Source organism: Leucopleurus acutus (genome assembly GCF_964270905.1).
Source record: "Leucopleurus acutus genome assembly, chromosome: 17".
Taxonomy (NCBI): Eukaryota; Metazoa; Chordata; class Mammalia; order Artiodactyla; family Delphinidae; genus Leucopleurus; species Leucopleurus acutus.
Window position 1 is genome coordinate 76069849 of NC_139159.1, and position 142668 is coordinate 76212516.

At 51.3% G+C, this 142668-nt stretch overlaps 2 protein-coding genes across 3 annotated transcripts; one reads left to right on the forward strand and one right to left on the reverse strand.

Moving 5' to 3' along the window:
• Window positions 1–542: 542 nt before the first annotated feature.
• Window positions 543–29990, forward strand: CCN4 (cellular communication network factor 4; the record flags this gene model as incomplete). Of its 2 annotated transcripts, XM_082858397.1 has the most annotated exons (6): window positions 543–823; window positions 938–983; window positions 17215–17494; window positions 24297–24557; window positions 27774–27967; window positions 29691–29990. In XM_082858397.1, the coding sequence occupies 6 exons, from the start codon at window positions 753–755 to the stop codon at window positions 29988–29990; spliced, it is 1152 nt and encodes a 383-aa protein (XP_082714523.1). The 2 variants fall into 2 exon arrangements, with proteins under 2 accessions (XP_082714523.1, XP_082714524.1); XM_082858398.1 differs by lacking the exon at window positions 543–823 and having other exon boundaries at window positions 933–1004.
• An 8890-nt stretch (window positions 29991–38880) lies between these two features.
• Window positions 38881–93180, reverse strand: NDRG1 (N-myc downstream regulated 1). Its single transcript, XM_082858613.1, has 16 exons — window positions 93080–93180; window positions 80993–81073; window positions 77613–77648; window positions 63821–63926; window positions 61731–61851; window positions 58291–58353; window positions 57430–57490; window positions 56249–56335; window positions 53984–54040; window positions 51455–51558; window positions 49846–49902; window positions 48965–49016; window positions 47685–47732; window positions 46546–46581; window positions 43611–43662; window positions 38881–40704 (listed from the first exon to the last, which is right to left on the reverse strand). The coding sequence occupies exons 2-16, from the start codon at window positions 81053–81055 to the stop codon at window positions 40523–40525; spliced, it is 1125 nt and encodes a 374-aa protein (XP_082714739.1). The 5' UTR covers window positions 81056–81073; window positions 93080–93180; the 3' UTR covers window positions 38881–40522.
• Between the last annotated feature and the right edge of the window lie 49488 nt (window positions 93181–142668).

Sequence of the window (142668 nt, forward strand, 5' to 3'; positions counted from 1 at the left end):
AACGGGAGGCTGGGGGACCAGTCAGGAGGCTGTGGCTGAGGTCCACGTGGGGATGAGGGGGCTGGATGAGGGCAAACCAGGCTCCAAAGGAGACCCCTCACCAGTGTGGCAAGTGTCCAGCAAGGGGTGAAGGCCAGGCACCCCAACCCACCGGGGTAACAGGCGCCCAGACATGGGGAGACAGCTCCAGTACCCAAGGGCTTCAGGCTAAAAGCAGGGGCGGGAACGCCTGTAAATTGGAAACCAGAGCTTTAATTTGTAGAGGAGGTGATGATGGTAACCAGGGCCCCAGCCCTGAGCTCATTTGTGAATTCATACCATTTCATGATCAGTGGACTAAAGCCACCCTCCTTTGCTTGCAGCCAGGGAGAGAGGAGTGAAAGATGACAAATGCAAACCAGAAGTAGGAGCAGCCAGGAGGGAATGGAAGGGAGTTGATTTTCTCCACTGGGAGCACTTTCAAAGCCCGTGCCAGCGCTGGTCCCTGTAACTGTATCTCCACCTCCGCCTGGTACCCTCCCACCGTCTCCCCCGCCCCACCTTTGAGAAACGCCTAGGCAGGATGACCCCAGCTCCTTCTGTGAGAATTTACCGCCCTGATGTGAAATCATAGCCCTGTAACTTTCCCTTTAAGAGCTGTCAGAGCCGGGGAGGCTGGCCAAGCTTGGGCTGGAGGTGGGGACAGAGGGAAGAAAGAAAAAAAAAAAAAAGAGAGAGAGCGAGAGAGGCAGGAAAAGTTTTTTCAGAGGAAAATGCAGGGCTTGTCCTTAACCCTGACGTCAGATCTTGCTTTAATAAAACCCCCTCAGGGCTGCGGGAAGAGGCATATCTGGCACTCCTGATGGGCCAGGTCAGTCTCGGCCCAGCTCCCCTGAGAGGTGGCCGGATCCTCTGGGCTGCTCCGTAGATGCCTTGGCCACTGACCTCCAGGCATGAGGTGGTTCCTGCCGTGGGCGCTGGTGGCAGTGACAGCAGTAGGAGCAGTGGGCAGCACCTCGGCCATGGTGAGTCCTGCCCGGAGGGGCACGGAGAGGGGTCCCAGCTCCCATCTCCACCGGTCCTGCTGCATGGGTGGGCAGGATGAGAAGGACTGGAATGTTAGGGGGCAGGGAGGTGTCCACTGAGGAGCAAGGGTGAGGCCCAGGGTGAGGAGTAGGGCTGCTGGGGACAGCTGATCCCGGCAAGGGGAGGAGCAGAGCCAGCACCTGGGGAAACAAAACGAACAGGACTTCCACGCCTTTTATTCCCACCTGAAATGCAGCAGAAAGGGACACTCGAAGGAACAGAGTCAGGGAGCCTGGACTCCAGACGTAGGAATGCCCAGACTGGCTGTGTGACCTTGGGCTAGTCACTCACCCTCTCTGAGCAGCATAAAGTAAGGAAAACTATTGTTAGACTTCTAGTCTTTGAGTTTGGAAAATGAGTTTCCAAGTGTCGGAGATGCTACAAGGCAGGGGGTGGGGGGTGGGGGAGTTAGTAAAGGCCAAGAAAAGTTGGAAGGGATAATATCAGCTCTCAACAAAAGCACTAACTTGCACAAACAGTGCTTGTGCTGATTCTCTAACCCAAATGCGGCCGCCTTGGGCTTGCACAGCCCTCTACAGTTTATGAAGCATGTACATTCGGGTCTGCAGAGGAAGCCCGCTGTTTCAGGGGAACCCTAAGGGTTCTCTCTCTCCCACCTCCATCCCAAGGCACACGGAGGGGAAGGGAGGAAGGTCTGCATCTCCGAGAAGCCAGGGAGTAAGACACGTGGCAGCACAGAGCCAGGCGGCTGGCTTGAGGCTTGGAGCAGGCACGGGGCGGGCAGGAGGTGGGCAGCTGTGAAGAGCTTCTGAATCCAAGATCCCACAGCCCGGGCCAGGGCCTGCTGCCAGTAGTAAGGCCAAGAGAACGAGGGAGGATGGCAAGAGGGAGTTTATTACCCATGGACGGCTTTCTTGGGGACTGATGTGCCCCATTCCTAGATGAGGAAGCTGAGGCTTGGGGGTAAGCTACTTGCCCGTGGGCTCAAAGACGCTGGTTCTGAATCAAGCAGATCTGAGGCTGAGAGCTGACGGCTGACCACAGGCCAGTTGCTCATAGGCGCTGGGTGACGGATATTCCTCCAAGCACGGTCGTGTGCATTGATGAGATCAGGGAGGGCGTCTGGGTGACTTGCTGTTAAATCCTCCATAACTTGTGCAGCTTCTGGATGTAGTTGGTGCTGAACCATCCTACCAAAAAAAAAAAAAAAAAAAAAAGAAGGGACTTCCCTGGCTGTCCATTGGTTAAGACTCTGCCCTCCCAATTCAGGGGGCACGGGTTCCATCCCTGGTCAGGGAACTTTTAGGGAGTTTGGAGTTTGGGGTTTACATGTACACACTGCTGTATTTAAAATGGACGACCAACAAGGACCTACTGTATAGCACAGGGAACTCTGCTCAATATTCTGTAACAAGCTAACTGGGAAAAGGATTTGAAAAAGAATAGATACATTATACGTATAACCGAATCACTTTGTTGTACACCTGAAACTGACACAACATTGTTAATCAAGTATGCTCCAATATAAAATAAAAAGTTTTTTAAAAAAGGATATTAATTCCATTTTACAAATGAAAGAAATGGAGACAGGGCAAATCAGGGACTTGCCCAGGGTCTCACAATTAATAAGTGGGAGGGCTCAAACTCAGATCGTTTCCTGCCAAATCCCACTCTCTCTTCCATAGCTTTCCTGAAAACTGGAGCACCCAGAAGACGCCATATCAGCCTTTATTTCAGGGTTGCAATGTCTGGGAGGACAGGGGGTGGATGGTGAAGAGGTGAGAGGGGTAGGGTAGTGAGGTCTGAGTGAGGAGAAGGAGAGAAGTATGTGGGGGGTCCAAGTACACGGGAACCCCAGGTACCTCCTCAGAGCAATCTGCACTAGGGAAGAGGGGGTGCAGGCCCACAGGCTCAGCGGAGGGGACGCACAGCACAGGAGCTGGGAGTCCAGACAGACCCAGGCAGCAGGACGGAGGGAAGGTTTCTGGGAGGAGACAAGTTACCTCTCTTTTGTGCTGCTGTCCAGGGACCTTCTGTGGGGACCCATACTTCCCCCCTACAACACTGTTATCTGATTCAGGAGCTCTCCGGATAGAGCCTTAACCCCCCCCCCGTGAGGGCTGGGAGACAAAGGTCAACCTGTACTTTCCTTCAGAGCCAAGTTCCATCTGTGGTCATCTTCCCCAAACTCATACATAAAGGGAATGTGAGTCCATTCAAGGTCCCACTGAGGTTTTAATGGGAAAAAATGATGATAGATGTGTCCATGTGGAAGAAAAGGTTCATGAGAATTGCCAAGAAAACTTCTAGGAAGTCGAATTGTGAGGGGGGACTTGCCCTGTCGGATAGTAAAACATTATCGAAAAGTTCCGTAATTGAAGGAGGAAGAGGCCAACCCAGGAAGAGATAAATCCAGGAGCGGGACAGGGCAGTGAGCTCAGAAACGTAGCCAAGTGTACTCAGGAATGTAACATATGATAAAGGTGAGCTACAGACAGACCTTGTTTTTCCATCTCTTTGTTCTTTTCTTCGTTCTACATGTAGTGAGTACCTCCCTTGTGCTAAGAGAGAGGGTCTACATTTGGGGGGGGGGGGGGTTGCCAAGCACTGCGCCAAAGCCTATATATTTATATACGTAAGACCTTCTTCCTCAGTTCATCCACATGACATTTATGATTATTTATTAAGCATCTCCTAAATTCTCATAGCAATACTATTAAGCAGATGTAATCATCTTCCTTCGTAGATAAAAACTAAAGCTCAGAGAGGTTAAGTAATTTGCCCAAGGTCACACAGCTAGTAATCTGTGGAGCTGACCTTTGAACCTAGGTCAGCTCTCAACAATACAGCCTCTTGCCTCCCTGGTCCATGTACGTGTGCACATATGAGAAGCACAAAGTCCGTGACCCTACTGAGCTTACAGGCTGGCGAGGCAGGTGACAGCCACTCATACGTTGGAATGAGAGGAGGCAGGGGTGACGTCATCCAGGAAAGAGAGGCCGGGTGCAAGCCCTGCCACTGGCTGAGGCAGCTCCAGCAAGTCCCCTAACCACTCGGACCTTCCCGTACTCTCTTGTTAATCGGGGCTGACGACCGAGCCCCATCAGGTTCCCCGTTGCCGAGGAGTGAACACAGGGCTGCTTGAGGGAAGCCTCTCAGAAGCACATGACCAGGTACATGAACGCTGTGCGGATAAATTCCGGGGCACACATTAGGTCTCTGGTTGTCTGTGTACAGCTGAGACCCATATACCTTCTCCCACAGAAATGTGTGTTGGTGTGCACAGGGGTGAAAGCATGCATGCGTAAGTGACTGTGGCTTGTCTGAAGGTATAAAGCCCCATGGTGTGTGTGTGTGTGTGTGTGTGTGTGTGTGTGCTTGAGGATACGTGGGCTGAGTGTGAAATGCAAACCCACTTTCAGCCCCTCAGACCAACTACAGAATCGCGTGGCCCCGGGTAAGCGGCACCCCTTTTAAAAGATTGCAGGAGCATAAGCGACATAGCTTCTTTACACTTCCTGTGTATAGCTGGGATCTGAGCTAGCATTTCAAACCCCACACCCACCAGCTCCCTGCTCAGAGCCTCTTCCGTCAGATTGGACACTCTGCTCCCGGCTCTGGGCCCCTCCCGCCCACTGCTTGTCCAGGATGCTGGCGAGAGCGCGGCTCGGACTGGCATTTTCCACCTGGGCACGGCCCTCGGTGAGGGCTCACCCTCTGGAATGGGCACGGGAACGGTGCTCCTTGGGAGACCCGATCCTGACCTTGGGCTGGGCAGTTCGTCCAGGCTGTCAGCGACATCACCTCCCCAGGCTTCAGGAAAGGCCCCTGCCCCACGCCTGCAAAGCAGCCAAACGCCAGGAGGCTGTCTTTGTACAAACAGAAACCCTGGAATCCCTCCCAGGAAGCTTTGCCATCTCTCTGAGCGGTGGGAAGGGGCTGCTACACACACTGTAGGTTACATATGGGAGCAGGGAGGTGAGCCAGCAGTGGTCCAGGGTGGGATCGTGGGAGGAGCTGGGAGGGATGCCAACCACAGCCCAGGAAGTAAAGCCGGGTAGGAAGGCCCACAAGGGAACCGTATAACACTGCAGACGTCTGCGGGCGAGGCTTCAGCACACTGTCCATTCATTCAGCAACTCCCGTGGAGCACACTCTGTCCCAGTAACATGGATGATGATGAGGGCTAACACTGATCCAGCGCTCACCGTGTCCTGGGCACTGTATCCGCTGCATCTGCGTACATCAGCTCCCTTGAAAACCACACACCTACAAGGCAGGCTTATTATAGTCCAGACCTGCACTGCCCAACCAGTAGCCACTTGTTACATGAGGCCGCTGGGCAGCTGAGATGTGGCTGTGTCCCAGCTGAGCCGAAAGGCTAAAATACACACTGGATTTCAAAGACTTAGTGTGAATACAAGACCGTGAAATTCCTCATGATAATTTTTTTCTGTTGACTCCATGTTGAAATGATAATACTTTCAAGATATTGGGCTAAACAAAATATATCATGAAAATAAATTTCACCTTTACGTTTTAGTGTGGCTGCTAGAAAAGGTAAAATTCCATTCAGAACTCACATTATGTTTTACTAGACAGTGTTGTCCTGGAAAGACACAAGTGTACATAGAACGGTCGTAATAGGTGGGGAAGGGAAAATACTGAGCTCCTCTCCTTGCAAGCTGTGCACCCTCAGACAAGTAACCCAGCCTCTCTGAGCCAGTTTCTTCATCTGTAAAACGGCATAATGTTAGTACTCACTTCTTGGGTGCTAATCCTCTTGGGAGGCCTAAAGAATAAAGGGTAAAGACCCCAGGCTCAGTACCAGGTGGGCAAGAGCGGGGGCAGAGTAATTGGTGGGCTGTGCTGGGCTCAGTGCTGAGTTGGTCTTCAGAAGATCTCGAGGTTTCCACATCCTGGCCAGCTTCCCAGAACATGTAGAGGGAGTCAGTGAATGCTTCTGGATTATCACGTAGGAGAAAGAAATACTGATGATGATGATGGTGGTAATGTTGACGATGATGGTGGTGATGGTGATGGTGGTGATGATGATGCTTGAAGGGAAGACTTGTGTCTTACAACCCTGAGTCAGGTTGACAATGACAGTGATTTTCATAGCCATCCACTCACTTGTTCCCTGGATGTTAACAGTGCGGCTATGTGCCCAGCCCCTTCCTATTTCCAGAGATGTGGCGATAGATGGTTAACTCAGTCCCTACCGACAAGGACGGCTCACGTGTTGGAGGTAGATTTTTTCCCTAGCACAGACGAATGTGTTGAAAATCTGACAGGGAAGCTTAGAGGGCTTGCAGAAGAGAAAAACCTAACGTTGGGGCCCTGAGCCTGAATTCCTGGGGAGACCTCCCACCCCCACCCCCAGGCACCTGTACCTTAACTGGCACCTTGAAGGTTCTTACACACACATGGTTTCCAAAACCATCGAATTAGAGAGACTCTGGTATCTCCTCCAGCCGTGACGTCCTGATAATCTACCAGCTCTCCTACCCTTCTTCCTTCCATCGTGGCGGGGGCGGGGGGCGCGGGGAAGAGAGACAGAATCAGAGGAGGAACTGGGCCTCTCAAATGTGGATAATGGGCATTCCAGGGGATGTGATAAAACCTGCTCATCTCATCCCCCTCATCTGGAAGCAAGTCCAGGCTTGGGGCATGGGCCTGGGCTGTGCTCGGCCTTGGTGGTGGTATAAGGGGGAAGATGGAGGAAGCGAGCGCCCAGGCCCAAACGACAGGAAGGGAGGGGTCCTCCCCTGCCCCTCCCATAATCCCGCATCGAGTCTTAGAGTGGAGAGAAGGGCCATGTGCCCTGAGCCCGCCCAGGGCTGGAAGGGGCAGGAGGAAGGAAGTGGTCTAAGGATGGAGGAATGTTCTGAGAGAGCTGGGACTCAGATCCTGCTCCCGGGGCAGAATAACGCGCTTGTGCAGAGAGCTCGTCATCACCATGACATCAGACAAGCCACTTGCCTTCATAGCGCTCATCTGTTAATCTTGAAAATGAGGAGGTTGGACTTGACCCCAAACTTGCTTCCAGCTGGAGGCGTGAGCCACTCCTAGGGGCCACAACTCATTCATCAGGTGGGCCAGTCACAGGGCTCGGGTGCCATGATTCTTGTAAGGGAACGCATACTGCTGCCTCTTCATTAAGAGTATGGTTGGCCTGACACCCCAAAAATATGCTCTGGAATATTCCTCTAGATATGCTTCCTCCCTTCAAGGTGTCCCCAGATAGTCTTCCTTTTTCCCACGTCTCCTCTTTCAACTCTCAGAGCGTAGCCCTGGTCTCATAAAACTGGAAAGCATACCAGCAGCTTCATCTCCAAGGGTCCCGCCATCTCAGTGGTACCCGGTCAGGCCTGGTCCTTAGGATGCCCGGACGCTGCTGCAAAGACCAGTGGCGGCTCCCCTGGGCCTACTGAGCTGGTTGAGCAGCCATCCGGGACTCCAGAGTTTTGATACTTTCGACCACAGTCAATCCCTGAGGCCTCGCAAGTTCGAGAAGCTTCCTTGTAAATACCATTAAGAGCTCAGTCCCACCTGCCTCCCCATCTCCGTGAATAATGCCTCCATCTGCCCCGTGAGAAACCTGCGCCATTATGCACCCTTTTCTCCCTACCCAGGGCCTCCAGCTCCCCGCTCGGACCCAGTCACTAAGAGGACTGGTCAGCGAGCCATAGCCACGGGCGTGGTTCCTGAGCACAGAGCAAGGAGTCACGGACCCCATTCTAGGCTAGGCTTTGGTTTCATCTCTGAGCCTGGATTTCTTCCGCTGAAAGCGGAGACGAGAAACCCACTCTGCCCGTGCTCTCGGCAGGATGGAGTGGTGGCCGAGGGGAGATGGCGGTACAGCACCTGGGGCTGAGAGCCAGCCCCCCACCTCCATACAAGGGACCTAAAAGCCCGACTCACAGAGCCCCAGCGACAGAGGCAGAGAATGCAGGTTGGATGCTGAACACGCGTCGAGAAGGAGCTTGAGGGCCGCGATGAGAGAGTGATGATCAGGGTGCTTTGGGGTTGGGGTGCTGTCTTCTAGGCTTTTCTGAGAGCTCCTGGACAGCAGAAGCTGGTAGGTGGGTACTATGTGGACTGGGGACTGCAGCCGTCTACCCGTCCTCCCTACTGCTGCCCTTGGTGTTCACATCTGCCCCCCATACACACACACACTTCTCCAGCTGTCTCTGGCCCTATACCCCAAGTAGCCACGTCCTGACAACTGCAAACTTCAGCTCTTAAAGGATCAAAAGCATCAACCCTTGCTGGGACCTCGCTGGGGGCTGAGGACCACATGGAGCTCACTGAGTCTCACTGAGTATCACCCCCACTTTACAGACTTGGACACTGAGGCACACATTTTGATGACCTCCCTGCGATCCACGCTTCAAGAACACCCCCAAGCTCCCCACACAGGGCTGGCAGGACCCCTTCCCAGGGTGTCCAGTGCCCCAGCCTCTTGTCCACGTTCTGCCCTCCCCACCCGAGACAGGGCCCCATCCAGGAGGAGGGAAGGGGGGGCGGTCGGGGTCCAGGCGGTGGATGGAGGGGAGGCCTTATCGGAGGCCCAGCTCAGTGAGCTGATGGTCAGAGTCAGACAGCGCCAGAGGGATTGCCTCAGCCCACTTGCCCCTGCCCTGTCAGGGGGGCAAGCAACTCGTCCAAGGCCACAGTCTCAGCATCAGGACTGCAGCCCAGGGCCTCCCACCTACAGGTCCACCCGTAGGGGCTGAGGACGGTTCCCTCTGTCCTACTGGACGGCTGCTAGCTCTTCCCTTGTATGCAGAACAGGCTTAAGCTCAGAGGGCAGTTTCTTCCCCCTGTGTCTGTACTGGCTCTTGCTCCAGGGCTGGTCCCCTCCCTGGTCAGCCATGGCCACCACCACAGCCAGGCCTGGGATGTGGAAGGCTCTCTGCTCCTTTTCGTGAGTTGAATGAACTGGAAATCAGGCAAGAACAGGGTCTCTTAGAGGTTGCTGGGGGAATACGAGACCCAGAGTCAGAACAGAGTGTATAATTGTCTTGCTGTGTCTCTAACCTCCGTGGGCCTCAGTTTTCCCATCTGTCAAATGGGGACCCTCAGCACTGCCCTTACAGGGGTGTTCTGGTCATTGCCTGGCACAGTGGGTTGGCTGACTCAGGAGACATCCCCGTTTTCCCCCCAGCAGGCGCACACGTCCCAGGCATGGCCCTTAGGTCCTCTGGCCATGAGGCCTGCTTGCCTTCCCCGCGTCCTTGAGCCCTAAGCCCCAGCAACGGTGACCACTGGTCATTCCTGCTCCATGCCACTTTGCAGCACCCGCACGCCCCTGCTCATGCCGTTCCTCAGCTTGGATGTTCTCTTTGCCATTCTGGTCAATTCTCACTCATCCTTTAAAGATGCAGACCGAATGGCTCCTCCTCCAGGAAGCCCTCCCTGCTTCCACGGCCCCATCCCTTCCCTTCTCACCTTGCTCTCATAGCCCCTAGACTCTGCTGAGACACCCCGCCGTGCGGCCCTTGGGTGTGATGCCTTAAGAGACTGATACTGGTTCAGATCCCAACTCTGCCACTTGTGAACGGTCTTGGGCAAATGATCTGACCTTTCTGTGGCTCAGTTTACTTATCTGTAAACTGGGGGAGATGGTTATAAAAGCAGCCTGCCTCTTAGGGTTCTCACAACGACTAGATGACTTAGTGTGGAAACCAATAAAAGACAAGGCATAAAAGGCAAAACGCAGACAATGTAGATCTCATTTTGATCTTGATTCATAGAAACCATCTGATTTTTTTTTAAGGCTTTGAGATAATCAGTGAAGTCTGAATACGGACGAAGTATTTGCTATAGGGAAAATTACAAAATTGTAACCAAACTAAGTTAATTGGTGTGAAAATTGTTTGTTTGTTTTTAATTCTCCACACTTTAGAGACACTCTCTGAAGAATCTCAGGTACAATCACATGATGTCTGAGATTTGCTTTGAAATCCTCAAGAATGAAAAAGCATGTGTGTAGGCGGGAGAAATAGAGGAAAGGAGATGGACAGAGGTTGGTTGATAATTATTGAAGCGGGAATAGGTATGTGAGACTCATCATATTATTTTCCCAACAGTGTGAATATTTGAACACGTCCCCAAAAAAGAATGAACACGTTTTAAGTTTGATTATACATAACCCTGGTAGAAATGCCCACCACTGGCTATGCACTCCGTCAGGGTTAGCTCTTATTAATAGCGCTGTCACTCTATAACAGAAGTTAGCGATCCTTTACTAAAAAAAGACCAGAGAGTAAATATTCTAAGCTTTGTGGACTATAGGCTTTCCATGGAATCTTCTTTTTTGTTTTTTTTACAGCCTTTTAAAAGGGTAGAAACCGTTCTAGTCTGTTACAAAAACTGCTGTGGGCGGGATGTCCCTGGGGGCTGGTTTCTGATCCTTTGCTCTATAATGCAATTGCCTTTTTCATACTCCTGTCTCCTGGGGAGGCTGGGTGCTCCCTGAGACTTTATACGGGGAACTTTGTAGATGCTTTATATTCAGTTGATGAATGAACAAATTCATGAGGGCTCGTTATTTGGAAAGAAATCTGGCTTCCTGCCCTTTCTACCTTCTCCATATAAAGTCGACTTTTCCAAACAGACGCTCATAAGACTGCATGTTTGCAAAACTAATTAGCAGAAAAGCTCTACAAACCTTCCACCTCCCAAGACGTGCAGCCTGGCCAGCGTTGGGCCTCACGTCCCTAGAGATCCTGCCATCGGAACCGGAGTGAGCATGGAAGGCTCTGGGCAGTGCTGGGTCCTCCAAACACTCAGGCCAGGTGCCTTGGTGGGGTTTGAGCTAAGAGTTTTCCAAGACGGTGACCCCACCTGCAGGGCATTCCTACCAAGCCCTGGGTACAGACCCCTAGGGGTATCCTCGGAGGAGGAGATGCTCAGAAAATGTGTCCACCAGGTCACATGGTGGCCGCCTGTTAGTTACACCAGAAAAGTGAGAGCAAACGGTCGGAGAGGGCTGACCACAGGGCATCCCCAGCTCTGGACCCAGGTCTGTGTCCACATTCTCCCACTGCCCACCGAGGCCTCTTTTCAGGGAAGGAGCAAACAGAAACTGCTTCCAGACAAGGCAGCCCTTTCCTAAAACCCTCAGGGCCCAGCTGAGGCTGGCTCAGGCCATTCCTGTCTCAACCCTGCCCCCTGGTGGAGCATCTGGGGGTGGCCGCCCAAACGTGGGCAAGCCCAAGCTCTCTACCATCCCTTCCGTTCACGAAGCACTAGCCCACGGTGTGCCAGGCTCAGTGTTGAGCACCTAGGAGTCAAGAAAGGGCAATCTGTCCCTGAAAAGCCCCGCGAGAGGCTCCCATCTCCTCTTCCGGGGACCCCTGGAAGCTTGGGCTCAAATGAATTACAATTGTCACCACCCCGTGTTGTAATCTTGTGTGTGTGTCCATACTCTGACTGCCTTCGGGTAAGAACCACACGCCTTGTTCATCTGAGCACCAACCGCGCAGGAGATGCTTAGTACATGTGTGTGATGGGAGGATGGAGGGATGAATGTACGGATATGAATGTGAAGGAATGAAGGAGTAGGGCAGCATGGTGATAAGTCCCTCTGGAGGGACACTCTGGGGACACTCAGAGACCCCTTCTCAGCTGCGAGACTGTGAGCAAGTTACTTAAGCTCTCTGAGCTTCAGTTTCCTCATCCGTAAAATGGAGGTAAGACTATAACTGCTCATTAGGGCTGCTGGAGGATGCTGTCATCATTACTATTTTACAAATGAGGAAACTGAAGCTCAGAGAGGGTGAGCACGGCCCCAGGTCACAGAGCCTTGGGAAATGGGTTGCACTCACTGCAGATGCCCTGCCCTTTCCTCCTGGTCCCAGGGCCCTGCTCATCGATGAACCACACACACTCTCAGAGGATGGTGGGGTCTGGCTCCATCATCGATCAGGATGGTTAAGGTCTCAGGGTGGCACCCCACCACTGCCAGCCCCCTACTCTCTGCTCCCATGCCTACCACCATTTATTGTTGTAAAAATGCTTTCCTTCTTAATTTTCATCTGCTTAAGTTTGTCCAATAAATATGATTAAATGGATTGATTCACTGCTTTCAACCTGCCTACTGATTACCCTCCCTGCCCAGAGGGTTAAGTAGCAGACATGGTCTTAGCCCCTTTGGGCTTCTTTAGGAAACCACACACCGGGTGGCTAACGAACAACAATTTATTGCTTATAGTTCTGGAGGCTGGAAGTCCACGGTCAAGGCCAGCACTGTCACATTCTGCATGAGGACCCTTTTCATAACTGGCATCTTCTCACTGTGTCTTCACATGGTGGAAGGAGCCAGGGAGCTCTCTGTGATCCTTCTTACAAGGGTACTAATCCCATCCGTGAGGGCTCCACCCTTATGACCTCATCACCCCCAAAGACCTCACCTCCTAATACCATGACCTTTAGAAAGGTTAGAACGTCAACATATAAATTTGAGGGGACACATTCTTTCAGTACCCAGCTCACACTTAGGGGTCTTATCATGGGGAGCTGCTCCTTTTCTATTTCTTTCATTTTTCAGTCTTTCTCACAAAACAGTAAAAGCAAAGTACATCATTTTCAATTAACTACATGAGGCCTGCTTACCGAAAACGGTGTGTGTTCTGCAGTCTGGCCTGGACTGCTTTGTGGAAGGTTGATCAAGCTGCCGACAGGTTAGGCGTGTAAGTGATGTTCTAGAAAAGTCATGTTAAGAAAGGAAAATGGCCTAGAATCTCCCCATCGTACCCTCCCCTGGCCCAGTTCTCTAAGACAACGGTTCCCATTCTCACGAGAATCACCAGGGGTGCAGGTCAACATATACATTCTGGGCCCAGCATAGAAGAGCTGAAGCTGAATATTCCAAGTGGGCTTCAGGCATCTGTATCTTAACCAGGTCCTTAGGCAAGTGGACCCTTGTCACCCTCGTCTGCATTCAGTGCCCAGGATTCTTCCCAGACCACTTCAGTCAGGCTGTCTGCAGACAGTGGCCGGGCATCAGTGTTTATCAAAGCTTCTGGGTGGTTCTAACATGCGGCAAAGTTTGGGAGCCACGGTCGGAAGTGATTGCGTGAGGCACTGCCCTGGGGTCTCTGAGGATGGAGGTGGGCAGTGGGCTCAGCCCGGGAGCTGAGGGGCTGAGCGGGCAGAACCAGGCAGGAGCCTGAGCCCTGGGTGCCCAGCCTGGGAAGCATCAGGGCACAGCCCCACCCTCCTGTCTTTCCTGTAAACACAGTGGTGTCCGCGGGGAGTCCACATGCAGAAGCACATTGTAAAAGAGGCTCTTATGTGAACAGCTGCAATTTGCAAGTACCCAGGGCTCTTCTTGATTCTCTTTGGCTTTTCTCCAGACGATAGATATTCTCCTTGCTTTCTGATTGCTTTCCTTCCCTTTGTTCACCCTTAGCTTCTGCTGTTATAAAAAATGATGTAGGCCCAGTGAGTTTGCAATAGTCCCTGTACCGTGACCAAGGGCAGGCGGACGTGCAGTGCCGTCTTGGGTATTCAAGGTGGCTGATGCGTGTGCGTGTGTGTGTGTGTGTGTGTGTGTGTGTGTGTGTGTGTGCAGTCACTTTCCCTGGGGCGTGGGTGCTGGACAAGGCAGTCGGGATTCAGAGGGTCATGCACCAAAATGAGGAGTCTTCAGGCCCTGGGGTCTAAAGGTCTTCCCACCCCACAGCTCTCATCCAGGACCTTCTAGGGATGGCAGATTTCTACCACTAGATGGCGCCAACAGCAAGGGCTTGGCTCAGCGGACCCGGGGCCCCTCCCTCCACTGCCCCACGGCGCGATCACCTGCTTCCCTCATCCAAGGCGGGGGCCTTTTCTGCAGCTCCCCTTGAGGAGCTGAGTGCCCTGGGGCTCCCGGCATGCACTTGGAAAGGAGGCTTCCTTCTGGGGAGGTTTAACTTGGTATGGGGACAGCAGGATGGATAGTAACCACGTGGAGGTGGTTACTATCCAGATTCCAGACCGTCCCAGCTCAGTTCAAAGTGTCCAGACCCCCAAGTCTTGTGCTGGGCTGTGTGGGTGCGAGGCAGGGCGCACAAGCAAGGGAGCGCAAGGGCAAAGTCGTGCTTTCGAGTGTCTGCCCTTTGCCAGGCCTGCATACACAGTGCTTCTGCATACACAATGCCTCTACCCTCCCAACAGTTCCCGAGGGGGCATTACTGTGGCCATTTCACAGATGGGGATGTTGAGGGTCAGAAAGTTTGTCCAAGGACACAGAGAACCCACTTCTGACTGTCTCGGGTCCCATGCTGTTTTCTTGACCCTCAAACTTAGAGCAGAGAAAAAAGCTTCCAAGATGGTAGACCCTGAAAACTCAAGAGACACCAAAGCCCCTTAGAGTCAACAATTCCCCATCCATCCATTCCACCAGGCGACACTTACACAGCCCTGCTGTGGGCCGTGAGCCGTGTTTCAGGCCCACAGAGAGAAGTAAGGCACAGACTCTGTCCTTTACAAGTTCACATTTTAGTGGGGGAGGCAGCACCTCTAATACAACCTGGGAAAGGCATGGAAGGCTTCCTGGAGGAAAGGGTTTTTTTCTTTTTCCTCTGCCAAGAGTAGGTCTTGAGGGTCTAGAGACTGTCAGAGGTGGTCTGGGGGATTCATAAAGCTCCAGGCCTCCACTGTCACAGACTGACAAGGAAAGTCTCTCTGCATAGAGTCAGAAAGATGAGGGTGTGTGAGTGTGTGTGTGAGTGTGTGTGTGAGTGTGCGTGTGCGTGTGTGTGTGTGAGCGTGTGGTTTCATTGATTTGGGGGGTTGGGGTTTTGTGTGTCACGTTGTAGTTTTCAAGGAAAAGCGAACAAGGGAAGGTAACCTAAATGCTTTCCCGATGAACACAGACCAGCCCTGCCAACCTCCAGAGCAGCCTGCTCCCCACCAGCAAACCTGCCTGAAACCAAGCCTTGAGGTGACGAAAGCCTCAAATCAAGGTTTGCAGTTTTGACTTTCAAAGGCCCTTAATGTGTCAAATCAATATTTACTGCACTTGTTATGTGCCGAGCACAGAACCAAGAGCCCAGCTAATCCAACTCTTCAACCTGGACCATCTCTCCTGGCCTCTGGTTCTCACAGCCAGGCACTCAAGGATGCCCACCACTCACCTCGGCAGAGAGCTTCCTGCCCTGGTAGTCAGAGAGCTCCCGGGGCTGCCCCGGTGCCCAGCACTCACACCGACCTCACATTGTGATGAATCACCTCGAATAACTGTCTCTCCTATAAGCTGCGGCGCCACAAGCACAGGACATTTTTAACTTCATCTTCAAATGTCTAAAACTTAAGAGAGACGGTGAGCTAGCTCAGCAAACGTTTATGGAGTGACTGAAAGAGCCCAGAGGGGGCAGAGGTAAAGGTCCCAGAAATGAGAGCTTGGAGAGTCATTTGTGCCTACGCCCTGACATGGCCCGTGTCATCCTGGAGGTGTCCCTCTGCCTTTTGGATCTCGCTTTCCTCCTCAGGAAAAGAAGGAATCTTTCAGAATATCTCAGCATCTATTGTTCAAAGAATGAAGCGCAGATCTGTAAGCCCACAGAGCAGGATCTGGTTCAAGACAGAGGAGCTGGCCCGTGGGGCACCCCGTGCAAGCCCTGGCTCCACCTCCGCTAACCTCAGAATTCAGGGGCCCCAGACAGGAGGCTCCCCAGCAGGGACCACCGCCTGGGGGTGGGAAAACGCAGCCTCCACTCTCCATCCTCAGGCAATTCCCTTCCTCCCTGGGCCTAGGTTTCCTCCAGTATAAAGAGTGTGCATCCCCCAGAGCCTGGCTGGTGGGTACTCTCCTCCTTCCTTCTTGAAATACATTTCTATCAACAGCAAAAAAAAAAAAAAAAAAAAGAGTGAGGGGCCAGGAGGGCCGTTCAGGAAGGCAGCCGGAGGGGCCGGGCGGGGGACTGGATCCCTGATACAGGCAGTTGGAAGGTCCTAATACTGGCCGGCATCCCAGAGCAGCCTCCCGTTCTATCTGCCTGATCTTCAGCGCAGGGGGGTCCTTTGGGACTTATGGTCCTTTGGGACATAAGACCCTTTGGGACTTATGTCTCCTTCCCCGCTGGCCTGTTGTCCTGTCCATCATATTTGCCAGCATAAAGATGAATATATGGGCTAGGGGATGGGAATGGGGTTCTGGGGAGGAGTGCAGGTTGGGGAAGTGGAGTGGTGGTCCGTTACCCTTAGCGCAAAATAAGACCCCTCTCTGCATGGTTTGCACCAGCAACAAGAGCATGACTCCCTTCCCTACGGAGGCAGAGCAAGCCAGCTGCAGGAGCCACGAGGCTGGACACGCTGCCACCCATGCAGCCCTTTCCTGGGGCTCAGAGGGGAAATAAGAAGGAGAAGAAAATTCATAAAAATACCTGCCTGAAACCCGATGTTAAATATGCATATCACTTACTGTAGAATCTGAAAATAAAAAGATACAAATGAACTTATTTACAGAACAGAAGTAGACCTACAGCCATAGAAAACAAATGTGTGGCTACCAAAGGGAAAGGGGGGTAGAGGGATAAATTAGGAGTTGAGGATTAACAGATACACACTACTATATCTAAAATAGGTAACTAACAAGGACCTACTGTATAGCACAGGGAACTCTACTCAATATCTCCTAATAACCTGTAAGGGGATATAATCTGAAAAAAGAATTTACATATATGTGCATGTGTCTATGTATGTAGGTATAACTGAATCACTGTGCTGTACACCTGAAACCTCAGTGGAGAGGGTAGATCTTTAGGACGCAGAGAAAAGAGCAACCGGTGGATGGGGTGTGGGCCGTGCCACACAGCGTGACTCATCGGAAGGCATTTCCTCAAAGCTGTAGCTTCCTCACCTTCAGTCGAGGCCAACTCAAGGACCTCCCAGGTTTCGGGATGATCAGAAGGGAAGGAAACACCCATGGGGCTCAGAGATCCGACCTAGAGTCTGCCCCCTGCCCCCCGGCCTACCAGCTGGGGAATTCGGGCAACTGGCTTAAGTCTCTGAACTCCGGCTCCTCCTGTGGTTGCACTGAGGAGAAAGGAGACGTCTGGCTAGTAAAAGCATGGTGGGAAAACATAATTTCGCGTAAACCTTTTGAACACCATGAAGATGGGAAGGTGACTGCAGACCTTTGGCCTCTGAACCCCTGACCTGGCAGCTCCCTTTATGTCTGCCCTTCCCCTGCAGGCCCTCTCTCCAGCTCCCACGGCCACGGTCTTCACCCCGGCTCCCCTGGAGGACACCTCTGCACACCCCCAGTTCTGCAAGTGGCCGTGCGAGTGCCCGTCATCCCCGCCCCGCTGCCCGCTGGGGGTCAGCCTCATCACAGATGGCTGCGAATGCTGCAAGATGTGTGCTCAGCAGCTCGGGGACAACTGCACGGAGGCTGCTGTCTGTGACCCCCACCGGGGCCTCTACTGTGACTACAGTGGGGACAGCCCGAGGTACGCAGTAGGAGTATGTGCACGTAAGTGACACCCCACACACACCATCCGGCCAGCCCCCAGCATCCCCAGCTCTGGCCCAGGGACCCCCACCCATTGCCCTTCCTCTGGCCTGGCTCCAGTTCTGCAGGAAATACCCCCCCCACCCCCTACCCCAGGCCGTGATTAGAGGCCAGAGGCTGGGCTCTTCCTGAGGAGGGAGGGATGCTGCATTCCTCTGGCACCCAGAACCTGGCTGTCTTCTCTGTTCTCCATCCATGGATGAGTCCAGGGAAGAGGCATCCACCAGTCAAGACCTAAGCCTGGTTCTGTTTTCTTAGTGGTAGAACTCTTTGCTGGTTGCCCATGACCTCCCAGGGGCACCAGGACCCTGCAGAGCTCCAGATATTTCAGTAATATTGTAAATTAAAATAACATGGCTTTAAAACATTTAGTAGCCTTGAAAGAATAAAAGCCAGCAGCCTGAAACCATCCCTTCCTACCACCCACCCACGTTCCTCTGGTTGCTACAGTCACTTTTAGCTTTCAGCCCTTCCTTCTGGTAGTTGCAAATCCTCAATACGTCTTCAGTTATACATGGATCAGCTTTAAATATCAATTGTGGATAATCTATGAATGATCCCTATATGATAGCTAATGTCTGAGTTCCTTACTACCACCTGACGTCTCCCCCATCTTCCAATATCATTGTCATATTTTTGGTTATAAACCACTATTTACAATATTAGGATTAGGTAAATGTTTTTCACTGTGACATGAGACAGTGCACTTGTTTGAATTTCCTTTATTATGAACGCTTTTGTTTTTCCTGGGGTTTCTATTTGCCTTTGCCTTTCCTTTACTCTTTGTCCTTATAATAGCCCCGCGCCAGGGGAGAGGCTGTTTGTTGTTTGTTTGCTCTTCACAGGGTTCTACCATTTCCTTTGTTGTTCTCAGAGACCTCCTTTCTGGGACTTTCTGGTCTCCTGCTTCTATCTGGACTGTTATTCACTTAGCTTGAATCATCTAAGCATTTATTCAAGATACCTGATCCAGCATGATGAAAAGACGTCACTAGGCATCATGACGCAGCAGCCTAGCTTCTGAAAAGTTTCGCAAAGCCTCATAAACCCAAGAACTCCCTTCTTCCCTTAATGCTGAATCCAGCTTTCCCCGTAACTATGATTCTAATACACACCACTGCATATTCACACACAGCAGACTCTCTCACCCTCAGTTAACCCATTATGTTTCCTGAAGTGGGTTGTTGACGAGGGTTATGCACAAAATTCCAAGTCAAAACAATCATGGTTAACTTATGAGCACTTTCTGCTCTCTTGACCTCAGTTCATGCCTCAGCTTTCATACCAAGTCATCTGTCTTTAGCGGTCCAAGTAACTACCATTGATTCTGCCATCTTTCCATTTTCCCCCTTTTACTGAGACTCATTATTAGCCCCACAAAACTCTGTTCAGTGAAAACTTGCAGATTCCATCCGCATAGAATCATCTGACGTGGTGGTTAAAAATGTTATTCCTGAGCCCCACCCCAGACTTACTCATTCCAATTCTCTGGAAGTGGAGATGGGAATCTACAACTTTAACAAGCTCCTTGGACCACTCCCATACTCAGGTCTGAGACTGACTGCTGATGTATATAGTCACTCATATACTCTCTCCCCCTACCCAGGTAAGGAAACCAGGCTGAGCCCTCCCGCAGTAGAATCCCCTCCACGTCTCTGAGACTGTCTCATCATTTCTTTCCCCTTTTACAGCTGTCCTTTAAGGTCATTAAAAGGAAATTCATTGTGACTATATGATTCCCTAAAGTTGCAATGACATCTCATCACGTGCCAGGCACCACAACTTTATAGATATTCTCTCATGGACCCATAGACTGTACAGACCCCGGGACTGCCTATCCTGCCTGCCTTTACCACCAGGGGCCTGGAAAGCTAGCTTCCCAATCCAGCACGAGCCCTCTGTCTTTAAACGTCAGCTCCTGTCTTCACCTGGCTCCCTTTCGTCATGAGTCTCTATTTCCATTCCTTGTATCTGAAAAGAAGACTGGTTTTCAGGAGACTGTAATGAGTACTACACTTGCCAAGGGTTCTCTGGTCATATAGGTCTACAGACTTCGGAATAAATAAGGTTCAATAAGTGAAACAGAACTTTTCAGAGGTTTTAAACGTTCACGTCCATTGTCAAATTCCAAAAAGAGAGCTGTCATGAGAGGACTTTTCTTTTTGAACTTATTTGCACAGTGAACACGTTTTTCCAGGCAGAATTTTACCCAATGACCCACCTACCCCACCACACACACTCAGATACACACACAGCATGCATACATGTGCGCGCACGCACACACACACAATTCAGCAGTGTGCTACTGAACATCTTCCCGGAAATGCTGCCATAGCGTCTGAATTCATGAGACCCTAATGCGAGAAAGAAGAGAGTCCAGGGTCTGAGATGCTAGAGAGGAAGAGGCTTTGGGGCGAGAGGGGAAAGAGAAAGAAGTGTTCCTCTACACACACCATCTGTCAGCAAATGGCCAACAACCAATGGACGATCCCCAGGCCAGGCTAAATCTGTCCTCAGAGATGTGCATGTCATTAAGCCAGGACAAGGAAATAAAAATGAGCCGTTGCAACACTGGCACAAATAACTCCAAGAGAGGATCACAGGGATTATGGCAAACTAGTGAATGCAAGCTTTGGCCACTGAGGCCAGGCGGAAAAGTGAGCTTGGTCTGATCCAGTCTGCTCCGTTTTCAAGTGAATCCAGAAAGAAATCCAGATTTGTGTATGATTTGTAAATGTTGGCAACACATTGAAAACTTTTTTTAAAAACACTCCATGGGCCAAACTAAACACCTCTGTGGGCAGCGAGTGACCTCTGGATTAAACTGTTTGGCTATTTTCGTGGACAAACATGACTGCATTCAATGCAGCTGGGTCAGGATTGAGGGCAGTGTGGTTCGCTGGAAGGACCATGAAACTTACAGGCAGACAGACTTGGGTTTTGCCTCCTGGCTCTGCCACTTACTGGCTACGTGACCTTGGGCACGTCACTTAAGGAGCTTGATCCAACCAGCTTCGCGTGGTGGTTGAGGCTGCTCTTGGTGAGTGTCTCATGTGCTTCGACTTTCCTTTGTAGAAGTTCCCTTAGCCCTGTCCACGGTCATCCTCAGAGTTTGGGGGCAGGGCTGGTTCCAAGCGCAGACTCTCCCATCTGAAGAGTGAGGGAGTAGAAAACCCATGCATGGGGCTTGGAGCTAGACAACCTGAGTTCGAAGCCCAGCGCCGTAACTAACTAGTACAATGGTCTTAGGAAAACTGCTTAACCTTTTTAAGTGTCAGTTTCCTCATCAAGGAAAAATGCAATGAATGAATAATGCCTACCTCTCTGGGTGGTTAGGATGTCGCATGCCTGATACACAGTAGAAGCCCAATACGGAGTAGGTTTCACCCCATCTGACATCCATCCATCCGTCCACTGATTCATTCACGCGGTGAACACAGGTTAGTGATAATACAGCAATGGGGTTACAAGGCATGGCCCACTGTCCGTGCTTCCAGGCAGGTGACAGTCCAGCAGCGGTGGGGCAAGGGGAGTAGAGGTCCAGACGGCACAGCAAGGTGACTTGAGTTCCTTGAAGTCCGTCAATAAAATGAAAGCCCACCCGTTCATGCCTGGACTTGCACATCTGAATGGGGAAGGGAACTCAGCCAGCTTCCCCATCTAGCCAGGAGCTGGTCCTTCAATTAGTCAGGAAGAAATCGAATAAGGAAGGGGTGCCAGAGTCCTCTGACGAGAGAACCCACAGCCATCAGACGTACCAGCCATCGCTTGTCCCTAAACCTCCCAGGAGACTGCGAACAACTTCTGGAGCCAACGGTTCCCAAGCCTGGCTGCAAACTGGATTCACCTGGGAGCTACCAAGGGCAAAACAATAACAAATACTGAAACCCAGGTCCACCCTCATATACTGGAGCATGGTGTGGGCATCAAAATTTTAAAGAGCTCCCCCGGTGGTGCTATCGTGCAGCTGGTGTTGAGAACCACTGTGCTAAGGGCTCCCGGCACCCAGCGCTGCCCTCCCCACCAGACGCTCCCACACACGGGCAGAGACGGGCTTCAGCACGCCTTTCTCCCCCTCCACCAATACACACGCGCCCGCGCACACGCTCCCTGGAGCAAAAGCGCGCCGCCAGGGGTGACTCAGAGGCAAAGATCAGTGATTCACCCAGCGCTTCCTCTGCTTTGTTTTGTTTTCCTATTTCCCCTCCTTTACTGGTGTCTGGTGGAAGGAAATGGATGGTGGAGTCAGAGCCCCCAGGCTTTGGGAGCAGCTCCATCAGTCACCTGTTGGGTGACCTCGAGCACTCACCCCACACCCCCAGTTCCCGTCTCTGCCAAAGGAAGAAAACAAAGCTCTCCTAGGGCAGTCCCTGCGAGGACTGCGTGAGATACCAGATGGTGCCTGGCTCCAGATCAGAGGGGCAGTAAGTGTTAGCGCCTTTCCTTTCTGTACCTTCTCCGGCACAATCACCTCCCAAGGAAACAGGCAGTCACCCCAGTATTCCCACAGGCTGCCCTCACCGCTCCGCTGAGCCGAGCTCTGTGACCTTAGGTGCGTGACGCAACATCGCAGAGACTCAGGTTTGCTGTAGGTGAAAATGCAGGTGATGATGTGGTATCGTTTCCTTATGGGATGAAATCAGCAAAGCAAGGAAGGCTAACACAAAGCAGGTCAGGCAACCAAGAACCCTCACTCCTGTTAGATACAGGGATGATGATGACGATGATGATGACGATGACGATGATGACGATGATGATGATAATGATGACGATGACGATGATGATGATGGTGATGATGATGATGACAATGATGATGATGATGATGACGATGACGATGATGATGATGATTACGATGATGATGATGATTCACCTTCGGGTGAATCCAGGAGATAAGCTGGAACTCTTGGCAGACTAGCCCTCCTCGGGTGAATGCCCTTGCCACCCTGGGCTCTCTGCTTGCACTTCCAGACACTGTCCTCAGGGTGGGACCCGGCATCAAGGGTGGGAATGCTGGTGGGGGCCCAGCAGCCCCAGATCTCTCCTGGAACTCCAGGCTTGCAGAACAAGCTCCACACGGCCACTCTGATGTCAACCAGGCATCTCGTGTCTAGTGCGGAACTTGGGTCCACCCACCCCAACCTTGCTCCTCTGAGGACAGAGCATCCCTCTCCTTCCAGGGCTCAGGACATAGAACTAGGAGTCCTTCTTGATGCTTCTCCTCTCATCCTATCTGTCAGCGGGTCCTTCCAAATATACCCAGAAGCTGAGCCCTTCTCCTCCTGGCTATCCCTCACTGGTCCAATCACCACCACCTCTTATCTCGATTCCTAGTGTGGCCTCCTGACACCACCCATACCCATCAGTCTGTTCTCAACTCAGCACCACGAGTGTTTTTGTGAAACATAATTCATATCATTGATTCAACAGTTACTCATTGAGCACCTACTGTGTGCCAGTGTTAGACCTGCGCGGTCTCCTAGGAGTTTCGACTCGTCCAGGAAACAACAAGAGTCGGAAGCCGATGCAAAACGCAAGAGGTTTATTGAAGGCCGGTGCACCGGGGTTCCTTGGTCCTCACGTGGGAGGTCGAAGAAGGAACCCTTTTGGGCGCGAATATGTCAGTTTTATAGGTTCCCACTTCCCCGTATGTAAATTATAGATTGGGTTGTGTTCTCCTGCTGATTGGTCCCGGCTTAGGCTCGGACCAGAGAGGGAACTTGTCCCCAGCTGCCTGATTGGTCTTTGACAGACACCTTTTTTACATTTTGTTATCTCCCTCCTTCTCCCCAGCTGCCTGATTGGTCTTTGACAGACACCTTTTTTACATTTTGTTATCTCCCTCCTTCTCGGAAGGGGGCCGGACATCCTGGAAATTCACCCATTGTCTAAGAAGCCCCTATTGTCTGGAGAGTTCTTAATCATTAGCTGGAACAATGTCCCTCGAGTCCCACACCAGCCTCAGTTCTAAGCTCTAAGAGCTTTGTATTTTCCGCTGAGCCTCCAGGGAAGCCCCCTCTCACCTCATCTCCTGCCTCCTGACTTTCTCTCACCCTTCCCTGCCCTCTCCCACATCCCAGGCTGCTCCCACCTCAGGCCTTCCCGCCTACAGCCCCTCCCGGTCTGGAAGGCTCCTCCCACAAGACCTGGGCAGCTCACCTCCTTCCCATCTTTGCTGAATCATCCTCACCGCCGTGAGGCTTTGCTGGCCCACCTTGTTTAAATCTGCAAACCATCCCCCCCCCACTCCCATCAACTGCTTTACTGGCCCCATCAACATTCTAGACGGTTCATTGTCTTTCCTCTGTCCCCCACTACAATGTAATCTTTTCGAGGGCGTGGGCACCTAGACTACTCTATAAATTTGCATTGAATGAACTGAGTCTTTGTTTCAAAGTGTTCGAATTGGCTTTACTGCCGGGCTCAGAACCGTGACCCTGGAGGCAGAAAATTGTCAGGACCAGGTTTTGTGCCACTTGATGGGACAGGACCAGGCGCTAGCCACCTGCTCCCCGTCCCGGCCTCCCACCCCGCTCCAGGGTGGCACTGCGTATTTCTCCGCGGGTTAAATGAACTGGCGCTGCCTCGGCTCAGGTGTCACCGAACTCCCCCCACGCCGCCGGCTGGGCCCAGTGGCTTCTCACTGCTCTGCCTTCTCCCCTGCCCTACGACGTGAACGTGGGGGGGCGTGGTCCAGCGGGGGCGGGGCTGCCCTGCGGGGGACGCCGGAGCCCACCTGCCTGACCCTCGGCGCCTGTGTCCGCAGAGGTGGTCGGCGTGGGCTGCGTGCTGGACGGCGTGCGCTACAACAACGGCCAGTCCTTCCAGCCCAACTGCAAGTACAACTGCACGTGCGTGGGCGGCGCGGTGGGCTGCACGCCGCTCTGCCTCCGCGCGCGCCCCCCGCGCGTCTGGTGCCGCCACGCCCGGCGGGTGAGCGTGCCCGGGCGCTGCTGCGAGCAGTGGGTGTGCGACGACGACGCCAGGAGGCCACGCAAGACCGCGCCGCGCCACACGGGCGCCTTCGGTGGGTGCTGCGCGCGGGGCGCAGGGCGCAGGGCGCGGGGGGGAGGGCAGGCCCTGGGGTCCGGGGGTGTGGGGGCGGACACTCCCAAAGCTCTGACTGCCCACCTGTGACTGACAGGAGCCCCCGGCCCCCAGTCCCCAGTCCACCACTCAGGAGCGGTGTGACCTTGGGAAAGTCACATTTCCTCCGGGACCCTATTTCTCCACTGGTAAAATGGAAATAAGACCACCTGTCCACCTGTCTTATGGGATCCTTCATGCGTAAAAGGAGGAAGTGCTTTGTAAAGAAGGAAGCAGAGGCCTGCGGTTCCTTATTCTCCTACTAAGGAGTTTAGGAGGGGAGGGGTGGAGGCTGAGGAAGGACCGGTGTGAGGGTACCCCGGGAGGAGAGGCTTGAGCAGCAGGTGGAAGGGCAGAGAGGGAGTGGGTGGCTTCCCGCTCACTCTGGGGGATGGGTGGACAGGTGAGACTTCAGCCAGGTAGGCCAGGCCAGAGGAAGCTCCGGAAACAGAGGACAGGGACAGACCTATTTGTTTCACCCACAGCTTACATGAGCCTAGCCAATGCCAGACACTTAGCTGGTACCAAATCAGTGTTCGTAATGTGGATGGATGAATGGATGGAGGGATGCAGGGATGGATATGTGGGCCGAGGAGACCTGAATTGGGGCAGTGGGAGCAGAGGTATCAAGGAAGGGACAGATGCAAGAGGAATTGAACAAGTAAGACTGAAGGGCTCGGCGTCAATACAACGGGTGGGGGGAAGGAGAGAGAGGGGTAACAGAGACTCCCGGGGCTCGTCATTACTTAGGACAGAAAGCAGGGAGTACTTCTGGGGAGGAGCGCGCCTTTGCTGGAGACAGGCTGAGGCTGGGTGCCCTGCCCATGAGATCACCCAGAGGAGCATCCTGTGGGGAAAGCACTGGAGGAGGGAGGTGGGGCGGAGAGAGAGCTCCGGAAGTCTCTGGCCCAAAGCTGCTGAGGGCCTAGGGGTAATGTGCTGGGGGGGCCTGGGGCAGAGGTCTGGGGGGCTGATGTTTGAGGGAGGACAGAAGAGGAGACCGAGGGGGAGACAGAGAAGGAGAGCCAAGCATGTAATGGGAAAACCAGGAGCGTCTGATGACGTGGGAGACAGCAGTTGAGGACACTTCTAGAAGGAAAGTGTCCACCAGGCAAGTGGACATGAGGGAGTGAAGAAATGGCAATGGAGTTTCAGCGTTCTGAGGGTACTCGTTGTTTTTTTAAAGTTATAAGTGCATGAGAGATTGTGCTCAGAGAGAAGTGCTCAGAGAGACTGCATAGAGCAGGGTTTCTCGACCTCAGTGCTGACCTCATTTTGGACAGGATCATTCTTTATAGAGGGGACAGTCCTGGGCTTTGTAGGAGGAGGTTTACACCTGGCCCCCACCTACTAGGTGCCAGTAGCACCTTCCAGCCAAGTAGCGACAACCAAAAATACCTCCAGACATTGCTAGTTGTGACCTGGGGGGCAAAATTGCCTCGATGGAGGACCAGTGATGTGGCCCTGCGACACCACCATGTAAGGTGCGAGAGAGAATGAAGCTGAGGAAGACGAATCCAAGAGGCAGGACGGATACAGGAGAAAGAGGGTTTCAGAAGCCAAGTAAGGGAGGATTTCAGAGAAGAACAAACTGGACAGGAGAGGGGAGGAGAAGGGAGGGGAGGGGGGAGTGGCAAGGCCAGAATAGAGACCTGTCCCCAGGCTGCCTGCCCCCAGGGGTCTGACTGGACCAGGAAGGAGGGTGGTACTGCCACCCCTACAGTTCAGGGATGCACAGCCCCTCTGGATGGGGCCTGGGGTGCCCCATCCGGGGCTGAGCAGCGCCCTGAAGCAGCAATCCCCTGCCCATGGAGGAGGTGGCCGGGGAAGTTCTGTCCCCAGCAGGCCTCCCAGGGCAGAGCACAGGAGGGTCACGGGGTGAGGGTGCAGGGCAGCGGCTGTCTGCCCATCATGTCATTGTGTGTGGCCCAGTGACCCCGTTCTGACCGAGCACAAGCAGGGCCCCTGCCGAGTGGCTGACCCAGAAACCAAAGCCCTTTCATCCTTCCAAGCAAATCCCCCCACTGCCCTCTCCATCCGTGCTCGCAGCCCAGCTCATCCCAGCCCGGACCCTCCTCCCTTCTGTCCTCAGAGGCCTCTTTTTCCTTTCTTCTGTCTTGTCCGTCCTCTTCTCTTACTCATGTATTCCCGCGTTCATTCACCCATCTCCCCTGCACGCCTGCTGTCCCTGCCCGTTCCTCTGGTTGCCATGCGTGTGTGTGCCAGGTTGGACTGGCTTCCTCTTGCAGTCTTTCTCTCGGGTGCCTTGTTCCATCTATCTGTGAGATCTCTCCTTGGTCTTCCTGGCTTTTTACCTGCCTCCATCTCTAGCTCACTCCAGTTACACATGTATCTGGATGCCAGGATACACGCGTTGATAGAACCAGCCAAGGGTTGGGGTTCAGTCCACCTTGACTGAGGGCTCACTAAGGGCCAGGGACAGCTTGAACGCTGTCACGTGTCTGAACCCATCTTTTCTGTCCCCAGCCTGGGACAGGAGGGAGAGAGGTGCTACTGTCAGCCCCTCTTACAGGTGGGGACACGGAGGTGGGAGCTAGTTTATTGGAAGCTATCCAGCTACTAAGTGGTGGTGCTCAGAGCTGAACCCAGGCCATTTGCCTCTGAAACCTGTGTGTCCCCTTAACCACAATGCCCGCAGCATCACCCAGATGAAATGCTGGTACTACAGTGCGGGCACTTCCCTTTGACCTTCCCTGCATAGCATAATCTCTGCAGGGGCAGGAACAGTGTCTTTTAACCTTTTATTCCCAGCCCCTTGCAGATGCCTGATGTGTACTCAGTCAGTATCTGGACCGTTTTATTGCCGTACTAGCCCTGCAGGGCAGATGTTATTATTCTAGTGAAGAGCCTAAGGCCCAGAGGGACACAGCCTCTAGGTGCTCAAGCGGGAATTGAACTTAGGTCCACCTGTCTCTAAAGATGGTCCTCCCTCCGGAGAGGTGTAAGGAGCTCAGAACAGCCCTCCTCTCCCTGGGAAACTGTGCTGGTTAGAAGCCAACTTGCCCTCTTGTGCTGAGGGACAGTCCACCTCTGTCCTGCCTGAGGTTCAGGGACCCCAGCCCTTAGGGCGGTGGCGACAGGAATTGGGGGCTGACAGAGACTGGAAACTCACAGGGCATCTGGTTCCCATCCGCAGCAGCCATGGATGAGGTAGAGCCGTGGCACAGGAACTGCATAGCCTACAGCAGCCCCTGGAGCCCCTGCTCCGCCAGCTGCGGCCTGGGGGTCTCCACCCGCATCTCCAACGTCAATGCCCGGTGCTGGCCTGAGCAGGAGAGTCGCCTCTGCAACCTGCGGCCGTGTGACGTGGACCTCTGGCCACACGTCAAGGTGGGTCTGCCTCCCAGGGTGGGGCGGGTGTCTCGGGCGTAACAGACAAGCCTGGCTTTGAGCCCGGCTCCTGAGCTTGCTTGTGGGGGGCCGTTTGTATAATAATTAAGCCCACGTTGTAGCAGTTTCTTGGGATAACATGTGTCACTGGGTTGCTGGGTTGTGAATTTCACTCAGTGGAAGTGGTGACCGTGTTATTACAATCAAGGTGACTCTGGAGAGATCCCAGGGTCCCTCAAAAGTGCTCTCCTGTGGTGATTCCAAGGACCCCTCACCGACTGCTCCTGGGCCAGCCCCCACTCACGTGACAGCCACACGGGGCGGTAGGGGACAACGGGACTCAGGACTGCTGGAGTCAAATGCCCATCTGCTGCTGACTCTGTGTGACCATGGCCAATCTCCTTGCATCTCTGAGCCCCAGTCATCTCATTGGTAAAACACCAGAAATGATCTCGGACATCCCTTCCAGCTTTGAGAGTCAAAGATAATTAAAATAAAGGATCAAGGGTGTAGTGGCCACAGGAGACTAAGACCCAGTCCTTGGAGTTAGAAACGGATCTGATTTGCTTAACCCAGGACCTCCTTGCTAACGCCTTAGGACTGGTCATCTGCCTTGGTGTCATGTGAAAAATAAAGAGAAAGAAAAACTCGGCACTGATTCCATTTGGGGAGCACTGCTGGTTTCTTGGGGATGCTGAGGACAGGGTTGTCCAGCAGACGAGATAGCCTAGCTTCCCACAGTTCCTCCTGTTGTCTCTTTTCCCTCTCTGAATTTCCCCTGCCCTACTAGCCTTTGTATTCTTGGTGCTTGGTACTCAGCAAACATCTCTTAACTGAAAGCATGGGAGGGAAATTTACCAGCCACAGGACAGAGAGTCCTAAGCTGGGTGAATGCAGGTGCATGCGAGGTAGGGGTGGGCTTACCACCAAACGAATGCACGTCCCATGCTGTTGCCTCATGCTTTCCACCCAAGTTCATTTCCATAATTATGTGCCTAAGAGAGCTCTCAGATCAATCATACAAGCCTCAGACCCACCCCACATTGCCTGGATCTGCTCTACCTCTGTTTCTGGCATGGTGCCGGTACATAGTAGACCCCGATGACCATTCATTCAGTGAGTTTAGTGAGTGCCTACTGTGCACCAGGCACAGAATTAGACTGCAGGGACACAGAAAGAGCCCACTCTCGAGTGGCCCACAGCCCTGTGGAGAGACAGAGCTCCCTTTAGATAATGGCAATCCAGTTGCGTGGATTGTGAATAAATACATTGCATGGAAAGGGTGTGTGGGAGAGTCTGTCAGAGGCAGAGGAGGAGGAGAGTTTAGGGTAAAATGCATCCCCCAGTCAGGGAGGCCATGATGGTTCTGTCCCTAACCAGCGAGGGGTACTTGATTGGCTAAAGCGGCCGCAAAGGCATTCCGTGTTAGTGAAACTGACCAGGGACTGGGCATTGGCAAGGCAGGAACACAGGAGAGAAAGGAAATTGCAGCTTGAGAGGTACCACCACCGCAAGGCAGCCCCCTCCTGTGCTCTTGTTTCCTCCTGCGTAATATGACTGGGTCTTGCTGTATTCGGGGTGGTCCTTCCCAGTTGGAAGATGCCGCAAATCTGAAAGGGAGGCGGAGCGTGTGGAGAGTGAAAAGAGAAGAATTGAGGGCTTGGAGGGAAGAAAGTGGCTGTTGATCCTCTGAGCATCTCAACTGAAACCTCCTTTCCTGCAGGAAGGGAAGAAGTGTCTGGCCGTGTACCAGCCAGAAGCGCCCGTGAACTTTACACTGGCTGGCTGCACCAGCACACGTTCGTACCGGCCCAAGTACTGTGGGGTCTGCACGGACAACAGGTGCTGCATCCCCTACAAGTCCAAAACCATCGACATCTCCTTCCAGTGTCCCGACGGGCCTGGCTTCTCCCGCCAGGCCCTGTGGATTAATGCTTGCTTCTGCAACCTGAGCTGTCGGAATCCCAACGATATTTTTGCCGACTTGGATTCCTACCCTGACTTCTCAGAAATTGCCAATTAGGCAGGCACAAAACACGAGCTCGAGGCCTGGCCCCATGCTTGTAAAGCAGGCAGCCTTCTGAGGCCCACACTGAGCCTTCTTTTGTCCACCTTAACCCTGATCCGGACCCGTGGCCCCCTTTCCTGTCTCCGACCACCCAAAGCACCCATCGTGGTGCCGCTCAAGCCCAGACAATGGGTCCTCTCCTGGACAATTCCACGCACACTCCAAGGAAAGTGCCTGTCTCCAGCCGTTCTGGTCAGTACCCGAGGCTGGTCCGGCCTGTCGAAGTCACTGGACGTCTGGCTGGATCTTGCCCAAGTCTCAAGGAACAGAATCAGCTAGGCATTCAGTGTCACTAATTCCTTCTTTAAATACCAAATCGTAAGGCTCTCTGGGTCCATTCAGAAGGATAGATGGGATTTAGAGCTACTCCGATCGACAGTCGTGACCACCGCACACCAAAGTATCTCTCATTCCAAAGATTTGTGCCTCCCAAGGTCACCCAGCATTTGCCAAGTGAGGTGAATTGCTGTTTGGGTTTGGTTTTTTTAATGAACAGTTGTATCCATTATTCTGGGCATTGTTGAGGTCAGGTTTCTCTTCACCCCTGCCCTGTGAGGGGTGTACATTGGGTTCATCCCAGTCAGAAATGCAAGACGATAAACTTCCTTCTTGTTCCTGGGAGAAGTCCCCAGTCAATACTCCAGGGTCAGAGCAAGGTCCGCCAACTGTCAGAAGGAGCGATTGACTCCAGCACTGAATCTGCTGCTCGTGGACAGGGCAGGGCGCTAGGCAATCGGCTGGGCTCCTCACTTCTGGATCCTCTCCCTGCATGGGGGCTCATGGGAGTTGCTGGAGTCCCCTGGGGTGATGTCTCTGACCCCTGAGAATGGTGCCCTGTGACATTCCTGCGCTCTTAGGGAGCCTTGAGTCCAGCGTGAGTGTGGGTCAAACCAAGAAGTGGTTTCAGAAACCAAGAAGTGGGTCCAGTCTACACCAGCCTAGGGTGGCAAGGGTCCCTGGGCCTAGGACGTGTCTCTTTCTGCCTCAGTGACCCGTTTCACAGACTGGGGGTCTACTGACCCATAAAACCCAGTTCTGGTACAAAGACAGAGGTTAACCAGTTGTTTCAAAACAGAAGTATATTTAACAGGGATGAAAAGCTGAAAGGGCTTGAAGCTGTTCAACAAAAGGAAGAGAAAGTTGCTATTAATGGAAATGAGGCTATTATTTATTTTATTAGTAAAATATAAATATTTACTGCTATAATTCTTTTATATAGTATCTTCTATGTGTCAGACATTGTTCTCAGTGCTGTACGTAACCGTTAACACTAGCTCATGGAAACTTCGAGGCCGTGTTGAAAAGTGCCCGTTACTATTTCTGTTCTTACAAATGTGAAACAGAAGCTCAGAAAGGGAAGGGAGCTTGACTGAAGTCACCCAGATGGCCAGTGGAGGAGTCGGAATGCAAATCCAAGTTGAAGTGACTCTATAACCCATCTTTTCCCTCTGCTTTTAGAGCTTCCAAATGTGTCAGAGCAGGAAAACATGTCAGGACAGGCGATTCTTGCATCATTTTTGCTTCTTATTGGTGTCTCTCTGGCTCTTTTCACAAGAGAAGAGAGTGTCTGACTTTCAGATTATTTACGTGCCTAAGCGTCAAACAGAATCTGGGCTAAACCAAAATCCATGAATCCCCTACAGATCGTTCCCTCCTTCAAATCTGAACCAGCTCTCATATGTGTTTGAAGATGATTTTGTTACCCAGTGCTGCAGACTGAGTGACGGGGCGGTTATTCATGAGGGAATTCTGGGTGGCGAATTGTGGGTGGGATTTCTAGACAGGGAAGAAGGGTTGAGAACGTGCCCTCCTTAACGGTGACCTCCGGAATGCCCGATGCAAGGCATACAGTGGTGCTCAATGTGTATTTGATGAATAAAGGAAATTGTGTACATGTTCCTACTTGTATTCAGAAGATCTCTTTCTTCCAAAGGTACATGACAATCCGATTTTTATCAGCCAAGTCTTAAATGCCGTAGAAAGACATTTACTATTGAAAGAAGTGTACATTTTTATCGGAAAAAAACGAAACAAAAGAAGAATTCCTGTGTGAAGAGAATTTACCCCATGAATAATCTCTTCTCTGAGTCTTCATGGAACATGTTGGATTTTCGTAGAGTGAAATCACCTGCTACCTACAAGCTACAAGGACTAGATGAGCGCTGACCCCATTTGAAATTCAGCAGACACCCGAGAGCTAGGTTCTTACTGAATTTGCTTCCCAGTTTGGGAAAGTGAGCATGGCTTCCAAGATCCTAGGAAGCCTGCTTGGTGGAATTGGGGGTTTTATCCTGGGAATGGGTGGGATGGCGTGGCCGGAATGCTCCGGTTTGAGAAATGGATCTGTCCTATGCAGGCCCCAGAGGGAACGTCTCAGCCCCGTGTTTTGAAGTCATGGGGAAGGAGCTATGGGCCCAGCCGCGGTGTGCCCTGAGTCAGTACAAGTTAAGAGTAATAATCATAACGAAAAGCTGTCCCTTTATTTAGAGCGCTTGCTTGGTACCAAGCGCTCTTAAGTTTTGAATTATAGTACTAATCATCACAGCGATTTTGAGTAAGCATCTCTTGCCCGTTTTATAAATGGAAAGTCTGGGACTCAAAGAGGCTGGGAAATCTGCCTCCCAAAGTAGCGACCCAAATCCCAGCTTATTCCACTCTTCCTTGCTCTTGGGGAGGCCTCCGGGGAGAGCCTGAATGAGCCCTATCTGAGTGTCACGTTGGCGGGGGGCTCAAATAGAGCAGGAAGCTTGCCACTCTAGTCCTTTGTGACCCCATGTTCTGGGGGAAGGGAAAGGTATGCTAAAGATTTGTCAACTTTTGGGGAAGAAATTCATGTAGGTGCTTGGAGTGAACATCTCTTGTGTGTGTGTAGGTGTGTAGGGGAAAGAGGAAACCTGAATTTACTGAACCACCGATGCTTGCTAAACCTTATTAGCATCTGTTGAGCACTTACCAGGCCTTATACTGGGTGCTTTACTGCAGTGTCTTACTTAATCCTCAGAGCAAACCTATGAGATATGGCATTATTATCATTTACCCATTTTAGAAATAAGATAGCTGCGGCTATTAGAGGTTAAGTTATTTGCTCAATGTCTTACCAGCTAATGAATTACAGACCAGGATTGCAAACCAAGGTTAGTCTGACGTCCGAGTCAAAAGGCACAAGACGTGCTTTACTGACAATAGCTGCAATTTTAACTTTGAAAGTGATTCAGAGAGTGATCAAAGAAGGTAGATTCAAGTGATATGATTGTCTAGACTCTCACTGACATTGTAAGTACTGTGTATACCTAGAGATCGTGGGGAGGCAATGTAGCCTGTGACTGTTATACTGAATCAGGTCACTGATTTTTAAAGACTTACCTTGATCCAAAGTAACTGCAATGATAACCCTGCACAGCTGGGAATCATGAATGGTCAGAATGGCCAGCTGTGTATTTCTGCACATACACATACGTGTTGTATGTACGTGTAAATATATATATGTGTGTGTGTGTGTGTGTGTATCTGTTTTCAGACTATGACTTAATATTTAAGTATTCCTACTGCCATTTTGGTGACTACAAAATACATATGAAGAAATGTCTTGGAATTTCCCAATAGAGGAAAAGTAGCACTTGGGCAATCTGTCATGTTTTACAACAGTCCTCATTGTTCTCATGATTTGTGTAGCACGGAACGTGTTTATTTAATGTGAAGGGTTTTCATTGCTCAAATTCCCTGTTTATAGCTTTTTGCCTTAAAGCAATATATCATCAGCAAAGTGACTTACTGGATTGGGTGAATTTTCTTGTATATTCAGTAATTATGAGGCAATGATGGAACATTGAACACGTTCAATAAATGTGCAGATGGTGGAAATTAGGTCCCAGATATTTTATACATGACGACAAAAATAGCTAAAAGTTTGGAAATGCACTGAGAAATATGAATTCTGGCATGTAGAAAACACCAAGAGTACAAATGTGTCCAGGCCGGAAGACATCTCATGTAAATATAAAATGAACATTTGGCATTCATTCACTTACTCATTTATTCCATGCCTTTTTATATCCCCAACTGCCCTGTGGGTACCTGGAGGTCAGAGACCATGACTGCATCCTCTGAGCCTTGTATGTGTCAGGGACTGGGTAGCAGGGGTTGGATGGATGGAGGGACGGGTGGATAGAGATCCATTGCCAGCTGCCTTGGGAACCAAGGGGAGTGAAATGAAGTATAAGGAGGGTTGCAGGACGCAGTGGGACCAGTTCTGACTTCGGGAGGCCGGTGGATCTTTCTGTCTTTTATTCTTTACTGGAATTCCTCACTTAACCGATCTGTGCTTCAGCGTCCTCAGCTGTGAAATGCAAAATAGGACAGTACCTTCCTCGTGGGGGTGATGATGTGATAACCAAAATGCACGACAAGCTTTAGAATAGCACTTGGCACGTGGTAAGCACTTAACAAACGCATCTATTATTTAACTGAGTTGGTTTCCTTATGAACTGGGAAGAACCCGCAAGGCGATGGTAAGAATTGAAGTCAGTGTTTGTGTCTGCATATTTTCAGTCCTATCGCAAAGGTAAAGGAAACGTGTCACCGATATTCAGTTGAATGCTTTAATATTTCCATCCTATGCTTCTCGATCCCTTAACTTTTTATGTTTTTGTTTTATGCTGTAATTTGATTAAGCCCCCGGCTGCTTGAAGGCAGGAAGGGTGCCGTACTTTTCTGTGTCTCCCAAACCCAGTGCTGTGCGTAGCACACGCTCAGCTCTTTGCACAGGTGTGCAGATGGCTGAGTAAATGAAGTGAATGGTGCACTTGATACCTTCCAGCTAAATCCCCCTCATCAACCCAAAACACGTTATGTTATTATAATAAAGTCTAGGGGAGAATCCATTCCAGTACAAAAATAATTGCCCCATGAATCATTTCCAAGTACACTTCTATCCTGAAACATACTTTTTTCAAAATTGGAATTCAGATCGTGGAGTCCAATGGATGCCTCCAATTAAGGTGCATGTGTGGACTCTGGGAAAGATTTCAGATGATATCAGGTGGATGAAGTTTTGGGAAAATGGGATTCAGGGAAAATGGCCAGAGCATTTTATTATGAAGGTTAAAAAGCATATAGCAGAGAAGCCACTGTTCTCTCTCACCCTCCACCGATGAAATGAAGATGCAGAAGCATCCTATATATTCAGAGGTCCCAGTTCCAGCTGAACCTGGGTTCTTTCCAATGTAGAACTGAGCAAAAACGATTTCTAAGGAGATGAAAAGGCTGGCACCAAACCCAGGTATGGTTTCGTATATTATATGCTGTAAAGAATGTTTCCAGATCTCCATGCTAAATCTTGTTTTTCACACACCACTAACGAAAGTGGGTTTCTTAGTCCATCCCATAAAGAGGAAAAGGAAGCTGCTAAACCTGGCTTATTGATGGCCATGAGAAAAATGTCAGCCTGCCAGCGAAGGAGGAGACAGAAGAATTAAGAACCAGACGAAAGATACGGTAAAGGCTGGTCACCGCCTGGGTGGGACTACTTAATGGAGGGACAGATGTCCCCAAGGGCAGTAAAAGCCGCAAGGTCCTCCAGTTTATTAGTCCCAGGAACTAACCAATGTTCCACAGTCCCAAGACGTCAGTAGGTGGCTGCATTAGTCATGTTCTCAGCCAACGTTTTCCAGACAAGAGGGACGTAATCCATTTTAGAAATGGTTGCACAAGCCATTTCGTCTCTGTGAGCCTTGGCTTTCTTATCTGTGAAGCAGATAAAGATAAAAAGGGAAAAGAAACTATAATAAACGCTACATATTACTATTATTAGTGATGCATTCTCTGCAGGGTGCCCTCGTCACGAGGTCACATGGTCAGTGCTTCCTGGGGAGGGCGGGGTGTTCAGGAAATTTCTCGGAGCAGGAATGAGGAAGGGCCTTTCCTGCAACAGTGAGTTTGGCTGTCAGTGGGTTTAATGGCAAAGCACATAGCAATTCACCGGCTACAGCTACATCAGCTACTCGGAATCCTGCCGTGTGTATGTGAGGGAGGGGATGGGAGTAGTGTGAACTAACCTCTGATTGCAATATAGCGTCTCCTCCGACCTAAAGGTGGGCCACAAACCCTAACGTCACCAGTTGAAATCACATATATTATCACAATGGTGGCAGTTATCTCGAGATGCTCTTATGCTCATAGTTGATTGGACAGCGGCTGGACACTTGAATCAAGCTGGTCCCATTCAATTCTTACCCTTGAAAGACACAAAGACCCGTTTAGTTCCAGGTCCAAGAACCAGAAGGTCAAGGATCCCATCGTTTTATGCTTTAGAGATGCAGGGAAATCTGTTCTTAGAAAGAAGGAGGCTCATCTGCTCACTAGGCCCCCTCCCTAACCCCATCTCCAAACCCATAAGGCCAAGCTTCCCCTCTGCCCTCGGATTCCATGTGGAACACAGTTGAAGGGTTTGCATGCAGCCTGAGAAGCCCAAGATGGATTTAGGCTATATCTAGGGACCCATCCAGTGACCGATAGTGAGGTGGTGTCTGAGAAGCGGAATGAGGAAGGTGGCAGATGGGCCTCTGTTGCCCCTATAGAGCCGGCACGTGGTTGATCTTGGTGCACATTTGGTCTCCCAGCTGCTGCTGATACCCAAGGGTCTGGGGATCGAAACCAAAATAAGCAGCTAGGAAAACAGAAATAGATCCCCAGCTGGCAAAACAGCCTCTGGGCAAACCATCTCTAAATAGCATCTGCTACATTCAAACACCTGCAACGGTTCATTTCTCTCGATGGAAGCCTGAGCTCCAGGGAGCTGATCGTGGCAGGTCCAGCGGGTCTCTGTGCCACACGTGCACCCACTGCCATGGTGATTCCCTGCTGGCTCTTCTGTGCCTGCCTTTCCTTTGCTCCTGACTCTCACACAGGATCCGTCACAGAAAAGGCCCTTATTGTGAATGTAGAATAAGGATGAGCCTACACGCTCCTCCTCCTGCATCTACAGCAGGGCTCCTTAACCTCGGGTCCTTGGACCGGGGATCCCTGGATTAAATTCAGGGGTCGTGTGCTTGGATAGGGGGGAGACGAATCTTTGTTTTTACTAATCTCTAATTGCAGTGTGGCATTGTGGGCCACAAACCCTAATGTCACCAGCTGAAATCACATGTATTTTTCTTACCACAGTTGTGGCAGTTTTCTCGAACTGCTATTATGCTCATCACTACCTTGAAATTATATTGAGACCTGCCTCCACATCACTATTTAACTTGCTAATAAAGAAATGTCACACAATGGGAACATTTGGAGAACTACACTTCACCATCAGTGGTTTCTTTTGCACTGTTATGTGCTGTAGTTCATGCGCTAAAACCCTTCCTGACGGGCACACCACCCACGGTCACCTCATCCTTCCCTGCCCAGGCACTTGCTGCATGATGATGCAGGCTGCAACAGTGTTTATAGCTAATATTGCTAACAAACTCTTCAAGGTACGCAAAGAAAAAAACCAATATAATAAACAGTAAGATAGTTGTTTAAAAAGGAGGGGGGTGTGGGCTGCATTTAGGGAGGATTCCACATGCCCAGAGCCGCTGGGCCCGTGAGCCATGGCCACTGAGCCTGCGCGTCCGGAGCCCGTGCTCCGCGGCGGGAGAGGCCACAGCAGTGAGAGGCCCACGTACCGCATAAAAAACAACAACAACAACAAAAAAAACAAAAGAGCAAGTATGGAAAAGCAGAAAAAGTAACTTAACAGTTGAGACACCTGGCAAACACGACCTCAGCCAGGCGATCAAAGTCAACCTCATCCGTGTTCAATCACGTTGGCCCATCATGCTGACAGCACGAGGTGATGAGAATGGCACTGAGCCTCCGGGTCTTCATTCCAAAAACTCAGAACCCCAACTGGACCATGAGAAAACCATATACGCAAACCTCAATTGAAGGCCATTCTACAAAATGCCCCACCAGGGCTTCTCAAAACCGTCAAGGTCATCAAAAGCAAGGATAGTCTGAGAATCTCTTACAGGCCAGAGGAAGCAAAGCAGGCATGATGACGAAATGTAACCTGGTATCTGGACGGGATCCTGGGACAGAAAAAGGACAACAGGGAAAAACTAGTGAAATCCCAAGAAAGTAGGGAGCTTAGTTAATAGTAATCTATCAATGTTGATTTCTCAGCTGTGCCAATGCACTGTAGTAACATAAGATGATAACAATAATAGGGGAAACTGGAGGTGGGGTATATGGAAACTCTCTGTACTATCTTTGCAACTGTTTTGAAAATTTTAAACTAATTTTAAATAGAAATGGGAGGTGGTACTGAAACCTGTTGTGTCTACATTTTTTTTTAAAATACAAGGGCCAGAAGCATTACAGGGATTGTCACTGGGTGGTCTTTCCACACGCTTTTCCATAATAAAAATAAAATATGAAAAAGATGTTTCCTTCTAATTACAGGTTGAAAAGCTTGATCCCCTTGTCACTGTATTATTCAGCTATTGAGCGCTTGAAACAGGGCTGGTCCGAATTGAGATGTGCTGTGATGTAAAACACACCCTGGATTTCTTAATAGGAAGGAAAGAATGCATGAAACCTTAATAATTACATTGATCCTATGTTGAAGTGATAATATTTTGGATATGTTGGGTTAAATTATTAAAGTTAATTTCACTTGTCTCTACCTTTTTTAATGTGGCTACTTGAAAATTTGAAGTTACATCTGTGGTTCGTATTATATTTTTACTGGACAGGGATGCTCTAAAGCAACGAATTCCAAAGGTGAGGGGCACGTGGTAGGAAGCCCCAGGTAAGGAAAGACCCATCCCAAGGCACGACCTCTCAGGCGGAGGAAAAGGACACGAGCCACTGCAAAGTTACAAATTTATTGGTCTGGAAATAAATACAAATATCTCATTAAGAAACTCCTCTGGAAAGACTTGTACACAACAAGTTTCTTGTTCTGATTCAGCCATTTCTGCCTCCCAGGGGGTAGGTCGCAGATAAACTGAGTCATTATTCCCCCCAAGCTACCTAGAAGGCTTGACTATTCCTCCCAGTAACCACTAGGCCCCGGCGGCTGACTCACAATGTTCCCTTCACTCTGATCAAACTTCCTATAAGATCCACGGTTAGCCAAAGTAAAAATCAAAAGGCAGTAAGTAGTACAGGAACTCGACAGCTACGCTGACGTTGCCCAGAAATGTCAGTGATGCCACCCGGTTCAGCGAGAGGGTAGAGGGGCAGGAAGGCGGGAGAGGGAAGGAAATCCCATGGAAAACACATTCCAGAATCCTTGCATCTTCTGGGCCACCACTCCCCAAGGGAATCCCCACCCCCTACAAGAGCGAACAGTTCTATCTGAAGATCCCGGAAGGTCACCAGGTCAGAAATGTTTGGCAGTCAAGTTCAGATTCAACCCAGGTTGTCCAAGGTTGGAAGCTAGATTTAACTCAATCACACATGGTTCCTGGGAACCAGATGGGATCAACTGAAATCACAACTGCACTGGACTCCATCACAACCACGAGGAATCCTTTACATCTAATAACCCAAAATACCAGCCCACCTCAATGCCCCTGCCCCCCTCCCCCGGCCGCTGCCTGGAGACGCAGCACAGCCAGGCACGGCCCTCCATTTCAGAGAAGCAGCTACAAGTCTACACGATCTTCCCCATGAATGAAATGATCACTCGTCCATGTATTTGGGGTAGGAAGTAGGCGACGTGGAGGAAGAGGCAGGCAGCAGAATCAAAGCCTCAAACCCCCGATACCAAACGTTTGCCAAGACCGTCTCTTTGAAAAACTGGGAGATTTTGTCACCTGCTTCTGTTGTCCATTAAAAAAATGCCAGAAAAACAGGCTTCTGGCATCGGCACTGAAAAGTGTATATATGCACAGACGTTAAAAATCTACTTCTTCAAGTTCACGACAGAGATTTGCTCTTCCAAACACTTCGGAGCCGCTGCATAAATTCCACCTCTTTCCCCGCTTCCTGTTTGGCTTTGCTAAAAGAGCTCGCCACCATTCCCCCCTCTCCCCCTCTCCAAATCAGAAGGGGTTTGGTTTCCAGAAACTGGGTCTGTTTTTTCTTTAGTTGGAAAGGAAACAGGAAGTAGGTGGGCTGGGCTTCCAACAAAACGTCCCTTCGCGCCAGGATGCTCAGGTCAGCCTAGCCTTGGATTGATCAAGTGTTTGCTCTGTGTTTCTTGTTTTTGGCAGTTTGGTGTCTCTGAGGGAGGGTAAGACAGTGGCCTCTAGGCCGCTCGCTAGTGGAAACAGGACACTGAGATGCTTCTTTCCCTTTGGTCCACTCCACCCCGCCCTCGCCGGAAGGGGAGCCCTCCACAAACCCAATCTCACTTTGTCCTCACCAGAGCTCACTCGTACAAAATAAGCTTTGGATTAATACCGAGCTACATGTGGTTGGCAGGCAGGGGCGGGGAGGGGCCGGAGGAGGGGCAGCTGCAGCGATTGATCCCAGAGTCCAGGGGCGGCCGTCCCCAAGGCCACCTAGCAGGACACCTCCGTGGAGTTGGGCCCTGCGCTGCTCCCGGGGCCGCCGGAGTTGGGGACGATGTCCAGCCGGGCGCCCTCGCTGGTGTGGGAGCGGCTGCGGGCGCCCTCCAGGGACGTGACGCTGGAGCCTGAGGCTGTGCGGGACCTCATCAGGCGCGTCATGCTGGCGGAGGGCACTGCGAGAGAGGAGAGAGACCCGTGAGGGGATGGGCCAGCGCTGGAAGCACCTGCACACCGGGGATGCTGCCTGCTGTGCGCCCCACCCGCCTGGGCACCTTTGCTCCTGTCCATCCTCGCAGCCATCCGGCTGCTGGGCTCCGCATCGTTTCTGTCTCTGCCCACAGAGGTGGAGCGCAAGACCCAGGTGGAGTAAGGACTGGCTGCGATCCCACAGCGGCGTGAACCCACATCTGGTCTGAATCCCAGCTCTGTCTGCTACCTGCTACTTGAATCCCAGCTCTGGGGCTTTGGGAGTGTCCCTCTCTGAGCCCCCGGCCCCCCCTATAAAATGGGAATACTACCACTGACGCCCTGGTAGCAGCGCCGGGGTGTGTGCCCACCACCCCGTAAGGCCAACAATGACCAGAGCGGGGAGGATGTTCAAGGTTGGCCAGGCTAATCCCCGCACGCCACAGACTGGAAACCAAGGCCACACAGAGTGGTCAGCTGTCGTCTCTCCCTCCAGGAAACCTGCGAGCTCCCAGGTGCTATCAACGGCACTGTCCCTTCCAAAGGATTTAAAATGCCCTTGAACACAGCAGGTGGCTTACAAGGTGGAATGAAGACAAAAAATCGCCCCGCCTGTACTGGGTGGAATGGCATCCCCCCAAACTCATGTCCACCGGCACCTCAGACTGTAACCTTGTTTGGAAATAAGGTCTTTTCAGATCTATTTAGATACGATGAGGTCACCCTGGGTTGGGGTGAACTCTGATGCCATGGCTGGTTTCCTCTTAAGAGGAGGAGACACAGGTGCACACGGGGAGAAGCCATGTGAAGACAGGGCAGAGGTCAGAGTGATGCCGCTACAAGCCACGGACTGCTGGCGACCACCAGAAGCTGGGACAAGGCGAGGAAGGATTCTTCTTAGAATCTCTGGAGGGAGCATGACCCTGCCCCCATCTTGATTTTGGACTTCTAGCCTCTAGAACTGTAGCACCGTGAGAGAATAAATTTCTGTTGTTCTAGGCCACCCAGTTTGTGGGGATTTGTTATGGCAGCCCTGGGAAACTACTACACCACCCGACTGAAGCGTCATTGCCAAGGCCATACTGAATAATGGCTATCACACACTGAGGCAGCTGATAAACACACAGGCGTGTAAGGGTTACACTGTTCACTCAGTGGGCACAGGTGTTGGCTTTCTGTGGCAGACACCCACAGACAGAATTCATTCTTGCTGTACCGAATCCTCTTCTTACAGAGCTAGTTGCTGAATCTGGAGAAAAATTGGGATCAGTCCTATATCTGTTGCTCACATATTCTCTCTGAGCCCCTGTTTCTTGACCCCAGATCTGGGGGCTTACTGACCTTGCGGGGCTCTGGTGACCCTAGCATGGTGTCATGGGTGCTGAGGGCTCATCATTCTGCCCACTGCTGTGAGCAGGCACTCAGTAAATGAATGACTACTCTGTCTTTAGTTGATGCCTCCAGCTCGCTCTGCTGTCTTTCCCTATGACCTGCAGGATGCTTCAGCTTTCTGGAAATAGAAGCTTATGTGGGGGGGGAAACAAGGCCTGCCTTTCACTTCCTTTCTCCCCAGAATGCACTTTCAAAGCAGAAATCTAAACCCAGGGCAGGTCCAAGACAAACGAGTTGCAATTCATGGCTGCAAGGTAAATGAAGGCCTTCTCCAGTTACTGCCTTTGCCTGCACATTTCCTCGGAGGGAGAGAGGCTGGAAAGGCAGGAGACCCACGAGCAGATGTTTTCTGTTGGAAGAGGGCACGTTGGGACAGGGATCCTGTCCGAAGCATGTAAATCAGGCTCGTCCACTCGCAGCCACTCCAGAAACTAAGGACGGCTGAGGCCAACCTTAGACTGCATTGCAGTCAGTTGACCAAACATAACATTACTATTTTAAATGAGCAAACGGGTTTAAGCCTCAGCAAAAAAAAAGGGGGGGGGGAGTGATGAGACACTCAGACTTCCTTGTGAAGGTGGGCACATGAATTATAATTCCAGGCAGCAGACAGAAAGAACCCAAAGAACCACACCGGGGCCGGAACCGTGGCCGACACACCAACATATACCAACGGCGACTGCTGCCCAGCAGTGTGCTTACACTTGGTGTTGTCTGTCCTGGTCATGGGACCGCATTTCTGAAAATGTGTCTGTGAATAAATGTCTGTAAATAAACGATAATCATAACGGGAGAAGCTCCAAGTTCTTTAATTGTGCTTCTATTTATCCTTCAATTCCCAAATCTAATAATTTAGCAAAGACATGCTCTGTCTTGAATGTAAGTGGCTTTATCACCCACTTGTTCAGAGCTTTACAGTTTTCAAAGAACTTTCACAGATGCCCACTCTGCTCCTTACTTAATCTCTCAAAGCCTCAGTTTCGTCATTTGTAAATGAGGATAAGAGTATCTCCTAGGATTATTGTGATGATTAAAAAAGAAAAAAATAAAGGATTTATTAATCTTTCATCAGCACCACCACCACCACCATCACCACCATCATCATCATCATCGTTGCCATTTTACCAGCATCGCCATCATTACTACAAGTCTCTTAGAAAGAATGTAACCAAAATTTAAAAGATTTTCATGGTCTCATTGTTTGTTGTCTTCTTGGTGCTCAGAGGGATAATCCTCACCTAACCTTAACACATTCCCTGGTGTGAAACAGCTTCTGTTCAACAATGGAGGGAGAATGAGGCACTGTGGTATGAGGAGATACTGGAACCCCTGCCCTGCGGCCCATCCTCCACACACCTAAATACTTCTTCCCTGACCTGCCCAGTTTGCAAAAAGGCTGAAGCTGGCCAAGGTGATACAGAATATTGTACTCATCCCAACCTGGGTCCAGTTCCCACACCTGCCCTTCAACCCACCGCCTGCCAGGAAAGGCCATACTCACTGTATCCCATGCCCTGCACGAAGTACTTGAAGGCCTCGGCAAGCTTGGCCGGCTGCAAGAGAAAAGAGGGGAAGTGCTGTCAGTCACCAGAGGTCCAGACCATGCAGCCGTACCTGTGGGCACCTTCGTTAAAGAGCTTGGCCCAAGACAAAAGGCCACCTCAGGCGGATAGGACAAAACACAAAAGGAAAGACTATGGGATAATTATGGAGACCAAAATTAGCTTTGACCAGAAGTTACATGACCTGTCTGAGCCAGTCTTCTCACCTCTAAAATATGGGCAGAGTGCCACACCTACTCCTGAGGGCCTCTCTAAAGAAGACATCATTGGATAAAGTGATGTGTCCAACTCAGGGTCTAGAACGTAATAGCCACTCACTGTGCTAAGGGCTTTGCAGCATTATCTCATCTTCCCGACAACAGCCTTATGAGGTTAGTACCGTCTTCATATATGTTTCACAGCTGAGCAGACTTGGAGAGATAAATAATCCGTCCAAGGTCTTACGATTAATCAGTGGTCTTGTATATTAACCCAGGGCTTTCCAAACCCCATAACAGTTTACTCTCAGCCTCAGTAGCAGGCTGGCTGGCTGGCTGGCTGGATGAAAGGATGGTGGATAAATGGATAGATGAAAACGAAAAAAGATCGATGGAAAGAAGGAAGGAAGGAAGGAAAAAAGGAAGGAAGGACGATGGATAGATTAATGAAAAGAGAGGCTGTATGGATGGAAGGAAAGAAAAAGATAGTCAAAGAAGGAAGAATAGAAGAATGGATGAATGGATGGATGGATAGATGGATAGGTGGACAGACAAATCAATCAACTGGGCTACTTTAAGTAAAATGAGTTGGGAATGCTGAGAACACACCCAGTTCTACCAATTACACTCAAAAATTTAATCTAAACGGGAGGTGAAGGCCATATTCGCAGGCTAATTAATTCCAACTCTTTTTTTTTTTTTTTTTTTTGCGGTACGCGGGCCTCTCACTGTTGTGGCCTCTCCGGTTGCGGAGCACAGGCTCCGGACGCACAGTCTCAGCAGCCATGGCTCACGGGCCCAGCCGCTCCGCGGCATGTGGGATCTTCCCGGACCGGGGCACGAACCGGTGTCCCCTGCATCGGCAGGCAGACTCTCAACCACTGCGCCACCAGGGAAGCCCTAATTCCAACTCTTAAATGCAATGTCCTGGGTCTATTCTCACACCCTCTCATTTCACTGGTGAGCAGTCATCGGGGAGTGTCCCTGCCCACCTCCACCAGCTCCTGCCGCTGTTCTCAAAGAGCCAAATGACATTTAAAGAAGAGCCTGTGCTGCAATTGGCCTCTGGGGGTCACGTGATGATTGTTAAGAAGGGGACGAGAGTTGCAGGGACATCTGTGTTCAACATGGCGGACAGAAACAAGAGGTCAGGCTTGGAAAGGAGAATATCTGGGCCCAAACTCGGCTCCCCTGGGTGACCAAGGGCAATCTCTCCCATCTGTTAGCCTCAGTTTCCCTTCTGTGACTGTGATAGAATGCATGCTCTTCCTTCCTCTAAAGACTGTTGCAAGGATTGAATGGAATGAAGGATGGGAACGCCCAACTTGCAAGGGCAGGAGGAGGAGGGATTACACAGTTACTGGTCCTCATTGGGCTGCTCTCCTGGGAGCCTGGGCTAGCTCAGCTCCTGCCATGACATATAAAACGTGTTTTCACTAAGGATAGAGTTAGATTTTTCTCATTTCAAGTAGAGAAAGGAATAAAGGGAGAAAGAAAGTATAGGTGGAAAGAAAAATGGTGCCCCTTCTCTGCAGCCAACTTATGCTGCACTGTCTCAGTAGCAGTGTCAAGCGGGCTGGGTGGATGAACTAGTCACTAGTTTTAGGTGCAGGTGCAGGTATGCAGGTATTAATCCTGTTTACATCTAAGCAGGGCTCTACTGGAAAGCCATCTGTTCCCTCTAGAAACTGAGACATCCCATCCTTCTCTGGCTGCTCCAGCTATCAACTGGGCAAAACACAACAGCAGATAAAAAGTTGAAAATATTTTGTTCTTTGCCAGTGGGAGCAGAGAGAGACACTGGAAACAGAAGTTAAGAGAGCCACCCGAGGCCACTTGTGCCTGCTTACTCTGCAAGGGAGGCTCCCAGGGAGCTCAGCGGGACTTGTCAGGACTGGGGGGGCACCTAGAGCTAGAAAAAGGCACACATCCGATTGAGAAATTGCTGGATTACCGAAGCTCTGAAGTCCCTTTCAGGACTGGAGGGAGGAAGAAGGTCAGGGGACAGTTTGGTGGAAAAGACAACCCAAAATGCACAAAATATTTCATAGTAAGATAGAGTGCAAAACTGTAATGATAGAAAATTATAAGAAGAGATAAAAAATTCATTCACTTGTTAGGTTGGGGGGTGGTATTTATGGGTGGAGACTTGGAGGGGACAGTTATTGTGCAGCAAACACAGTACAATGATTGATATGTTTATATGTGCATACACACATACACACATATGCATACATGTATACATACTCACGTACACACATATACACATGTGTATGCACACACACAGACACACAAACACAGAAACACACCCTTTGGTCCATCTCCTCTCTGTGCTCCCTGCTTTGCCCCTGGGCTCCAGGAGCCTGTGGCTCCAGTGGAAGCCTGTGGTCTTTGGGGTCAGGCACACCTAGATTCTGGTGCACGACCGCCAAGCTGTGTCCACTTGGCAAATCCCTTCACCCCTGTGAACGCCAGCATCAACTACTCCACAGGGGCTTCTGGGGGACGACCAAGCAAGTCCTGACATGCAAGCACCTTTTATAAACGGTAGCAGGTCCAAATGTGTCATCAGATGTAGCAGCAAGGTGGGCGGCCAGCAGGCAGTGAGGGAAAGGGGGGTAACGGGTCCCAGAGGCACATGCCCTCCACCTGGGGAGCGGGGACAGGTGTAACTCACCTGGGAGATCTGTGGGAGGCCGCCACAATCCGCCATCTGGGAGAAAGAAAGCTGGTTAGTGCCAAAGGCCTCACGTGGAGGGGATGCCAGCTCTGTGGACCAGCTCCAAACGGGCACCCACTCTGCCTGCTGCCCTGCCCCGGGCCTGCCTTGCTGAGGGGGGCCTGGACATGTTACAGGTGGGGAAACACCCATCTCACCTGGCGCGCCTGCTTTGGTTACCGTCCGTCTCGGCGTTAACCATTACTTGCAGCTTACAACAGGCCGGGCGCTGTGCTGGGCCCCGTAGATGATTTCTCTGCTCCCCCAAAACCCTGGAAGGGACGACTGTCCCACTTTAGAGGCAGAAACTGGGCCAGAGAGAACTTGAGGAACTTGCAAAGTTCTGGCCAGGGTCTGTCTGACCGGAAAGCATTCACTGCACGAGGCCCTGGACACACAATCTCTTTAAAGACCCCTCAGAAGGAAACTGCAGGATTCAAGGCTTCAGGCCTGATGGGGCTCCTGGTTGGCCACCCTTGGTAAATGCTATAATTTCCAGAGTTGCTAGTAAATCACCAAACCCAAAGCCATCATCACTGCTTAAAGCCATTCCAGGCATGTGTGAATACTTATCCAAAGCCCAGGGCTCTGGAGCACTTGGGCAGCGAGGTGAGGATGGGGAAATAGGACTGGAAGGTCTCGGTGAGACTGAGTGGGGCTGTGGCCAGCCTACAGCCCAGAGTCTCAAGACTAAATCCCAAGGGCTAGCCTCAAGGTCAGCTAACTTGGGGCAGCCTTCAGCCCAACGGGAATGCAGCGACAGAACTCCAGGGGCCCATTCAGCAGGGCAGGGTGGTGCAGTGGGGACAGTCTGTCTAGAATCAGGCCCCACCCACACAATTCCTATCCATCCCTCTTCAGAGCACCACGGCCGGCAGCCCGTAAACTCCTGGGGTGCCAGAGAGGGATCCCCTCATCTTTGCAGCCTTGGGTTACCAGCCAGCACCCAATAGATGTTTGTGAACAGACACATTAATTCACCATTTCTGTGATTTCTGACCACCAGTTTTGCCATAATCAGGCACAACTCAAGTTTGCAGGAAACTTAGGGATTTCTGAGAAAGAACAAATGTAACCCTCCATCATTTTCCCTGTACCTTGAGAAGAGTGGTCTTCGTTGGGTCCAGTTTCGAGTTGCACTCCACCTAGACAAGAAGAGGGAGAAGAAATTTGCAAATTGTCTACCTGGAGCCAAAGTCATAAATTTTCCCCCTCTCCCTGCCACCCTGCCACCATCACCAGGAGCTCCAGTATTCCTACTGTCATGGAAGAAAGAATGTGGGCTTTGGGATTCAACAGATGTGGCTTTAAGTTCCAGCCCTACCATCACTAGCTATGTGACCTTGGACAAGTTCCTTAACTTCTTTGAGCCTCAGTTTCCTCAACAATAAAATGGGGATAATATCTTTTCAAAGGGCTGTTGTGGAGATGAGCTAAAATGTAGAAGGTGCTCCAGAAACAGCTACTAAACGAATGGGCTTGTTTCACCAGCTGCTGCCAGTAATTCTTCAGATTCAACAACCCTAGTCCCAACAACCATTCTTCAAATGAAATCATACCCACCAGGATGGTTTCTTTCTTCAGTTTGTCAATGACCCTCTTAAAAGTGCATCTAGAAGTGGGCAGAATACCCACCCGTAACGTGTGATGTTCAAAATGCCTATGGTAGAATTATCACCTCCCTTAATGTAAAGAATATATCTTTATCGATGCATCTCATGATTATGTCCAGTGGACTAGATTGCAAGTAATTCATGGTTCATTTGGATTCCCCAGGTCTCTACTAAATGAACATTTGCTGACCCTGCTCTAGCCTGCTGCACAAGGCATGTCACTACTCTAGGACTCCGCCCACTAGCCCCCAAGTCTCCCGTGTCCTCGGCTATGGGGGTGTTGGAAAGATGGAGTCCTGTTTTGCCTCCACCACATCACAGGTGGGAATTAAGGGGTGAAATGAGCCAGAAAACCTTTCCTAAGCCCCGCCCTCCAGATGCCTGTCTGCCCCACCAGACGGATCAGGCTCCAACCAGGTCTGAAAGCTCCACCTGATTCCCAAACACGCAGACAGTCTCCTGGCCAGGAAGCCAAGCGGAAACACGCCCGTATAAACAAGCCAGTGGGAGGCAGATTGGCAGGTGAGGGGGCCTGGGAGAGGAGACAGAGGCCCCACTGCCAAGCAACTAGGGCTGGCAGTCACCAGGGAAGGAGGCTGGTGGCTGGACCCTCTGACCAAAGGCCAATATGGCATCTAGAAGATGTCACTTGCCCTGATGGGAGCAGAGGAGGGGAAGAGGGTGGGCAGGGAGACTTCATACCAAGGTAACTAAAATTGGACCGTTGAGTTAAGCACAGAAACCAGTGGTTGATTTCTACATACCACAGCGTCCACAGCAGGAGAACTGTCCCCAACCACCAACAAAGCAGGACACCTGGGGGCAGGGAGACAAGGGGGAGTTAACACAAGGTTCACTGAGAGATTCTCATGCTCCCAGCCCTGCCAGGCTGGGGCCAGAATTCTAAAAAAAAAAAAAAAATTGACTTTGTTTTCCCCAGTACCTTTGGCTCTTTTTACTACCTTCATTCTCTATCCTCTGCTTTATTCTTAGGAAGAAACGGGTTAGTAGTCATTTACACCTTAGTATGAATTTCAGCCAGAGAATTTCTATGCCCTGATGTTTTATTTTCAAGCACCCTCTCCGCGAGGAAGGATGAGTAGGACTTTGCCAGCAATCAAAGACAGAGATGAAAACGACATGCCTGACAGAGAAAATGGCATGTGCGAAGTTCAGGTGTCAAATAATACGGTTCACTTAAGGCACTATAAAAAGACATAGTTGTTACTATTGGAATCCAGGTGGCTGCACCCACAACCGTCTGTGCCTTCTAGCGCTATAGCGCACTTCAGGGTGGGTCCTATGTCTAATTCATCTCCAGGCTCTGTGAAGCGAAGCCTCACACAGCATTGGGCATAGCGTAGGTGCTTCATAAATTCTGTCCAGCTGTGGTTGTTAGCATTCCTTGTTGGAGGTCCAAGGCTCCCCCCACAGCTCTCAGGGACACCCTACAAACCAAATTCCTGCACAAGGGGAAGACGAGTGAGGCTGGGCTGTGCCCAAGCCCTGGGCAGAATCCACGCAGTTCTCGCCGACTGGGCTGTCCTAGCACAAGGGGGGCAGTCCTGCCAAACTCAGAACTAAGGCGCTGCTGGCAACGGTAAGCACAGCTAAAGAGACGGTGCAGGAGAGAAGGGCAACTCACTGCAGGGTGACCGTGTGGGTTCCGGGCATCGGCCGCTCAATCTCCAAGTCCCGCCGGCTACGGACAAACAACAAACAAACATACCTTTACATCAGCAGACCCTCCCCTGGAGGAAGCCCCTCCCACCGAGCCAATCCCAGGAGCTCCTGCACTGGCCGCTCTGGCAAACACCCACCTACATCCCAAGCTGTGTCAGGTCCCACCCCAGCCTCTCTGGGTCCACAGAAGTGGCTTCGGAGACAGTGGGACTCATGGACCCCACCTCATTGTCCCCCAGGTGCTTTTTTCCTTTTATGTACAAATCGCACCCTCCTCTACAGAGGGTCCCTGCTTCCCGTCCCCCCTCGTAGGAGCCTCTACCTCCCAAATGGTGTCCAGGTTCTTCTCTTAGCCTCACTCTCACTCTCGCTCCCGACTCTGAGTCCTCTACATAGTAACCAAACCAACTCTTTAGAACTCAGACCTGATCCTTTCACTCCCTCGTTTTAAACCCTCCCATGGTCTCCCACTGTACCCCGTGTGGCTCCATTACTCTCCCCTGCAGACGGACACCAGCCTCTCCCTGCCTGGCAGCTCCCACCATGAGACACCCTTTCCCGGCTCACAGCCCGGAGCCAGCCCGGCTGCATTCAAATCACGCTCCTCTGCTTCCCAGCTGTGTGACCTTGGGCAGGATGCCAAACCTCTCTGTGCCTTCACTTCCTCAGCAGTAAATGATGGTGAGAGCCCTCATCATAGGGTTTTTCAGAGGCACCAGTTCGTCCCTGCAGCGTGTGGGGCAGCGAGGGGTTGTTGCTCGTCTCCTCTGGGTGCCCACTACCCAGCTGAAAGCCTGCCCTCTCCAGTCCTCACCTAGCGCTTGCTGAATAATGAGCACTCAGCCTCCGTGTCTTTGGTTACACGCTGGGGCCATTACCAGTCACCCCTGCACGGAGAGGCTGGGTGGAGGGTAAGAGGAAAGGGACACGAATGCCCTTCATGAAGCCAAGTTATTAGCATGTGAGAGACACAGAGCCCAGGAGGCTTATTCCTGCCCCCTCTGTGGGAGCCGCAGGCTGAGTTCCCTGGAGATTCCAGAACCCCTGGCTGCTCCCAGGGGCCCCGAGCTGTCCCCTCCCCTAGCTGAGCCCCAGACCAGCACTCAGGTACCCTTAAGAGGGCTGCGCCCTCGCCAAAGACCATGCTCGTGTGTCCTTATCCTTGGAGTGACTCCTTCGCCTCCCAGCAGCCTCCCTGGATTCTTCCCGTCCTCCCCCAGGGCTTTGCTGCCTCCCTCTCAGCTCTCCCCACACCCGGCCCTTCCTTAGGGTCAGCGTTGGCACAGGCGTGGACGCAAACCCTTTGCGATGTGACTGTTCCCACTCGTGCGTGTGCCCCTGGTGGTCTGGAGTAGAAGTTCAGTTTGCTCCTTGCAAAGCACTCAAAACTCCAGGAGGCACCTGACTTCCCAGGGGCCCTTACTGGGCACCCTTGTTCTGTTCACCTATTTGCTCAGGGGCTGCATCTTATATTAATTTTATAATCCCTCCTCTCTTGCCCCATGTTCGTTCCGGAACTACAAAAGGAGCCTGACAAGTGGCCATCGTGTGGCCCAGCGGCATCCTGGTACCTGTTGTAGACGTTGATGAACAGGTGCAGGTTGCCGGGGTTCATGTCGTTCACGATGTGCTGGCGGCAGGTGTGGACCACCTCCACGTTATTCTGCATTTCCTCCTGCATTGACAGAGGGGAGAATGTCGTTCGTGGGAACTGCGGCCACGGGCCGGACACTACCCTCACCATCCTTCAGGTTATCCAGCTACGTGGTGAAGGCAGTAATGCCTATTCCACGAGCCTGGTATGGGGCCTGAGGGAACCTTCAGGAAAGCGGAAGCCGCACCCAGATGCAGACTGATGTCTGGATATCAGCTGGGAGCAGAGGGAACGCAAGGCTGGGGGGCTAGCACGCCCTGCTGGGCTCAGACTTCAGGAGTTTTGATCTGAAGTCGGTCCTCTCGGCTCCGTCACTGCCCCTTAACTGGGCGAGTGCTTCACCTCTCTGAGCCTCAGCTCCCTTTTAAAAAAAAGAGTGGGGATGACATTACCCGCCTTCATCAAATTGTAGGATTTATCAGAGGTTGGCCACTCTGGAAAGCCCACTGTCAAGAGTAAGCATGGAGGCGACTGTTAGCAATTACTATTATTTTCTTTTTAATGGGGAGAGGTGAAAAGAAGTTTTTCATGTTTGCAAAACAAAACCAACTCATGCAACAGGAAGTTGCCGGAATGAAGGGCAATGTTGATTTCCAGGAGGGCCAACCAGACCCTTGCAGAAGGCTGGCCTCAGCCTTCCCTCTCCCTGGTTCCTTTTTGAATGTGAGTTGGGACAAACAAGTTATGAGCTTGCTCTGTTTCTCATTTGTGCAACAGCGGATGCTACAGTTTTCACGAAAGGGCCTGATGTGATTGACAACAACCAGATCAGGAGCGAGAGGGAGAAAAGGGGGCCCAGTGTCTCCCTGAGCTGTGTCAAGACAGTCCACGGTCACTGAAGCAACAAAGAGACTAGCTTTTCCCCAAAAAACATCAGGAAAAAAATAGTCCGAGGAATTGTGCTGGGGTTACAGATTGAAACACAGCTGCAGCAACTCGGGGTACCAACATATACCCCAGGTAATTTGGGGTACAGTCAGGCAAAGTTCTCACTCTATACTTGACACCCCTCTTCCAGGAAAACACAGATGCTGGCTCTGATCTTTCCCATATTGCTGTCAGATTCAGATTATACACTCAGGGTGGAGAAAATGTATTGCAAACCGTGAAAGGAAGCATGAGAAAGGAAAGGGGACTCCAGTAGGCTACAAGGTGGCCCCAAGGACATGTTTCACATCAAATTCTTGGACTCTGCGAACGTTATTTGGAAAAACGGTCTTTGCAGACGTAATTTAAGTTAAGGATCCAGAGATGAGGTCATCCTGCCTTATGCCGGTAGGTTCTAAATCCAGTGACGTGTCCTTGTAAGACAAAGGCAGAAGGAGGTTTGAAACAGACACAGAGAAAGCGCGCAAAGATGGAGGCAGAGACTGGAGTGAGACACCACAAGCCGAGGAAGGCTGAGGCTACCAGAAGCCAAAGCCCAGCAGGAGGTACAAAGCCAGAGTCAGGGGCCACGCTGGCCGGGTGGCAGGGCAGAACCACACACCACTCGCGTGCTGCCAGGGGCTTGGTTCAGCCCATGCTCAGTGGGGATAAGTGCACCACAACCCTCCTGAGAGCCAGGCACCAGCAGAGGAACAGATGGTTACCGGAACCCACACTGGAGCGAGACTCGTAGGTTCCAATCCCAGACCCTCTCGCTGGCTGTGAGACCTCACACAGCTCACTCAACCTCTCTGGTCTCAGCTTCCCCATGTACAACTGGGGAAAAAAACAGATCCATAACTAGGAATAAAAGGTCCTCCTCATACGGGTCATAGAGTCCTTAGGACCAAGGCCGACGCACAGCAAATTCCATGGCTGTGTTTGCTGTAGGCTTTGTTATAGCCCAGAACTGGAAAGAACCCAAATGTCCATCAACAGGTGAACGGAGAAGCGGCCTCTGGTACACCCATACCACAGAACACCACTCAGCACTAAAAAGGGACGCACTGTTGATTCGCCCAATGACATGGAGGGATCGCAAAATACTTTAACGCGGAGTGAAAGAAGTCAGATTTAAAAATAAAAGAGCACGTACTGATACTGTTTACATAAAAATCTAGGCAATGCAGATGAATCTACAGTGACCCAAAGCAGATCAGAGGTTACCTGAGGAGGAGAGAAGGATTACCAAGCGTCACAGGGCAAGTTCTGGGGGTTATGGTATTTCGTTAGTCATCAGTGATGGCTTCAGTGATGGTTTTAAGAATGTCAAAATTTGTCAAATTTGTCAAATTTCAATATGTGCAGTGTACTGTACTTCAACAAAGCTGTTAAAAAAAGACTTCTGTTAAAGGGAGAGCAAGAGAGAAGGAATGGCGTGACGACTGTGAATGAGTAACCATGGGCTATTTCAGGAGGGTCAGCTGGAGCGGCCCCTCGCTGTGCCTGGGCCGTCTCTGCGCTCTACATGCCTGGCAGTACACGACTGAACAATACAACGACAGGCCACGTTGCTCACCTTCCCGAAGAGGTGAGACATCACCATGTCTGGAAGGGCTTGGGTCCATCCGGAGATCTGGGAGGACAGAAACAGGGATTAGAAAGCTGGCGTTCATAGTAGCCGGACAAGGTCAGGCCAATCCCACTGCCCTGGGGGCGGAGCAGCAGTGTGGGCTCCCTGACACTCAGGTCTGAGGACGCCCCTTTGATGGGAAGGCGGTTACCTGTCTCCAGTTACTTACTGAACCTGGGGCCCTGGAAGGCAGGGTCATCGATTCCTTACTCTCAGAGCCCGGGGCACAGGAGATGCGGAGAAAATGCATCTGAACAAAGACCCCACGTACTCCCAGCTTTCGTCAGGCCTCAGTTCACCAAGTCCTCGGTAAAGGACTCCTAAACACACACTGAGCTCCCAGTCTACATGCCAGCATCTGCTTACCTCAAACTATATCACCCTCTAGATTTTCCCTCTTAAGCCAGTTTCCTCTCTCTGAGTATACTGACCTTCTCTTCTCTACCTGCTCCTACCGACAATGCTAGGTATACAGCAGGAGCTCCATAAATGCTAGGCATACAGCAGGAGCTCCATAAATGCTAGCTGTGCAGGAGAAGCTCCGTAAATGCTAGGTACACAGTGAGAGCTCTGTAAATGCTAGGCATACAGCAGGAGCTCCATAAATGTGTGTTGGCCAACTTCAGTGTCAGGCAGGAACCCATAGGGGAGAGAGGCTCTAGACCTGGGGGACCTAGGCTGACCCATCTGCCACCTCCTAGCTGTGTGGCCCTGGGAGGGTAGCAGAGCCACTGGACCTCAGACCTCTCATCTGTAACCAGGATGCCAGGAGCTTCAGAGTCACAAGGCCAAGGTGAGGGTTACACACGGCAACTACACATGTCACAGGATAAGACCCCAGTGCCTGACACACACTAGACCCCCAAGAGAGGTCTTCCTCTTCCAGGGCTGGGGCTGGAAAGGAAGGATACGGTGCAAATACTAAAAACCCCCAAACAGCCCTCGGGCTCCGCTTTAGCCAGTGGTCAACGTCCCAGCCCCCACATCTGGCTCAGAACAGCTACCAAGAAGCCAAACTGGCCAACTGCAGTGCCATTCCCTTTGCTGGAAAAAAAAAAAAAAAAAAAACAGGGAGTGTGTTCCGCTTCTGAATATCACGCCGGTGGGAGGAAAGGGCTCCCTCATCCTGGCGGAATGTTCCAGGAAGGAATGAAATATCACAGTGGCCAGGATGGGGTGGGAAGCAGGGGGAGGGAGACCCCTTCAAACCCCCTGTCCCCAAGAGCCGTCCCAAACTTGGCAAAAACACACTTTCAAAATGAGAAGCCAGGATCACCCCGGCTTGAAAGTCTGTCCTGTTAGAGTTGGAATGGTTTCCCCCTCTCCTTGGCAAATACTGGGGCCTTTATGAAAAAAAACAATCATCTTTTTAAAAGATAAACAAGGAACCCAGCCAGAGCACAGCTTCCTGAGACAGCTCGGGCCCTTTCCCCAGCCAGGGATGTGTCCTGCTAGCTCTGCATTCCCAGACCTGCAGTGCTTGGGTCTCGGCGGGCATCTGACACCTGCTGATGGAGAGACGGGGCCGGCGGTGAGCCCAGCTCAGAGGTGATTCCAAGCACCACAGAGTCCAAGGGATCTTGTTTGGCCCCAGTTCTCCCCCTGCCTGGCTCTGTGCGGCCCTAGACAGCTTCCTAACCCCTGCGACCCTCAGTCTCCTCCTCTGTAAAATGGTTTTAACGATCCCCACTCCTGGAGTGATGGAGGATTGAATGAGGTCATGAAGGTATAGCCACGGAGAGTAGAAAGAGAACTCGATAAACGTTCAACACTTGTTAGCTAATTATTATTATTGTAAAGTTAAGTGGCATAGAATCAGTACCAGATACGTTATTTCTTTTTCATTAATAATATGTAGGTGACTGGGGTGACAGGCATCTGTCTTGTTCATCTTTTTATTCTCAGCATCTTGATCTAAGCCCAACATATGCTAAGTCCCCAGGCTGTCCTTATCAAAGCTGGCTCGGGACCCATGTCCCACTGGTATTGCTGGCTTGGACAGCAGTGTCCTATCGAAATCTGAACGGCACACGGCTGAGGTCATGTTCACTACTCAAAGCCAAGCGGAGGAAAGCTGCCTTCTTTGCTGGGGGTGGTGAAGGGGTGGGGCTAGGAGAGGTCTCTTGCATTTTGTGCTCCAGGCAGAGTCAGGCACACCTGCCCCTCTGCAGACTGGGACACCCCTTGCCCGACCCAGGCCCCCAGCCTCACCTTGGAGGCGGCCCAGTCCATCCAGCCTTCCGCACAAGGGTTCACGTTAATGAGGACGAGGCCCTCCACCATCTCGGGGTTGTTCAGCTGCAATTGGAGACACGAAGTGAGAGACACAACCTAGCCATCTGAGAGACTGTGAACTTTAAAGTCAAACCAAAGACTGAGAAAAGTACCAGAAGAGGACCCGTGTAGACCCCCAGAGCAGGCTGCTGCTCTCGACACTGCCCCCCTTCCAAAACTGAGGTTCCAGCTTAGTAGACACTAAATGGGGCTCCTGAGAGAAGGGAAAGAGGAAACCATAGAAGAAGTAGGAGCACATGTGCTTGGCAGACCTACGTGGGACAAGTCACTTCACGCTGCTGCCCCTCAGCTTCCCTAGCTGTGAAATGGGTACAACATACCATGGCCCTCATAAATCAGACAAGCTAATCAGCTCTTCAGTAATCAGTAAGAATTCTATTACTTCTCAGAGATACGGAGACAGAGACCTAAGATACAGTTGAGACCTTATTTCATCTGCTCAGAGCCTAGACAGCCAGACCATTTTGTATTCGTGCCAGCATGCCTAATCTCTAGCAAAGTCCAGCAAATAATAGCCCATCAGATTACATACGGTTGAACAAAATAAGCATCACTGCATTTTGAAACAACCGTTCGGTAAGGCTCCAAAGGACCCAGCAGCACCTGACCGGGACCCCTAGTAATGTAAGTGACGTCTGTCATGTGAGCACATACATCTCTGATTAGCTTAGAGTTAGTCAGGGTCCAAGAGTTCCCTGACCACAAAACCTGTGCAGCTGTCACAAAGAAGTAGCACAGTAGAGTACTCAGTGACATGAGGACCCGGCCACAATCACCGCGAATCGAGCGAAGATGATGATAAAAGAACATGTCTCGTGCGGCATTTCAGTGACGGGAAAGAGCTGCTGGTGTGTACACGAGTGCACACCCACACGCCCCATGTGCATATGTAACTCTGGACCACACACCCCGAAGTGCACTGTGGCTCTCCTTTGGGAAATGGAATTATGGCTCATTTCTTTTTCCCTTTGGGGAGTTTTTTTTGGTGCTTTTCTAATTTTTTTCCTTAATCTTGAATTAATTTTCTTTAAAACATATATATATTGTGCATATATATAGAGAGAGAGAGAGTTTTTTTTTTTAATGAAAGAACTCACAGCAAATCGAGTGAGGATGTAGGCACCCGCTCCGGTTCCCATGCCAATGATGCTTTTCAGTCTGGAAGAAGAAATAAAAGTTCATGTCCCAGAAGGAGTGAGCGATGGGAAGCGCCCTTTGAAAACCTTCCCCGCCCCTTGCCCTGAGGAACCTCATCTCCCCAAGGGTGTGTCGTGGGCATCGCTGAGGGTGGCTGGCAGGCTAGACAAAGTGGGACCACGCTGCCATACGTGCCCTGCAGGACCTGCAATGCATCATGCTTTATGTCTGGACAGAAGACCATGACCTTGGAAAGACTCATGCCTTTCCCTCACTCCTCGCCCAACTGGCCAAGCTCTGACAGCCCCGCTGTCATTTCCGGGAAGGCCTATTGACCAAACTGCTTCTTCCCGCTCTTCAGCTTTATCTTGGATTCTAAAACTTGGAATGAAAATGAATTGGGCAAGAACATGGAGGTGTTCTCATCGTACAAAAGGCTCCACTAAGAGGTTTCCTTGAGCCCTGAAGAAATAAAGGCCTGGAGGGAGACGTTAAGGGTTCAGGCAACCCTATTCCGGAATGTTCCATGGGAAAGAGAAAGCAATAAAAGAAGAGAGGCTAGGAAAGGATGGGTGGAGTGGCTGTCATCGGGTGATGGATTTTGACTCAAGGAGAAAAGCCCAACTTGCAAGAGGCAGATGGGAGTAAAGAGACTGCATGAAAAACACTGTCTGCAGAGTATAACAAGCTGATTTCTTCCCTGATCTTTAAGCATTAACCTAGATTTCAGTGCTGGGGCCAGATCAAGACCCCAGGAGAGGCGGAAGCTAGAGATCACCCTTCTCTGCAAGCTGGTGGGGGAGTGGATCCCTCACTCTTACCCAAACTGGTGAAGGACTCCGGGCAGCATTTCCGCCAGCTGGTCCATGGAGGGGTACACGTACCTTGGGAGAGGCCATGCAGAGGCAGTTAACAAAAGCCGGGACCTCAGCGGAAATGAACAGCGCAAACGAAAACACACTTGATAGGCGGAGACCGTGCAACAAACCGTCCCGTGCGCCCAGACTACCCAGTCTAGTCCCCGCCCGTGGCCCCCATTCCGAGCACCCCACCGTGTACACAGCCTGCTCCTCTGAGAAAGGATGCTCTCCAGGCCAATTCCCCCACCTTTTACTTTGTAAAGTGACCCTTTACAAACCACTTCCTATGTTCCAGGTCCCACAACAAGCATTTGATGAGCATTGTAAGCTCATTTAATCTTTACAACTAGTCTATGAGGTTGCTATGATTTCCCTCATATAAAGATTGTAAATATCGTTAAGGCTAAGAGATAAGTGACTTGGCTTCACAGACAAGCAGGGATTTGGAGCTCTCAGGATTTCAAGGCCCATGTACTCACTTACCTTCCCAAAGGAGGCCTCCTGGCAGCCCTCCCATGAAGCCCTCCTGACCTTGGGGAACCCCTCCCTCTCATCTCCTCTCCCCAAGAGATGCTTGAGAAGAAGCCTGGGAGACAAGGCAGAGAAGGCAAGCCACCCTGATTGGCTGGACACAGTGGCTTCGGGAAACGGATACCCAGGGCGATTTTAAGGCACAGGGATGCCTCGACTCGCACATCTTCCGGGACCACTCCTCCTGTTAACAGAGGGCTGGGGGAGCTCCTCTCTGTTCAAAACTGGCCCATGACAGCAGGTACCGAGGAGGGTGACAGTGGGGAGGACTCACACTGGGTGACCAGGGAGCCTGCAGGCTGCCTGGGTCTGTACATGAAGGCGAGGGCTTCCCCTTGGCAGGAAACAAGTTTCCCATCATCCCCTCCTTAGCAGGGCCTGGAAAGGGTCTCCTGTTCCCACTGTGCCCACCTTTCCAATGGGGCCAGCAGAGGCCGCCTCCCAGGCTGGATCCTTCTCGGCCAGCAGGTGCTCCTTCCAGATTACCTACCATTTCTAGACTGGCTCTCCTCTTAGCCTTTGCACATGCTGTTCCCTCTGCCTCCCCAGAAGCAAGTGTATGCTCACCTCCCTTGAATTTCCAGAAGGAAGCCCTAGAGCCTTTGCCCGGCCAGGTGCCTACAACCCTAGCCAGAGTTCCCACACATTTTCTTTCCCATCTTCCTGGAAGGAACTCGAAGATCTGTCCTTTTCACCAAGGTCTTGGCTGTCATCAGGGAGTCTGGCCCGTTTTATGGAAAGCGAGTCCACACGGCACGCTGTGTTAGGAGCCAGCTCCTCCGAATGTCCCGTGATCCTGGAGGCAGGTCCCTGGGGGAGCCGTCAAGATACCTCACAAGACCCACTCGGTCTAGGTGCTGGGGGGAGGGGGCTGACGCCCACTAGAAGGCATTCCACAATGCCGACTTCGGGGCTCAGGCAGGCAGGAGGGAGTCCCTTCAACAGAGGAGCTGTTGGGCCTTTCTCATGCCAGGCTCCTGGCGAGGCAACGGGAACCCACGTGAGCAGAGCAGACACGGTCCCGTGCAGGAGCCGGGGGGCAAGTCAGCAGAAACAAATACGCGTAACTCATGACAGTGGCGACCACCGGGGAGGGGAAGGTGCTGAGAGCGGGAGTCTGAAGAAGGAGATCTGTTCTGACCAAGCGGAGGGCTTCTTGGAAGACGTGCCATTGAAGGGGACGTGGGCTGGGGGGAGCTTGAGGGCTGAAGAGTGTAGGGAACGTTCTAGGCTGGGGGACCAGCATGTGCAAAAGGGAGAGAGCCAGGAAGGCCCCGGTTGGCGGGGCTACACATCGACGAAGCCGTTGTCTTTCTGAAATGGCCACGGCTCGGTTTGGAGCCAGCAGCCCCCAAACGGTGAGAGTTGGGGAGACACCTAACTCCACAGCTTCTTTCCTCACTGCTCTTGGGGGGTGGGTACACAGCCAGCAGGCAACAGGGTTCTACTCACGAGGCCCCATGTGCAGAAAGCTGACTCCAGAGCCGGGAGTGACCCGGCCAGGGGCCCCTATCCCTGCTTTGCCGTCTCAGCCTCAGGATGGGGGCGTGCACCCCGGAGGGCCTAGGAGACCCCTGACCACGCCGGGCCCCGCTCAGACAGTGGGTCCCACCAGCCACACGCTGGAATCGCCTGGTAACTTAGGGGAACAAATACCCTGCGCCTTGGCCTCCGGGTCAAGTGAATGAAAATTCCTGCGAGCAGAGCCCAGGTTTCAGAATAGTTTTAAAATCTCCCCGTGGGGAGCTGAGAGTCACTGGGTCACCCCAAGTCTTTCAAACATTTGTCCAAACAAAGATGGATATACTGACAGACGCTTAACCTGCTGCTGTATTAAGAAGCTTTGAACTCTTTTAACCTACGTCTGGGCATCCCTTCCCTTCCTCTCTGATAAAGATTAATGATTAAGGATGATTCAGAACACTAACAAAAAAGACCTCTTTGTGATACCGAGAAGGCCTCTTTGACAGACTCTAAACCCAAGAACCTGGTCCCACCTTGATTGAATCACAGCACGGTGAGGGGCCTCCGAGAGGTCTGCCACCCCCATGTGACCCTGACTGTCCAGAGCCCTCGGTAAGCTTGCCCCCAGCCTCACAACGAGAGCTGAAAGTCCACATCAGCCACGCACTGGGGAGGAGCAGGCAGTGTAGACACCCGGGACCAAGGCAGCCTGATGTTCCAAAGAGAGTTGGAGTCTTAGAGCCAGCAGACTGGGCTCAAACCCGACACCCGCCCCCGCAATGAAACCAGCTGCGCGAGCTTGAGCAAAGCAGTTAACCCCTCCATGCCTCAGTTTTTCCATCTAGAGAATGGAGCTACCAGCACCAGCCATGTAAGGATTAAATACAAATGACATTTGTAAATAAAGATGATTAAGTCTGGCCCACAGGACGTACTTCATCAATATCATTTCCAACTATGGTCTCTATTTTTCTTCCCAACCTTCTAGATCTTTCTCCTAACTATTTCTTCTTGTCAAGACCCTCTTCCACTTTAGTCCTGTCCGGGCCATGTACCCCTAGTAAAAAGCCCGACTAGCTGGGCTGCTGTGGTGGGGTGGGGACAGGGTGTCTAGAGGGGTGAAGGTCGGGGAGCTATTGATTGATGGTTATGGGGGTTCCGTTTAGGCTAATTAAAAGGTCCTGGAGATAATGGTGGTGATGACTGCAACACAATGTGAATGTATTTAATGTCAGTGAACCATACACTTACAAATGGTTAAAAACAGTAAAATTTAGCTTATATATATTTTATTACAATTAAAAAAGAAACCTTAAAAGCCTGACTAACGCCTCCTCCCACCACCTGTTCCCACCCTGCAGGGCTTTCCTTTCCCTGTCCTGGGGCCCGAGGCTCCCTCCTCTTACCCCGTGGGGAAGGATGCCGCACCGTCCTGCTGGCCGGGGGCGTCCACGTGGCAGACAGCAAAGTGCTGGGTGATCTCCTGCATGTCCTCGGAGTTGAAGAGGGGGTTATAGCAGGTTTTGTCTGGAGAACAGGCACGGGAGAGAGAAGAGGAAGAAGTTAGGAGAGAATAAAGTCTGTATTCATTCTGTTGGTTTCATGCCTACACAGCAGGGGGAAGGAACTTTCAAGAAAGAATGGCTACATTTTCTTTCCCACTTTCCTCTGGTGATAAAAGGCAAGAATAAGTCATGAGGCAAGGGAGTGGGTGTGGAAGTGGAGACGGTCAGTAAACTCTCCTGCCTATGCTGGTGGATGACATAAACTTCCAGGCAGCGCTGGGAGGGGATCCCATTCCAGCTCCTGCTTCTTCCCCCAACAGTCCTGGCCGTGACGGTCCTCGTATGAGGTGGGGTTGCCCCACTGACACTCTCTTTCTCTCTAGGTGTCCTAAACCCTCACCTCAGGGATACTGGCCAGGGCACACAGGATTTTCAAACAAGGAGGACCACTCTTACGTGGGCTTGGACGAGCCTCCTAATCGCTGAGGCAAAGATGGCCAGCTGCTCACCGAAACACTTCCCTTTTCTTCCAGGACACACTTCTGGACTACATTTCCCAGCCTCCCTTGCAATCAGAGGCAGTCGTGTGATCAGATTCTAGCCAACAGCATGTGAGGCTCCCCATTTCCTCATAACACCTGCCACCCAATCCTCTAGGTTTCCCTCCTCTTTTCTTTCGTGACTGCCAGGTGTGGAGGAGCCAACAGAAGCCTCAGAGGCTCCGGGGGACGGTGGAGTCACAGCTAGAAAGAGCCTGGGTCCCTGAATCACCACATGGAAGGTGTCCCACAGAATGTCCACTGAGTTGTGACATGAGTGAGAACTAAACATATATCATGTTAAGCCACAGAGGCCTTGGGTCCGTTGTTACAGCGCTCACTGTACTCTAACAATGGAGGAGTAACACCGCCGAGCAATTCCGTATCCTCATCAGAGTCGGTGGAATAAGGTGGTATATATCAAAGTACCCAGCATCGGATTTGGTACATGATGGTTACAAGGGGGCATATGGGGGGGAAAGAGAGAGAAAAGAGAAGTGAGAGTGAAGGAGAAAAATGGTTTTCAGTGACTGACATCCTTCGTAGCCTCGAGGTATTAATAAGCTGTTGGAAAAACAATGTCATTCAGTCCATCTGTTAATCAAAAGTCAAGCAAGCATCCAGCTCGCAATACGCACTGGACCAGGAAGGGCCACAAGCGCCTCTGAATCATCACAGAAGCGTTTCTGTTCTGTGTAACTGTAATACTAAGTGGATCTTGTTCCAGTCCCATCTGTGAAAAACCCACATTTGGGAACACTTCCTGGTCATCTTAAGAATTCGCGATCTAAACATCCATAGCAGCGGTATTCAGAAGAGTCGAGAGGTGGGAAATCCAAATGCCCATTAAACGAGGACAGACACACAGAACGCGGTGTATCCGTACAATGGAATATCATTCAGCAAAAGAGGATAAAGTACCGATACGTGGCACAGTGCGGACGTACCTTGCAAACATTACGAAAGACGCCAGTCACGAAAGGCCACCCATTGTGTGATTCCATTGATAAAATATGCCCAGAATGGGCAGATCTTAGAGACAGAAAGTAGACTAGTGGTGGCCCGGGGCTGGGGGGTATGGGAGACTGGGGGGCGATAGATAAGAGGACAGAACTTCTTTTCAGAATAATAAAAATGTTCTAAAATGGATCGTGCTGAAGGTTGCACAATCCTGTGAAAACACTAAAAACCACCGTAGACCTTCATTAAAGGCAGTCACTGTCACACAGACTGATGGTGGAGGACTCCTGAGTCCCCAGCATCTCCCAGCGCCCAGGCAGTGCATTCCGGGCTCGTCCAGTCTGTGGCAAGAGTTCTCCCCAGAACAGCTCCAGGAAGTCCCGGCAAAAGAGGATGAGGCAGACTCCCTGCCAGCCGCCCTTCCTAGCTGTCCTCTCCTCCAACCCTGGCAGACACCCGCTCGCCCAGGACACGCGGCTCCTTGGAACTTACGGTTCATGCCAATGTCGTGGTAGGTGAGGATGACGGGTCGGTTCCCCTTGGGGGTCCCACACAGTGTGACGTGAATGGAGCCATGCAAAGTCTCGATGTCCTGCTCCTGGGGAGAGACAGACAGACGGGCCTGTCATGTGGGACCCGCAGTCACGGTGTGGCTGGAATTACAGCCTGCAGACACCCAGCGCGCGTCTCACTGCGGTTGGGGGAAAGTTCCTAGTTTGGTCGTGGGAGCACTGGGCTTCGGGTGGCAGCTCTCTCTGGCCAGAGAAGCCACTCTGAGAAGCAGAGACAAAAGGGGAAAGGGGGACCAAGGAAGCACCCCGCCATCCGTCGAGGTCAATGGTTGCCAATCTGAAGAACTCGGCTCAAAAATAAATACACCCCAATTCTCAGGTTCCGCCTTGAGAGCAGGAAAACTCAGTATCTGAGCTTTGAACAAAACCCCTCTCCCTTCTCCATCCCAGGCTGAGAGATGCTGGGGCTTCCAGGCACCCGCTCTGAAGACCCCTGAAGCATCTCCCAGGCGGCCGTCGTGCTTCTGCGAAATGGGAAGAACAATGGAACCTCAGGGGGAAGGGTGAGTGCTCAGTGCCCAGGCCCATCCCCAGCACAGGGGTCCTCCTGGGCTACCTGCCTTATCCCCCCAACCAAAGCACAGAGGCCCCCATCTCCCCAGCCCTCTCTCTCTTCCTCCGAGTGCCTGCTCACTCCTGCCTATACAAACGCTGGAAAAATCCGCAAACGGTGGGGCAATGGTCCAGCCCCCAGGGGGGACCACAGATCATCTGCTGGGCGGAGCCCTGGCCCTGAAGCCACCGTGGGAACAATGGTTCACTGTGGGGACCGCATTCTCTATTGTCTCCTCAGCTGACCCACAAGGCGCCCTCTAAAAATAGGCCAGGCTGGGCAATGTCCCCACCAGCCTGGGGCATCAGGGTTCAAATCCAGGCTCTGCCTTCCCCAAGCCCTCTGAGCCCCCGGAGCCCCATCTGTAAGATGGGAGGGAGCTGACCACCCCGGGTTCCTCAGCAGAAGAGATAAGCCTGGTGAGGGATACAGTCACCGGCGAGATGGGGCTGCTCGGGACACGGGGGCAGGGGTTAATGATGCGGCTGAGCCCCACCTTGGTGGCAAGTGTGGGCATCCGGCCCTGGCTGGCACCCAAGATGTGTCTAGCAGCCCCCAGGGGTGGGAGTGGGTAAGAGATGCTGATTGATCTCTTTGAAGGCCTTAAAATGATAAAGCCGTGGGACCAGAGCTAAATGTGTCCAAGAAGGAAGAGGCTGCCTCTGTCCTGTTTACTATGACATCCTCGGGCCCTGGCACAGCTCAGGATCTGCTGGATAAAGACCTGACACTCGCATGATCATGGTAAACATAGCTTCTCTAGGGAGTCCATTAATCTATTTTGGGTTCAGTCTCCACTCTGTCCCCTAATTGGCTGTGAGGGTGTCGGCAAGCTCTCTCCCCACAGAATTCCCAGGACTGGTGTGAAGTCTCCCAGGATTGGCACAAGCCCCACGGAGCACTAACGCTTCACCCCCACGAGGCACCACAGAAGCGCTGTGACCGTGGCCGCGGCCTCACACCACTGCAGACTTCAGCCTGGGCCTCAGAAGAGGCATCAGCTGTGGTTATCCTTATCTGGAAGGATAAAAAACCCAGTCTCAGAAGCTGGAAGTGGCCTGGTATAGGTGTACAGGTGTGGCAAGGTCGCCGAGATACAGGGATAATATTCGCTAAGTGCCCACCAAGAGTCAGGTGAGCTGAGCGAACCCATTTTCCAGATGAAGAAATCGAGGTGACCCAGCCCCCGGCCAAGAGCACACAGCTTGTAGTGTGAACCAGGATTACAACCCACGTCTGCTGGGCCCTCATGCGGGTGTTGGCCCCCATCAGCCCTCCTCTGAGTTCTGTGTCCACCTGCCCACACGGGGAAGAGGAGGGAAGGCAAGTGTGACCTTCCCCATGCCTGAGACCCACTCCTTAAGTCACCCGCGCACACGCACAAGGTCCTCAGCTGGCCCTGGGCCTCTCTCTCCACTGGCCCAAACCAAGAAGGCTGGGTCTGAGACTGGATGGAGGAATTAAAACTCTCACAGACACGTCCCTTTGTCCTCTGCAGTCCCAAAGGAACATTCTGCCCTTCTGTCTCCGTGGGGATGAATCACCCAGTGTCCTGGAGGGAGGAACCCACCCGTGTCCCCCACGTTCTCCCAAAGAGAGGGCACCGAGGGACCCAGAACTGCGTGATCCACTCCCTGTGCTGATAGGGGAAAGCCTGTCTCAGGGCTCCTCAGGGGTCCCCGTCTGGCTAGAACAGTGGCTGGAAACACTCACAGAACCCGTCCACCACCCAGACCGCCATCCTCAGCTCTTCCAAGTTCAGGGCCAGATCTCAGAAGTCCGGGCTCACAGGGGTCTGATCCAGCCAGGGGCATGCAAGAAAGAGAAGGCCAGGCGGCCTGGATTTTCCTCTCACCTCCTCTGGAAGAGTCTAGAAAGCCACTCTCTCAGGGGCAGAGGGGAGGGCAGTATGACGGCAATTAGCATTGTATCTGGCCCTGCTCTGAGGATTTTACATCCACCCTCCCGTTGAACCCACACAACAACCCCGCTGGGTAACACCTGTCCGCACTTCAGATGAGGAAACTGAGGGGAATTTACTCAAGGTCACACAGCTGGAGCAGTGCGGCAGGATCTGAACCCGAGGCCGTCCAAGTCCAAAGCCTGTGCTCTTTGCTGTCTCCATTTTAACACTCTGTGCCAGGTGCCCCGTGAAGAAAGAAAACTTTTAACATGCAACGTGCACAGTGACTCTCTAAAGAGGGACGCAGGAAGTCAGGTCCCCATTGACGTGCTGTAGATTGTTTTTTATCTCCCCAGCATCTCCAAAACCCAGTAATCCACGGGGCAGGTGCTGGGATACGCTGGTACATAGAACAGAGAAATAACACCTGCTCCTCCCACACTCCCCAAATACACATCTGCCCCCAAACTGCAGGCATGTACAGTAGGCGTGTCTGACTTGGAACAGCCTCGGCACAAACGTCACTTCCTCGGGGTGGCCCCTCCTGCCACCCACTGTACACAGGACACATGGCTCTTGTCCTCTTCCTTGTAGCATTTACCACAATGGCATGTATCTGGTTCTTAGCCGTCTCCCCAGCCTGACTGCAGATTCTCAGGGAGAAAGGCTTGCTCTGCCCTGGAGAAGGTGCTTAGAGATTTACACAGTCTACACCACCTGCAAGCTGGTAAGCTGTGAAACAGCACCGATGCCTACTGTCTACACTGCCTGTAAGGTGGCAGGTGGTGAAAACAGAACCTACCACCAAGTGGTCCTCAAAGATTTCAGCTCTTCGGCTGCCAATTCTGGCTTGGGAGCTTCATGAGCTATGGCAGACTATGTCGCTGGGCCTCCCAGACATTCGTTGTCCTCTTCTTTACGACAAAATTCCCAGCAATGTGCCTGATGAAATTCTCTCCTTCCACATCTCCCTTGTAGCCAAGGATGGTCAGAAGATTCAGTTCGGGCCAATGAGATGTCAGCAGAATTTGCTGCAGCTCTGAGGAGAATTCTTTTAAAGACTCAAACTTGGCCTTTTAATTTTTCTTTTTCACCCTTCCAACTGCTTACTACCTGGAACATGGATGAGATGCCCAGGGATTCAGCAGCCATCTTATGAGCATGAGGACAAAAGCTACACGCCCAGGGTGGCAGAGCAGGAAGCTGAAAGGAGTCTGAGACTGGGTGATATTCACAGCCTGCTGTACCAGGCCTTCTGGGTCAGCGAAAGTATCAACCATTTCCTTGTTTAGGGCACTGTTTGTTGGGTGATATTAATTCTAACGATACACCCACCATGGGACCTTGGCCAAGTTACCGGACTTCTCTGAGAATTCCTCCCCTCAGCTGTAAACTGAGGTCAGTAACAAAGCCTTTTGCTTGTGGAGATGCTCCCAAGACTTTTAGTAGGGACCGGAAAGTGTTTTGGAAATTGCAGCGTTTCCCTCCATGCTGGCTGTTACAGATGCCGACCCCAGAGACGATTACTGTGAAGCCACAGGGACTAGTCCCCAGGGTTTAAGGCAACTGGTTGGATGATCTAGGAGAGCTCTGAGACCAGCTGCTACACCTCCCTCCATAATCCGCCTGCCCAGCAGGCCCTAGGGAGACGCTGAACGCTTTGGACTCTAAGAGGATGACACACTTACCCAGGCTCTAAGTCAGCTGGCGCGCTGGGCCGCCCCTCCCCTCGGTCTAGCAAGCCTTGGTCAAGCCACAGCCTGAGGGCAGAGGACTCCCTTTGCAACAGCAGGCAAAGAAAGCTGAGTTAGGCTCATCAGACGTAGCATTAAGGCAAGGCTTGCTGAGGCAAGCAAGGCAAAGCATGAGAACAGAGGCTCCAGAGAAAAGGCCAGGGGCTTGCCCCACCACCAGCTTTATGTGCAATAACCCCTCCCCCATCTTCCTGGTCCATCTCCTGTGCCCGCAGTGGGGGAGGGGAGGCCTGGCTGAGCCACTGGTCTCGTCCTGACCATTCAGTAAGGAGCACATGGATTACGAAGACTGACAGGGGACGGTACGTGTGTGGCAGGCGCACAATCGTATTTGCACAGAAGGGCAGCCGTCCCCTTACCAGACAAACACCATAAAGCCAGGTCTGGCCCCGGTGCTCTCAGGACAGACATTTCACAGATGGCAAAAGCCAGCCTCCGGGGCTGAAGCCTAGCCCCCAAAGCTACACAGCTGCAGGTAACAGAGTTAAGATTCCGGACAGGCCCTCGGGCCTCTGAGTCCTGATACCTGGCCCACTGGGACACCTAGGAGAGAAGAAGGTCTCAAAGGGGCCAAGCTCCCTCCGTTTCTCAGCTTTCTTTAATGCTGCCATCACATGGAGAAACAGAAGAGTTATAGTCAGGAAATGATCTGTAGCGGGGGAAAGGGTACCAGCCTGGGAATACAGCGGGAAGCTGGAACCCACGTGACGACGGCGATTCTCCAAGCAAGAAAGAATCAGGAGGAAAGTCTCTCCTGGATTAGGGAAAAGCGGAAGAGTGGAAGCAGGGCCATCCACGGAGCAGAGGGAGGCAAAGGACCCCTGTGTGCTGAGTCTGATGCTGTGTTTACGTCACAATCGTGACACCCTGGGGACAGTGCTACTACCCCCATTTTTACAGGGTAGAAGACCAAGCCCCCAGGAAGTCAGGTGACTACCCAAGAACGCAGGGCTAGCAGAGGGAAAGCTGACCTGAACCCGCTTCTGTCCACTGTATCTATTTTGCAACACCAGGAGATGTGCGTCTACACTAGGTCAGCCTGGTGGCCTGGGCTGGACCGACCTGGGAAGCCCATCGGAGCCCCATCACGGGGACGCTGTCGGGCGAGGTGCTCTGTCCCCTCCACCAGGAGGGCATTCCCAGGAAGCCCACAGAGGAGGGCAGAAGAGGCAAAGCCTCCCTTGGCACTGACCCAGATGCGTGCCGCTGCCATCTGTCGCTCGGAGTTTGCTCTAAGTCCCAACGGCTTTCCCAGAAGTGAGGCTGGGGGCAGGCGGGGATGGGAAACGGTGGGTTGAGGATTCCCAAGCCTCCGAGGTCTTCCCACCTCAGTCAGGGGGCAGGAAGACAAGAAGCAATCGTGTGCCAAGAAAGAAATGCGCAAAAGGTCACCATTTCCATTTTCCCTGTGAGCTGATCTGCTTCCAAGAGACGGGAAAAAAAAGTCAGCACCCACACAATGGGGATCAGACGTCCCCCCGGCCCAGCTCCACCAGACTGGGAGCTCCAGAGCAGGAGCCAGACCCCAGGAGACCCTCCGGCCCACTGCCCCTCCTGCGCCGGCCCCCTCTGTCCCCTCCACCCAGAGGCCCTGTGGGTAACATCAGCTCATTGCCCGGAGATCCCTGGTGAGCACACAAACACAGATTCCCATGGAAACTGAATCAAATCAAACCATCCAAATAACTAAAGATCCAGGTGGAAGGAATTAGAAATAGCACCAGGAGAGGAGATTTGGGGCCGAAGGAAGTTACCCAGCCCCTGAGCGGGGAGTGACGAGCAGTGGACTCAACTCTGCTGTCCTCACACCGCCCTCCCCCCCCCCCCCCAGTTATATGGCCTTTGGCTCCGCACTGAGTCAAGCGTTGCCATCTATCTCATCACCGTGTGACACTGGGCAAGTCCCTTAAACCCCCGTCTCTTCAGCGCAGTTGGCAACAAAACCTCTTTTAAAGGGTTGTTTTGAGAATTAAATGAGATGATGCAGGAAGAGAGGGCAGCACAGTTTCTGACAAACAGCTGACGCTCAAGATACACCAGCTCTTACGACTCCCACGGTTTAGTACGTATCTAACAGTCAGATGGACCAAACTTAGGACTATCTCAATACTACCCTTTGACGAGTTTCTTAACATCTCCAAACTGGTCTCTTATCTGCTAAGGAGAGTATCATTTCCCACCTTGGCAGGGAAGCCCTGAGACAACGGGTGGGCACGCAAATACCCATTTGTTCCCTTCCCACCTCTTCCCTCCCCTCAGTGGCCTTCCACCAAGTGGCTCCCCACCTGGAGCAGAAGGGGTAGGGCTGGATAATAAAGCATCTGCCAGCTCTGATATTCTTGGATTCTAGAATTCTAGCCAAAGAAAATAAACCAGAACCCAAAATACTCTCACTTTCCCCACTCATCAGATTTGCAAACACAACTGCCTAGTCTGATGCCAGAACCTTCTCTGCAGAGTCAGATCAAACCACTTCCTTCCTGCAGCCCCAGCACCTCAGGCCAGCCGCCCACCCAGCTCTGTGCTCTGAGGGCTCCAGAGCCTCTCCAAGGGGGGACAAAGTAGGGTCTCAGGAGCTGCCCATCCTAAGGTGACGTCAGGCCAGAAGAGATAAGGCCGAGATGCCATCTGCTCTGGCAGCTAAGCTGTCTCCTAAGACAGCAGCTCTGGAGCTGCTTCTCACTGAGGACCTCTGGGCTAACAGTGTGTATTTTGATTCATGCAAAAAAAAAAAAAAAAAAAAAATTCTCGACCACTTTGGGAAAGGAAACGAGTCTGCCCGATTTAGTCAAAATGCTGAAGTACCAAATACTCCTCGAAAAATAACATTGGCTGCTTTTGGACACACACAGTGAGGCAGCTCAGCCTCCTTAAACTCAAATCCCAAGCGCTACCCAGACAGGGCCCTGATTCCATGAGCCGTAAGGACCAACTAAATGAACAGATGAAAGTGGGCTGCCGTTGAGGATCTCAGCTCTCGGGTCCTTACAGCAGCTCCCCCTCAAGGGCTTGAACATAAACCCACCATAGCACTGTTCAGATTATCTACCTGGCCAGATCCTTTTTGACAGAAATTGCAAAGGTGACCTAGAATCTAGTACTGCAGTACATGTCGTGGTTGAGAGAGCTGATCTGGGGCAGAGTTGGGTTCGATGCGGCCCCTGCACAGTCGCTGGCCATGGGAAAGCCTCAGTTTCCTCATCTGTCAAGAAGGCATGAGGGTACAAAGTCCCAAAAGATTCAACAAAAGCCCCTGGGAAAGCCTGGGCCCCCGCCTGGCTCCTCAGAGAAGCTGAAGCCCACGGCAGGCAGGAGACTGTCGTTTTGCAGGAGCTCCCGTGTGAATCCAAGGTTAGGGTGGGTGGGAGAGTCTCCGCGCTGGTACGCTCTGCAGCCACCGCTGACCAAGGTGCTGTCAGTCTCTGCTCCCGGCCCCGTGACCCAGAGAACGTCAGCCATCACGGTGCACGGCATCCTCTGAAGGACATCCTTCAGCGACCCACGCCCACGATTTTAGAGACTGCTGGAAATCTGGGAAACCTTCACAGATACCATGAGTCAACAAGATCTAGTAGCCAAATCTAAATGAATATAATTTTATCCAAAGATCTTTTTGGAAACAACCTTGACAAAGTGTCACTCGGCACGCGGATGCAGCTCAAATATTGTGATTCATCTGTAAGATAACAGCTTACAGGAAGAATACATTTCGCCCTTGGAGGACTCAGAATCCAAGCCAGAGGGACCTCTGCATGTGCCAATGCCTCTGCATGGGTGATCGGTCCCTAATCTTCTCCTGTCATATGACTTCACAAATCACTCAGGTCTCAGTCCAATGTCACCTCCTCCAAAAGCCTTTCCCGACCCCTTAACCTGCCCCATCTCATCAACCTGCACCATCGTCTTCCAAGCCCCTACAGTAGCTGGGGTTGTCATTTTGCTGAATCCTTCATGTGTGTTGCCTCCCCCTTCTAGGGAGTCAGGAGGCTGGGTGCAATCCTAGCCCTACCCCTCTCCCACCCCGTGACCTCAGGCAAGCGACTGAACCTCTCTGCGCTCAGGCTCTCCATCTGTCAGATGAAGACAGAGTTCGTTGTGAGCAGTGGGAAAGCAAAACCCGGCAACACACTGGGAATGGTGCTGAGCTATTCGCTTAGAACTGAAGCCCCTGGAAAGAGGGCTCACTGCCTGTCAGGCTCACTCCAGTATCCCCAGCACCTAAGACAATGCCAGACACAGAGCAGGCATTTGTTCCAGGAACAAAGGAATGCACAATTGGGAAAATGCATCCACCTCCCAGGACAGCTCTGGGACTCACTGGCTCAGCCCAGGCTGGGGCACGATGTTGATGAGCCGTCTCCTGCCTCCCCAGCCCCTCGCCGAGGCTAACCTCTGTGGTCTTCAGGTTGCCACTCTGCTGACGTTGAGGACGTGGCAGCCCGCCCACTCCAGCCTTAGCCACCTTCAAGTTCGCCTGCGCAGGCCGCAAACTCCTGTCCCCTGCTCTTGCTACTACCTGTGCCCGGAGAAGGGAGCGCATAACAGTGCTTGGCAAACTGTCAAGAGTGACACAGAAGCGAGGAATTATCTTCACAGAGAAGAGATAAACTACGTTTTCCAGGTTTCTTGAATGACCAAAATTTTAGCAATCTACAATAACCATAGGACCCAACAATCCCACTTTGGGTACGTACCCAAAAGGACTGAAAGCAGAGTCTTGGACAGGTGTTGCACACGCATGATCACAGAAGCACTATTCATAGCAGCAGAAGGGTGGAAGCAACCCAAGTGTCCATGGGTAGATGAAAGGATAATTAAAATTCAGTCCAGACATAGAGAGGAGTATTATTCAGCCTTCAAAAGGAAAGACATTCTGATACAGGCTACAGCCTGGATGAAACTTCTCTCACATGACATTAGGTGAAAGAAGCCAATCACAAAAGGACGAACACTGTGTGATGCCACTTACGTGAGCTACTTAGAGTAATTAAATTCTTAGAAACGGAAAGTAGAATGGTGGTTGCCAGAGGCTGGGTGGAGGGGAATGGGGAATTAGTGTTTCATGGGGACAGAGTTACAGTTTTGCAAGATGGAAAGAGTTCTGGAGGTTGCCAATGGGAAAGGGGTGGGGGAGGGATGGACTGGGAGTTTGGGGTTAGTAAATATAAACTATTACATATAGAATGGATAAACACCAAGGTCCTACTGTAGAGCACAGGGAACTCTATTCAATATCCCGGGATAAACCATAATGGAAAAGAATATAATAAAGGAGTGTATAAGCTTGTGTAACTGATTCTCTTTGCTGTGCAGCAGAAATTAATGCAATTTTGTAAATCAACTATACTTCAATAAAAAAATTAATTTAAAAAAATTTTTTAGAAAAGAGTGCTGAGATGGATGGAAGTAATGGTTGCACTATATTATGAATGTACTTCATGCCACTGAAGTGTGGACACTTAAAAATGGTTAGGATGGTCAATTTTATGTTGTATGTGTTTCACCACACACACAAAAATAAAAATTGGAAGAACTTCATGATACAGTTGGTAGAGCAGGTGTGTTATTGGACTAATACTGATTGGGAAACATCACATCAGGGCTCCCCTCTGTCACTGTCCTCTCTACACAAGGCTGGAGCGAATTTCCCCATTTCACAGATGAGGAAACTGAGGCTGAAGGGAGGTGAAGCATCTTGCTCTGGGTCAAACAGCCAAGAAAGGGCAAACCCGGCTCTCGAGTCTGGTTGAATCTGTGGCCTTGACCTTGGGGAGGAGGGACATCAAAAGGCTGCTGCAGGAAGACGAAACCACAGAGGGGATGGCTGCTTCGGTGGCGGGAGCGGGACCAAGAGCTGACATTTCAGTGACAGAGAAAGTACGTTAGTCTCCCTGCCTGGAGCCCCGCCCAGCCCAGCCCCGAATGACCAGCCAGCCCCTGGGGCTGCCACTCAAGCTTCACAGCCCCCAGAGCCCAGCAAACAGCCAGGGCCGCGGCTGCCACGGCTGCTGCATCTTTGCAGCTCTACTGCCCCGTCACTCGTCTCTCCCTGTTCTCAGGAGGGTGGGAAACGACCAGACAGAGGATCAGATGTCATCACCCTCAGCTGCCCGCACCTCACAACCCTGGACAAACGATTCCCCTCTTTCTCTGTCCTTCAGTTTCCCCAGGTGTAAACTGAGGGGCTGGGTGAGCCAAACCTGGGACCCCTGGAGACAACCTATTCACCTCCCACTTTCCCAGAGCACCCCCATGTACCCAGTGTCCTGTGAGACAAGAGACCAGTGGGGGGAGCTCTGGCCCGGGGACGGGAGAGGCAGAGACCTCGGCCCGTGAACGGCACAGTAAGAGCACGGGCTTCCTTCCCGCTCCGACAGACCTGGGTGGGATACCCAGTCCCAGCCTCCGGCCTCAGTTTCCCCATCTGAACCATGAAGATAACGGTACCACTGCTTATGCTGTTGTTGAGGAGTTAAATGAGATATTGGCCAGGAAGCCCTTAGCACAGGGCCTGGCTCACAGGAAGCACCATTAAACCAGCCTCATCAGGCGTGGGCAGAACGGGAAGCTCTCAGGGCTGGAAGAGGCAAGGCCCGGGGTCTGGTGCCACCTTCCTGTCACTGCAGGGGACCTCAGGCAAGTGGCTTCCGAACCCTGACTCTCTTCTTCTTAAACAAGTATAACAGAGTAGAACCAGAGGCCATGTCCCATGAGACCAAGCGCTCCTTGAAGCCCGAGATCTGTGTTCTGGGTGCCGATACAGCCAGTGAAGTGATGGGTTCGGGTCCCCCAACCTTTGATGGCCTAGAAGGTGCAGGGAGCTGACAGTCTGAGTCACAGTGGGACGAACGAACCAGACATGGTCGGTCGGTGATGGGTGGGGCTGAGTGACTAGCCATTGTCCTGGGCCTGAGCTACTCATAGCCCCGCCTCCTGGCTCAGTCTTGGACCCAGGGAGCTGCCCTAGTCCTACCCATCCCAGGTCCCTCTCTGTCCCTCTGCACAAAGGTGGGCTGAGCCCACCGGGTGGCCTGGCTTCCAGCTCTAGTAGGGCTGCAGGCTCAGTCAACACCACCCCGCTGAGCCCCCACCAGCAGTGACCCCAGAGGAGAAAGTGTGCCTGGAGGTCTGACCACGTTTCCTCCCACCCCTGGGGACATGTGCAGGGGGGAGCTGGTGGCTCAGGGGGTTCCCAGACCCCGGAGTCTAAGGGTCGCTTCCACATGTCCATCCATGCCTATGACCTGCATTCTTGCAGAGAGTGTGGCCTCTGCTTTCTAAGCAGTAAGCGCCACTGTGAACGGCACTGGTGTCTGAGTTACAGCCGGGAGAGATGGGGAGGGGCCCGGAAGTCGGGGGGGCCAAGTCTGCATGACCTGGGGGTACCACTCACCTGCAATAAGGTGATACCAGAACCCACACCCAGGGCTCTTGCAAAGAGTAAATGCACGCACTTAATTAAATTAAAGTAAAGGCGGCCTGCCTAGAACAGTGCCTGGCACATAGTAAGGGCTCAAAATCAGTCATTCTTACTGTTTTATTAAATTTACAGATGGAGGGTAAGGGAGGCTCAGAAGAGCTGAGTAACTTGTTCAAGGGCACATACCTTGAAAGGGTCAGCTAGAATTAAATCCGGTTGGCCTGACTCAAAAAAGGGGGAAAAAAAGATGCTTTTGTTCAAGATGCCATGACATCTCAGCTGTGGCCTGACTGTGGCAAGTTTCACCGTCTGGGTGGCTCAGTTTCTTCATTCATAAAATGGGGAGATGCCAGCCCTGATCTGAGTTCATCCACTGCAGAGGCACTGAGAGGCTGGGACAGCAGTGATGCTATAAACCCAGGGCTGATGAGTCAGAGAGCTGCTCCTGGGGGGTAAGAGGGCATCTCCAGGCTCAGCTGCTTTTAATCACAAACCCCTGGGGTGGAAATGACCTGTCCCAGCCCGAGCTGTCCCTGCAGACTGCCCCAGACGCCCACTGACAGCGAGGGAGGCTGGAAGGACCTTCCAGGCTGGAAGGACCTCCCTCGGGCAGGCGGCATCCCTGCCAGCTCTCGGAGTCGCCTTCAAGCCAAGCCAGCACCGCTCTTAAGTAAAGGGCACGTGACGGCTGCTAACCTTTGCTCAGGCTGCCTGCTCTGGTCCTGACACAGACGCTGCTAGGAGGCTGTAAAAGCAGGTTTCATGGTCAAATCACACCGGGCACTGTCTAGCCGTGCAACTGAGGGCCAGGCACGCTTAACCTCTGAGCCTGTTTCCCCAGCTTTAAGAATGGAGACAGCAATCCCGACTGCATAGCGCTGCTGGGGTTCAGTGGGGCGTCCCCTGCAGAGTTCAGGTGTCACACGTCTGGATGTCCAGGGCCTGGTGCACAGTGGTGGTGTAATAAGTGTGCTCTGAACAAGTCAGTGTTACACAGTAGGATGTGTTGGCCTCAGAGGACAAACAGCCAGACAGAAACCAACACCTCACATACACCCCGTGGGTTCCACGGGCGCGGGTCAGGGGGGTCTCCAGGTATAGCCAGGATGACGCATAAGTGCACTAAGGTCCACACACCTTGAATGTGATCTTTGCACGTTCACCTCCCTGATTTCACCCCAGCCGACGTTTCCAACCCCTCTCCCTCTTTCCCCTTCCTTCCAAAGACAACGTCAAGATTCCCAGCCTCTGGTGGATGGTGGGCCGATCGTTGAAATATGAGATTCAGGAGTATGAGTGAGCTATTTGTGGGGGAAGGGGGTGAAAGGTATGATGGAGACGCAGGGCTCAGAATGGGCCGGAAGCCCGGGCACCTGTGTGATGTGCAGGCAGAGGTCCAGGTGAGCGTGACGGCCTGCATCTGGTCTCTCTCCGGTCCTGTCTTCTCCGGGAAGCCCACAGGACCCGGATGTGCTCAGGCTTCCGGCTCCACCCCCAGCACCTGGCACAGCATGGGGCCCATGCAGCTTTGGGATAATGAGTCCAGGATTTACAGTTCCTGAGGGTCTGACCCGCCCCTGGGCCATGAGAGGCCAACCCACTCTCCCCAAAACTTGTTCTTGGACAGACCTTCAGATGCACCTCCCACCTAGCTCTCATGTCAACCTGGAGCAGAGATGGAGCCAGAAAACCACAGAGAAGGCTGGTTTCACTTTCCCAGGCACAGCCAAGAACGTCAAGCCTCTGCTTCCTCCATTCCCTCCCATCGCAGGGTCCCAAGCCCACTCAGTGTCTTGCCATTCCCTCCACACACGCCCCACAGCTCTGCCCAGCTCTGCAGGGTTGAAGGGGGCTGGATATCTGTCCTGCTTTCACAGGGGGTAACTGGCTCCTACGCCCTTGGCCAGAACTCAAACGCGCTTCTCTCTGGGGAGAGAAGCTGAGTGTGGGGAATCAGCTGAGGCCACTTCCTTCTCTCCCCTTACCCCTAACATCTGAACACTGATCTAACCAAAGGAAGAAAGAGGAAAAGAGAGAAGACAGAGTAGGAAAGGGGGAAGGGAAGGCACGTCTTCTACTTGCCTGAACATCAAACTCTTGCAGGAGGCCAGTGATGGTCTGTGGAAAGACAAGAGACATGGTCAGTTTCATCAGTTTCCCAGAGCAGAGAAATAATGTCAGAACACACGGACCTCTCCATGCCCTGAGTCTGTTATATCTACCCTATGTCCTCTGTGGGGCCTCTCTAATGCCTTACAGAGAGAGACTTTTCATCTCAAAGAATAGCAGTCCAGCAGAAAAGTAGACACAGTAGATGGATTCCTTTTTGACTGCAGCCTTAGTGAAAAAAGATCTGAAGGTCTAAGCTGACCACAAGCTTGAGAGATACAGGACTGTAATTGCCTATTAATTGATCTCTCTGTCTCCACCTATGTGCTATACTTTTAAAGCTCAAACCTGACCATGTTACTGCCTTTAAATTTCTTCCACGACAGCCTATCATCTAGATTAAAGTCCAATCTCTCATGGGTGGAAGAGGAGAACAGAGCATTTCCCTCAATCCAACAATTCTGAGTGTCCAGCCCAAATTCCATCTTTCACCAGAGCTGACACTGGCAGGCCAAGCCCAGGAAGACAGGAAAGGGGCCCTTGTCCCCTGGGTAGCAGTGAAAGTACAGCTCAGAGTTGAAGTTGGAGCCACCCTGGGCCAAAGTTTCCAAGAGATGTTACTGGCATGCTTTCCTCTCAGCTCAGAGATGGAGTTCAAACACCCCCTGAAAGCGGAGGCCCAGCTAGACCCACCACTACCCACCATGAAAGAAAACAGCTCAGCAGAGCAAAAGGCAAAAGGCAAAAGAGGTGACGGAAGGGGAAGGAGGACCCCTTGGGACAGCCAGGGGTTGGAAGATAAGATTGTAACAGCCGCCTGCTGAGAGAGATTAAAATAGCTTCACACCCCCTGGGGCTGGGGTTAAGAACATTAGGGAGTTTGATAAATTCAGGTGGAAGCAAATGTGGCCAAAAATACTTCGTGTGTGTGTGTGTGTGTGTGTGTGTGTGTGTGTGTGTGTGTGTTGCTAGGAGGGAGTAGAAAAGCTATTCTGAACAACTCTAACCTTCAATATGTTAACAAGAGTGCAGAGGTCATCGAGATTGAGGACAGACATCAGGAAGAACTTCCCAACAGCAAACCTAATTAAAAACGCTTTGCTGAGTCAATCTAAGGAATTGGAAGGTTTACTTCCATCTAAACCTTGAAAGAAAGAGTGAATATCTACTTAGAGACAGGCTGACATGTAACCTGGAGTTGATAATCTTTTAGACGTTTGTTTGAGAAGTAAAATTTTCCAAGGGTAGCACTGTGCTGCCTAAAATATATAAATGCTGTGTTTAAAAATGCATTTACCCTTGTACTCAGCGATGCCACTTGGGGAGTTTACCTTAGAGCTGCACCTGCATGTGTATGAAATGACGTACATGTAAGATCCAACGAGTGTATGAACATCCTGCAGCACTGTTGGTAATGGCAATGTGGACCCAAGTGTCCACATACAGGGCACTGGTCAAATAAATGTGGTGGAACATTGTGACACTGGAAACAGAGAAGCAAGTGCTCTATGGACTGACGTTGGAAAGGTCTCCATCGTAAGTGGTTAAATAAATAAAGCAAAGCATGGTATACTATTTCATATGGTTTTTCAAAAGGGATAAGAATATGTTGATATGTATTTGTATCACCTAGGGTTTTTTTTTTTTCTTGTATGTTTGTTTGCTTTTCAATACTGTGTCAAAGATTCAGACAGAAGAGGAAATGGATTTGCAGCATGAATAGTGAATAGTATTATAGTTGGCAAACTACAGCCCCCTCCCCATTCCTCCACCTTTTGTTTTGTAAATAAAGTTTTATTGGAACACAGCAAGCCCATTTGCTTACATATTGTCTAGGGCTGCTTTCATGCCGTAACTATAAAACTGAGTAGTTACAACAGAGACCATGTGGTCCTCAAAGCCTAAGATATTACCATCTGGCCCTTTATAGCAGATGTTTGCAGACCCCTAGCGTGGGAATGATCTCAAGCATTCTGCAGCTTCGCCTGGCCTGGCTTCTAATACTAGCTGTGTCACCTATATCCAAATGAACTTGGGCACTTCCCTTCCCAACAAGACCAGTTTCCTCATCTATATAATGGGAAATAGAAAGTTGCCTCCCACTTTCATAATGAAAAGTCCATGAACGAATGGAGCTAAAACAGAGCAACCACTAGCAGAGTCATAAGCCCGTTCCAGTGGCAGCTGGCCTGAGCTTGGCTCCAAGCCCCACATTTTGTAACCATGTGACCGACCCAAGAGGACAAATTAACCTCCTGGAGACTCAGCTTCCTCTTCTGTAAAATGGGAGCAATCAATGAACCCAGTTTCTAATCAACCACAGCCTTATCCTTCCGTTTAGCAGGAGAAAACCCATGAAGTGTGACTGGCCCAGAGACAGGCACCCAGGACATGGCTCATGCATGCTAATTATTACTTTCAAAAGCATTGAGTTGACCTTAGAGTAACTGCACTTTTGAACCTGAGCTTTACATTTTAAAAAAAGGTGTCTCATCACCGGCCGTTGTGAGGCTCCGTGAGAACTGGGACACGAACATAGTTTAAAAATACAGCGTCAACTATGTAAATGAAAAGCCTTTTCACATCCATCCACAGCCGGTCCAGGATGGATCATGCCAGGCTGGGCTGTAGGGCAGGGGCTTCTGTTTCCAACAGGGAGGCCTTGTCGACCTGAAAGGTTTGCCCAAAAAGATGGTAATAATTGTAGCAACAAGAGCTCATGAGCAAAGCTGGTCCCCTTCAGGGCGGACAGGGTTCTAACGGCTCCACATGAATTAACTCACTCTATCCTCACCCTGGCCCCATGACATAAGTCCTAGCGTCACTGTTTTTTAAAGTTGGGGGCCTGGAGCACAAAGAGGTTGAAGGATTTGCCGGTGGTCACAAAGCTGCAGGGTGTCACAGGCAGGATCTGAACATAGAGAGTCTGGTCCCAGTGTATGTGGCCTTAACCTCTAAGCTATGGGGCAGACAGAGTCGATGGACAACCGGCTTCATGCTGCAGGTTTTAGAACCACAGGATGCCAGAGGTGGAGGTGACAACTCTGGTTCAATGTCCTTACTTCACAAATGAGATCAGTGAGGAGAGGGCAGAAAAGCCAGCGGTGGGTGAGAGGCCTGGCCACAGTGCCTTAGCACTCGGGAGCCAAGCTGGGACCTGAACTGGTACTTCTTGTCCCTTTGCATCCCTGAACAAGGTGACCTGTGGAAACCAGGAAGCAGTGGGCATGTGCGTGTGTGTGCATGTATACACACGTGGCAGTGTACACGCATGCGTGTTCCCATTGTGCACACACGTATGCCTGTGTATGAGTGGGCACGGGATGGGGTTAGCCAGGGGCATCTCCACTCACCTCTCCTTTCTCCACCAAAGGCTTCACCTCAGCGAGGTCCACGTCCTGCAGCTCCCGAGACATGTCCCTGCTGTCACCTGCCTACAAAGGGACAGAGACCAGGAGGTTAGCGCTTCCTGCTGGGACATGTTTTCAGAAAGGAGCAAATCTGAGGCCAGGGAGCAAGCCTTCACTTGCACAGCCCAGCAGCTCCTACGTCCTACCCACCGCCCCATCCCGTCCCACTCTTGGGGACCCAGGGGAGTAGATTTCCTGGGATGGGAAACTGAGGCTTACGGACGCATCTACACTCAAAACCAGGCCCTCACACCCAGTCCAAGACCACCCACCACACCGAGGACGTTTCTCCCTGCATTTTAGAAGGAGACCCACATCGCCGAGCCCAAAGTCAGGCAGCCCCAGCTTGACGACCGAAAGGGGGCAGAAGGTCGCGGAGGCCCGCCACAGGCAGGCGTGGCACTAGCTTCCTCCTTCTTCCTCCTCAAACGAGAGGGGCCCCAACAGAGGGGCGGCCACGCAGACGCCCCCGTGTCCAGCTCTGTCCAGGGCACTCTGCTCCATGCTGGGGGGAAGAGGGGCAGGGGGCAGGGAACACCTCACGCCAAGGGGTCTGACACTGACCACTCAGGAGGATTTTGAAAGAAAAAGGACTTTCGAGGCAAAAAGCACTGCATGAGCCAGAGCAGGAGTGGGAGAGCAGGGGTGAGGAGGGCCGGGGTGGGGGCAGAGATCGGGGTGCGGCAGAAGAGGCCCTCCTTGGCTCTGATGCCCAGGCAAGTGCAGAAGAACCCAAAGAGCTAAGCTGAGCAGAGCTCGGGCGGCGGAAATGCCACCATAATTGACTCCCTGGGGAGCGAGGCTTGGGCGGTGACAGTTACTGAGCGCACACCTGGGTGCCTAATCAAGGACCTGGTGGCATAAAAGTTTCTTGTTACGGATGAATAGTCAAACTGGGAGAACGAAGCGCCCACCAGTACCGGGGTGAGGCACAGAGAGTCCAGAATGAGGGTTCCGTGCTGCAGGCAGAGGCCGACGAGACAGGGTGAAGAAGTAAGTGACAGGAGGAGGCCAGGGACCCTCAGGTCACAGACCCAGACCTTCCGCGTCGGATACTTGGTGAAAAGCCGCCTGACCTCGGCCCTCACGCTGCTCCTTTCCGGGATGGGGACCTCGCCCCAAGCTCCCCGCAGACGTTAACAGCCAGAGAGAGAATGCAAGTCTCTGAACTTCCAGCCCGGGGCTCCTCTGAAGATCCAGCTCCCCGAACCCAGAAGAGTCCTCTCTGTGACACACCTCTCAGAGGTCAGCGGGCGACAGAGCAGGGGCCACCCGGCCCCCAGCCCTGCGCCGCCGTACATGGCATTCCGTGGGCAGATCCCCTGGGACGCTCGGGTCTGGGGCCCCGGCACGATTTTCCCCAGCAGATAACCAGCCCCACAAGAATGCTTTTATGCAGCCTTTGGAGTCCAGGCTCCAGAACATTCTGAAAACAAAGTCGGTTTTATATTTGTGAACATTGCTGGGCAGCTGCCAGCTTGGAAGCAGGAGGCATGAAAAGCCAAGGTCTGTCGGCCTTGCTAACTCAGCGTGTTCGTGGTCCCGAGACCCTGGCCGTGGGACACCTCGCCTACACAGCGCAGGGAGACTTCCAGAAGCCCGGGGCTCTGGCAACGCCACCGTTCGTGCTCAGAGGGAAAGGACTTTACATTTCACAGGGGCTCCTTCAGAAGCCAGGGATGAAGTCGGGGTCTCCCGCTACCCCCTGCGCGGGCCCGGGCAGGCCTCCTTCAGCCCCCTGTGCGAGTTCCTTAGGACAGGTAGCCTACCCGGCCCCTTCCCTTCCCTACCTGTAGCTCCTAGCATCACAGCCAGGTGCAAAGTCAGGCCTCAACTCGCTTGTTGAATAGACAGATGAACGGCTTTCGTGCAGCTTCAGAGCAATGTTTGTACGTAAATTCACTCTTACGTGATCACCAGACCACAAGAGTGAAACACTGTGAAAACAGGTCTACATTTATAAGGGCTCATCCCAGACGGCAGTTCAGCCCGGTGTGCTCAGGTCTCCTTGGCTGCCAGGTGCCATGATCCCACTAGACTGTTGGCCTCTACCTGCCCCCTCATCCTCTTTCAGAACAAGAAATAGTTCAAGTCCAACCTTCCTGGCTTCCCACACATGCTCCCAGAGACATCTCTTTACTCCACACCTTCTTTTCCTTCCGACAACCCAGCTTCCCAGACCCCAAGAGACAGTGGGTTGAAAACTGGCACGAATCCCGTGAACATCAGCATTTGAGAATCGCTGCTTTGGGCGGGTTGGGTGAGGGCGGCTCCCGGAGCCCCGCCCTCCATGTGCTCAGGGCCTTGGGGAGGCTCAGGGCGGAGCCCACGGAGAGCTCTCCCGGTGTTTGTCTAAACGAGGGTGATTCTTCCCCCCCTCCAGTTGGCGCTGTCTGGAGACATTCTTTTTTTTTTTTTTTATGGAGACATTCTTGATCATCGTGACTGGGCGATGCTACTGGCATCTAGTGGGTGGAGGCCAGGGCAGCTGTTAATCATCCCACAGCGCACAAGATGCTCCCGCAGCAGAATTATCTGGTCCCAGTAGGGAAGAGGCTGAGACACCCTGGCCTAGACCAAGAAGCAGCTAGTGAGGTCCCCAGGATGCCGAGGTCTGCAGGGAGACCAGATAAAGCAGAGGGACGCTCCAGTTCTCCTTGTCCGGGGCAGGGGGGTGCCTGCAGGCCCGGGGCAGCCTGTAGCTGATAGCCGTAACTGCAAATGTCCCAACAGGAAGAGTTGGCCGGGACCTCCATCTAGGCCACTGCCCGCAATAACCAAGGCCGCCCAAATGGGCTGCAGAAGGTGCACCTCGAACCTTCCCCCTCCCCACGCCCCCCACCGCCCTCCCTGCGCTACTGGAGTAGCAAGAAGACAGCCTGCTTGGCACCCGGCTCTGCCGACTTAGGCCACTTGGGGCCACAGCCCTCACCCTGTCTCTGTCGCCTCAATCCAAAAACTTCGCAAACTTTTGGTTCAGAAGCTGTTTGCCTAAAGGAAACCTTACAAGGAAGTTCAGTACATAAAAATTGATTGTCTTTAAGAAGAAAGCTGACGTGCTTTGGGTGAAGCCAGGGACATCTCCCAGCAGCCCCTCGGGCCCCCCCTTCCTATCATCTGCCACCGCCCCCCGGCAAGACTAGCCCTCAAAGACCATCTGAGTTCCAACAAGCGTGGACTGTACGGCGATTTACTCGGAGGTGGCTTTCCCGTACAGTAGGTTCTCATGCGACAGGCACTGAGCAGAGAGAGAAAGGACCCCTGATAGCTCCGTTGACAACTCTATGTGACAAGTCAGGGACCGATGGGAGGGGACCTGATTTGGGTGCTCTGGCTGGTGCCCCCGCCCCCACCAGGTGCCACTCGGAGGGTCACACCAGGGTCACTCCCCGCAGCCGACCTGAGGCCCAACTTGGCTCAGCAAGCTCTCTCCCTGCACTTGAGGCCGAGCGTTGGACACCCGTCCCTGCCCTTCTCCACGGCCTCCTGAAAAGTCCCAGCGCAGCGTCGGGCTGAAAAGGGCTGAGGCAATCATGCAATGGACAGGGGGTGACAGGGCCAGGCCGCGCAGGGCACAGGGGTGGGAGCCCAGGAGTCCGACTCCCAGCCACCCTGCAGCATGGGGATGGGGCCGTACCTGCCAACTGTGTCTCAGCACAGAAGGAAGCGGCTCCAGACAGGAAATGAGGTTGGGACAGGCCTCCTTCTGCTAAAACCCCACTCCGTGCCCAAAACGGGGCTCCAGGTCACAAGGCCAGCTGCCAGACTGGTTTATACCACATTTTCCTTTCCCACCTACTTGCCCAGAAGGAATTCTGAGAAAACCAACATCGCAGAAGTGAAAGGTAGCCAGGAGCTAGGCGAGGAGACTTGAGGGTCAGACCTGGGCATCACCACTGAGTGGCTCTGTGATCTCAACTCTGAGCCTCAGTCTGCTCATCTATAAAATGGGCATAACAACTCCTGTTCCCAGTGAGTAGCAGCAGGGCTTAAATGAAACTATGGCACACAGAATGTGGCAAATAGCTGCTTAATTAATCAGTGCACTTTTCTGGTTGCCTCAGAGACCGCGGACATCTGTGGGGACACAAGTCTATGTTTTATACATTCTTAGTCCCCGAGTGGCCCAGCAAGCAGGGGACACAGAGAAGAGCTTCAGCAGGTGCCACATGGGTTTCCAGCAATCAGACCCAATGCACCATCACACAGGTCAATGAGTAACAAAGGCCCAAGGGGTGCGGGCAAATACCTTTCCAGTTCAACAGACCCAGGAGTCAGTCAGCAATTAGCTGGACTTCACGGGTTCCAGGGAAGCCAAGACTGAGATTTGTCCAGAGGAGGGACATAGGTGACCTCGGGGACTGGGAAGGCAGCGGGCAGAGGCATTTCAGGCAATGAGGTCACGTGAGAGCTGTTAACCAGTCACTGGGAGAGCGAGGGGACACAGAGCCTGGGATTCTCAAACACCCTGGTAGAGCAGCAGGAACACCGCTTAGGAGTCGGGGCATGGAAACCCCGCCACATGACTTTCCCCAAGTCATTCATGCCCTCCCTGGGCCTTGGCTTCCCATCTACTAAATACGTGGCGGGTGTTCTATGGACAGCACCTGGTCCCCAAAGCTCAGGATGGATGGGAGCCTAGGGGAGGGTGCTGCACGCAGACAAAGGGGCCGTGCACCCTGGGGTCCTACCAGGGCCCCATGCAGCTTGGCTCTGCCTGGATCCATCTGCCCTGGGAAACTGGAAGAACCTCTCCTCCCAGCCTCGACCCCTCCCTGTCCATTAAACAGGGTCTCCCTCCAGCTCTGGCACTCTTCTAGCAAGCCACACAGGGGGACCTATCTGCAAGCTCTGCTGGGCCCCTAGAACTCCCCCGAGGCAGGGCGGGGGTGTCCAGCAGACAAACATCCAGGATGTGCTCTGGGAGCCCCAAGATGCGCCCATCTCAGCAGGAGTGGCCAAAACCCTGCACGCGCACAGCAGGATCGCAGCAGCAAGAACTTCTATGCACCTCCTGGGCTCCAAACTCTGTCCCTCCTTTGAGCTTTCCAGCAACCCTAGAAGGTGGACCTTCTCGTGAACAATCTGACAGGGAAATGGAGGCACAGAGAGATTATGAAATGTACCCCAAGTCGCCAAGCATCAAGATGACACAGCTTAAAGCAACCTTAAAGGGGACAGTTGACCACGACACCAGCTTGCTCTAAATAGACATACCTACCGTGCACCCAGCCCCAGGGTGAGGATGTGCTGAGGATGGGCAATATGTGTGCCCAGGAGGCTTCCCCTGTGTGGATCAGCTGGGGGAGTCATGTGTTTCTCCCTCTACCATGGGCAGCCCCCCAGAGCCACCACGAGAGGCCCAGCCCACATCTTAGACTTTTCTGTTCTCCCTTCACAATACCCAGAAGGACTTCTGTGTTTAGCTTTTCCCCAGAGTGCCTTCCTGACATGGCAAATCCAATACTTTGAAAAAGGGTTCACTGCATTGTTCTATCTGTTCCTCAAGGAGGTCCCTGGAAGAATGTGGATCTGATCATCCCAGCTTACAGATGGGTCACCTGAGGCTCAAACGCCAAGGCCCATGTGACTCCCTTAAGGCCTAGACTCCATCCTTCGACGTGGGCGCAGGTGTGCAGGGCAGGCGCAGGCAGACCACAGCCTCCTGGAGTCCTTCAGTGAAGCAGAGAGAGAGGGCCCAGGAGCGATTGTTGCTAAGTTTGCATTGATTGTGACGGTCAGCCAGTGGTCCAGATCTTGTCTGCTCCAGAACACGCCTGGTTTCCAAGCCACATGAAAGCGGTGTTTTTTCCAGCACACTGGGCTCTTTATAGAACAGAATTTAAAAGGGGGGCGGGGGGATCAATGGGTGCTGCTGTCGCCACAACATCTTCCCCGAATACAGGGACCCCGGAAGGTTCCAGAGAACAGACCCCTGTCTGTTCAAGAAAAGTAGCCTTGGGGTATGCCTTGCCTCTTTCTGCCTTGCTGTGAATGCGTTCTTTGGTCCTTTCTTTGCCAAAGAGATTTTGATGCCAAGCTACCAGGCAGTTGGTGGGTTCTCTTGATGTTTTCTGGACCTTTCGAAACCCAAGGCTCTGGGGAGGGTGAGGAACTTGGTGGCCTTAACTCTCAATGTTTTTCTTAAGTAATAAACCTAGGAAAAAATATGGCTGGACTCACTGGACCTTCAAGAAAGTTCCCCAGTTGAGGGGAAGGGAAGTCAAAAATAGGGCTTTCAAAAGTCAATAAAACAGTGACAACACAATTGCGGAAAAGTAGATCAGACGATCAGAATTCCTCGAGGCCCCTGCTGCTCTGCATGGAGGTTGAACCTCGGCAGCATTCAAGGAACTGACTGATATTGAAAGAATGAAAAAAAAAAAAAAGAAAAAGGAATCGCTAAAGAGAAGACACCCAGCTGCACACATTCCCCAGGTACGAGTCTAGAGCTGAAACGGAACTTGTCTGTCTTCGGCCAGAGCACAGAACCAGCAAGAAGGTCAGGGAGTGTGTCTGGGACACAATAGCAGGAAGAGGGAGGGGCCAGCACTTGGTCCTCGCCCACCCCCTTCCCTGCAACACCACCCAGGATCTTCCTGTAGGTTCTCAGCGGAGTTTTGGCAGCCCAGCTACGTGTTTGGCAGAGAGAAGATCAGACCGTCTGCAAGGACGAGCAGAATGATGGAAGTCCACAGGAGGATGCTGGGGGGGTCAGAGGATTTTTCTGAGAATCTGCGGGACAAGCATAGGCGGCACTGGATGGTCTGTGGGATAATTTGTGGAAAGCACACAGACGAAGCCAGTGTTCGCATTGGATGTGGATGTAGTTTCTTCCTACAAAACCCTTTGTCCCCGAGATGGGATGAGTGCCACGCTGACGGGATCCTTCCCCGAGACGGTCTTGCTGCTTCTACCCTCTGGATGGCCTTCCGACCTTTCCTACACAAGAGGGCCCAAGTTATTTCCTTAATAAGTGGAGGTTCCCTTTGGACCAACGTTAATTGAGCGCCTACTAAGTGCCAGGCTCTCAGGTCTACGGGGAAAAGGGTGAATGAGGAGACAGCCCAGAATGATCCAAGAAGGGTACCTAACCCAGCCTGCCTTCCCGGAGGGGAAGGCCAGGGAGGGCTTTCTGGAGAAAAGAGACAAGTTCAATGATTAATAAGGAGAGGGGAAAGGAGGTGAAGGCTTCCAGCTAAGACAGTCCTCAGAATTACCTGCCTCGTAAGAATGCCTCTCACACCCACATTCAGAGAGGGCTGCCCAGAACCTTCTCAAAGCCAACAGGGTGGAGTCGGGGGTCAAGATGGGGGAACAGGATGGAACCCCGGTCCCCATCCACCTCTTTAAGCAGAGCTGCACATGGGCGTAAAATTTATACGTACAGAGGTTTCCACAGGTTTAAGGAGGAAAAAAAATCTATAAAAGATAAGGCCCCCAGACTGCTAACGAGCCCCATTTCCTACCACCTGGTGGAGGGACAGCCCTGCCGGAATGGAAACGCCTGGAGATGGAGCCCGGGTGAGCAGGGGTTGGCAGGTCTTCAGTAAATGGAGTCAAAGGTTGGGTCAAAGAGAGACCTCTGTGTGGACCCGAATTCTGTAATCTGGTCTGTCCTGTGGTGCCAAGTCAGATTCCCAGGATTACCCAGGTCTCTTCTCACAAGGCGCCCACCCTGGAGAGCTGGGCTCCATGCACACCTGATAAGAGTCCCCCACCCCCCCGCCCACCCTGCTCCAACAAGCCTGGGCTGGCACAGCAGGGGGCCAAGTGAGTGTCCAGGGAATTTAACCTCCTCAGCTTCTGCAGCAGAAATGGCGAAGCCGCCTGTCTCTGTCTCCAAACATAAAGAGAGAGCAAGCAGAAGGGCAGGGCTGGAACCAGACTGAGATCAGGGAGGCAGGAAGGGCTGCCCGAAATGAATCCAAGAAACAAAGTTCAAGTTCTAAAGACAGGTCCAGAAGGCTGTGGGCGGGGAAAGGTCCAGGGCGGCTCACGTGGAACAGAACCCCATCACTTGATTCTGGACAAGCAAGTGACCTGCGCAAGCCTCAGTTTTCTGACCTGAGAAATGGCAAGGATGTCTCCTATCTCAACTGAACCAGGCGATGCCCTGAAATCACAAGTCACGTTAGCCAGATAAGAGCTACGTACTGAGTACTGTGTCCCCAGACCCTGGAGGCATGAGAAATGTGGCCACCCCTTTCTTTTCCTCTCCCCCTACCCATTATTCTGGAGCAGGTATCCTCAACTCTGGCCGCCTTCAGTACACCCTACCCCCAGCCCAGCCCAGGGAGCTTTGAAACAATGCAGATTCCTGGCATATCCCAGACCTACAAGGCCTGGAAATCTGCATTTCAGACCAGGTTCCCATTACCTTTTTATGCATTCAGCATAAGCCTAGCTTTTTTTTTTTAAATAAGTGTATTTATTTTATTTATTTATTTTTGGCTGCGTTGGGTCTTTGTTGCTGTGTGCGGGCTTTCTCTAGCTGCAACGAGCAGTGGTCACTCTCTGTTGCGGTGCGCGGGCTTCTCACTGCAGTGGCTTCTCTTGTTGTGGAGCATGGGCTCTAGGCACGCAGGCTTCAGTAGTTGTGGCACGCGGGCTCAGTAGTTGTGGCTCGCGGGCTCCAGAGCTCAGGCTCAGTAGTTGTGGCGCACGGGCTTAGTTGCTCCGCGGCATGTGGGATCTTCCTGGACCAGAGCTTGAACCCGTGTCGCCTGCATTGGCAGGCGGATTCTTAACCACTGCGCCGCCAGGGAAGCCCAAGCCTAGCTTTTTGGAAAAACTTCAAGAAGCAAGACACGAGTCCAGCATTGCAGGTGCTCCCACTGGTCTGGGTAAGTTTAGAACAAAGGTTCCTGCCGCTGATTGCCAAGGAAATGCCTTGTCATTTGTGGAACTGATTGACAGCAAAGTCCCTCACGGTGTCCTCACAGGCGAGTACTGTTCTCAGTTCCTTCCACGGATTAACTCAATTAATACTTACACGTCCCACTGAGACAGTGCTGTCTGTTATTCCCATTTTTCAGGGGAGGAAACTGAGGCCCAGAGCTCCTGATTGCCTCTCTGTACTTTTCATTCAAGCCCTTATGCAATCACCCCAACACGCTATCATGAAAAAGAACAAAGGCTTTCAAGTCTGACTCCCTGGGTTCTAAGTCTGGCTCTCCCACGTTCAGTCACATGGCCCACAAGCAAGTCCCTTCAACATTCTTGGCCTTGGTTTTCTCATCCATTCAATGGAGCCAAGACAGCCCAAGCAGAGCTCTTGCAAAGATGAGAGGGGATGCGAGGATACAGCCACTGATCTGAAGAGACAGAGGTCTTGTCCCTCCCCGGCCCCCTCCGCCTGAGTCAGGCCCCCTCCTTGCTAGAATCTCAGATGCTGAGTCATCACCTTGGCTTCCTTTCTGAAGCACAGGGCCTTCTGAGTCACGCCTTGGATGGGATTCTCTGGAGTTGGGTCCCAAGGAAGAACTGCAGCTTCAGGCCATCAGAAACACACAATGCGATCTTTCTTCCCCTTCCTTGCTGAGGCAGCCCAGGCCAGATTTCAATGCACTGAGGGGAGGGAAAGGGGGGTCCAGCTCTGTTTAGATCTGGGGTCCAAGCTGGAGGAGGCAGCCCAAATCCCATCAACCACCGCTTAGCGGGGCTGCAGCCCTTTCTCACTAGACTGAGTCTGCTAATCTCTCAAGAACACACAATTCACACTGAAAATCAATCAACCACCCACATTCTGTCTGGAAAGTTTCCTCACCAGAAACTCAGTGAAGATCCAATTTATTTTTGCCCCTCTGACAGAAGAAAATAAATCTCTCAAGACTGAGACCCCCTTTCACCACCTTCAATCCCAGCCAGGAGACCCCTGGAAAGGGTCATGGAGAGCCGATTCCCAGTTTCGGCTCATCCTTGGTAAGTCGTTCCCTGTCTCAGTTTACATCTGTAAAATGGGTAGAAGTTGGACCAGTAAGTTGTATGAGTTTTCAATTCCAGTCCAAATTATCAAACCAATGGATAGTAATCCTGGATTTGATTCTCAGGAGAGGAGACCCCAAGAGCTGCTCCAAGGTCTCCTTGGAAAGCCCAGGCACACGCTACCACCGAAAGGTCTACTGCCTCCTCGGGATGCTGGCTACCTGCGGGATCATCGGGGAGTGGGGCACAAGGGAAGGAGCCATTCAATTCATTCAGCGTCTGTATTTGATCCCTGCCCAAGGACCTGGCCCTGGGCCAGGTGCCAAGTGATGGGGCGAGGCAGGCAACACCTTCCTTCTCACTCTCTAATGAGAGACAAGGTCCCACAAAGCTACGAAGGGACATCCCAGGCTTCGATCCTTACACCAGAGCACTGTCCCTTTGGAGGTTTCCCAGCACTTCCAGACCACCTCTACCTCCCCTCCTCCCCTGACTCCCACCCTGTGCCGCTCCATTCCAGCAGTTACCACCACAGAGGGCTGGGGGCTGCACCCGCACCTGCATTCCTCCCCTGCTCGGTGAGCCCCTTGAAGGCAGGGGCCGGGGCCGGCACTCTCTGTACCTTGCTTATTTCAGTTCACGTTTGTGAAACTCAGTAACGATTCCAGAATTTCTATAAAGGAGGAGGCTGTGCTGGAAGGTTTGCCTTGAAACTGCATTTTTCATAGCAAGAACACGGTTTGTGTTTATTTTGTTCTTTAGGAGAAGGTGAAGTATGGCTAATGGCCATCAGGAGGAGGCTAAAGCCCTCCTGCGTGGCCACTGGCTGAACTCTTCGAATCTTCAATCTTTCCCAGTAACTCAAAGGAACCAAACAAACTTCAAACTGAAGCGCCCAGGACATCTGCGAAGAAGAGTTGGTCTCGGGCACAAGACAACCGGGCCCTCCGCCACCAGATTTCCCTCCCCCACCAGCTGCCAGGCACCTCCCCCTTCCAAGCCACAAATCGGTGCTGCCCCAGACCCACAGGGACGTCTGACAGCAGAGGCGACAGACGGGCGAGTGGGACTGGTGGGCTGGGGTGGGGGGGAGGGGTAAGGAAAAGAGCCACTAAATCCCAGCGTCAGCCACTAACGTGACCCAAGCGGTGACCGCGCGTTTGCCCCGGAGCGCACCGCTTTGCACCACACGCCCTGCCCACGGCTGAACCAGAGACCGCGGCGGATGGCCCAGGAACGTCCGAGCAACTCCAGCGGCTCTCCTCCTGCAGGGCAGGAGAGGCGGGCCCGGGACGCAGGGGAGAGAGAGGCGAAGCGGGGGAGGCTGGGCGGAGGCGAAAGTGACGCCACTCGAAGCCCCCTCCGGCCCAGGCCACCTCTTCCGCGACGCCACAGTGCCCACCCCAGGCCACCTTGGGGGCCGCACCCTGCCACCCTCGCTCCCGCGCGTGTCACACGCGCTGTGACACACCTCGGACCCACCCCACCACGCACACACACAAGCGCGCCCCACCCCTGCTTCCAGGCTGAATGGGCCCCCGCCCCTCGGACGCACCCTGACTCTGGGCACAGTCTGGGAAGCAGGCACACCCACGCCCCCTTCTCCCGCCTCATCCCCATCGCCGCTCACCCCTACCCACCGCCTTTCTACACACGCGCACTCAACCCCTCCTTCCCCAGACACCCCACTGCAGGGACAAACGCCACCCCGCCCCCGACACACGCACTCTTGGTCCCTCCCCCTGCTCCCAGCTCCAGCTCGCCCCCCGGCCCGCGGCGCCAGCTGTGATCTGGGAGGGCCCCGGGAGCGCGGTCAAGGTGTGCCCCGAGCCTCTCCACCCCCGACCCCGACCCCCAGGATCCCACTTCCTCAGCTAGGGGAGAGGTGAACGTGGACCTTTTTTTCCTCTTGTAGCCGAATCGAAACCCCTCACTCCGGCAGTGCCCGCGCCCCCTAAGCCCCTGCTCGCTCTCGCCCTCGCGCCACGGGGAAGCCGAGCACTTGCAGCTCCGCGGGGCCACAAAGGGCGGTCCAGGAGCTGCAGCAGCACCCACGGGCGACCGATCCTTCCCCGCCCGGCGGGAAGAGGGCGTCAGGCTTACCTGAGGTTGAGAGAGAAAAGCAAAAAGAGCCGGAGCTAGGTTGGCGGCGCCCAGAGGGAGCAAGGAGAGCGGCGAAGAGAGGCGTGCGCTCCCGAGCCCGAGCTGGGAGCCAGGGGAGGTTTGTTTATGCCCCGGAGGAGGGCGACTTTATAGGCGCTGTGGCCCCGCCCCCCGTGCCTCGCCCCGCCCCCGCCCTCCCGGGCCCGGCTCGCAGCGGGGACACACCCCTCGCCGCTCCCTCCTCGCGGGCGCTCCTCCCGCTCCCTTGGGCGCCACTGGCCGTGCTGGGGCAGCGCGCGGCGGGCGCCCGCCGGAGCCGCCGCCTGTTGCGCAAGCCCGAGTAGGGGCGCGGCGGGGAGGGGCCTCCGGTCCCGGCGGCCGTTAGGCTCTGCTGTCCCTTCCTTCGCCCGGAAGGCTGGGGCCTCGGCGTGTGCAGCGGGCGTGTGTGCACCGGGGATGCGTTTGTGCGCGGGTGCGTGTGCCTGTGCGCGCTCGTGCGTGTGCATGGGGACTTCCGTGTGTCTCTGTGTGACCATCTCCATCTCAGAGTTTCTTCTTCCGAGTCCCGTCGCGCCACGCCCTGACATCCCTTACGGGCGACTCCCCACTTCCTCCAGGTTTTAGCTCCCGAGCCCCATTTAGCTGCCTCCTTTGCTTCCCGGAGACCCGCTCCCTGCGACTCTCACCCCATGCCCCTGCCTTGTTGCATCAGCTCTCCGCTGAAATGCACGCTCCCATTTAATCACGTCCGTCTTGCTCAGCCCATCCTACAGCCTGGACACCGCCCCGCCCCCACCCCCTGCACCGCTTCCTACCCGCCTCCAGAGTTCTGAGCCCACCCGCCCTTTCCCGCCCTGGAGTCCTTCTCCCCGCCCCCAGGACCCTGGCTGGAAGGGAAGATTCTCACTCTTTCCTCCCCTGGATCCCAGAACTTGTACTGAGCACCCTTTCCACGCTTAGCTGCCTTGTCTGCTGTCTGGTTTTTGACTCCGTGTTCTTAAGCCGCTCTGCAGGTCAGAATGCCCGGCAGAACTCTTTTTTATAAGGTACGTGCCAGGGCTCCACCCCAGGACAGTTTAGTTAGAATCTCAAGGATGGCAGACCAGACGTCTTTTAAGAGCTTCCCAGATGGTTCTAATGTGCAGCCCCGGTGAGAATCACTGCACTGCGAGAGCATCATTTTATGGGTGAAGAAAAGACCCTGTCGTTGTCCCCAGGCCCCTTGCCCAGACTTGTGTTTGCAGGGACCTGCGCCCCTCCCCCTCCGTCTGCCTGCCAGTGGTAAACCTCTTCCCTCCACCATCCCAGGCTTTGCTCAAGGCAGTGGCCTGCCTCTCCTCTGTGTGTCCCATTTGCCTGCATGGGCTCTGATATTTACCTATTCTGTCATTCCACAAATATTTATTGAGCCACTGCTGTGAGCCAGGTCCTGTGCTCAGCTTCTGGGAAAAGGAGTGAAAAGGCAAGGTCCTTTCCCTGGGGTTCATAGCACAGGAGCCCCAAGGCTCATTTTCTCCATCTGCACAAGAAGGTTAAGCTGAGCTCATTCACTGGGTAACTGGATTGAGCACCTTTTCTGTCCAGGCTCTGTTCTAGACTCTGGGGACATGGTAATGAACAAAAAGTCTACCTTTTCCAGATCCACCCTGTTGTAGGAACACCCTCCCCGGTCTAGCAGTCTGCAGGCCAGCTCTTTTACCCCACTCACATACATCCATTTTCCCTTACCTCTCCCATTTTGACTTTGAACACACATTTCTTGAGCCCCTATGGTTTATTACCTGGCAAAAATATAGAAGGTCCAGTTCGAAAGTGGAGTAGGCTGCCTACTCCTTCATTAACAAGTGGAAGCTTTGAGGAAGACTTGGGGGTGGGGCACACGGAGGAGCCCAGACCTGCAGCCAGATTTGCCCAATGGGAGGCTAGGCTTGTGCTTAGGAAACCAGCCTTGTGGAACACAACGAGCAGAGAACAAGTGAGAGGGCAGAGGAGACAAGGCACCAGAGGCAAAGAGAGGAGAGAAGAAGAATTCTACAGGGGAGGAGAACGTTCTGAGAGGGGTGGCGTTCTTCAGCCAGGGTGAAAGGAGATCGTTGCAGAGTCCACATCAGCTTGGAAAAGTTCTGATGAACGTGTCGTTTGGGTCCCAGACTCCCCCTCATGGGTCCAACACAGCCACGTTTTCCTTCAGTGCTGCAATGCATTGTTGTTTCTGCGGTGCACTGAGTACCAGATGAAGCCGTTTTCTTGCGTTTCGCTGTAGGAAGGACTGACTTGGGGGCAGCCCCGGCTGCACACGCACGGGTAGAAAATGCTTATCCTGTGGAGCAGCCCCAGGAAACTGAGAGCTTCCTGCACCTCCGCATCCCCCAGCCCAGGCCAGCTGAGACAGCAGAAGCTCTCCGAGCCAAACGTGGGTGCAATTGTACTGAACTGTTTAAATTATTTCTCTTTCTCGCTGGTCAGCAGTAGAATTAGGTTTGCTTAGTAAGTGCACGTGTGCTGCAAAGCCATCACAGAATGAGACTGGATTTTCTGGACTAATGTCCCTGGAAATTTCTAGTTAGCAACACCAAAATTTTCTTCATAGGCTGTTCTAACTAAAACGACCATAGGCATCATTCTTCCCGGCCTTCTTTCTTGGAGTTCATGGGTACTCAGGCTTGAGAGAGACCCAAGAGAAAGCTGGAGTTCAGGGGAAGAATGCCTGATTTCAACACCCAGGAGCTGTGGTACCTTGGGCAGTTACCCTGCCTCTCTCTGCGTCTCCTCGGGGCAAGAGGAGCCGTCAGACCTAATGACCACACTTTATGAGCCCACTGCTGCAGTTCCTATTTTCCCCTCCCGTTAAGATGAGAAAGTGTCCCTGAAAACCCAGCATCCCACACCCTAGTATTGGGCTCCGCCCCCCCATCTTCGAGCTTCTCCAGAATCCATGTCTCCCTCTCTTGTGGGTTGTTCTAATCAACAAGTACATGTTCACGGCAGTCACTGACCCATTCTAACAACCTCCCCTTCCTTTAACTTGTCAGTGTTTAATTTATCAAGTTGCTCACAGGTCAGTCCTGGCTTAATAATTCTACAAAGCTTGTTAGGAAAAACAATAGCCTTCGCTGCCTCCACACCCCACCCCCCAACTTTCTTACTTCCCGCTCCTCCTTGGAAGCCAATTACTTTCATCTCTTTGCAGATCATCTGTATCTCATCTCTGCCACTCACCGGCTTTCTACCCCTGGGCAAGTTCTGTGATTTCCTGCCTCAGCCTCCTCGTGGAGAAGATGTACTCATAATGACAGAGTTAACTTCTAGGGTTGTCGTAAGAAATATGAGTTACTACATGTAAAGGACCTGTGAAAAGTCCTAGAACGGTGCCTGGCACGTAGAAAGCCCTTGAGAGAATGTTAGTCACCACCATCATCATCATCATCACCAACATCATCTCATCCCACCTCTCCTGACATCTTGCAAAGTACCTGATTCATACAGAAATCCAGTAAATACTGGTCGAATAAGTGAGTGAATGCAAACGTTTATTCCTGAACTCTCGTTACTTTATGCAGCCTTGCTTGGAAACTTTGTTGGGAGGGGAAGGGATCTCTCTACTTGCTTCAGGAGCCCAAGTGGAAGGATCTCTCTCTGTGGACCTATGTACATTCTCCCAGTCCTCTGAGGGCATCCTTGACATATAATGTCCAGTTGTGAGCGATGGGGAAAATCCGCAAAAGCAAAACAATTCCAGAGGAGGGTAGGTGTTAGCGTATGTTCAGGGTCTGTAATGAGTCTTTTACTTTGAACAGAAATGAAGAGGTATACAACGTTTGGCCCATAAAAATCAGGGTCTCTTTGCTCCTGGTTTGTAATAGTTTGTCAGGGATGCTGTAACAAACTACCACAAACTGGGCGGCTCAACATAAGAGAAATGTATTGTTTCACAGTTTTGGAAGCCAGAGGTCCAAAGTCACAGCGTCAGCAGGGCCCTCGCTCCCTCTGCAGCCTCCAGGGTAGAATCCTTCCCCGCCTCTTCCAGCTCCCGGTGCTTGCAGGCAATCTTTGGTGTTCCCTGGCCCGTGGCTGCATCTCTCTGATCTCTGCCTCTGTCATCGCATGGGCTTCTTCCCTTGTGTCTCTGTCTCTGTATCTCTCCTCTTCTTATGAGGACACCAGTCATATTGGCTGAAGGGCCCACCCTAATGCAATATGACCTCATCTGAACCTAACTGATTACCTCTGCAAAGACCGTATTTCCAAATGAGGTCACATTCTGAGGGGTGAAAATGAATGTGTTGGGGGGAGGGGGGGCAGTGGTGACAGGATTCAACCCAGTACATAGTTAATATGTATTTAACAAATATTTGCAGAGAGACCTACTTACCTGCCGGCTCAGGGCAGCCCTGATGAAGCTACTCTGGGATATGATCCCGCAGTAGTTCTTGACGAGCTTCCCACCGGCCGCCCCACTTCTGTCATCTACCCTCTCCATTCCCTTCATCCCATGCTTGGCTGGCATCTTGAATAACCTAAATCATAGGTCCCGCCTAATTAAACCTTCTACTGCTCTCGCTGCCTGCCAAGTTCACCACCCCTCCCCCGTGTGTCAACGGAGATATCCCTCGACGTGTCCGCATTTTTCTCTCCGTCCTTCAGTCACTGGGTTACTCACCACTTTCCCTTGAGTAGACCCTCACGTCTTCACCTCTGAACCTTTGGCCAAGCTGTTTTCTCCTTCTAGAAAGCCCTCCTACATCCCCTTCTCTGGAGTTGTCACTCATCTGGGGAAAACACTGATTTAATCTAGAAAGGACCTGCCTGAGAACAAAGCTGGTGTGGAGCACACTGATCTAGGAGATGCTGAGAGCTGAGATGCCACCAGATTGGTCACCCCCATTTCAGCTCTCCCACCGTCCCTGAAATCAGGCACATGGGTATGATTTTCACTGCCAGTGAACGGGGAGAGGAAGTGATTTGTGTCCCTTCCAGATGGGGACTTTAACAGCCAGCCTATAATTCACCTCCTGTCCTGATCATTCTTAGCCCAGCCACACTGATGACTCCAGATGGTAGAAACTCCATCCCCTGGGCCCTGGAAGGAGGTAACTCAGAGCAGAGTCCCCAGCTGACCAAAGTGGACGTGTGACAAGGAGAAGAAATAAACCCTGTTGCCACGTGCCACTAGCATTCTGAGGGTGTGTGCCACTGCAGCCCAACACAGCCCATCCTGACTGGGTCACCATCTTCCAAGGCTACGGCAACTGTCAGCTCCTCCAGTAAGCCTCTCTTGTTCTTCTCCAACTAGATTCACTTTTTTAAAAAATTCAGTACGTAGTTGGTCTAGCATTTAAAATCCATCAGGCACAATGTGAAGTGCTAGCAATAAAGAGATGAAAACGGCATGATTCTATAATTGGAATTGTTACACGTGTTGTTAAGAACACAGAGTCTTAGAAGACCGTATGACCTGAGATCACACCTACTCTCAAGGTTTTAGAAAAACCCTCCTGAAAAGGGGGTACTTGAAGCCGGCAGCCGTTAGACCAGGCACGGATAAGCGTGCTCTCACCACCTTCTGCCCCCAGAGCATTGTGCGTTTTCCTTTCTTGTCATTAGTTAGAACTCATTAGTGTGTAGGTGGCATAAACATAATTTCAAATGGTTTAAGCAATAAAAGGGGGACATACTTAGGGGCTCATGTAGCAGTAATAGCCAGAGAAGTGCTAGCTTCAGGCATGGCTGGATCCAGGGCCTGGTGTCACCAGATCTCTGTCTCTCTAGCTCTCAGTATCTCCCAGATCAGTTTTACTCCATGTTGGCTTTGTTCTCGGATGGGTTCTTTCTAGAGTAAATCAGAAGGCTGTCAGTTAATTTTAGGTCAGTTCTTTAGAGAACTCCTAAACTCTGAGGAGGACAGAACCCTGGGAAACTTCCCCTGTTTTCTCTGAGAGGTCATGGGAGCTTTGAGGAGCCTGAATGTATGTTTGACAGCCGCTCATCCTGAAGTTGCTGACCCTTCACTCTCCACCCGCCTTCCTGGCTTGAACTCCTGTCTCCACCACCACCTGCAACTGCACTTTCCAGCCTAACCTGCCTGCCTGCCCGGCCCAGCCGTTCTAGCTCCTTCATCCTCTCTGCTTTGTTTGTACCTCTGTAGGCAGAGCTCCCTGCAAAAAGGAGCAGCAGCTTCTCTGTCTTGGGACCACACTACTTTGCACAAGGCAGGCAAAACTTAAATAATATTTGCTAATTGAACAGAAGGAAGGAGGAAAGGAGGAAGAAGATGTGAACTTATGTACGGACAGTCGACTTAAAACTACTGTAACCAAGCAGGACACTGTGGGGCCTTTCCAGAACAGACACCCGCCACCCATGTCCTCCACCTGCCTCTTGTCTGTAGGAAAACTTTAGCCAAAGAATAAATTTAATCAGAGAAACAAGAAAAAGCCAAGGAAAGCAATCAAACAAGACCCAATAGTAATAGTTTACCCATTAAACAAAGTCAAGGACTTTTAGTTCCTCCTCAAGGGCTATAGAGAATATTCTGAGCCATATCCTTTGAGCTGTTTTGCAGATACTGAAACCCCCGCCAGGTGGGAGAAGTTAACCGTATGCTGCCCACAAACACATAGACCCACACAGGTCGGAACCAGAAGGTTGGTGATGCCGACTCCCACTTACCTCCCCACCAACCCATCAGAAGAGTGTCCCCGAGCTGATCACATACCCTGCAAGCTCTCCTTAGCACGTAGCCCTTTTACTCTTTTCCCCGTATAATCTCTGAGCAAAACCTGGGAAGCGGGGAGTTGGTTTTAGGGGGACATGAGTCCACCTTCCCCCCAGAATCGCAGGCTTCCTCAACAAAGCAATCTTTCCTTTTACTCAACTCTTATCTCTCAGCTTTGGATTCCTGAGCCACGAGCAGCTGAACCTGAGTACGGTAACACAAGCACGAATCCTCCAGCTTTACGAGATAGGATGGTTCTTCGGCATTTCCTAAACTTTATCTGCTCTTTTTGCCTCGGAGTCTGCACTTACCTTATCTCTGCAGGTGCTCGCTGATGTTCTGGGCACAACTTTAGATTGTCTTAGTTGGTAGGAAGTTAGACCAGAGTCTGATAGGTGTCCCTGGGGGCTCCTAGCTGACAGCTCCCCATCCACCATCACCTGGGACCAGGTCGAGAAATGCAACAGGATTTTTTTGGTAGCAACCATGAATTTTACTTCCCAGCCAGATTAGAGAAGGAGTATCACGTGACTTTGCATTCCTTGTGTTAAACCTCAGCCGCCACCACCCCTTTCCTGGACCTAGCGGCAAATTCCATCTTGGTCAATAAATTATCCTGCCAGGCCAGTGTTATTACAATTAGGAAAGGGAGCTTACTGCCTTCTTCCCCCCTCACAATGCTTTCTGAAGTTAAACCTGAGTGATTCTCAGCCTCACCGCTTGCTGGGAGCGTCCAAAAGCACAGCTCAGCGCAGCCCTGATTCTGGAGGGGCCTGTGGCTCCCTCTTTCTGGACAGAGACTGAAATTTCCACCCCACCCAAGCATTCAAGCAACGTGTGCCCTTGGCCACCATCGGGATCACGTGCAAGAGGAGGGGGCTCTGCAGTGCACCCGGAGGAACAAGGTGCAAACATGCCCCCTGCAAGCTGCAAGGAGCCAGATGACAGACGTGGGCATGGACAGGGCAGAGTGGGCTGGAGCAGAAGTTAGGTCATTTTCAAGGTACAAGGCAGACGAGGCATAGCTGCCCTGTTCCTAAGCAAAGAACAGAGGGATGTGGCGGGAAGACAAACAAATCTTTACTTAAAACCCAACCAGGTTCGGGGCTTCCCTGGTGGCGCAGTGGTTAAGAATCCGCCTGCCAATGCAGGGGACACGTGTTCGAGCCCTGGTCCGGGAAGATCCCACATGCTGCGGAGCAACTAAGCCCGTGCGCCACAACTACTGAGCCTGTGCTCTAGAGCCCACGAGCCACAACTACTGAGCCTGCGGAAACACAGCTACTGAAGCCCACGCGCCTAGAGCCCATGCTCCCCAGCAAGAGAAGCCACCGCAATGAGAAGCCCGTGCACCTCAACAAAGAGTAGCCCCCGCTCGCCGCAACTAGAGAAAGCCCGTGCACAGCAACAGAGACCCAACACAGCCAAAATTAATTAATTAATTAATTAATTTTTAAAAACCCAACCAGGTTCACCTGAGCAGGTGGACAGGTTTGTACCTAGTATTCTTTCTACAAGTGCAGAGCACAGACTTATCAGAGGGAAGTGCCACTTGTTCTGTGGGCAGTGTGGGCACTTTTAGCCCCATTTCACAGATGAGGAAGTTGAGTCCCAGACTGGGCTGATAGCACAAAGCAAGCCAACTCTTGGCCTAGGCCTGGGAAGGTGGCCCTGGTGACCCGCAGGCTGCATGGTTGCTGGACAGGGAGCCGGTGACCTGAGCAGTTTGTCTCCGAGGAGGAAGCCAGCCGGGGAGTGTACGGAGAGGAGAAAAAGTGGCTGCCACAGTCCCCCAGCCTTCCAGGGAAGGAGGGGACAGAGCCCCCAGAGCCATGTCGGGGCGGGGGCGGGGAATGCAGCCTGAGTGGCCCAGTGCACCCACAACAGACAAACAAGCCCTTGTTTATATCAAGTCCAAATGCATGTTTGTCCAGGCAGATGCTGACTTAACCTTCGGCATGTGAACAGCAGCGGCAGTGGACCGTGGCTTAATCCTGAGCCTGTTATGAACCAGGGAATGCTATAGAATGGGTGTTACTCCATAATAAGAAACAAAAAAAGTTTCAGAAACTAACGCCCCCTGTAGAACTATTAGAAAATTCAGAGGAGCGCTAAATACATATATATACAAACAACCAAGAAAAAAGTACAGAAAATTCAGCAAACAAACCACCCCCCAGAAATAATCTCTGAATATTTTAGTGCTTTTGTCCTTCCAGATATTTTCCTATGGGCATGTGTGGGTAAATGTATATTTACAATCGTATGATAACATTTAATTGCAAATAGATATTTTGATGACAGCATTTAAAAATGCTATCATACTATATTTTTATATGTTTTATCTATAAAGATACATATGTTTATAAACTGCTTTTTTCTAACAAAGCCATACATGATAGACACCTTTGCATTTTAAAAAAATCTGTCCCTACATTTTTTACTTTCTTCTTATAAAATGCAACAGCATAAAACAGAAAATGCATCAAATGTAAGTGTACAGTAGACTAGAATAATTATAAAGTGAACGCCCATGAGAATGACAGCCACCTGGCGTAAGACAGGGACCGTGGCCACCCCCTGGATGGTTTCCCCACTACCACCACCGCCATCCACGAGGCTGTAAGATCCTCCCTAGTGACACATAGTATTTATTCCATTACATGGATGGACCACACTTCATTAAACACGTCCCAGATTGATGGATATTTTGGGTGTTTCCAGTTTTCTGCTGGGATGACTATCCCTGTATATGCTTCCCCAAACCCATCATTGTATAAAGCTATAGAGCAAAATCTCTGGGCCAACGGGTATATATATACATATATATGTGTGTGTGTGTGTGTGTATAATTATAATAATATATATTTATATATTATATAAATAATTATAATATATATAAAATATGTATTTTATATATTTGGTTTCAAGGCTTTTGATACAGTGTTGCAAACCACCTTCCGATAGGCAGTGTGAGGCGGGGTCCCAGCAGGTGTGTGGGGGCACGTCTCCGCCCCTGGGACTGTTTGCCCATCTGATAGGTGAAAGCTGGCACCTGGCACCTCATTTTCTCAACGCATTTGCACACCTTTGTTTGCTGATGAGGCTGAATGATGTCATTTATTTTATGTATTTATACTTGGCCTCCCAGGATTAGAAGTGAGAGGTCCTATTATTAAGACATGTCATCTCAAGAGTTTGTCCCATCTCTGTGTTCATCCCTAAGAAATAAAAATCCCATCTCACCCCTCCTCTCTCTTACCCCACGTCCGGAGCCAGTTTTCAGCTCCCAGGCTTGAAGCCAAACTCTGTATGATTACTTTAGACAAAGTCCTTGGCTCTAACAAAGAGCTTTGGGAACAGGGCTGCCACCCGCCTCTCTGAGCCTCATGATCCTGGGCAGACAGGAGGAGAGAACAATCAAAGTGGAAAAGAATTTGAACTCTATTTTTTTTTTTTAGAGACTACTTATTGAACACCTATTATACACCAGGTACTGCATTAGACACTACGCAGTTTATTTCTAGTTTTTACAGCAACCTGCAAAGCAAGTATTATAATCCCCATTTTACACTCGAGGAAATTGAGGCTCAGAGAGGGGAGGTGACTTGCCCAAGGACACACAGCTAGGAAGACTAACCAGTGTGGCTGATTCCCAAGAACCTGCTGTCTCTGGAGGGCCTGGCACCATCAGCAACTCTTTCCAGTATACGGAATGACCATCACTATTTAATGGCATCTGGGAAATAGGTCTCAATCTGGGAATTTTCTTGGAGGATGTCACTCTTCTCCTGCGGTGGTACCATGGCTGCTTGCTGCCACATCCAGACTGATGGAGAGACTGCTTCATACTTGTCCAGAAGGCTCTCCCTGATGGAACTCAGAAGGTCTAACCTGATGATTCTTAGAAGGAAAAAACTGAGGGGAAGGGGCTCTCAGTGACTAAATGTCAATTCTAAACCAGGGTCTTTACATACGTCATCTCCTACAATTAGCAGTCTAACCTCAAAGTAGGGGTTGCCTCCATTTTGCAGATGGGGAAGCTGAGCCTCAAACAGCTAAAATCCTGGGCCAAGGATTCATGGCTAAGGTGAATAGCTGATACCTATTAAGCACAAGGTACTGGGGACTGTTATAAATCATTTGCATGTGATAATCACAATCTTCGCCACATCTCTAAGACTTAAGGTACCATTTTTGTCATCTCTACTTCATAAATGGAAACACCAAGGCAGAGAACATTAAGTAATTTGCCGAAGACGGCCCAGCTAGTACATAGTAGAGCTGGGATTCAAACCCAGGCGGTCTGGCTCCCAAATTTGTCCCTAACCACTGTGTCTGGAGGGTCCCCGAACCCACATTCTTTCTCCTAAACCACCCAGTGCCTTCTAAATGCAAGAGGCTCTACAAACACTCTTGTATGTAATGTTGGTGGGGAGATGCTTGGAGCCAACGCTTTCTCTCTGTAGGTGGAGGACCTGACAATCAGAGAGAGTACATCGGGCCCCAGGCCCCCAGCCCTGTGACTGAATCCAGTCTTCCCACAATCCCAGCCAACACCATCTCTTCTCAAAGGGAGGGAGGGTTTTGCCGGTGATGTCACTCCTGCCTGCTCCAGGGCAGTAGGGCTGCACTCTGGGGAGGGGTGACCATGTGTTTAATCATTAAGTGCATAACCGTGGGTGGCTTCCTCTGGCTGATTATTAATAGAAGCTGGGGAAGGTGGACACACTCACCGACGGGCCAGCGGTTTCTGGCATCACCTGGGTGATTCAAATTTTAGGCCGTCTCCCTTGACACGCCCCCTGGCTGCAGGCTGGGCCTCTCACCGCTGGGACACCGCATTCCCAAGGCAAGCTGCTGTCTCACCTTCCTCCTTGTTCCTCACCGACATCATCTGTTCCCAGGCTGGCTGCAGGAACTGAAGCTTCTAGTCCATGAGACCTGAGTTTAGATCCTGGGAGACCTTGGCTAAATCGTCTGACCTCTTGAAACTTCAGTTTCCTCATCTTTGAGATGGGCACGACGACATCTAAGTCGCGAGGCTTGGTGGGAATAATCACATGGCAGACATTCAGTGAGCCGCTACCATTCACATGAACTAGCCTGAGGCTGCCCCACTGGAATCCTGTTGCTGCGGAGCTTAACGGCCTCTGTCCCTTTGCACGTGCTGTTCCCTGTGCTGTGAACGTCTTTTCCTGGCCTCTCGCTTTCTTCTCCCTGTGGGGCATCACAGTTTTATGAAGAAGTGTAATTAATTGCAATATTAAACAGTGGGGTTCTTTTAAAGTTTTTTCAGTAGGGTTCTAGGGAAAAAAACCTGGCCATTTTGAGCCTTTTTTTTTTTTTGCGGTACGCGGGCCTTTCACTGCTGTGGCCTCTCCCGTTACGGAGCACAGGCTCCAGACCCGCAGGCTCAGTGGCCGTGGCTCACGGGCCCAGCTGCTCCGCGGCATGTGAGATCTTCCCGGACCGGGGCACGAACCCGCGTCCCCTGCATCGGCAGGCAGACTCCCAACCACTGCGCCACCAGGGAAGCCTCCATGTTGAGTCTTCTTGACCCAGAGTTGGGCTTACCGGGCTCAAAGCAAGACACAGCCCCTGCTGGGTTTTGTTTTGGGAAAGGCTGAAGCAAGTAAAATTTTGATTCTGGCCAAGAATACCAGAAGGGAAGGAGAGAAGCTAGAAGGTAGAGGGGGAAGATCTCTCTGTCTGGGGTGCGGGCAGAGTCTAGGGTTCTATTAGCTGCCAGGACCTTTGACCCCATGTCTTAAGGAGGGGGAGGGGCAGCAATATCCTCAGCCCACCCTCTCCAGAGGGTCCTGGTGCCCAGGAGGCATCAGCTTGGGTTACCCAGTGTTTGGCTGCTCCGTAACCCAGCCCTGGAACCTTGCTGTGACACCGGTGTGGGAGAGCTGGGTGCCCGCTCAGGACTGAGACTGAACTTCCCCCAGAGCTGGCAAAAAGGGAACTGCCAGTCAGGTTTTATCTGACTTAAAGAAAATAAGGAAATGGATGTTTCCTGTGCGCGTGAGTGTGCGGCCAGAGGTGTCAACACCACACCTGCAGCAGGGTGCCCGCATCCCCGCAGGAGACAGAGCGCCAGGGCACGAAGCGCTCCTGGAGAGAGCCTGCCTTAGGAAACAGGGTGGATACAGGTCTGATGAGGCAGCTTCCTTGATGCCCAGCCCTGCGCTTTCTAATATAATAGCCAGTAGCCACGTGTGGCTATTTTAAAATTAATTCCAATGAAATGAAGTGAAAGATTAGCTACATTTCAAGGGCTTATGATAGCCCCACGTGACCCAGTGGCTACTGCACCAGACAGCAAGTACTTCCATCATAACAGGAGGTTCTACTGGGCGCCGCTGATCTGGACAATTCTCTGGGAAACAACTTTCTCTACTCTGCCTGACAGCAAGTGAAGACCTCCGCCCTTTCCAGGGACAGTTTTAATAATTTCCAACTATCAACATGGAAGAAGAGGCTTAGAAGAAGCATGGGAGACAATTAACATTTACTCGGAGGAAGTGTTCATACAAACAGTGTCTACCTGGCCTGCGAAGGTATTTGTGGTCATTTTGTTCTCTGAGACACATCTGTGGGTTCCTCCTCCTCAGACCTTCCAGGATGCCATCCGGAAGGTCGCCATTGCCGTTTCCCCCCATGGCGCCCCTAAAGGAGGTTTTCTGTGATGGCAACATTGCAATGAAGCCTGAATGTTTTGTTTGCAGGGCTGTCTCTTCTTTTGTGGGGCTAGCTCTTTGAGAAAACTCTCCTGGTGACCAGTGTGTCCCCGGCATCCAGAGCCTGGCTGGCACAGAGAAGACGCTTAATAAACGTTGATGAAAGGATGCATACGTTGCCGGATGGCAGGCTGGCTTGCCATCTGATATAATTGTATTTAATGTCTTTAATGTCTGATATAATTGTATTTAAACCTTATTATCTCCAGGAAATTTCTGCCAACTACAGCCTCCAACTCTGGGCAGAATCATAGGTATTTAAGGGCCAGAATTGCTCTCTGCAGGGATCCAAGATTTCCCCATTGCTTTCTTAGGTTCACAGAACTGGCTTTGGGATTACAGGTAAAAGGGCAGAGAGATCAGTGACCAGAAAATGGAGAGGGCCGGTGGGGGGGGTGTGGCATCGAAACTCAATATGCAAAAAAGGAGAAAGATGGATGTAGGCGGGGCATTTGGAGTGGACAGGCCCTTGTGTCTGCCTAGGGCAGGTGCTGGCCGCTATGCTAACAGGCAGCCCAGCTGGAAGGGCGTCTCGCCTGTTTCTCTGACACCCTCACCCTGCTTGCGTGCTTGGTCATGTCCTGCTCGTCGGCCACATCCCCCACGCACGCTGCGTCAGCCTCACAAGATGCAGGTAAGCCTCTGGCCCACGCCCAGGTATGTCTGGTAAAGGTCACCTGCTGGGCAGCGGTGACTGAGTGTCACTGCCTCTCCTTTCCCCCAAATACAGAAATCCCCCATTTTGACACTTGGGCACTGACTTTGTTTTTAAGCATTTCCATCTAGATATTAGAGAGAGAACAACTGAAAACAATTTTGGTCCTGCCTTCTTCCAGGAAGCATTTGAAAGGGCATTCATTCATTCACCCATTTGTCCAACACTATTCCCTTCTAGGAGCAGTGTTCTATATTCCACTGAGTGCTAGACGTTGGGAAATGGGTTGGGAATCTCTGCCCTTGAAATCTGGTGGGGCAGGGGGACAGGTAATCATCGCCGTAATTATTCATTTACTGACTGAGGCCCCGTTCTAAATATATGCTGTGTATAAAGCCTCAAAACATGCTTATGAGGGAGATCCTATTGTAACCCCAATTTTATAAATGAGGGAAATGGACACAGAACTTATGTGAAAGGATGTCACACAGCTTGTATTTGTTTGCTAGGGCTGCCATGGCAAAGGAACACAGACTGGGCCGCCTAAGCAGCAGAAGTGTGTTTTCTCAGTCCTGGAGGTTGAAAGTCCAAGATCAAGGTGTGGCGGGACTGATTTCTTAAGTCTTCTCTCCTTGGCTTAGAGATGGCGGTCTTCTCCCTGTGTCCTCACATGGTCTTCCATTTGTGTACCTTCTTGTCCTAATCTCCTCTTCTTTTTTTTTTTTTATCTTATTCATTTGTATTTTTATTTTTTTATTTTGCATTGAAGTGTAGCCAATAAACAATGTTGTGACAGTTTCAAGTGCACAGCAAAGGGACTTAGCCGTATATATACGTGTCTCTTCTTTTAAGGACAACGGTCATATTGGATTAGGGTCCACCCTAATAACCTCATTTGAACTTAATTACCTCTTTAAAGACCCTGTCTCCAAATACAGTCCCATGTTGAAGTCCTGGAGGCTAGGACTTCACCACTGAATTTTGGGGGCCACAGTGGCAGAGTCAGGATTTGAACCTAGGCCGGCAGCTCCAGAATCCATGTACCTGGGCCAAGTACTGCCCCTTACAGAGAATTGCCCCTGTGGATGACAGAGCCACAGAGGTCCCCTAACCTGAGGTTGGAGGAGTCCCAGAGTAGGGGGCACCAGGAGGCAGTGAGAGGGACTGATGGCTGGTGTCCTGCAAGCCCCCTCACCACAGCTCTCCAAACCCTGGTACCCCACGCTCCCTGGAAGTTCTCAGGCTCCAAAAGGACCTCCTTACAAGGCCAGGGAACCTCTCTTCCCCTGCAGCAGAGCAACAGACATGTAAACAGAAGAAAAGCCCCTGCTCTCCACCAGGCACCCTGCTGGGTGCTTCCCCTCAGGACCCATTCAACTCAAACAATAACCCTGCAAGTGGGTGATTGGTATCCCGGAGAGGAGAAGATGGAAGCCAGGTTCTTTGTGGTCCTACCTTTTCCCACATCTCAGAGATATCATGTCAGAAAATATTCTAACTGGAGGTTTATATGAGCTACAGGATTCAAGAATTCTATAGCTGAGGATCCACTGAGGATCAGAGAAGGCATGTGGTTTACTGAAGCCATAACACTCGCTCAAAAGTCATAGCTAGGACACCCAACTGGACTTTGAGCCTATAAGGGCAGGGATGGGGTCTGCCTTAGTCACCCTGAATCCCCTGCATGGAAAACCAACTGAGAAGAAAGTAAGCCTTTTGTACATATTTGTGCATATTTGTTTGAAGAATGAATGAACAGTGAAAAAATTAATTCCTAGACCAAGCTTGTTTGCTTGTTTTTGCCCCATTCCACTCCAGAAAGAATGGGTTCTATTAGTTCTCTTCATCTTTCTCCATCATAGAACACCAGTTTTTAACACAAAACCAGTCAAAATAAATATGATATTTCCATCTCTCTTGTATGTGACTAAGTTTGGAGCAATACTAAGTTTTAAGTAGAAGTAGTTGAAATCTAAGAAATATGTTTAAAGGGAGAAAGCATGCACAAATTAATTTGCTTCCTCCTTAATGATGGCAAGAATGAAATGCAATGGCTGGAGCTCCAGCAGCCATGGTGGACCGTAAAGTAACCTTAGGAATGAGATGTAGCATAGAACATGAGAGAAGGAACCTGGGTTATTGATATCATGGGGCACCATACCAGCCCTGAACAGCTCCTCTGGACACCTTGGACATGAGAGAGAATTAAATTTCTATATTGCTTAAACTACTGTTATTTGGGTTTCTTTTTTCTATTACTCAGAATTAGACAAAACTATTTCAAGTCTCTAGTAAAGAAACCTATTTAGCAGAGAGGAATTAGTCCAAAGCTAAGGCTATAGATTTAGATGTACTTTCTAAAGGATCACCTTGTACAAGTTACTCTACCTTCTAGAATCTCAGTTCAGGGTTAGTAATGACTTCTACCCTGTAAGGTTGGTGTGCAGATTAAGTGAGATATATCATATAAAGTACTTAGCACACAGCTCACTGTGAGGTCCAGGCAGTGGACTCTTCCCATAGACATCCTGCCCTGAGCGCCCAGGCCCCAGCATGGACACAGGGTCCGCTTTTGTCAGATCATGATGGTAATGACGATGCTTTCCTTTCTGTCGTAGGTGACCGTGAGCCCGCCTGGACTTGACCATGGGGCAGCCCAGGACTCTTGACTGAGCCTTCATCCAAGGGGGCAGAGGGCTGCCAGGCAGGAAAGGGCACCTGGGGGGCTCCCTTGACTTTGCAGCCTTTGCCAGCTCGGAGAACTCTCTGGAAATGTGGGTGGGCCTGGGGGAACGGGGCTGACTGTTCCACCACACCACAGGAGTCAGAACACCACAACCTCTAACCATGAAACCATGTGCCTTCAAATCAAACATTTTGACCACTCTATGCCCCCAGACTGTCCAATACTTTAAGTTATAGGGACAAAAAGAAGTCTGGCTCAGACAGTTTTAGTTTGGAAGGGTTTGTCCTGTCTCGTATCTGTTACTTAAACAGGCAGGAAATTCATTCACTTGGTTTACCTGCCCTGGAACCTTGGGGAAGAAGCCATTTTAACTCAGTGAGCCTTAATTTTGTCACGTGTACAATGGGGATAGTAATACCAACCTCAAAATGTTGCTAAGATATAAAATACAATTTTCTGACAAACAGTAGGTACTTAATAAATATTCTCTGTTCCTTCCCTTACCTACCCCAGCCCCCAGGGCCACAACAGTGGGCCCCTAGAGGACACAGAATTTATTTCAAGAGCGCAAGTGGAGAAGGATGTGTATTTGTCCTATGTGATCTCCTGACCACAGGTGAGCCAGACAGGGGCAGAGCCCAGGCCAAGTGACACATGTCCAGGTGCAGCAGTGCCTTGCAGGAAAGCTCTGCTCCCTGGCCTGGTCCACGTTACACCAAAGAGAAATGTTTTAATGTGAATTAAATGTTAAGTAATTTGGAAGTGGCAATATCTTTTAATTTTTTAATTAAATATTTAAATTATTTTATATTTTAATTTTTGATAGAATCTGAGATATCAGAGATAGCAAGATTGTAATGGGACTTTGGAGATCTGTCTAGAATGGATAAATGGATTTCACCTCTCCTGCATGGCGGTGGATGAGAAACGGCTGCCTGGAGTGCACTGCGTTAAGAATTCTCTCGTCATAGCAACTAGTGATGTCTGCCCTCATGTCAACTAGTGATGTCTGCTCTGGGCACAGGGCAGAAGTGTGACCATATGCACATGTCGGGGTATTTTCCATCCCTGGGTTAGTCCCTTCCTATCATCTGGTTAAACCTCATGAAGCTAGGTAATAGCTAGGTAGTAGCTCAGAAACCTTCCCTTGGTGAAGGTCTTCTCCAGGCAGAGCTGGAAGTGAAAGATACATGGATCCTGTGTTAAGTTATCTATCCAGAACTGAGCACAGAAGACCAAGCATTTCACACACATTGTTTCTGATCCCCCCAACAGCTCTGCAGCGAGACAAGAGGATACCCATTTTACAAATTAGGAAATTGAGTTTCTGAGAGTTTAAGTGACTTGCCAGAAGTGTAATGAAATGTTAAGTGGCAGAGCTAGAATCTTCCATTCAGCCACACCGTGTTCCCATGGGGCAAAGGAGTGGACCCTCCAACTAGCCCATTACAGAAGCTCTCTTTTCCTTGGGCCTCACAGAGTTACCCAGGCAACCTCTTTGGTCTCCATTTGGCTTTGACTCTGGGACACAGCCTTGGCTTTCACCAGACAGTGGGGTGGTTCTTCCGGGGGTTGGGAAATGCCTGTGTTTTGTCCCAGACAGTTCCGCTTGTGCCAGAAGCACGTTCTCCATGGACTCACCTTTGAAAGTCATTTTCTCTGCATGCAGAGGCAGAGCCAGGTGCTGACTCAGGGCTGCCCGGATGGTGCGGGTTGCTTATTCCAGCAGAACTGGGAGTGTTAATACCTGTGTTCTCTCCACCAGCTTCTCGCCTGTGGGCCAAGGATCTGGGGAGCCAAAGCAAGCTCTTCGTGGGAGCCTAGGAGACTTCGCTCCCCCTCACCTGCACCCCTTCTTCTTTGTATTGCCTTTGCGCTAATTTTGCAGATGTTTTCATGTTAAGTAACTTTGAATAGGGAATACATTTTAATAGCTTAACAAAATAAGCAACATAAAAAGGTACAGATGAAAATGTCTTATTCCCGCTCCTGTCCCAACCATTGAGTTCCCTCCCCTCCACCGTAACAACCAGTTTTGTTACCTTTGTGCAAGTCTTTCCTAGTTTCCTAGAGAAAACACTCTCATATCTGAACACATATGTCTATCACCCCACTTCTACTGGGCAGAAGTTAGCATAGTGTATATATCACCTTAGACCTTGTTTATTTCAAGTAACAATATATCCTGAAGCTCTTTCCTTATAAAACATAAAAAAAAGTCCTTGTTCTTTCTGACCGTTGCATAAATTCTATCGAATGGATAACTAGAGTATTTGATTAGTCTTCACTTGGTAGATATCAGGTACATTTCCAAATTTTTACTGTAAATAATGCTGCAGTAATACATGTCACATAGTAACTGAGTGAGTTTATCAGTTGGATGAATTCTCGGAAGTGGGATTGTTGGTTCAAAGGGTACATGCTTTTATAACTTTGCTAGTATTGCCAAATTGCCCTTCATAAAGTTTGTGCCAATTTACACACTCACCAGCAATGAACCAGTTCCCATCCAATCCAATCTCATTAATAGAATGTATTATAAATATTTAAATTTCTAAGTAAATCTGATAGGTGAAAACGGTGTCTCAGTTATTTTACTTTAATTATCTCTTATTTTGTGTCAAGCTCTACATCTTTTTAATATTTTAAAAAGCCATTTAGGGGGCTTCCCTGGTGGCGCAGTGGTTGAGAGTCCGCCTGCCGATGCAGGGGACACGGGTTCGTGCCCCGGTCCGGGAAGATCCCACATGCCGCGGAGCGGCTGGGCCCGTGAGCCATGGCCGCTGAGCCTGCGCGTCCGAAGCCTGTGCTCCGCAAAGGGAGAGGCCACAACAGTGAGAGGCCCGCGTACCGCTAAAAATAAAAAAAAAAGTTTTGCATTGACATCTATTAGTGAGACTTGTCTCTTTGTGTGCACCTGTGCCTTCAGGAGCACGTGGACAGCAAGCTTGCCATGGCAGGAAGAAAGGGAGGAGGTGTGATGACCTGCAACTGACACAAGTCACTTTTGCTCGTCGTCCGTTGACCAGAAACAGGTATAGGGTCCCAAAGTAAGTAGAAAGGATCAGGTAGATACGGGGTGAGCATTAACGTCTTCTGCCACAGGTGTTATCATTAGTGTCTGTGTGTTATAATGGTATCACTAATAACAGTGGGAATGTAAAATGCTTTCTGCTTTGGGGGCGGATGACAAGAATTGTTTTGTGAAACACGTGTGTTAACTTTCCTACTCCTCGCTGAAGCCCTGTGAGGTGGGTCAGAGCATGGTCCCCATGTACAGCTGACTCAACCAGGGAGAATGAAGTTAAATAACTTTCTCTCCATGGCTGGCTAGGAGAGGAACAGGCAGCCTGCCATTAGCGCTCACTGGACCACTTCATCTGACAGCTCATGGGAATGGAAGCGTGTTAACTGCAGGTGAGTTGGTAATAAGACGTTATTCTACTGCACACCTGCATCTTGGAAGAAGAGAAAGGGGTATAGTGACAGCTTCTTTGATAAGACTTGGGCAGAACTGAGATTCCCTCTCAGGAGCAAATCACGGTTGTCGTCACCTCTCTGGTGGGTTTCAGCGGAGAAACATTAACGATCTAAACCGTCCATCATTCAAGGAGGAGAACAGTGTTGGAAGACAGTTGCTTCATACAGAGCGCTGAGTATGTGCCAGGCTCAGACATCTGTGTCATTTAATTGTCACAACCCGCCTGTGAGTAGGCATTATCACCCCATTCTCCGGATGGGAGCTGAGGCTCATGGAGGTGAAGTGGCTGGACCAAGGTCATAAATGGAGCAGGGTCCGGACTCAAATCAAGTCCTGTATTATCAAAACCCACGCTCTTGGCTACACCCATAGTCCATCCCCAGCTAAGATGCCAAATGGTCTTGGAACATGCTTGGAGCAGGAGGGAACAGCCTGGAACTGGAATCAGAAGACCTGGATTGGATTCCTGATAACTGTGTCCTGGAGCAAGTGACCTAAACCCTCTGTGCCTCTGTGTCTTTAAGCACATAGTAGACTTAATGTAAGGTACAGAATGTGAAAGCACTTTGCAAACAATAAAATCTGGGGAAAATATACAAGCCGCTGCTTCCTCCCCTGTCCTCCCTCTCCTGTGCCTGCTTCCCAGTCTTAACCTCTAGGGAATATTTAAGTCCCCTTCCTGAGCCCTGGACCAACAGGCTGCCCTCCTAAGATGAGGCAGAACAAGGTTCAAGCTTGCTCCTTCGGTGAATAAGAAACAATCCCATTTGTGCTTATAAATGTTCCCATTTTAGGAGGAAATTCCAGGGTCTCAAAATGTAGGAAAGACTTAGCATAGGGAGGGGTGGCTGCTTCATGCCATCCTGTCTTCTAATTGCACAGCAATCCAGGGGCGTGACAGTGATGGGCACACCCTGGCCACCGCATTTCCCAGTGAGGTACACCGAGGTCAGAGGAGCCCGCACTTTCCGGAAGGGCTCGCGGCAGAGCGGTGATGGGCTGTCTGATTCCACACTCCCTCCTGCCTCACCTGTCCTGTCTCCCCATTCCCTTTCCCAGCTGCTGACTTCACTCTCCACTCTGGGCTTGTGGGTGTTGCCCTCTGGCTGAAATTAGGCAAATCCCAGATCTTAGCTAAAGAAATAATGGGCCCCCAAGAAGTCAGAATTAGGTTAACGAAACATCACGGGGATTACCCAGGGGGGTTTATTAAGTCGGAAAGCTAAGCTAGAAAGCACCTCTTCTTGCAGGGCTGCTTCTCACAGGCACAGATAAAGCAGGCCCGCTCTGCTGCTCAAGGACGTGGTAGAGTCTGCGAGCTTTTCTGCAAGCGGTTCCTCAACTTTCATGGGAAGAAGATGAGTCAAGCTTGGGGAATCTACTTTGAGAAAGGGTCCAGGTGGCACCCCCAGGGGCCTCCCCGCCTGGCTGCCATCATCGTGCACATGTGGGCGCGCCCCTGCTCCTACGAAAGTCCCTTCGCATCACCCAGGGCTGGGGAAGGGAAGCAGGAGGACCACTCCAGAAAGCTGGGTTGGTTCAGAATCCAATCCCAGTGGAGTTGATCTGCGGCAGCCACGGGCACCCATCTTTAAAAGGCCCTTGCAGGGCTTGTACAGAGATTAAATGCATGGATTCATTTATTTTTCAATTATTACTTCATCCATTTTGCCCATTGCATTGAGGCCGACCACTTGTCAGGCACGAAGACTCCAACGGAGCCTCGGAAAACATGTGCTGGCCCTGGTGGAGCTTACCAGCGGGAGGAGACGGGTGGTATCACAAGATGACCTGGAGAGCCAGGTGAGCTAAAAGGTAGCCAGAGTGAGAGGGGGTGGTTGGGAGCACCATCCAGGAGATGCTGAGAAGACCTGAAAGACAAGAAACGTCCCCTGCAGATGGGGTGGAGCAAAGGAAGGTTCTGGTAAAGGAGAGAAAGGAAGGCAGTGGGCAGGCTGGAGTGCAGGAAGGCGGGGCTGAGTGGATTGAGAGGGAGGTTCCCCAAGCTGGTGGGTGTGCCCAGGAGCTCAGGTTCCCTTCCAGGGTGATGGGAGGCCTGAAGTCCTCGGCAGGGGAGCCAGGAGATGATTTGACTGCTGGGTGCAGGTGTGGGGCAAGGTTGGAAATGCAGCGATCAGGAGGAAACTACTGCAGCTGTCCTGGTGAGAGGTGACAGTGCCAGGTCCCAGCCTAGGGGGGGCAGGTCACGTGGAGGGAAGGGACAGAGCCGAGATGCGTTTTGGAGGTGTTACTGGTATGCTATCCAGCCCAGACCCTGGCGCATAACAGGTGCTCAGTAAACATTAGCTCCCTCTGCTGTGGGCTCTGAGCGTGATTAATTTCCACACTCTCCCTGCCTAGCTTGGCCCCTGTAAACAGTAGATGCTCATGGGCATTTGTTGTGCTGAACTAAACACCTTTTACCTGTGTGACCTCAAGGAAGTTCAGTAACACCTCCATGTCTCAGATTGCGCATCTGTAAAATGGGCGTGATACCGGGACCAACCTCACAGAGTTGTTGTGAGGTTTCAGTGAGTTTAGAACAGGCCCCGACACCTAATAAAAATTATCAAGTGGTCATGATTAGCTTTATTATCATTTTTTACATCTCCCCTTCACTCTCACTCCTGCATACATCATGATCTGGCTAATGTGAGTCGCCTAGAAATGCTATCATCCCCTGCGCGGTTTATTGTACAACAAAGATTACCCCACTTAAAATTCTCTCACTAGACATCCACACAAGTAAAACAGCCTTTCATAATGGTCTGAGCCCGGAACGCATTTCTCTTTTGCATAGACACTTGAAGGGGTTTTTGCACGGAGTTAATATTCCCTGAATTTTCTAGGATGTAGCTACCATGTAAATTGAGGGAAATTTGTGCTTTGTTGGCTCTGGGGTCTTTTCAAGAGTTGTTCACTGTTTTGGAAAATCACATCACTCCCAGAAGTGCTTTTCGTCACCCACAGAGCACACCCAGGTTGGTCTGTATCTGTAACTATTCATGGTGATTTTTTTATTTATAGGTGTAGGCAATCTGACTGCTTTGTTATGTGTTCCAGTACAGTCTTGCCCGAGTGTTTACATATCAAAATACGTATCGGTGTATTGCAAAACAGTTTCCTCTTATTCCTCCTTTGTATTCAAGTTAGATCATCATATATATTTTCTTCAAATCATACATCAACTATGCTCCAATATAAAATAAAAATTTTTTAAAAGAAAAAATATCATACGTAAAGGCAGCTTATACTACGATTTTGATTTCGAGATAGCACGGGATTACTTTTAAATGGGGGCATGGAGTCGCTGATTTTTACTAGGAGATAAGTAGGTCAGGAAGAGGAAGCGCCTTGGTAGAGGGTCATGGTGGAATCTGAGGCATGTAAACGTCACTTAGGGAAGTTACTTGATGCTCCTGCAGTAATTCCTCCCCGGCCTCTAGGCTGCACTTTCTTCTGGTCTTTAAGACACCAGCAATATCCATGTGTCTTTGCCCTTAACTGGCTTTAGAAATAATTAAGGTTGTTGCTCTTCAGGATATGGGTTGCATGTATTTGTCTTTTACAGGGCAAGGGGCCCGGCTGGAAGGCAGAACTCCTCAGTTTGAGTTCCCTTGTGCGGCTAACCTGGGGACCCTGTACTTCTCTGAACTTCTGTTTTCCCAACTGTAAAAGCAAGAATGATAGTCCCATCTCCGAGGGGGCAGTGTTTGGGGATCTGTAAAGGGTCCCATGAGCACAAGGCAGCTTGCCCTGGAGGCTGGGGCCCCAGGCACTGAGGGGAGTAAGTCAGGACGCCCTGGAGAGTGAGGCACGCTGAGAAGGCCTCCAGATCCGCTCTGTCCACCCCTCCCCCTCCCCCCTCCCGCCCCCGTCGGCACTGCTACCCCAGGTCTGCAAGGCTTACCTTCAGTCTCCCCACCCACAAAGCAGGCACAGAACCCACTCACCAGACGTGTCCTAAGGCCCATTTGCCCACAAAAGTCCCATGAGATTAATTTAAGGTTAAACTTCTTCACGGAAAGGGGACATACATTTACGCAGAAAAATAGTCTCTATTCTAATAATGCAAAGAAGCTAAACCCCAAACGTTCCACATGTCTGGAAATAGCCTCAGGAGGAAAAATGACTCCCAGGGAGGAGGGTGATGACGGTCACGTCCACGTGCTGTGCCAGCTCCCACGCAGGGCTCCGGTGTCTGAGCTGTGAGCAAAAGGCTTTCCCTCCTCGGACACCGGGTCAGCCCAGGACCATCGATCTTTCATTTGATTAGCACCTTCCCCCAGCCAGGCCCCTCCGGTTGCTCCAGGTCAGTGAGGAGATGCGTACAGAGAAAACTAAGCACAGGCTTGTGTGCCCACCGGATGACTGAGGTAGGCTCCAAAGTGACGTGAGCACAGGGCAGGCAGGTGTTAGGGAAGGTGCTCGAGAAGCACCACAGGAGATGACATTTTTAGATAAAGAGAAGGATTAGAATGCATGGCAGTTCCAGGCAGTGGGAACAGCAAAGGCATGGAGGCACGAGAAAATGTGGCATGTTTAAGACTGATTAGTAATAGATTTATTGGGCATAATATGGGGTTTGGAAAATCTAGAATCGAGTTTAATTGGGTAGATGGGGGCCAGCCAGGAAGGCCCTTGTAGACTCTCATAAGGATTTTTTTTTTTTTTTTTTGGCCGCGCCTGGCAGCATACGGAATCTTAGTTCCCGACCAGGGATCGAACCTGCTCCCCCTGCACTGGGAGCACAGAATCTTAACCACTAGACCGCCAGGGAAGTTCCTCGTAAGGAATTTTGACTGCCCTTTGGGCACTTGGGAACCATTGAAGTTCTGCAAGCAGGAGAGGACATAGATTTGTGTTTTCAAAAGGGCTTGATGGGGCTTCCCTGGTGGCGCAGTGGTTGAGAGTCCGCCTGCTGATGCAGGGGACACGGGTTCGTGCCCCGGTCCGGGAGGATCCCACATGCCGCGGAGCAGCTGGGCCCGTGAGCCGTGGCCGCTGAGCCTGCATGTCCGGAGCCTGTGCTCCACAACGGGAGAGGCCACAACAGTGAGAGGCCCGCGTACCGCAAAAAAAAAAAAAAAAAAAAAAAAGAGCTTGATGTCTTCCATTGTGTAGTGGAAGCACAGAGCAGGGAGAGAGTGGATGATGGTAATAAAGGGAGAGACCATGGAAACGGAACTGAGGCTGTGGCCATGGGAATCATTAAGAGGAGGTGGGGCTGAAAGATGCTAAAGAGAACAGAGCGATCAGAGTGCAGCCTGAGTGGCTATCACCAGCAGGTCCCCGGGCAGAGAAAATTTGCCCAGAGGTGTAAAGGATATAGCTGAGGATCTGAGATACAAGATGATGAGCAGTTTTATATGGGTTGCACCTGACGTGGGACAATGTCACACGAATCTTTGGACCAATCCTGAGAGTTGGTTGGTCCTGGGATATTTGTTCTTCAGAGAGAGAAAGTGACTTGCTCAAGGTCACACCTCCAGGAACCAAGTCATGATGACATCTGCTTATTAACTGGGATCCTGAAGGACAGAATTTTGAAAGGCCCTCCCGGAACTCTTGGTTGTCTGCCGCTGTGACACTGAAATGTGTTTCAGCATCTAAGGAAGGGTGTGGGTTGTCCTCATGGGAACGCTGCCTGGCTGTCATGGCATTGTGAGCCTCACGAGCTATCCTGGGAGAGAAGATACAAGGCCATCACTCTGAGCAGAAGGGTCTTTGGTTACCATGGTGACTGGGGATGGTGAGAGAAGCTTCTTGTTCTCGTTGTTAAAAACAAACAAAAACAAAACAAAACAAAGTGAGGTGTGGTTCCTTCTGTGATAAGTTATAAAATGCCTGACATGTTCTCCCAATCTGGATGCCTCTCCTCTCTTCTCTCTTCCCTTTGACTTGTGAATTTCTCATTACTGCTAAATAGGTCAGTTGAACTGGAAACACTAATTGTTTGTGCTGTTGGATGCCAAGGGTCCTGCCTGGCCTTCCTCACCTGGCTCACACTTCAGAGCCCGACTCAGATGTCCCCTTCTCCTTGAAGCGCCCACCCCCTGCTTGCCGGCTCCATGGCCCCTACAACATGCCCTTGGCTGATTGAGGAGGTCACTGTCTCTAGAGCCCTCCTGCAGCACTGATGTGACCCCTCCTGGCACCCATTCCTGAGGCGTCTCCCCTACCTAGACTCTGAGCGTTCTCTCCTTTGTATCTTCCCACCTGGGATGTGACTGCCACCAAATTGTTGAATGAATCAATGAACAAAGGGATCAAACCATGCGTGAATTTAAAGGACGATAGTAAGATACTGTAATGAAAACACTGTCTTTGATACATTTTACATATTTTATTACAATATTTTTATAAAACACACATACTGAATCCAAAAAAATCCTGCAGTGCCTGTTTCAGTTCGTTCAGGCTACTGGAGCAAAAATACCATAGACTGGGTGACTTCAACAACAAACACCTGTTTCTTACACTTCTGGAGGCTGTGGAGTCCAAGATCAAGGCCCTGGCAGGTTAAAGCTCACTTCCTTGTTGGTAGACGGCCAACTTCTCACTGTGTCTTCTGTGGTGGAAGAGGGTGAGGAAGCCCTCTGGGGTGTTTTTTTTTTTTTTTTTTTTTTGCGGTACGCGGGCCTCTCACTGTTGTGGACTCTCCCGTTACGGAGCACAGGCTCCGGACGCGCAGGCTCAGCGGACATGGCTCACGGGCCCAGCCGCTCCGCGGCATGTGGGATCTTCCCGGAATGGGGCACGAACCCGTGTCCCCTGCATCGGCAGGCGTACACTCAACCACTGCGCCACCAGGGAAGCCCTGGTGTCTTTTTTATACCGGGCACTAATCTCATTCACCAGGGCTTCACCTCATGACCTAATCATCTCCCAAAGACCCCACCTCCTAATACCATCACTTTGAGGGTTAGGATTTCAATATATGAATTTGCGGGAGGACACAGACGTTCAGTCCATACAGTGCCCAAGGGTGTCAAATGAAAAGTGAGTCTTTTTTCCACCTCCTAAGACCACTCCCCAGGTGTTCCAACCCACAAAATGTTTTTTTATATTTTTAGAAATTTCCCTTTTATATGTGTTACATAACTGAGGACATGTTATACAAGTTGTTCAATTAGAAGAAATAAATAAAACAAAACAAAATAAAATCTTTTTTATTTCTTATAACAATATTATGGACATACGTCAATCTTTATTAGATTTTATTTTAGATTTTATTAGATTTTATTAATCTTTATTATATAGAGTTCCATTGGACAGATACGTAATGATTTATTTAACCGAGTTTCTATCAGAAGATGAGGGTGATATGCCAATTAACGTGCTCACGACTGGGGCCTGTTTTCCTTCATCTTCAGTAGCACTAGGTACTATTTAGCTCATCTTCGGACCTCACTGGTCAACTTCTGGATGAAAGAGGTGGGGTCGTCAATGTATCCTTACCCATGCAATTTACACTGTGTTATGCTTAACAATTAATACGTCTGTGCGTTTTCCCCGAAGACTGTGAAACTGCTTTGAAGGCAGGGGCTGTATCTTGCATAATTGCTCTTCCCCATGTTCACTCAATAGGTTTGTGGAATGAATGAGTAATCGAATGTCTGAATGGTCAGGTCTGGAGGACGTGAGGTAGGAAAGGTTGGCAAATATTTTCTGACGCCAGGTCAGTGGCATAAACACCAAATTCGTTAAGATGTTTACTGCATTGTGTTCCACTAAATCAATGCAACTATTTATTTGGTCCGTGATTAATGGATAGTCAACTTCCTTTCAATCTTTTACTATCTAAACAACACTGTATGCTTTTCTGAGTACTTCCTTACCAAAAAGTTCTGGGAAATCCTAAATGTGGAACTGCTGAATCAAAAGTTTCATTATTTTTAAAGATTTTTGTTCCATGTTATCAAAATTTCCCACTGGGAAATTTACAGAAGATTTTTATTCCAACAATGGTCTATGAGTCTTGGCAATACTCTCTTCCATTCTTGGGTGGGGAGAAATTAGGTGAAGTTTAAATGTGTATTTCTTCAATGATGTTGGGTTGAATATATTTTTATACATGTGTTGGCAATTGGTATTTCTTATATGAATTATTTGTTCTCATCCATTGTCAGTTTTTCTGTTGGGATTTTGTTTAATTTCTCATTGTGGCCGAAGGTTTCTTTGGTGTTTCCAATAAGCCATGTCTCCTGGTATTCATGCCTTTGCTCCCTTCCCCCTTGAACCTGGGCTCCTCTGGTGACCTGCTTCCACTGATAGAATGAGGCAGAAGTAACACTGGGACAGTTTCAGGACTCAGCCTTCACAGACCTTAGCAGCTTCTGCTTTGGCTCTCTCGGAAGCCAGTTGCCAACCATCTAATCCTACCACCCTGATGCCACCGTACTGTCAGAGGCCCAGTCTAGCCATATGGACAAGCCCCGAGGTAGAAAACTGAGGCTCCAGCCAACAGCTCTGGCTTGGCTCCTGGCAGCCAGCCACGTGAGTGGCCACCTTGGGAGTGGGTCCTGCAGCCTATTCCACCCACTGCTCGCTGATGAGCAGACACGCAGAGCTGAGAGGAATCGGCCGTGCCAAGCCCTGTCCAGTTGCAGGATCAATAGGAAAATTGATCGAATAAATCAAATTGGGGTTTCAAGCCACTAGTTTGCAGTCATTCGTTACACCCCAGTAGCTAACCAAAACGTCTACTATTTATACAAATGCTACAGATTAAAGTTTATATGTGGACAAGATTAAATGTCCGAAGTTAACCATCAGTGGTTCATTTTATTTTCTCCAGGATTTATTTGGGTCTTCATTATAGCTGATTGATTTAATCAGATCGATTCCTTGTTCTCTGCACAGCTCCAGCTTTTGAGGTCATGCTTGAAGCTCCCGCTCGACTCAGTAAAGTAGCTAATACTCCCCTATATTTCTGCTATTGTATTATTTATTGGTTTGTTTATGTTTATTTATTTACTTTTATATGTTATATTGAATGTTTTCATTAATCTAGAATTCACACCGAACCAGGGCAGAGGTAGAGAAGTCGGTGGGTGCCCAGGGCTTTCTCTGGACCTGAGGTGAGAAGATAGAGGAGGTGGGGTGGGAAGGGGCCAGCTATCTGAGACAGCACAGTCGGCTGGAGGAGGGCTGGCAGGTGACATGGGGGGCAAGGGTCAGGAATAATCCAGGTGCCCTCACCAGCCCGGGGCCTCTGGGCTCCCTCTGATGTGACCGTGGTGCCTCGTCCCCAGAGCCCGTCTTCTGTTCAGGCCCCCCTGGGTCCCCATGGCATGTGCCACCCTTTATTGCTGAGGAGGTCACCAAGAGTCCCTTTCCTAACACCACCAGTTATGAAAATAGCCACGTTCAAGCCCATCTGGGAACGAGTTGTAGGTGGAAGAGGGGAGGGTGAACAATACCAGGGTGTGGGGCGTCCTTCACGATGTCTGGCCTGCCCTTGACCAGCAGCCAATGTCAGGGAAAAAAGACTGAACAAAAAAGGGGCAGGCAGGAGGCACACATTTAGGTTAAAAGAGACTTAAAATACGTCATACATGATGCACTGTGCGGACGTTGATCAAATCCTGATTTGAAAGAAAGAAAAGAAACATAAAAGTTATTTGGGAGACAGTTCTGTGCATTTGACTATGGGCTGGGTATTAAATGATATTAGGAATTTATCATTAATGATCTCAGGTGAGGTGATGGAGTGTGGTTATATGACACAAGGCCTTTAGTTTTAGAAGACATTTGTTGAAGTGTTTAGGGATAAGTGATCATGACGCCTGCATCTTATTTTCCAACGTTCCAGCAAATAAAAAAACAAAATAAAAAGAAGATGCGAATCCTGTTGAATCTTAAGAAGTAGTTATAAGAATGATCATTGTGTGGTTTTCAAAAATGAAAGATAAAATGCAGGCACGGTGCCAGGGAAAATGAGACACAATCTCTTTGGGTCCTCTCTCAGTATTTTCTCAAGACCCTCAAGAAAATGCCGGTCTGCCTCAGTGGTACTCCAGGGCTCAGGCCCCTCCCTCCCGGGGCTGACTCTCTAAGTGCCCATCATCAGGGTCTGGGCATGGCAGAGGGAGTGTCCTCTCTCATGGAGCTGAACTTTAGGTCTTATGGATCCTAGAAACTCATGCAGGGCAGCCCTCAGCAATTTAGGGAAACTCTCTGAGGACTGGACCCAGCCTGGGAGGGGGGCCCAGCAAGCCCACCAAGAGGTGAGCTGAATGAAAGGGTATAGATGTGTGTGATATTCCTTCGCCCACCATAGGAGGCGTGGTGAGATCCAGGGCCTGGCCCACACGACCTCTCTGGCCTCCTTCCTCTGCCCTGCCAGGCTGTGCGGTCCGCCGATCCCTGTGCCATGCATTTGAGCCTGGCGATCGTTCTCTAGGGCGTAACTTAGAAAGTGGGACACAGATCACTATTGATTGCTGGATACCACGAGCATTTCCCCACGGGGCTGGAAAGGTCATTGGCAGTTCATTTATTCACTCATTCAAGAACCTGGCTCTGCTCAAGTGCTGTTGACCTAGGGACTGGCGGATAAATGAGGCACAAACGGTGATTAAGTCCATCACGGGCTACGCCTTTAGAGTCGGCATGGCACAGCGGAATAAAGAGGAGGGGCTTACCAAGCCCGGGTGAGGAAGGGAAGGGGTAGGGCAGGGAGAACAGTGAGTGGGGCAAAGGGGCTTAGGCTGGTCTCGTGAACAGTGATGTTGATCTTTGCTGAGGTCCTTGCTCGTGTCAATGCGGCAGGCATCGCCGTCTTCAACCCTCCCAACGATCCTAAGAAGACCTGATTCTCATCCCCCGTCTCATCCCCAGACGGGACATCACGGTTGAGAGAGGTTAGGTAAGTTTCCCTAAAGGCTAGCGATGCGGATGAGACCTGAGCCCACCCATGAGGCTGCCCACTCATCAGCTGTGCTGCTACCATCGGGCATCGCTGCTTCTGCAAGGAACGGGCAGGAACACAAAAGCCTAGAAGGGGAGAGCTGCCCATAAGAAGGGCAATGAGTTTGGCAGGAGTGGAGCCTATGCTCAGGGAGGTTAAGGGAATTGCCCAAGATGCACAGCCCCAGTGGCTGAGCAAGAATTCAGTCCCATACTCTCCGCGTGAGGACCTGTGGCTCTAGCACTACGGGGCTGGCCTGACAAGCACTGGTTGACCTTAGTCTTGAGCGGAGCCAAGGTCAGCTGGGTCTTGGAGATGGGGTGGGAGATGTGAGCAGGGGGCAGGGAGCAGGGAGCTATTTTGTTTCTTTTCTAGTTAAATAAAAAACTGGATAGCAAAAATGCTGCCTCAGCACTCAGCCCACATGTGCACGAGGACATGGACAAATGCGTTGACTGGGCTGACTGACTGAACTCCTCTGAGATGGGGCCAGAGAAGGCAAATATTTAACCAGGGAAGGGACAGGTATGTCCTGTGCTTCCCAGAGCCTACAGGACTCAGCCCCAGCGCTGACCCCAGGCACTCCTGAAAAGTGCCATGTGAGGGCCCTGCCTGGGGATGCCTTCCCCTCCCCCCTCTCGCCTCCCCTGGGGGTGCTTCCCGGCAGCTCCAAGCCTGTAGGGTGCAGGCGCCATCCTTTTCTGAGTCCTCAGTGCTGGTCAGCTAAGGTGCAGGCATCTCCTATAATCAGGTCAGAAACCCTTAGCTATAGAGGTTTCGGGGGATTAGGACTTCCGCTTTACAGACGGGGAAACTGAGGCCCAGAGAAGGGAACCCCTTGCCTAGAGTCGCACTAGCAGAAGAGGGATACAAACTCAGTCTCCTGACACCCATCCTTCTTGTCTTCGTCTGCTCAGGCTGCTGTAACAAAAGACCATAGACCAGGCGGCTTAAACAACAAATACTGGTTTCTCACACTTCTGCAGGCTGAGAAGTCCAGGATCAAGGCAGATTTGGCTCCTGGCGAGAGCTCTCTTCCTGGTTTGCAGATGGCCACCTTCCTGCTGTGTCCTCACAAGGTGGAGAGAGAGCTCTCCTGTCTCTTGTACTTTTCACGAGGACGTTAGTCCATCATGAGAGCTCCACCCTCAAGGCCTCACTAACCCCGTTCAATGTATGAAAACAGCGAGCTTCAGAATGAGAAAAATAATCACATAGCAGGCAAGTAGAAACAGAATTCTGCTGGGTCCCAAACCCATGAGACTGACTGAGATCAATCTCTGTGGGCAGGTTCCTACACCTGGGAGAACAGGGATGGGCAGAGAGGCCAGAACAGGAAGTCCAGGGAAGGTAAGAAAGGAATCGGGGGAGCTGGGGCCTCCCCGCTAAGTCTGACCTACTTCTCCACTTTGCTGAGGGCAGCGCTCAACATGGGCACCATCTGGCCTGGACGGGTCCTCCCCCGGCTGGCTCTGAGCCCCGGGGTCCTGCCCCTCTGAGAGGCAGCAGTGGGTCAGGCCAGAGCTGTGCCAAGTCCCCCCACCAACCTGCCCTGGCAAAGGTGGTGCTGATGTGGGGAGTGGGGAAGAGGGGAGGGGTCGGAAAGCGTCTATGGGGTCCCAGGCTCCCTCTGCACCAGACCTTGGGGCAAGGCCATGACCACAGGGCAGTGGTATACCAAGGGTCTCTCTCTACTCCTTTTCTCCACTTAGTACCAGAAAATGTTTCAGGAGGCTGGCAACGTCTGCCCTGGGATCCTGGGATCTGGGGTGGCTCACCTGAGCGGAGCAGCTCATGAAGAATAAAGGGACGCTACGTCTGTTTGTCATTGCAAGGGTCAAGTACAGCCATCAGAGGAAATTCACAACAGCCAGAAAAGGTGAAAAGGAAAATAAGTTGCCTACGATCCCACTGGCCAGAGACCACCACTGTTAACAGGTTGATGCATTTTCCTCCCACACCTTTTCTTGGTCCAGCAAGGGAGAGTGGAAGTAATTCCCTCACTCACTCATTCATTCATTCATTTTGCTGGGTGCCAGGGGCTATGCTAGGCTCGGGGAATGTATAGTCTCAAGGTCTCTTCCCTGGCAAATTTGGATTCAACTTTTGCTCAGCCTCCCAGTGGCCCGGTGACTTTGGGCGGTGACTCCATGTTTCTGGAATCTGTTGCAGAGTCTGTGAAATCAGAATCAGGAGGCACAGCTCAGTGCATTGCCAGCGGCCTGGGAGGCAAGCGTCTTGCCGATTACTCTCAGGGTAATGGCGGCGACCATCAGTACACTGTCCCCAGGCTGTGCATCGGTCCCGGCACCCGTGATGGGGATGGTCCAGCCCCTGTGGGTGGCTGGCCATTGTGCCTCACAGAGCGGGTCCATTCCAGCCGACACCCAGAGGCTCCGTTACACCCCGGGCTGCTCCCTGGAAAATGTCCGGCCTTATGCCTCAGTCTTACGTCTTTGGGTCACAAGAGCCAGTCCGCACCTGTTCCAATCCGTGGCAGGACCCCGTGGAGCTGGAGTTTGATTGAACCCAGCCCCGGCTCCTAGAGACGCTGATCCTGGCTGACACATCACCCTCTCTGCGTCTTGCTTTCCTCAGATCTAAAATAACGACAATAATGATTACCTGCCGTGAAGGGTAAATGAGATAACACCGACAAAATGGTTAGCACGGTTGCCCGGCACGTGGTAAACACCCGATAAAGGTTAGAGACTTTATTACCTCAATTCCATTTGTGAGAGCAAGACGTAAGTTACCAAAAGTCTGCCTGGGAGGCTTCTCATAAGCTTCAGCGTGGGGAAAGTGGATTTAGTGGATCTCACGGTTTTCTTTTATGGTCGCCGCCAGTTAAAGCCCTGGATGGCTGTATAATGGGCTGTGGTCATCATCATGATTAAGTCACTGGTCTCTTCTCCAGACTGAGTACACTCTTCACGTGACCAGTGTCCCAGGGGGCCGTGCCGTAGTCTGTAACCAAAGGCCCCTCCCAGGACCCCTCCCCAGGGTTTGAGGACTCTATGGTCCCTCCCACAGCCGTCAGAACTACTTCCTCCCGACAAGAGCACTTCCTGCCGCCAGGACAGACTTGCTGGGAACAGGCTCTGCTCAGCCCACAGGCCTCTGCTCATGGAGATGGGGTTGGGGGCTGCCAACATGATTTTCTGAGGCACAGTTTCAAGGCATTAAATAACATCACAGAGGACGAAAATTATTCCCAAGTTAATTCCTTAAATCCTCCCTGTTACACCCAGAGCAAGTCTCAGTTTGCTACTGGCGTTGACGTTTCTCTAACACTTATTCTCCTTTCCTCGTAACAAGGAGAAAAGCAGTCTCTGTGCTCAGAAGCTCCCCGGGCAGCTGTATGTAGCTCGAATTTAATACCTCTTTTGCCTTTGATGGTGTTTATTTCTACCAGTGATTTCAATTTATGACCAGCAAAAGGGCTTCTCCACTTAGAAGAGTGATGCAATGTTTTCCTTAATTTTTTATGTTTCAGTTTATATAAGGGAATCCATTAAATTTTTTAAATGTGAAGTAATAAATTTTACCAAATGTGCTTGGGTGATGGCAAAAAGCATAAATGTAATATTCCAAAGACTGCCGTTTGGGAAACATTACTCAGACACAAACCTGAATCCAGGCAGGGAAAATGAGGCCCCAGAAGCGGACGCCAGGCAACCAGTATGTGGAGGAGATGGGACCACCCAGGGAGTCACATTTATTATGTACCTACTTTCCCTAGGTTACTCTTGCCACCAGCCTGCAAGATGCCATTTTCCCTGTTGCGGTTGTGAAAACTGGATTTCAGAGACGTTCAGTGACTTTCCCAAAGTCACACAGCCCATTGAGGTGGAGACAGGACCAGAGGTCTTGTCCCCTGGGTCAGTGCCCTTTCCACCCTGGCGTGAAGCTTCCCTGCTCAAGGTCCCTTCTCCCCTCCACTGCACATTTAGGGAGCTGAGTTTGCAAGCTCTGAGCTGTCTTTTCTGGGCACACCTCTGTCCTCAGTACTAACTCTAGTCCTGGTTATACTGGCTCCATATAGGGGGTGGGATTCCTCATTGTGCTGACCCTCCATGAAGCTCTGATCCTTCTCCTAAAACTGCACCAGACCCTCTCTATATTCTCTTGCAAGAAGCCATGCCCGGCCATCTAGAATTCTTGCACCAAGGAGCACCCTCTCGGACCTGGGGCCTTATTTATATTAACTTGACCTTGCGCACAGCCTTGTGTGTTACCCCACTTTCAACCTGAGTACACTGAGGACCAGAGTGGTTCCGTCACTTACCCACTCACCCAGCAGAGAAGGGGAAACACCAGCATTCCAGCTTGGTCCCCCTGCCCTTGACCTCTAATTTCAGAGAAGCCTCCATCTCCCTGACCCTAGTATCTCTGTAATAGCCTGAGTCCCTTACCTCTGGTCTCTCTCCTGCAGCTGGAAGCATCGGCCACTTGATTCTAGGCCATCAGTTGTCACAACAGGTTCCTGGGAAGAGGTGGTACTGGGGGATGGAGGGGAGGCAGGAGCACCTGTTTCCTCTCCTGGAGACCCCGCCCCTGGGCGTGCAGACCCTTGGCTGCAAGGGCAGAACGGAGAGAAAAGTCTGGGCTGGGAAATCAGAAACCTCCATCCCCGATCACTCACTCACTCGTAGGGATGGACCTTGGGCAACTGTAGCCCCTCAGTTTATTCATCTGTAAAATGGGCAGGAGCTTCAGGAATTGTGAACTCAAGGGCCTTATGTGGCCCACAAACACTCTTTTGTTCCTTTCTTTCTTTGTGTTCCTACCCTCCAGCCAACAGCAATTTAAAAAATCAAAACATTTCAAATAAAAATCCAACTGTCCAGATTTTTACTTGAAAAGGACAAAACTGGCATCACTGGCCTCATTTCCTGCAGGACAGAGGTGGCTGGAGTACAGTTCTGGCCAACCTGGGGTATGGGACACCAGCTCTCCAGACCTCCCCATCCCTCCTAAGCCCTAGGGTGTCCCCAGGTCAAGGGTCAGCTGCCTTTAGCAGTGCGTTTCTTCTGGTGGTTTATTATAAGGGAGGAATAATTCTCAGTATCTGTATCTTTCTAAAGTGAGAGAGGAAAACAGCTGAATAGAGAGTTTATCTAGGAAAGGAAAATTTTCCCTTTCTTTCTTTCTTTTACAATTTTTTGGTTTTTTGTTTGGTTTGGGGCGTGTGCACACACACGCACGCGAACACGCTCACTTATGCATACATACACGCACACGTGCATGGAAATGACAGATCTTCTTATTTAATATGCAGAGTGGTTCTCTCATTTCCGTGGTCGGCTGTCTGCCCCTGGAGGCCCTGGAGAAGGCTGTGGCCCAGGGCTGGGAGAACTGGAGCCTCCTTCCAGGGAGACAGGCTCTGCAGCAGCTGGCTGACCACATGGCAGCCCAGAGGGTCAGCCGCCCGGAGGTTGAGTCCAGAGAGCACTGTTTTGCTGTGTAATTAACACACAGTGTTCATTTTTCGGGCCTGACTTGGGAACGAGAGCCAAGAGCATTCCGAAGGGGTCAGGAGGGAGCGTGTTTACCGTCAGGCTGGAGAAGCCACTTCCTCCAACGAGCCCTTGGGGCAATGCTTTCAAGATCCCGGACTCAGCAGATTCTCATCAGGCACCTACTGCATGCAGGCTGTGGACCAGGCCTGGAGAGGAGTTCCATCAGTTAGATGCCGTCCCTGTCCTTAGGGAGCTCCAGGGCTGTGCGAGAGGCTGCCCTGTAAAGGGAAACCCCAGGGGCGTAAGAACAGTGACAGTGATAAGCCCAGGGAACTGTGGGGAGGAGGGTAGTGGGCAGGGAGGCTGGCAGCCTGGGGCGATGAATCCAGGGAAGGCAGTGGAAGGATGAGTTTACCTCTCCTAGAAGGCCATTTGCAAGTGTCTTCTTTTGGAATCAATGATTTCTTTTCCTGACTGCAAGTGCGTCATTTGTTCTTTTTCCCCAAAATGTTAAATGCTATGAAATGTGTGATTTCAACCATACATGTTCATCGGAGATCATCTATGACCAGTGTCGGCTGTGTACGTTTCTCCAGGATTTTCTTCCAGGCTTCAGCATAACCAAGACCCCTGGGGTCTCACTTTGCTCCAGGCCTGAAAGCATCACGTGGTTTCACTTATCTAATCTTCACAACAGCTCCATGAGGAAAGTACTATCTGCACACCCGTTCCTACATGGGGTAACTGAGGCACAGTGAGAGTGAGTCACCCGGTTGGGTAACACACAGGAAGGAAGGGGCAGAACCAGGACACCTGGCTCCAGGTCTGAGCCCTTAACCCTGAGACACAGGAAGTCAAGATCCTCACCCACACTCTCCCAGCTGGTCTTATTCTAGAACACTTGGACTTAACCCCGCTTTCTGCTGCCTTCAACATAATGGTTAAATACATACACCTACATGAAAATGTTATTTGTCCCAATGGTCTCCTGGTGTACTAAGTATCCTGCATTTCAGGTAGATCTTGTGCTACTTTCACTGTGACTACAAGCAAATCTACCTCCTTCATTTCAAAATCTGGTACTCCAAATTCGAACATACCGTCATTGATCTGACCCATCTCTTCTTTACGGTTTTTTGGGTGGTTTCCAGTTTTCTGCTCTTACACACAATGCTCCCACGGGAACCTTGGCAAAGGCTGATGAGCATTTCAGCTGGACTGGTTCCTAGAAGAGGGGCTGCCAGGTCAGTGGTGTGGACATGCAGCCCAGACGGGCTTGCCAGGCCGCCCAGGAGAAACTGCTCAAGGGCTCACTTCCGTTTGCTGGAGCAGGAACGTGTGAGCTGGGTGGTGTTTAAGTGCCTTTTCCCAGCCTCCATGCACTTTGTGTTTTCATCTGTGCTCTTAGATGGCTTTGAGAAGGTCATTTAAAAAACAAACAAAGAATCGTGCAATTAACAAAAGCCACGATGTGGTCAGCAGCTACAGTTCCCAGGGGGACAGGTTGGTTTGCTGGTCCTGGTGAGTAAGTCACATGGAGATGCCCCTTCCTCCCGGCGGTGGCAGCCCCCAGCCAGCATACACAGCCCAGAGAGCAGAGTTCAAGCTGGACTTCAGCCTCCACGTGTGCCCTTGCGCAGGGTACAGCCTGACCAACCTCGCATGTCATTCTAGTTGGGGCAGTGAGCTGGATCCCGGCTGCCTGGATTCAAATCCCACCTTTAAGTACTATGAATCATGTGCTCTTGGACAAGCCACTTAAACTCGACGTGTCAATTTCCTGGTGTGAAATCGATGCTGGTTATAATACTGTCTCTCTGCCTAGGCAGCAGCTGTGACAATTAAGTTGAAGTATCGAAAGCCTTTAGAGGTGTACACGGTAAAGATTAAATAGATGATTTCTACCAGGCAGTTAATCATCCCGCTGGGCAGTTATTAAGGCCCGACCATCCCTCCCGGAGGCTTTGTTTTTCTCCAGCAAAAAGGCTTCCTTTGGCCTTCAAGGCTGCGTGTTTTAATGGAAAGATGCTCAATTTGGGAACCAGAGAGAAAGGAGCTGGGATCCCGACTCTCCCCTCCAATCCATGTGACTTCAAGCGACTCCCTTTTCTGGTCTGATCTTTACATCTCAGACTTTTGTGTATATATTCAAGACCTATCATTGTACCTAGCCAAGAGGGGCCCCATGAATGCTGGCTTCTCTATCAATTCAAAGAAACCAGTAGAGGGTGGGAGTTGGGGAGGTGGGGACCAGGGGGGAGGAGAGGTGTGTGGAAGGATCCAGAAAGGAGCCCATATTTTTGGCTTCCAGGGCAACCTTCCCAAAGCCATGCATGGTGGCCAGATCCTGCCTTGCCAGCCTCCCCAGGCCCACCACAGAGCCATCCCGAGGTCAAGGCACCTGCAGGCTCAACACCTCAGGGCCCAGCACACTCCCTCCTCCAACCCCACTCATCCTTCAAGACCCAACCTCGTGCCACCTCCTCCTGGAACTTGGACATTTTCTCCAAACTGGAATCGTCCCCTCGTGGGATCGCCCCCGGCTCTTCTCTTGTACCTTTTTGCAGGGGCTTTGATTCCACCTGGATTTCAGTCCCTGTGAGCTGCTCTGTTCTCCCTGGGAGATGGAAGATTCCAGAGGGCAGAGGCTGGTGTAAAGCGAGGCAGGTGGGGGGCTGGGGGCTTGTAGTCATGAGGTTACCATCAGGCGGTTCCTGGGGCGAGGCACTTAACCTCTCTGCCTTAGCATGAGTCAGGGCGACACTGGTCACCCTTTGCGAGCACCGACTCCACCCTGCTCTGTAGCTGGAGGGCTGCGTGCATTCTGCGGATTCTTAGAGGCGATGGGTTCTTCTCCCTCTTCCGCTTTTGTAGGGAAGGAAGCAGTGGAGACTCAGGAGATAGCAAGAGATTTGCCCAAGGACACGCAGGCTGTAAGGGGCAGAGCTAGGATTTGAACTCAAGTTTGCGAGTACATGCTCCCAAGTGCCACCTCCTTCACAGCCCTGCAGGTGGGAGAATCAGGGGAGAAGTTGACGGGGGAGAGTTCTGTATCCTATAAAACACGGCACATGGATTTCCGATAAGGAATTTGACCCGGCAACAGCACGCAGATGTTGATTGCCTCGAGCCATCATGATTCTTTTCGAGTCCAGGTGGAGCAAATGATACCAAACCCCCAACCAATCCCTTGGCAAGCTGGGAGACCCACCCTGCAAGAGAAAAAGAGCTGCGGCCCCAAGTCAGGAGATGTGTGTTTACCTCCCAGCTCTGCCCTGACACTGCCGTTCTCCCCTGAGCCTTGGGAACCTGTTTTGCTGCGAGGATTTGGAAGCAGCATGTGTGAAAGCCCTGGCACCGTCATGACCATCATCACAGACGAGGAAACTGAAGTTTAGAAAAGTGAAAGAGGCCCCGGTCTTCTAACTCAGGTGAGCCAGCGGCATATTTAAACACCAGACTTGACTGTGTATGTTCATCTGCCCTGCAAGATGCCTGCACATGGGGTGTTTATATGAGACCTGCAGACCCAGGGGCTGACGTGGCCTGGGTCTATGTCTTTCTCCACGCTGCCTGCCCCCAGCTGTTTATAACGCTATTGGAGTTTATTTCTGCGAGGCAGGCAGCAGCCTGCCCACTCGCACTTCGCTTGTTTTACGACTTCCACGTATAAAAGGAGCTGAAACCCAGCCAGATAAGGCCTGACCCAGTAAAGAGCCTGTGGAATGACAAACGTTTCAGCTTGTCCCTGCAGTGGCCACACCCGGTGCCTCCTGTTGGCTGAAACTGCTGGAGCTGTGGTGTCCCCGCCCACAAAGAGGTGGCACCTTTTATTTTTTTTGAAAATTGTGCGAAGATGGGTGGAAGAGGTCTATTCCTGCAAAACGCTGGTTTCTCACCCCACTGGCTCCTGCCTCTAAGTGGACTGGTGTAAGGGAAGAGCATTCTAATCACAGGTTCCTGGGCCAATATTAAAGCACCGGCTGTGTGACCTTAGAGCAAGTTACTAAACATCTCTGAGCACTGCTGTCTTCAGCTGGGACAATTCCACATATCTACCACCCGGGCAGGGAGAAATAATAAGATAGAAAAAGCAAAAACAGTGCCGGCAGATGGATGATGCTTGGTTTATGCTAATTTTTTTTCTTTGCCTTACCGTTAGAAAGAGATAATTTTATCAGTTCTTTTTTCAGAAATGCGTTTTGGTCTGCAGAGACGTGTTCGTAAGATGTCGCTCCTGGGAACGTGATAAAAATCACTCGGCCGCATTGCTTGCTGGTTTGTGAGTCTGTATCTAGGAGCTTACTAGATGGCAGCCTGTTGCATTAGTTAAGCTACCAGCATTTATTGTGCACCACTGTAGACCCAGACTGGAGCGAGGAGCCTGGGGGTTGAAGAAACCCAGGTCCAGTCTGCAGGAGCTCGCAATCCAGTGGAAGAGGAGAGACAGCTCCAGCCAGAATGGACAAGCACGCCGGGGGACACCGCCAGGGAGTTATTGCTTCAGACTGTGGGGCTCTGGGGGTGCATCCTGGAAGGGCTGGCATTTTAAGTACCTTAGAATATGAGCAAGCCTGCTGTAGGCAGAGCTGGGAAGAAAAGTTATCCAGGCGTAGGGAACAGTCATGGAATGACTACGGTGTCAAATTTGTTAAACTATAGTGTAGATAGGGGCTTCTGGAATGCTAGTTGGCACCAGAATCACCTGGAGGGTGTGTGAAAAAACAGATCACACAAACGAGATGTCCTGCAGTAGGTGAGTGGGTAAACTGTGGTCCATCCAGACAGTGGAATACTATTCAGCCCTGAAAAGAAGTGAGCTATCAAGTTGTGAAAAGCATGGAGGAAACTTGAATGTATACGACTAAGTGGAAAAAGTCAAACTGTACCGTTTACATACTGTGTGATTCCAACTCTATGACACTGTGGAAAAGGAAAAGCTATGGAGACAGTAAAAAGATCAGGGGTTGCCGGGAGCTAGGGAGGAGCGGGGGATGAAGAGACAGAGCACAGAGGGTCTTCAGGGCCGTGGAAGCTACTCTGTATGATATTATACTGATGGATACACATCACATACATTTGTCAAAGAGAACGTCCAACACCAAGAGTGAACCGTAATGTAAACTATGGGCTTTGGGTGGTTATAATGTATCATTGCAGGTTCATCAGTTGTAACCAATGTATCACCCTGGTGGGAGACGCTGTTAATGGGGGAGACTATGAAAGGCTCAGATTCTGTGTCCCCTACTCCTCATTCACACACCGTCAATTTGTCCTCAAACATTTAATGAGTGCCCCGTGCCTAGGCCTAGGTCTGGATCTGAATCCTGGCTCTGTCTCTCACTAGCTGTGCAACCTGGGGCACCCAGCTTGTCTCTGTGCCTCAGTTTTCTCTTCTATAAAGGGGGGATGGTAACCTCTATTTGCAGAGTTACTGGAAAGTGCCCAGCCTACTGCAAGCACTCCATAAATGGTAGCTGTCATCAGTCCTTAAGACGTGAAGAGTTCTGCAGGCTCTGGGAGGTCCTGAAGACGCCAGGGCGTCCCTGCTGCTGTCCCAGCAACCTTGGACACCCTGCCAGTGGTGTCCAAGGAGACAGCAAGTCCCAGTGGAAATGCAGGTTCCCTGAGAGCAGTGGAGCTCCCGGAAGCAGCAAACCTGCAGGAGTGCATGCCCCCCTCCCCCAAACTCCAGCATCAACCTTGAGCACAGCTAATGTTCTCCCCGATTTTCCAAACACGCAGAGAGATAAAGTAGCATGTCCAAGTCAACCAGTTAGTCTGGAGCCACACAGACCATGAGTCCAAGCACCCCTGTTCCACAAGCACGTCTGTCCACTCCATGCTCCTGGGATACACATGACACCTAAGTCACCTCTGCCCTGCTGCTCCCTGAGCTGGGAACACCCCTCCTGCCTTCCAGGCTCTTCCAGTTCCAGAATCTTCTGCAAACCCTAGTTCACAAAGCCCCTCCTCCTGGAAGCTTCTCTGTGGGCTCTGGACAAAGGTTTTGGTTTCTCCTCACCTCCCACAGTCCTTTGCCCAAGGCTCTATTACAGCCTTATCTCCACCACCTTAATTACCTGTTTGTCTCCTTCCCAGTGAACTGGAGCCACCCAAGGACCAAGACCTTAACTGAGAAGTAGGTCTATTATCTCCAGGACCTTATCACTCCCCTCCCTGGATTATAGTTATTTAGGTTCCTACCTCCTCTCCCCACTGTGGCTGGCTGAGCTCTGGAATGATTTTAAAACCATTTCACTGTTTGTCAGCCAGTGCTTTCCCAGCAACAACTAGGCTGAGGCCCCTGACAGTTTTCAAATCACAGGTTGGGGACACATGTAGGAGGGAGAGACCCTGGGAGAGGTGGGGAGAGAGAGAGAGAAAGAGAAGAGAGAGAGAGAGAGAGAGAGAGAGAGCTTGAAATGCTTAAAATGCCCAATGAAGGGACTTCCTGGCAGTCCAGTGGTTAAGACTCAGTGCTTCCACTGCAGGCGGCAGAGGTTCGAGCCCTGGTCAGGGAACTAAGATCCCGCATGCCTCGCGGTGCGGCCAAAAATAAACTCATTAATTAAATAAAACAAAATGTCCAGTGAAGACAGAGTTTACCCTGGTTCAGATGCGTCCCCCAGGGCAGCACATTTCTCCAGCTCAGCCGTGGACCTGGTCCTGGCTTCCAGCCACCCATGTGGTTGCTGCAGAAGCTGCTTCCTGGTGGAGACCCCAGGACCTCGCCCGCCATTGTCTGGCTCCGTACTGCAGAGGGCGAGCCCAGCCACGAGGCCAGACCGGATCCTGAAGCTGGCTTCGGCACCAATAAGCTGTGTAACTGTGAGCACGTTACTAGGTCCATCTGAGTCTCACTTTCCTCCACCCTGAAATGGGACTAGGACACCTTAGGCACAGGGACCCTGGGAGGGTTCAGTGAGATGATGGAGCCAGAGCCTGGGGCACGAGGTGGGAACTCTCTTCCTGCTGAAAAACTGAGCAGGACACTGTGGGGCTCCTGCGCACTGGAGCCTTTCAAACATCTGCTAATCAGGGAAGGAAGGGGATGCAGAGACAAGGGAGGAACAGTCAAGAAACAATAGTACAGCCTTGAGGCAGGTCCTGGTGCTACCTTGAGGGATACACATAAGAATATCTCTGAGCTCTTCTGCAGAACTAAAACCCGCACCAAATGGAAGATGTTCCAGAGAGAAGGTCACAGTTTGATAGCCTTGAGAAGCTCATCAAAAGATTACCTGAGACCAGATTAAAGGAGTGCAGGCCCTGAACACAGCCTGATCCTTATCAAGAGCCCTGCCCTTGAACCATAGCTATAAAACTCCTCACCAAATCCTCCAGGTTGGGACACAGTTTTTCAGGGCACCATCCCACTGTGTCTCCCTTTGCCTGGCAAAGTAATAAAGCTCTTCTTTTCTACTTCATCCAAAACTCTGTCTCCAAGATTTGATTTGGCATTGGCGCACAGAGGCTGAGTTTTTGGCATCAGAACCAGAGACTAAATAAATGAAGTCCAGGACCTCCTGCTGCTCCCACTGTGACTTGTGTAATTGATGGGGTAGCATCATCGCACATACACTTGGGATGAGTGCACTCTGCTCACTTTTCTCTAGTTAAGTAAGTTCTCAATTAAACAACAACAGCAAACATTCATGGCAGCAAAAATCCACTATTTGGGCCCAACCAGCTGTCTTCTCTATTAGATAATAACACTCATTCAACTGACTACTTGTTGCATCTTCAACTACCCATTGTACAGATGAGGAAACTGAGGCCCACGTGGTCAGGCACGGAGCAAGGGTTGAGCAGTTGGGCCAGATCCAAGCCGGTCTGCCCACCAGCTGCTCTGGAATCACCAGGGTTCGTGGGGCAACAGGCACCTCCTCTCAGCAGGCCCTCTGCCATTCACTGCCTTTTGTTCATTCAACAAACATTTCTGAGGGCTTATTAAGCACAGGATTTGAGGACACTGTGGAAAGCAAAGCCAGGAAGGCTCCTGCACACGGGGCTGAGTCTAGAGGGCAAGACACACAAAAACCAAGTAAACAAGGTGACTCTGACTGACAGTGACAAGCATTGTGCCAAGTAAAACCAAGTAAAAAAGAGCCAGTGAGGTCCCCTGGGTGGTCAGGAAACACCCACCCACCTCTCACCCATCATCTCGTTTCCTCTTGAGGACACAGTTTGCTATAGGAAGAAGATGGAATGTGCCCATTCGACAGAGAGGCAAACTAAGGGAGGTGGGGTGTATAGGTAAGACCCCAAGCCCTCCACCCTCCAAAAGCTTCCGAAAGGCCAATCCGGGCATAGCCGCCCAGCAAGAATCTGGGTCCCTTCTCTCCTGAGGCTCCCCTGCAGCACCCCTAGCTCCACCAGCCTCTCCATCTGACTTCAGGGAGGCCTTTGGGCAGTCTGTGCTCCACTTGTTTTTAGCAGCCTAGAAGACAGGGCGGAGCAGTGTTATTTATGGCCATTTTGCAGATGTGCCAACTTGCAGCTCAGAAAGCAAAGAGCTGGGCCCAGGGTCACTGCCACTGGATGGCCAGGCCTGGCACCTAAAGTCCCTGTGCCTTGGGATAAAATTATAGGTCTGTCTCGCGCGGAGCCGTGGGCTCCAGGAGCAGTAGGCAAGGTCTGGGTGCCTGAACCCCAAGAGGGCTTTTAGCTGGTGCCCAGACAGCTGGGTCTTTTTCTGGTTGGGACTGCCCATCAGCAGAGAGGAGCTGGTGCCGAAAGCCACCCTCCATCTCCCCCTCCTGCCCGCCCCGATCCGGGATCCGGGACGGGACGTGCTGTGCCTCATGCTCCTCCCAGGAATCCCTCAAGGCTGAGAGGTGACTCAGCGCCCGTGGGTGTGGGCCGGTAGGCGGGGCGACCCCTCCCCCGCCCACCAGCACCTGCCCTGCCAGCCTGCGCTTTTTTCATCCCCCGCCGCTCCCTCCAGTTTCCTTCCACTTTCCTAGGAGGGACCTCACACATCTGTCATGTCCTCCATATTACCGTCCTCACTCCCTGGGCGCAGTGCTGAGGGCTCCAGGGACGTTCCCTCCTGCCATCCTGCCTGCAATCCTGCCAGGCCGGCCTGGGGAAACTGAGCCTCAGAGAGGGACGGTGACTTGGGTAAGGAGCTGAGATTCAAAGCTAGCTCAGCCTGACCCCAAGACCAGGAGCTTTCCCCATGGCAGTCACGCTGAGTGGGTTTGGTGGGTCCTTTGGGGGCTATTGACAGCCAACCCCCTTTTGCCCATTTTACAGAGAGGAAGACTGAGGTACCAGGAAGGGAAGTGGCTGGTGGGGGAGAGACAGGTCACCATGACATTGTCCTAGGACAGGACAATAACTCCCTCTCTGCTCCTTTTCGGGGTGGACTCTGTGGTTGACAGGAGCAGGGGTCCACCCAGAGGAAGGGTGGTGAATGAATGAATGAGTGAATGAATGAATGAGGTGTTGGGACTGTACTGCCCATATGATAGTTTACATGTGATTTTAGAGCACTTGAGTTGTGACCAGAGCAACCAAAGAACTGAGTTTTTCATTGGATTTCATTTTAATTTGTTAAAATAAAAAGTTAAAAACGGATAGTCAATGCAGATATTGGAAAAGTTTGAAGTGTGTTTGGAATGGGTTGAGTACGTGAACCTACTTTTTCCAACTGCAAATTTTATGAAATCTAAATACAGATCAAGTACTTCAGATGAAAATTTAGCATCTGAATAAAGATGTACTCTATGTAGTGTGAAATACACACCAGATGTCAAAGACTTGAGAAACAGAATATAAAATACCTCATTATTTTTTTTATCGATTACATGTTGAAATCATGTTGGGGATATTGGGTTAAATAAAAATATAAAATTTGAGTTCAGTTCATTTGCTTCTTTTAACTTTTGAAAACATGGTTACTAGAATGTTTTATGTATTAAATTACATATGTGGCTGGCATTATAGTTTTATTGGATAGCATTGTGTTGGGCAGTGGCTCGGTCAGGATAATTTCACACCTTTTCCAAAGAACTTTGCATCCTTAAGTTCAGAGGGGCCAAGGGACTGGCCCAAGTTCACACAGTCAGGAAGTGGCAGAACCAGGAGAAGAGAATATGCCTATCCTGACTGTCTGCCAGTTTCCTTCCCGCTTTGGGCTTTAATCATAGCTTACTGGCAGGCCCACCTCTAAGTGATGCACCTGCGTTATCTCACTTAATCCATCCACCTCCCTAAGAGGGACTTGCATTACTCCAGTTCTAAGACAAGCAAACAGAAAAGTTTCATTCCTTGCCCAATACTATATGGTTAGAAATCTGCAGAGTTGGGATTTGAACCCCAGGCACTCTGGATTCTGAGGCCTAAATACTATGTGAACAGCGTGGAAGTGAATGGTGCGTGGGGCCTGTGGATTGGGCAGCACTCCTGTCACTGAGGCCTTGGGGTGATACCTTGGCCTCTGGGCACTAGGAAGCCCTGGACGGGGGAAGGGGGCGGTGGTGAGCTTGGGGCATGCATGTCAGACAGGAGCTCTAGGAGACGGCTTTCGCTAAGACATGGGGAGGGACTTCAGGGAATGAGTTTGGGTTCCAGATTCCAGGTGCGAGATTGCTAAAGAGCCAGGTGAGAGATGACTCAGGCTCTGAAGGTGATGCAGAGAAGAAAGGACACGGAAGCAGATACGGAGCTTGGTTGCAAAGCCAGCTTGTCAGACGCGCACTGGGCAAAAGCCTGGGAAGCGGCTGAACCAAGAATCTCAGGTGGCAGCCTCACCTGCACAGAGTGTGGCTGGTGGCAAAGACACCCTGGGGGAGAGCTGCGCAGGGAGCCCACCCACCGCCCAGTAGGGCCCTCCTAGGGCCTGGGCCCTACTGGGGACAGCTGGACAGAAACTCGAGGGCATGGGGTTTACCTTCAGACAAATCAGGATTTCAACGGGACCTTGCTGCTCTGTGGCTTCAGGACCTTGTGCTCACGGTTTAACTCTTCAAAGTGGCAGTTGCAGCCTCCCGACCAACCCAGGACGCCAAACACACCAAGTCATGGCATTTCAACCAGACACGGTGCCAGGGAAGATGCCTTCACCCAGCGTCTTCCAAGGGCTCCCTAAACACTAGCTTTAAGATCGGGACAGAAATCCTGGAGGGGAGTGAGCAGGGAGTAAGATGATTGCGTTTGTAAAAGATAGACATATGATTAACTTGGACGAATGCTTAAAAATAGGTTTATTGAGTAGTAATAAAATGTTTGCTTACTTAAAGGAACTACATATTTAAAATTGCAAACCACCCACACTCCTCATGCCCAGTTCTTCTTTCCCAATTGTTTCTTTCTTTGTAATACTGATCACTGTTTAATATTCAGCTCTGTGTCATCTATGAATTTATTTTGCTGAAAACCTATCTCCCCCAAATGGAATGTCAGTTCCACTAGAGGAGGGAAGTTTGGGACTGCTTTGTCCATGGAACTCACAGTGCCTAGAACCGCACCAAGCACTTAGTAGGTGCCAATAATCATCTTTTCAGTGAATGAATGAAAGCATGGTGACAATAAAACAATGACCGAGCCTATAATGCGGTGCCCCTGGCAGGAGTGGGGGATGAGGCTAGGAGGTTGGCCCATCACAAGGGCCATGCCTCTGACATGCATTAGAGGGTCACTATGGACGGCCCTGGCCCAGGAGCCTTAGAGAAGGAGTCTCACCTAGGAGACCTGTCAGGAAAGGAGAACATGGTCCCCTAAGTCCAAGTGTCTGGCTAGTACAGCCCAGGTCTCAGGGAAGTCACCTTAAGCTCATCTCAATGCCAGGTGCAAGGTGATGAGGGTGATTGTCTGCTGTAGGCCAAGCCGGCCTGGCCGTCAGCAAGGAAAGAGGGGTGGTGTAGGGGAGGGGCGTTGTCCCCAGTGGGGCTGGGGAGAGGCCTTCTGGCTTATCTTGTACCCTGGGTGTGTCCCCTTCTGCTTCTCCTCGCCCCACCCTGCTCCCCTGTTTGCCCTGGATATAGTCATTGTTGCTTTGAAGCTGGCTGGTCACTCTGGGGAATCTGGAAGCTCTTCTAGGAGTTCAACGCAAGGGGGACTCGCTGAGATGGAAAGAGGCAGGCAGTGCCAGGCTGGTCTTGGTGGATGCAGAGCCCTGGAAGGAGCAGCTCAGGACCACCCAGGGGCCAGCGGAGCCAGTCTCCTCTGTTAGCGCTCCTTGGTGTGGACTGTAATGGCGGGGGTCCCCTGGGTTCTAGAACTGCCAGGGCCCTGTTCAGATGCACCAACAAGACCTCTGAGCTGTGTGACCTTGAGCTACGTACTTCCTCTCTCCAGACTTTGGTTTTCTGCACACGAGCACACACACACACACACACACACACACACACATACATAGTCATTATTTTTTTGCCTTACAGAGTTAATGTGACTATTAAGTGGCATATATGTAAATACTCCCTTTTCCTCCTTTATACATGACTTGGAAATCTTTTTAAAGATGATCCACACTCAAGTCATACATGCTTATTCCAAAAAGATTTGAAAATACAGGAACTCAGAAAGAAAAACTTTAAAAATCACCCATCAGCAAGAGAACGAGAAGACAAGCCACAGACCGGGAGAAAATATTTCCAAAAGGTGTGTCTGATAAAGGACTGTTAATGCAAAATATACAAAGAAACCTTAAAACTCAACAATAGAACATAAACAATCCAATTAAAAAATGGGAAAAAGACCTGGACAGACAACTTTACCGAAGAAGATATACAGATGACAAATAAGCATATGAAAAAAAATGCTCGCTATCATATCATTAGGGAAATGCATATTAAAACCACAGCAAGATATCACCACGCACCTGTCAGAATGGCAAAAAGCCAAAACTTTGACAACACCGAATACCAGTGAGGTTCAGGAGCAACAGGAACCCTCTTTCATTGCTGGTGGGAGTACAAAAG

Excerpts from the sequence above, each read along its gene's own strand:
- NDRG1 (XM_082858613.1), bottom strand. The coding sequence starts at position 81,055 with ATGTCTCGGGAGCTGCAGGACGTGGACCTCGCTGAGGTGAAGCCTTTG. Across the intron at positions 58,354-61,730 it reads GCGGCATCCTTCCCCACGGG|GTACGTGTACCCCTCCATGG; the intron begins GTAAGAGGAGGG and ends GCCTCTCCCAAG. Across the intron at positions 49,017-49,845 it reads ACCCACACGGTCACCCTGCA|GTGTCCTGCTTTGTTGGTGG; the intron begins GTGAGTTGCCCT and ends CCCTGCCCCCAG.